Source organism: Pongo abelii, chromosome 8 (assembly GCF_028885655.2).
Source record: "Pongo abelii isolate AG06213 chromosome 8, NHGRI_mPonAbe1-v2.0_pri, whole genome shotgun sequence".
Classification (NCBI taxonomy): Eukaryota; Metazoa; Chordata; class Mammalia; order Primates; family Hominidae; genus Pongo; species Pongo abelii.
In genome coordinates, this window is record NC_071993.2 from 65,773,923 (window position 1) to 65,918,101 (window position 144,179).

General features: G+C 46.8%; 4 long non-coding RNA genes across 6 annotated transcripts; 1 reads left to right on the plus strand and 3 right to left on the minus strand.

Moving 5' to 3' along the window:
• Positions 1 to 8,650: 8,650 nt before the first annotated feature.
• Positions 8,651 to 12,673, minus strand: LOC103891650 (uncharacterized). Its single transcript, XR_655902.4, has 2 exons — positions 12,230 to 12,673; positions 8,651 to 11,023 (listed from the first exon to the last, which is right to left on the minus strand). It is a non-coding gene; the product is annotated as an uncharacterized LOC103891650 (long non-coding RNA).
• Positions 12,674 to 53,499: 40,826 nt separating this feature from the next.
• LOC129048257 (uncharacterized) lies at positions 53,500 to 76,471 on the minus strand. Of its 3 annotated transcripts, none has more exons than XR_008510459.2 (4): positions 75,713 to 76,471; positions 74,545 to 74,776; positions 69,929 to 70,012; positions 53,500 to 53,858 (listed from the first exon to the last, which is right to left on the minus strand). It is a non-coding gene; the product is annotated as an uncharacterized LOC129048257 (long non-coding RNA). The 3 variants fall into 3 exon arrangements; XR_008510458.2 differs by lacking the exon at positions 53,500 to 53,858 and adding an exon at positions 68,048 to 68,436; XR_008510457.2 differs by lacking the exon at positions 74,545 to 74,776.
• A 563-nt stretch (positions 76,472 to 77,034) lies between these two features.
• LOC129048259 (uncharacterized) lies at positions 77,035 to 107,826 on the minus strand. Its single transcript, XR_008510461.1, has 3 exons — positions 107,745 to 107,826; positions 107,012 to 107,106; positions 77,035 to 77,383 (listed from the first exon to the last, which is right to left on the minus strand). It is a non-coding gene; the product is annotated as an uncharacterized LOC129048259 (long non-coding RNA).
• LOC129048258 (uncharacterized) lies at positions 82,939 to 87,974 on the plus strand. Its single transcript, XR_008510460.2, has 3 exons — positions 82,939 to 84,508; positions 86,284 to 86,443; positions 87,828 to 87,974. It is a non-coding gene; the product is annotated as an uncharacterized LOC129048258 (long non-coding RNA).
• Positions 107,827 to 144,179: the final 36,353 nt, after the last annotated feature.

Consider the following 144,179-nt stretch of genomic DNA (forward strand, 5'->3'; position numbering starts at 1 on the left):
AAGAGGAGGCCAGTTCCAAAACTGTTGTCACGGGTGAAGGCAGAGGTGAGGAGAGGGTGGTGAAAATGGAAAGGGGGCCTTAAGAAGAAGCTAGAACTTGTAACATGCGGTAATGAGTAGCCACAGGAATGGGAGTGGAACCAAAGATACTTCCAGTAACTATTGAGCACTTACGGTGTGCCAGCCACTGCCATAAGCTCTTAGTGGCATCATCTCATTTAATCCTACGACAGCTTTGTGAAGCAGATACGGCTATTATGCCCACCTTACATATGTGGAAACTGAGGCTTATAGAGGTTTTCCCCTCTGACTTACTTTAGAACAAAGAGCTAGCAACTGGCAGGACCGAGATGAGTCAAGGTTTCATGAGAACCAGGTGGGCGTGCGTGTCATTGCCCTGAAAGAAAGAAAGGACCCAATGGGCTTGTCTGAGGACTGGAGGACATTAAGGCAGCAATGAGCAGGGGAATATGTGAGTCTGAAGCTGAAGGGTGAAAGTGGTAGCTTTGGGAGACTCTGTGTCTAGAGAAAGGAAGCTGCTGAGGAGGAGGAGGTGCTCCATATTACACATGTAGAGTAAGAAGAGAAGAGACCAGGTCAGAGCTCTGGGAAGCACCAGCATGTTGGAGGTGGGCAGAGCAGGACGGGGAAAGAGAGGGTCAGTTGTATGCCTGCAGTTCATTCTCTACCTGTAGGAGAGACACCCCAGGCAAGACAGAAAGATGACCCCATCAAATCCCCTCATAATCCTTCCAGGGACAGAGCCTCTGGCAAACACTCTAATGATGTTGGCCAGCAGAAGTGCTCTTATCTATGGAATGCTTTTAGCGAGACGTGCCCTATCTGCCTAAAACCACTCGTGGTAAACAAACCTGGAACCTATGGATTTATGTCAGATGGCTCCCCGGAAAATGTTGTGCAAGCTATGAAACTAGCAGAGAAAAAAGTGAAGATGTTTCAGGACCCAAATAGCTCCCCTTTCAAGAAGGATGGCTCGCATGTAGCACGTAGAGACCCCTAGTGATAAATCTGGGCCAGGGCACAGCCTAATGTAGCAAAAAAGTCCTGGGAGCTGTATTGTGGTTCAGACTTCACACTTTACCTGGGCCTCACAATTATTTGTATCCTTGCAGTTATTAGTAAGGCTTAGTACTGGTTGAGATCTCTGATTCTTGTGAATCCAACTGGACAAGATGACCCTTTTTATTTTAGCTCAATAACAGAAACTTGGTAAACTGTGCTACAATCATTTGAATTTTCTGCCTAGCCCTGGTGCTGAGACAGGCTAGTGGAGCAGCTATTTGATTATCCTGGAGGATAAATACCTAGAGACAGAAGAGGAGCCAGGCTAAGATGTGGATTTTGTCCAAACAGAAGCAACAGGACACTACTAAAGGCCTGAATGGAGAAGAGTGACAAGGTCAGGCTGAAACTGTTCCTAAGTCACCATGTGAAAAATAGTGGGAGAAGGCACACTTAGAGGCAGATAACCCAGGGAGAGTCTCATCCAGTAGAAAATCTGGGGGGCCCTGGACAAGGCAGGAACAGTGGAAGTGAAGAGCAACTGGGAACTTAAGACCTACATAGGGGTTAGAATGTACAGGACTTGAAGATTGGTTGGATCTTTGGCGGGGGCAGTGGAAAAGGAGGAGTCGACGTTTCTCCCTTGCATAACTGGTTGGGCAATGGTGCCAGTCACCGGGAAGAGGAACATGGGACGGCAAGCATGGAGATGATGAGAAGTTCTGCTTTGAATGTTTCCACTGCCTGGCACATCCTCATGAAGGTTTCTTGTAGGTAGTTGGATATGTGGTTCTGAAGCTCAGGAGCAATGGCTGGGCTGGATATAGAAAAGGGACTTGTCTTGGTTCATTCATGCTGCAACAATAAAGTACTTGGGACTGGGTAATTTATAAGGACAGAGATGTATTCCTCACATCTCTGGAGGCTGGGAAGTCCAATATCATAGTGTCAGATCTGGTGTCTGGTAAGAGCTGATCAACTCTGCTTCCAAGAGGGTGCCTTGCTGCTGTACCCTCACATAGCGGAAGGACAAAAGGCAAAAGGGGCCCAGATGCTTCCCTCGAGTCCTTTTAAAAGGACACTAATCCCATTCATGAGGGTGGATCCCTCATGACTTACCACCTTCTAAAGGCCCCACCTCTTAACCCTATCAATTGGGTCTTAGGTTTCAACACACAAATTTTAGGGGAACACATACATTCAAACCTTAACATTCTACCCCTGACCCCTCAAAATTCATGTTCTTCTCACATGCAAAATACATCCATTCCATCCCACTAGCCCCAAAATTCTTAACTCATTCCAGCATCAACTCAAAAGTCTAAAGTCCTAAGCCTCATCTAAATATCATCTAAATCAGATATGGGTGAGACTCAAAGGTGTGATTCATCCTGAGGCAAACTGCCCTCTACCTGTGAGCCTGTGAAATTGAACAAGTTATGTACTTCCAAAACACAATGGTGGGACAGGCATAGGATAGATGTTCCCATTCCAAAAGGGAGCAACAGGAAAAAAAAAAAAAAAAAGGAGTAACAGATCCCAAGCAAGTCCAAGACCCAGCAAGGCAAACAGTGTTACATCTTGAAGCTTGAGAAGAATATTTTTTGACTCCATGTCCTGCCTTCTGGACACAATGAGTCAGGGGTTGGGCCTCTGAGGTTTGCCACCAAGGTTGACAGCCTGTGCCCTCTGAAGTGGCAGCCCAAGCTGTACCAGGGCCCTCTTGAGCCACACTTGAACCCCAGCTGGGGTGGCTAAAGAGCACTGCACCAGAAGTATGAAGCAAAAATTGGAGGTGGCTCTGTGCAGCAAGCCCAAGTTCCCACAGGCACACAGCCCCTCCCTTGAAATAGTTCTACCACCCTCAAGGCCCTGGCACTCTGGGCCTGTGATGGATGTGGCAGCCCTGAAGATCTCCAAAATACCTTTAGGGCCATTCTTCCAGTGTCCTGATGGAAAGCATCTGGCTTCTTTCTGTCCCTACTAATCTTGTCAAACAGTCGCTTAGCCACATTGTAGATGTTCTCTCCTGAACACATTTTCTCACGTGTTACATACAGGCTGAGAATTCCCCAACTCTTTGAGTTCTGCTTCCCTTTTGATTATAAATTCTATATTTAATTTGCTTCTCTCTTCCCACATTTTACTCTAAGCAGTCAAGAGAAGTCATGATGCACCGGTATGAGGTGTTGGGCCTGAGATCTGACCTGCATTCTAGCAACCACCCTGGATGATTTTTAGACACCTCAGAAATCACTGAGGTAAGGAACAGGCGGAGGGAGAATATTCCCAGACCAAAAGGGAAGAGGAGAGATAATAAAATCTGAATAATTCAGTGTCATGAAAACCAAGGAAAGATGTTTGCGGGAAGGAACTGTTGAGGGTGTCAAACGTTTCTGCAGGTTTAAGTAAAGTAAGGACCGAAGTATCCCTGGGTGTGGGAACATGGAGGGCAATGGTGACATGGTCAGATCCATTTGGGAGGAGTTTAGGCAGAAACCCTGTTGAAATGGATGTAGGACTGTGTGGGAGGAGTGTAGCTCATTCTCTCAGTAAGTTTGACTATGAGTTGGGAAGAGAGTGATAAGGCAGAAGCTAGTGGGTAAGCTGCAAAGGGAAGGGAAGAAAGAACTCCATTGTAAATGTGGACAAGATGCAGACATATCTAAATCCTGATGGGAATGGCTTTGAAGATAGAGCAATGAATGGGACCCTTGAGCAATGAGTGGGACCCTTTAGACCCTTAAGGAGCATGTGATTCCATTAGCCTTGGTCAGTCAGAAGCCAGTGAAACCAGGACAAGGCGGCAGACAATGTTTTTACATTTAGAGTTTTTGTAGCAAGAGGTTGGTGCCCCATCTAACATTTTCTATTTTCTCTGCAAAGCAGCAAGAGAAGTTAACTGCAAAGAGTCAACGAGGTGAAGGTGATAGCAGAGATTCAGAGGGCAAAACAAGCAACAGAAGTGAGGCCATGCGAATGATGTCCCCAATTCCAACAGTGAGTATAGTTTGGCTCAGGATGTATCATAGATTAGAGATGATTTTGTCCAAGTCAACAGAGCCTAGCCAGAATGATGTTCTGCTTTCTACAAGTACCATACTTGCACCCTTCTAAGTCACATAAAGTCACAGACCCTGTAGTAAATAGAACTTCCTTTCTCCACTTGTCTCCTCAGAGGGGCCAAATGAATGAAACCCACTCTTGATCCAGAAGTCTTGGGAGAAGGATCAGAGGAGGATTCATCCCCAACCTCGGTGCACAGGATTTTGGGGTGCTGCTTCTGTGCTCAGCCTTAGTCATTTAGAAATCCTTAGAGAGCCAACTCACAGCCTTTCCAGTAGCAAAAAGCCAAGTAACTGGAATGGTGGTCATTCTGGCCAAATCCTGGCCCCCAGAAGGTCATGAAAATTACATCCACCCTAAGTCACCCCGTCCTGGAAGCAAAGCCCCAGTGGTACAAGATCCAACTACGGAGCCAGAAGCGGAAGATTCAGAGGAAGAACAACAACCAGCAGTTCTGTTCTCTTTTTGTTCACAACTTCCAAATAAAGAGGCCCTTTTTCCTTCTCTAATGTCGTTGTTGAGGGTTTAATTTCATGAAAGCCTACAGGGGGTCTCAGGAGAATTAAAGCAGGCTCCGTGTAAATTACTCAAGTGAACACGAAAGTCAATCAGCAACACCAAGCGAAAAGGCTCAAAGGAGGCAGACAAGCGGGCCCACAGGCAGCCAGGGCAGGTGCGGTAGCCATGCGCAGGCCCTGAGTCTCAGTCTGGCTGTGCACCAGGCCTCCTTGAGGAGCTGTTCAGTAGAAGGGCCTGGTCCCACTTGACCTCATCAATCAGAATCTCAGGGGGTAGGGCCCTTAGATTATACTGATACACTCCTGACCTTGAGAACCTGGGGTCAGGGCCTGACCAAGCCCTGCAAACCAGAAACGCAGTGTCATTGATGGCCAGACTTGACAGGCTCCAAGATGCTGACTCATAGCTCACAAGGACGATGAACAAAGCCCAAATGCCAGCTTACTCATTGCAAATGGTTGCGCTGCCTGACCAGCACATTCTCTCCCCATTGGCTAGCAAACACAGGAAGTCAACGCTTTCGGACATTGCTGGAGGAGCCAGTGGCATCAGGCTCTAGTGTGTTCTTGTTCACAACTAACAGAAGCCCATAATGCATCCAGATGTTCCACAGGAAAGCGTGCCTCTGGGCTGCCTCATTTTCTGTGCTCCTATTGGCTGCCAAGGCTCCCTTCTGATGGACATGGCCTTCATGTACATTCAGGAGGTGATGTCTAAGCTTTCTGGGCCACTGCCTCTTGCAGGTGACTTTGTGTCTTTCTTCTGCTCCTTTTGAATATAATGGCTCAAAGGGCCATTATATTCCCCCTGACATCCAAATCCTTGGAGACATTTCACATTTCAAGTGTAGTACTCCATCCCCATTTCACAGGTAAGGAACAGAGGCCACCCTGGGTAGGTGTCAGTTCCAGAGCCAAATGGCTTCCTCCTAAGAAAGGCTGAGGTCTGAGCTAAGCAGGTGGTGGTGGAGATGGAAAAGCAGTAAGAGGCTGGATTACATCAAAGAGGTGGAGGACGATGGCTTCTAGCTTGGAAACTGGGTCAGTGGGGTGACACTGACAAGACCAGGATGGCAGGAGAGCGTGCAGGCGGTCGTTGAGTGGTGAGGAAGGCTGTGCTGCCCCTCAATCAGCCAGACAATCAGCACATTCACTGAGGACCATGCTGAGAGCTGCTAGCTGGGTGTGGAAGGGGACAAATAACGTGTGCCTGTACTGACAAAGCTTTCAGAGCACAACGGGCCTATGACTAACCCTGTCAGTTTATGACTGTTGTGTACCTGTTCCTGGTGAGAACTCAACTGGGCTGTGCTGAAAGGACAAGAAAGAGCTCACAGCTGACTATGGCAGTCTCCCTGTGGCTCAGGCATCCCTGTGGAGAGACTCACCTTCCCAGCACCAAGTCAACTATCAATCAAGACTCTGAGTTGTAGCTTAAGCTGGCTTAATCCAGAAAGAGAATGTAAGATTTCATATAGTAGACAAGTCTACATGTAGGTCTTCCGGCTTCAGGTCCGGCTGGATCCAGAGGCTCAAACCCCATCCTCTGGACCTGTTTTCTCTTTCTCACTCTTTGATCCTCTCTCTGGTGCACTTCTTGGCTTTGTTTTCCCCCTGTACTACACTCACTCTCAGCACACTCTCCCCACTTGGACTCCAGAAACTCCAGTTTGACAGCAAGTCCAGAAAGAGAGTTCTTTCCTCTGTACAACCCCATATAAGACCCAGCATGGACTTTGCCCATAGACCCATCCCTGAACCAATTACTGTGGCCAAGGGGAATCCGATGCACTGATTTGCCAGGCCTGGGTCCATGTCCACCCTGGAGTTAATCCACCCAATCCACCTGGACTCAGAGTGGGGATGGAGTAAATTCCTGAGAAAAAAGTGTTCTGCTGCCAGAAAAGGGAGGTGAATGTTGGGCAGGCAATGGATGCCTACTATTGTAACAAGCAAAGAGCCCTGTTTAGGTCCAAGGGGAGAGCGATGATGGTACATTCTGGGCCCAGGACCACCCCCTAGGAACCCACCTCCCTCTTTACAGTGAGGCTGCTCTGCTAGCATCTACAGGCTTCAACCCTCAGTAGAAAAGATCCCAAAAGTTTTATGAGTGGGGTGTTTGTTAAGGAAGAAAACATGGAAAACTGAAAGAGATGGGAGAGGGCTTCTCCCAGCAGTCTTAGTCCCATTAAAAATTACAGCAAGAAAGAGCTGGGTTTGCCAGAATAAAATCAGTATCAGAAAGAGGCACAGGTGGGGGTCATTCAGGGCAAAGGAGAAAGGAAGTTTCTGATAAAGCAGGTCTGTAGGGGAGGAAGAAGAACGATGACAAGGGGAAAGGGATGCCATGGAGGAAAGCCATGAAATGGGGCTGGGTTACGGGTGCAGCCTTTTCAGAATAATGAAAACAGAAAACTTTCTGAGACCTTACTGCCTCACAGCAGGGAACCGCATGGCTCACATTCCATACCCGGACTTTCCATCAATTCCCCTCTGGCTTGTGAATAGCATACCACAGGATAGAGTATGAGATGAGAGCTAGGAAAAGCTAGGTTAGTGCTGGGACAGCTCCATTTCCCATCTAGGGCCAGCATGGGCCGCTCCAGGAAGCCTGCCCTACACACACACTGTTCCCCAACCCTGGAGAGCCTTCCTCTCCTCTCAGTTCCTAAGCCCTCCCCAGTTTCTCTACTACATCCACATTTCACGGAAGATGGTCTTACCTGCTCCATTGGGTCTTAGAAGACCAGTTCACAACACTGTGTAGTTCAGAACTAACTAGGAGTAACTGTTAAAAATACAGATCCTTGGGCCCATCCTTGGAAATTCTGATTTGACAAGGCTGGGGTGGGCCCCAGGCATCTGTATTCTCAACAGGCTCCTTGGCATCTGCTGAAGTAGAGCCACATCGGAGAACCACTGTCTTACCCGGATTGCTGAAGCTGGGAAGGAACTTCTCTAAGAAATGAAAGCTGTCAACTAGAACCTGGGCCAGCACACTGTGTCCTGCAGGCCCAACCCAGCCTGCTACTTGTTTTTTATCAGTAAAGCTTTATTGGAACACAGCCACACCCATTCATTTACATGTCTTCTACCACTACTTCCACGGCATCATGGCAGAAGTCACGTGGGCCAGAAAGACAAAAATATTCACTGTCCGACACTTTCCAGAGAAAGTTTGCCTCCTCCTGAATTAGAAGGTAATCTCTGAGGCCCAGAAATGTATCTCTCTCAGTCAGAGATTTGGATCCCGAAGAACCTGCTTTTTCCTCTTTTTGTCCATGGTCTCACTGCCTCCCCATGGTTTGGGATATGTGGAGGGCATTTGTTGTTTCCTCTACTCAGAATCCGTCGTTCTTCTGAAAACAGCCTCTTAACCTTGGGGGAACTCCTGGCCCTCATTGGATAAGATCTCAATATAACTGTCAATCGAAACACCCCGCCCTCTCCTTGGGCATGGGACCCAAGCTGAGCCAGTTCTATGTTCACTTACTGGAATTTAAATCTTGAGCTGAGAACAGAGCCATTGACAGCCATTAGGTCTCCTTCCTTTCACCATGGAGCCGGAAGGGAGCCCGCTCCCAGGTCCCTGCAGCTGCCCTGGTTGTCTGTCCCTCGGACAGCCAATTTCTCAGCCTTTTCTGTGATTCTATGGGTAGCCCCATTCCTCCTAAAATATTCCTTTTTATAGCAAATTAGACAGAATTTAAACCAGGTGTTTACACCCCAGAAAATCCCAACGGATGCCAAATGCAGGGATTGGATTAGGCCATGAGGCATGCATCTGCCCATTTCACAGATGGACACCTGGCCTCCAGGCAGGAAAAGCAACAGTCGGGACAAGAATCCAGACCTCTGTCCTGTTCCCACAATTCCTCCTATCCCAATGTCACCCTTGATCATTCAAAGTCAATAGCATCAGACAGCATCAATCCCAAAATACAGGCATCATTTTAGAAATTAATAAATACGTAAGGAGGAGCCCTCTTCACACAGAGAGCAGTCATGACAACTCTATAGAAAGAACGATTCCCAACGAGAGCTGTGTGTGTATGTCATGTAATATCAAGAATTAAAAAGCGTCAAAAGATCAAGTGGGAGGAACATTAAATATGAATGGGGATGAAAGACACATTTCTGTGCACGGAATAATGACTTTAATGAGTTTCCTCACCCAAGTCACGGCATCATAAAGTACAAAAGCCGGGAAAGGGATTGAGGAGGGGAGCGGGGAGTGCAGGGGAGGCTTTGTGTGTGAAAGCAAGATGAGCAGGTAGGTAGGGGAGGAAAAGACAAGAGCTGAAAGAACTGTCAGGGTGAGTTCCGGGCCCTGATGCAAGTCGCCGGATTCCCAGGAGGTGCCTATGGGCACAGAGCGGAAGGACCTCCAGCCCCGGGGCAGCTGACAGTCCCCGGAGCCCCACAGAGTCCCACTGTGACCCAACCCTCGCCCCAGCCCACCTGGACAGAGGTAGTGTGTGTGCCAACCAGTTGGCAAGGCACCTCTGCTGACCTTGGCCACCCAGGGTAACCAGATGGGAGCCATGCTTGGAGACAGTGGTTTCCCCAGCGGGCCAGGAGCAACTACACATATGCTATGATCAGAATGCCTGTGTCCCTCCAAAATTCATGTCAGAATCCTAACCCCCAAGGTGATGGTATGGGGAAGTGGGGCCTTTGGGAGGGGATTAGGTCATGGGGGTGCAGCCCTCATTAATGGAATTGGTGACCCTATTTAAAGAGGCCCCAGAGAGAACCCTGACGCCTTGCTGTGAGGCCACAGTGAGAAGGGGACATCTATGAACAAGGAGGTGGGTCCTCACCGAACACTGAACCTGCGAGAGCCTTGATCTTGGACTTCCAGGCTCCAGAACTATGAGAGATAAATTTCTGTTGTTCATAAACTACCCAGGCTATGGTATTTTGCTGTAGCAGCCTGTAAAGACCGAGATAACACAGAAGGACATGACATAAGTTTTAAAGGCAGACAAACCCTGGCCACCAATCCTGGGGCTGTCACCCCCCGGCTGTGAGGCTCAGAGCAGGCAATTTAACATTCCTTCAACTTGAGCTTCCTCGCCTGTGAGGTGGGATGCTGTATTTTCCTCACAGTGCTGTTGGAGGATTAAGTGAGAGGACACACAGAAGCCTGGCCATGAAGAAGATGTCCAGTAACCATCAGTCCTCTTGTCCTCACCCTCCCGCAGGTCTTGCACACAGTGGCCGTCCAGGAAATAGTTGTTTCCAATGTTATTCAGAGTCCACTATCTTGTGCCACGTTCACAGTAGCTCAGGAGACCAGGAAAGCTCGATTGCCTGTTCACACCGGAGACAGAAAGCTGCAATGGCAGGCTGGCGGTGAGGAAAGATGTCTACCTTTGTCCAGCCTCCTACTGACTCAGATGAAGCTGAAGTCAGTGCATGGCAGGCCCATGCAGAGCCAGCCAGAGCCCAGGGTGCAACGACTTGGAACAGGTGCATTTCCATGACAACCTTCTGCTTCCACAATGATTGTCATCTTCCTCCTGCATAAGGAAACCCCCCAAAATGCCCAAGCAAAATCCATTGACTTCTCAGCCTCCAGCACTCTGAAGCGAGGCCTGCAGCACTGCAGGCATGGCTGAGTTCCGTGGAGCTGATCAGGCGGTCCACAAGAGGCAGAGACGAAAGTTCCTGCCTCGTCTGCATCATCAGACTGACATGCCAGGAAAATGGTAACAGTAAGAATGACAGAAAGGCTTAAATGGCACTAACTGTGAAACAAGAACTCTGCATATAATAACTTACTTAATCCTTACAATAACTATGCTAGATAGATTTTATTATGCCCATTTTATAGAAAAAGAAACTGAGACACAGAAAGGTGAAGTAACATATCCAAGGTCATATGGCTAATAAGTGCCAGAAACGGATTCCAACTGGGATCACCTGGTTCTAAAGTTCATGCTTCTAACTCTGAAGAACTTCATGGAAATAAGCCTCTCAGAAGAGGAAGCTGGTCAGAAGAAGGCTGGGATGTAGCGGGTGGTAAGTACCACTTAGAAAGAAAGCAGAGCATGAAGCCTAAGGAGCCTTTGTTTGCCATCACAGATGCCACTCAGGAGATGCAGCACAGGGACTGGAGCTTCAGCAGATGACACAGTCCTAGAGCCTTTGCCACATCTCAGGTTGTTTTTATTGTCCCCTATTTCTCTGCAATGACCAACAGCAAAGCAGTTAACAAGGAAGTCCTGTGGCTTACCAAGGAAGAAAGTCATGGGGCCACCATAACCCGTCTTGCAGCCCAGCTTGGTGGGGTGTTGGGGAGGGATGCCACAGATGTCCATACCCCACCTAGGAGCCAGGGCAGGTTCGGCTGGGGCACCAGGTAGACTTCGGAACTGGGGCAGGAAATCCACGTCAGATCTATATTCAAGCTGTAATAATAATTTATTTGTATCATTGTAATTATTTGTTTAACGTCTCCCAATTGGCTCTATGTGAGAAAGTGAGTGAAACTATGTCTGTCTTGTTCAGTTCACATCCCCAGCTGCTGGCTTAGAGCCTGGTGTATAGTAGGTACTCAATAAATATTTATTACATCAATGAGCAAAGAGAATAAGTATAAGCCAGGGTTTCTCAACCACAGCACTATTGGCATCTGGGGCTGGATAATTCTGTTCTTAGAGGCCTGGACTGTGCACTGTAAGTTGTTTCAACAGAGTCCCTGGCCTCTGTACGTTAGATGCCAGTAGGACTCCCTCCTCGAAATAAGAACCAAAAATGTCCCCTGGGGGGCAAAATTGCCCCCAGCTGGGAATGACTAATATAAACCAATATTCTTGGCTAGTGCCACTAATTGAGAGAGAGAAACCAAATTTAATCTGCATATGCAGTGGGCAAGAGGGAATCTGAGCCCTTAAAGCCAGGAGGGGCTGAGAGGAAGAAGGTGTGAAAGTTGGGGCCGCCCACTGAGCTCTCAGATGACTACCAAGTGCACCCTCCAGTTTGTCTCTTGGGTTGTAAAGCATGAGGGCGATTTGTGCTGACTTTAACATACAGAATAGAGCAGGTGGGAATGAAGGGGGTGATGGCATTGTCCAGGAGAGGGAAGTGGACCCAAGACCAGACATCAAGACAGGACAAAAACAGCCCAGGCGTGGGCCTAAGAACAGATTGGGCAGCAGAAATCCCCACGCAGTTCCCGAACAAGGAATCTTTTGACAGGTGGCCTTGCAACAGCGACCCTCTCTTGTCTCTACTTTGAAGCCTGCCCTGTGCAATGTGGCCTCACACCCAGGAGGCCCTCAGATCAAGGTGGTCTTGGCAGATCCGCTAGGAGGGATTAGACCGTGACATTACAGCTGCATGACAGCCTCAGTCTTATTACACACACACTCGCCCTGTCTAAGCTTGCGAACTCTGATTTGTTTATTTCTGAAAAACTGTCTCCACCAAGACACCAAGCTGGGCTGCGAGAGATAGCACTGACTCAGCCATTTCCCCATCCTCAGCATAAAAGGATCTAAAAAGAATAATTTAAGCTTCTCTGGAGTGAGATCATTTAATGAATCTTCTCGATGCTAAGAGGTTTTATATGCCTTTTTAAAAACCCTTCCCCAAGCACGGAGCTATGATATTACCTTGGAGAGCAGAGAGATGAAGTGATACACGTATGCACAGCACACAGGAGGAAGGAGGTGGTTTCCTTGGCAACAACATCCATGTTCTGGCTTCCCTCAGCTAAATCGGAATATATTGAAATATCTGCTTTGGGCGCCTCTTTTGCGAAGGGAAATGAGTGGTTTTCTATTCAGGCACTCTCAGAACCGCAAGCCAGCAGCTGGGGAGCGATGTTCTGAGTTCGATGCATCTGAATGGGGCAAGACCGTTAGCAAGCTGGCAGAAGTCCCCAGCCTTCCTTTGCAAAACCAAACCATCATTTCCTCAGCCAAGGGAAAATGAAAGCAGCAAACACATGAGGTTCGACTGGCCGGACAGATAGGCTAGGACTCTGTCTCATGCAGTCTTTCTATAGCCACTGCTCTGTAGCTTTCCAAACATACCCAGCTCGATAGATCAGACTCCAAAAGTCTACTCACGATGCACTTAAAATGGAGAGTGGCTGTAAGAAAAATATAGACCTATCGAAAAAAGGTCCTCAAATCTTATCTGCTCAAAATCCTTGACAATAGAGAGGCAGCTATGCCCCTAATGCACAGTGCCTGGCACCCAGGAGTATGTTAACATCATGTTTGTGGAATTGGACTTGGACTCAGGCAGACCTCGGTTTTGGCCCTGGCTTCACTATTAACATTCCACATGACATTGCACATGTTCCATAAACCCTCTGGCCTCAGTTTCCTCCTCTCTAAAGCAGAGACAAGCATCCCTTCCTATAGAATTGTGAAGATTAAATGGGGTGACCTGTAAAATGCCTAGCATGAAGGTGGCATTCCGTTATGGTTACTTTTCCCCACGAAGAAACAAGAAGCATTCTGTTTCTTTCCGATAGGTGAAATTTACAGAAAAGAACAGTGTCTTAGGGAGAGCAGGAACAACCTCACCCAAGGAACCAAACTCCTTTCCATTTTTATTTTCAGGGTGCTCTTGGAGAGCTGAGACAGCCTAGGTTGGGAAGTGTCTGGATCAGGAGGTCAGAAGGGCCAACTCAGTCATAACAACAGAACCAGCCACAAGCTTCAGGGGAAAAGGGACAAGGAGACAGCGAGGGTCTGAGGTCTCGGCAGGCCAGTGGCAGGTAGCACCGCAGAGACCAACGGGAGCATCAGCCATCAGCTGGGGCCAAGGAGGGGTTGCTGAAAGGGCAGGGAGGTGAGGTCTGCTGGGGAGGAGGACCAGCCCCACACATCACGGACACAGTCTTTATAACCAGCTCTCTATTTAAAGACCATCACAGAAGATTCTACACTATGTTTTGTTGCAATAGCTCATATCTGTCACTCCTAAGAAGGTCTTTCATAAGACTCAGTTAAAATAGTTGCTTCAATGTAAACACATCAAGACCAAGGATTTCCCATTAGAAGCACAGACTTTAATTCCTAGACTGTCATTCTTTCTAAAAAGTCTTATGAATACAAAAAGGCATTTCAGTTCTATGTCCAATATTTATTTGTGTGCCTTTGGGGAAAAAAAATATTTTCTAAGCCTTGTACTTGTGGTCTACACAATGACCGCCCTTTCCTAAAGTCACAGGACAGCAGTGAGAGTAAAATTAAAAGGTGGGCAGCATAGTGAGTGGGAACACACCATCTGTGTCTTTATAGCATATGATTTTATGTCTTCTGACCATCTGTGAAAGAGAGGTTTGCTACTTAGCTGAAGAATGTACAAGCTCAGGCCCTTTCCCCCTGGGAAGTTAAAAAAAAAAAAAAAAAAGAATAAAAGTCACAATAATAATTCAAAAGATCCTCTAGAAAAATAAACTTCTACTGCTCACTAATAAATTTCTGAAAAAAGAACATCACTAAAGGGATATTTGTTCTGCAAATTTTAAAATGCATTCTAAATCTACAATAATTAAAACAGTGTGGTACTAGCAAAAAAAAATTAGCAGATGGAACAATGAGGCAGACTCAATACATAATATATTTAAACTTTAATATACTTTTAAGATAGAATTTCATGTCATTATGGGAAAATATGGACTATTAAGTGAATTATGACTTGAGGATAACTGACCAACCTACTAGGGAGCAAATTTAAACTCTATCCCTACCTCACACCACATGATTTTTTTTTTTTTTTTGAGACAGTCTCACTCTGTCGTCCAAGCTGGAGTGCAGTGGCACGATCTTGGCTCACTGCACACTCCAGGTTCACACCATTCTCCTGCCTCAGCCTCTCAAGTAGCTGGGACTACAGGCGCCCACCACCATGCCCAGCTAATTTTTTTTGTATTTTTACATGTTAGCCAGGATGATCTTGATCTTCTGACCTTGTGATCCACCCGCCTTGGCCTCCCAAAGTGCTGGGATTACAGGTGTGAGCCACCGGGCCTGGTCCTTTTGTTTTTTTTTGTTTTGGTTTTTTTTTTTTTTTTTTGAGACAGAGTCTTGCTCTGTCACCGAGGCTGGAGTGCAGTGGTGTGATCTGGGCTCACTGCAAGCTCCACCTCCCAGATTCACACCATTTTCCTGCCTCAGCCTCCCAAGTAGCTAGAACTACAGGCACCTGCCACCATGCCTGGCTAATTTTTTTTGTATTTTTAGTAGAGATGGGGTTTCACTGTGTTAGCCAGAATGGTCTCGATCTCCTGACCTCATGATCCACCCACTCTGGCCTCCCAAAGTGCTGGAATTACAGGCATGAGCCACCACGCCCAGCCCACACCACACTTTAAAATAAATTCCAGGCCAGGCACAGTGGCTCACACCTGTAATTTCAACACTTTGGGAGGCCAAGGCAAGAGGATTACCTGTGGCCAGAAGTTCAAGACCAGCCTGGGCAACAAAGCAAGACCCTGTCTGTACAAAAAATTTAAAATTTACCCAGGCATGGTGGTACAGGACTGTAGTCCCAGTTACTGGGGAGGCTGAAGTGGGAGGATTGCCTGAGTCCAGAAGTTTGAGGCTGCAGTGAGCAGCAATTGTGCCATAGCGCTCCAGCCTGGGCAACAGAGCAAGACCTCATCTCAAAAATATAAAATAAAATAAAATTCCAGATAGGTTAAATATTTAAAAAATAGAGTATTAAAAGGAAATATGAAGTAAGATTCATATTATCTTCAAGTTGCATGCCAGACATCTTTTATGCCGCATGTCACACCCTGTCAGCTCCTCTTTTTGTTTCACCACCCCCGCCATGCCACATCTCACTCTCTCTCTGCTCCCAGCTTCTCTGGCCCAGCTCTTTGGGATACCTGCTGTCAGTGACCAACTCTGCCATTCTGCTGTGTGCACAATACTGGGAGTGCAAGGAGTCCACATCCCCCAGGGAAGGCTTTGATTCTTGTGAAATAAAAACCTTCTTCCCTCTGCCAGGGAGCCAATTCTGAGGCATGTTCTCCAAAGTTCCTGACAGGACCCCAGCAGGACTGAGCCCTATTTCCCCTGGGTTGGCCTCCTCTCCTGTCCTGTCTCCCTCTTTCCAGCCTCCCAATCCTCTTCCCTAGGAGCCAATCACAAAATCAACTCTGCAGATAGGCCTTTGTCACAGGTTCTGCTTTTTGGGGGACCCAAGCTAAGATGGGTAGGAAAGACCTAAGTATAGAGCTAAATTGAGAAAACATAAAGAGAAAGGTCAATAGGTTTATTTTCTTTAAAAAGTAAAACTTCTGTACATCAAAATATTTCACATATACTCTTCCCTTTCCTTCCAAAACAATTTAGGCTAGAAGCCACTACGTGGGATTAAGCAAGGTTGGCATCTATGCAAAATGAGACAGCAGCCATTGGGGCACTGGAGCACATCATGGGATGGAGGTGATCACGGGGTGTCAAAGGCTAAGCAGGTCAAAGGGGCCATACATGAGGGTGAGTGGTGGCCCAGTGTGAGTGGCCGAGCCCAAGTGGTGCAAAGGGGGCATCTGAGGAGTAGGGAACAGCCCAGCTTGGGGTGTCACAGCCTGAGTAGGTTGAAAAGGTATCCATGAAAGGAGGTGTCCCAGCACAGGGTGTTGGAGCCAGAACAGAATAAGAAAGGCTGCTCTAATACACTGGTGGGGAGGGTGTCCCTAGGGCAATGGCAGTGATAAGGGATTGGTTACATACAAGGTATTGATCAAATGACTAAATATATTACAGAAGATGAAATGGGAGCCAGATTTTTCACTGTCACAGAAGACAGTTATAACAATGGCCTGGTGTGGTGGCTCATGCCTGTAATCTCAGCACTTTGGGAGGCCGAGACAGGTGAATCACCTAAGCTCAGGAGTTCGAGACTAGCCTGGCCAACATGGTGAAAACTCATCTCTACTAAAAATACAAAAATTAGCCAGGTGTGGTAGTGGGTGCCTGTAGTCCCAGCTATTTGGGAGGCTGAGACAGGAGAATTTCTTGAACCCGGGAGGCGGATGTTGCAGTAAGCCAAGATTGCACCACTGCACTCCAGCCTGGGCAACACAGCAAGACCCTGTCTCAAAAAAAATTTTTAAAAATTTTTAGAAAGACAGTTACAACAATGGAAAGGGAGAAAGGCAGAATATACCCTATGGCATGTGATCAGAATTGGAGGCATTAACATGAACTTTGACATCTCACAGTGCCTCCTGCCCCCACCCTGGCTCCTGTCCCATCTTACACAGATGCCAACCTTGTGTATATATAGATATATGATAACCACTAACAATTATTTTACAAATTTACTCCATTATGGTAAGAATTTAAAATTAAGCAAACATGATTTAATGTGTATGTATTAGTCTGTTTTTATGCTGCTGATAAAGACATACCTGAGACTGGGAAGAAAAGGAGGTTTAGTTTGACTTACAGTTCTGCATGACTGGGGAGGTCTCATAATCATGGCAGAGGGCAAAAGGCACTTCTTACATGGTGGCAGCAAGAGAGAAATGAGGAAGACACATAAGCAGAAACCCCTGATAAACCCATCAGATCTCATGAGACTTATTTACTGTCATGAGAATAGCATGGGAAAGACTGGCCTCCATGATTCAATTACCTCCCCCTGCGTCCCTCCCAAAACACATGGGAATTCTAGGAGATACAATTCAAATTGAGATTTGAATGGGGACACAGACAAACCATATCATTCCACCCCTGGCCCCTCCAAATCTCATGTCCTCACATTTCAAGACCAATCATGCCTTCCCAATAGTCCCCCAAAGTTTTAACCCATTTCAGCATCAACCCAAAAGTCCACAGTCCAAAGTTTCATCCAAGACAAGGCGAGTCCCTTCCACCTATGAGTCTGTAAAATCAAAAGCAAGCTAGTTACTTCCTAGATACAATGGGGGGTACAGGTGTTAGATAAATACAACAGTTCCAAATGGGAGAAATTGGCCAAAATAAAAGGATTACAGGACCCACGCAAGTCTGAAATCCAGCAGGGCAGTCAAATTTTAAAGCTCCAAAATTATCTCCTTTGACTCCAGGTCTCATATCCATGTCATGCTGATGCAAGAGGTGGGTTCCCATGGTGTTGGGCAGCTCTGCCCCTATGGCTTTGCAGGGTACAGCCTCCCTCGCACTGCTTTCTCAGGCTGGCATTGAGTGTCTGCGGCTTTTCCAGGTGCACGGTGCAAACTGTTTGTGGATCTACCATTCTGGGGTCTGGAGGACAGTGGCCCTCTTCTCACAGCTCCACTAGGCAGTTCCCCAGTAGGGACTCTGCATGGAGGCTCTGACCCCACATTTCCCTTCCTCACTGCCCTAGCAGAGCTTCTCCATGAGGGCCCCACCCCTGCAGCAAACTTCTGCCTGGGCATCCCAGTGTTTCCATACATCTTCTGAAATCTAGGCAGAGGTTCCCAAACCTCAATTTTTGACTTTTGTGCACCCTCAGGCTCAACGCTATGTGGAAGCTGCTAAGGCTTGGGGTTTCCACCCTCTGAAGCCACAGCCCAAGCTGTACATTGGCCCCTTTCAACCATGGCTGGAGCTGCTGGGACACAGAGCACCAAGTCCCTAAGCTCCACACAGCATGGGTACCCAGGGCCAGGTCTATGAAACCAATTTTTCCTCCTGGGCCTCCAGGTCTGTGATGGGAGGGACTGCCGTGAAGGTCTCTGACATGGCCTGGAGACATTTTCCCCATGGTTTTGGGGAGTCACATTAGGCTCCTTGCTACTTATGCAAATTTCTGCAGTCAGCTTGAATTTCTCCTCAAAAAATGGGTTTTTCTTTTCTACTGCATAATCAGGCTGCAAATTTTTTGAACTTTTGTGCTGTTTCCCTTTTAAAATGGAGTGCTTCCAACAGTACCCAAGTCACCTCTTGAATGCTTTTTTGCTTAGAAATTTCTTCTGCCAGATACCCTAAATCATCTCTCTCAAGTTTAAAGTTCCACAGATCTCTAGGGCAGGGGCAAAATGCCACAAGTCTCTTTGCTGAAACATAACAAGAGTCACCTTTGTACCAGTTCCCAACAAGTTGCTCATCTCTATCTGAGACCACCTCAGCCTAGACCTTGTTGCCCATATTGCTATCAGGCTTTTGGTCAAAGCTATTCAACAAGTCTCTAGGAAGTTCCAAACTTTCCCAAATTTTCCTGTCTTCTTCTGAGCCCTCCAAACTGTTCCAACCTCTGCCTGTTACCCAGTTCCAAAGTTGCTTCCACATTTTCAGGTATCTTTTCAGCAACTCCCCACTCTACTGGTACCAATTTACTGTATTAGTCCATTTTTGCACTGCTGATAAAGACATACCCAAGACTGGAAAGAAAAGGAGGTTTAATCTGACTTACAGTTCCACATGGCTGGGGAGGTCTCATAATCATGGCGGAGGATGAAAGACATTTCTTACATGGCAGCAGCAAGAGAGAAATGAGGAAGAAGCAAAAGTGGAATCCCCTGATAAACCCATCAGATCTCATGAGTCTTATTCACTATCATGAGAATAGCCTGGGAAAGACAGGCCCCCATAATTCAATTACCTCCCCCTGGGTCCTTCCCACAACATGTGGGAATTCTGGGAGATATAATTCAAGTTGAGATTTGAAGGGGGACACAGCCATACCATATCAGTACACACACACACACACACATATATATATATAAAATATAGATGTAAATGTGTGAATGTATGCTTATGTGTGTGTCCACTGAGAGAACCTGGGAGCTGGAGCTGTGGCACTCCAATAGTAATGAGCACACCTAGGACCCAGATCTTGTCTTCTAAATACCATTCTCCACTAAAAGGAACAAGGACTCCATGGAGAAACAGCTGATTCCAAAGCTAAGGAGGAGTACCTTGGTTTACCAAAAATTAAAGAATGTTCAAAGAATGATGGGGACAAAATCAAAGAGATACAGAAGCCCACTTGAAGGGGCACCTACTGGTTAAATCCAGGACAGCTTGATCACCAGAATAAATAATGATATTAATGGATTATAACGAATTGCATCAAACAGAAATCCATGAGTTTATATAGACAAAATATACAAATGAATAAATTGAAAGTTTAGGAGGAACAAGATATTTACACAGTCTCAAAGTACCTCTTCATTTAAAAAAATGTATTAATTACAAATGAGAAAAAGTAACTTTACAGTGGAAAAAACTGGCAGAAACCATCTTCAAGTGATCAAAGCTTCACTCTCCAGTAAGGAGAGAAATCAAAATCCCATGTGATATGAAGGGATGCAACAAGGAGAACTCAGCATCACTTCTGATATTCCTGCCAAATATGAATAAGCTGAAGCAAGTCCTGAAAAAACTTCAGAGAAACCCACTGACAGATGTTCAAGAAAATAACTGACCTGTACTCTGCAATAGCGCCAAGGTCATGAAAGTCAAGGAAAGCCTAAGGAACTGTCCCAGATAAAGGAGAATGAAGAGACATGACAACTAAATGCAAATGTGATTCTGAACCGGATCTTTCTGCTGCAAAGGACATTGTTGGGACAATTGGCAAAAGTTGAATGGTGTCTGAGGAATAGTTGGTCCTCATGTACAAGGTCAGCATCCTGATACTGATGGTCATATTAGGTTATGTCAGAAAATGTCCTTGCTTGTAGGAAATGTGCACTAAAGTATCCAGGGATGATGAGGCATTGGGTCAACAACTTACTGTCAAATGGGTTTAGAAAAAAAAAGTTCTTTATACTCTACTTGCAACTTTTCTTGCTTTATTTTTTTATTATTTTTTTTTTTTAGACAGAGTCTCACTCTTTTGCCCAGACTGGAGTGCAATAGTACAATATCAGCTCACTGCAACCTCCACCTCCTGGGTTCAAGTGATTCTCCCCTGAGTAGCTGAGATTAGAGGTGCGTGCCACCATGCCCAGCTAATACTTGCAACTTTTCTATAAGCTTGAGATTATTTCAAAATAAAAGTAAAAGCTGGAAGCAGTGGCTGATGCCTGTAATCCCAGCACTTTGGGAGGCCAAGGCAGGCAGATTGCTTGAGTTCAGGAGTTCGAGACCAGCCTGCCAACATGGCAAAAACCTGTCTCTACTAAAAATACAAAAATTAGCCGGGCATGGTGGTGGGTGCCTATAGTCCCAGCTTCATAGGATGCTGAAGTAGGAGATCACTTGAACCTGGGAGGTGGAAGTTGCAGTGAGCCGAGATCATGCCACTGCACTCCAGTCTGGGAGACAGATCAAAATGCTGTTTCCAAAAAAATAAACAGACAAAATAACAGTTAAAAAAAAACAAACCATAAATATGTAACTGACACACTGGAAAAAAATGCAAAACACAAGATAGAAAAGGGGTCACACATGGTTCCTGAGAGGTAGGCATGGAGGCTTCCCTGCCAGCCTCCTCAAATAGCAGGCCCACTGCCAGGCCAGCCTCCGAGAGGGAGGGAGAGAAAGAGAGGGGGATGGCTGAGCCGGATCCCCGGGCCTGTCCTTCCATGATTCCACTACACCGGGCTAAGGTTCCTCTGCCTGCCTTGCCCCCAGTTCCCACCCCTACCCCCAGCCCTGGGATGAGTCTCCCTGGTACCAGCTGTGCTTCCTTTTCTGTGTTTTATTTAGACAACAGAAGGGAATGAGGTGGGAGGTGGAAGAAGGGGGAAGAAAGGTGAGTTTCAGCTGCCTTCCCCAGCGTTAGACCCCAGGTGGGCTCTGTGCAGTCACTAGAGGTTGAAGCCAAGTGGGGTGCAGAGAGGAGGGAGAGGGAGGTCACTGGAAAGGGGGAGAGCCTGCTGGGGCCCACCATAGAGGAGGAAGGCAAGAGAGGGTAGAGGGGATGTGGCAGTGGTTTTGGGAAACACTAAAGAGCCTTTGCCTCCCCATTTCCCATCTGCACCCCTTCTCTTCTCCCCAAATCAATACACTAGTTGTTTTTATCCCTGAAAAAGAAAAAAGGGAGTCACAATCTCAACATATAAACAATGCTTCAAATTATATTAGAAAAAATAGGAATATCCAGTTAGAAAAACACAGCAAAAGATATGAACAGATAATGCCAAAAAATTAAATGTCCTATAAACACATGAAAAAAGTTTACTTTCTTCTGAAACCAAAGAAATGCAACAACAAAAATGAGACATCATAATTTATGATTCTTCAATATGCAAAATATATTTTAAAATCATATTCCATCTTGGCAAGAGTGTGAGGAAACAGGTATTTTACCTATCGCTGGTAAATACGAATTCACATATTCCTTCTGGATGACATTTTAGCAATTTACATCAAAATCCTTAAAATTTTGCAAACCCTTCAGCAAAAAGGAAAGAAATCTGAAAAAAAAATTGCAAACCCATTACCCTAGCAAGTGTATTTCTAATAATGTTTCTTAGGAAATAGTCATGAATGTTCACAAATATTTATTGCAGAGTTGCTTATAGAGAGAAACCACTTAATAACCCAACAATAAGGGATCAGATAAACTAACCTCAATGCATCCAAACAACAGAATACTATGGCAACCATTTAAAATTATTTAATAAAATATTATTTAGTGACAGCTGTGCATATGAATGTAGTCATACTAGCATTATATTCAAATTCTGGTAGCTCTGGATCCTAACTGCCTAGCTGCAGAGCGTTATCACCTCCTTTGGAAAATCTCCCCGAGTTGTTGTTGAAAGACACCACAGGCACCTCGTGTGCTCAGAACAAGTCTGGCTGGCCCTCCTGTGGGACTGTGAGCTAATCAAGGAGGCACCTGCAGACAGGGCCATCCATCTGGTTTGGCGAGGACTGCACCACTGAGGGACTGCTGCCTGGCCCCCATCCCATATTGACACTCAGTTCTAGCACTGACCTGATGCTGTGTTGGCCCTGGATCCCAACATGGGCCTCCTTGAGCTCAGAGTCTCCCCAGGCATTTTCTTAACTCCATTGAGGCAGTCTCTGCCCCATTTCCTCTTTCATCAGGGCCAAAATCCAATTCTTCAGGCCAGGCAGGGGTTTCCCCTCTTGTCCCACCTATGTGCTCCAGAAAAAAAAAAAAAAATCTCCAAAGCTGTTTCTCTCCATATACAACCACAAAAAAAGAAAGTCCCTCCACTCCTGCAGAGACAACTGCTGGGGATGGGAAAGGAGGAAAACTAGGTCTAGCCCCAGAAGAATCAGCCGGTCCCAGCTCTGTCTCAGCCTGGATATACCCACAGGTAGAGACCGATGCAAATCAGCAAATATTGAATAAATAAAATGAGTCCATAAAAGCCTGGGATGACCCACACCAAAAGATGGCCTGTGTTTGTGTATTAGTCCATTTTCACTGTGTTTGTGTATAAGTCCTTTTTCATGCTGCTGATAAAGACATACCCAAGACTGGCCAATTTACAAAAGGAAGAGGTTTAATGGACTCACAGTTCCACGTGGCTGGGGACGCCTCACAATCATGGCAGAAGGTGAAAGGCACGTCTCACATAGCAGCAGACAAGAGAAAAGTGAGAGCCAAGCGAAAGGGGTTTCCCCTTATAAAACCATCAGATCTTGTGAGACTTACTCACTACCATGAGAACAGTATGCGGGAATACTCCCATACTGGGAGGAACCCAGTATCTCCCACTGGCTCCCTCCCACAACATGAGGGAATTATGGAAGCTGTAATTCGAGATGAGATTTGGGTGGGGACACAGCCAAACCATATCAGTTTGTCTCCTAGAGGAGAGATAATAAGCAACTTATATTTTTTGCTTATTTATCTGTTATTTTATAAAACAACCACACTTAAAATCTGTTACATATTTATTGTAATGCAAAATAACAATTATAAAATATACGTAAGGTTAAAATAAAAAAGCCAGGTGGAACAGCTCACACGTGTAATTTCAACATTTTGTGAGACTTGAAGCCAGGAGTTCGAGACCTGCCTGGCAACATAGCAAGTCCCCATCTCTAAAAAAATAAAAGAAAGTTTAAAAAAGAAAATAAATATATATAAATGAATAAGAATACCCATAACCCACCCATATACCAACCACCCAGCTGAACAAACTGAACTTGATCATTTTGGTCCCTTGTGTGATCCCCCTGATTCTAGTCCCTTCCCTTCCCATAGTGGTAACCACAAGCACCACCATCCTGAACTTTGTTCTTCTCACTCCTTTGCCCTTCTTTGTAATTTTAGTATACATATTTGTATCCCTAAACAGTAGTTTTGCATGTCTTTTTATTTCCCATAAATAAAATCACGCTCTGTATGTTCTTCTGAGACCTGCTCTTTTCACTCAACATTACATTCCTGAGATTTATTCACATGTAGCTGTAGATCGCTCTTTCTCCGTGGGATGAACATACTGAGTTTACTGATCGTTCTACTGCAATGAGCATTTGGGTTGTGTTCAGTAATGCAGCACGAACATTCTTACTTGTGTCTCCTGGAGCACGGGTCCAAGAGATTTTCTGTGTACTACTCCAAAGGCTCTCTGGGTCATAAGGTGTGGGCTTCTCAGACTTTTCTGGATAATGCCTAATTGTTTCTCATAATGGTGTGACAATTGACCCTGCCCCTAGCAGTGTTCAAGCATCAAGGCTGGGATCCTTTTAGAAGTTCAAAATGAGGACTGTCTCCACCATGAAAGGCCTCCTAGTGTACATCTTCTCTGGCTGTTGGAGTTGCTATCAGGCACATAGAGTAATTAAATGGCACTTCTTTCCTAAGAATGCAAATGGCATTTTAGAATAACCTGAATCATATCCTAGTGTCCCATGTCATCTTCTATGGTTCTTGTTATCTTTGGGCTCTCTGAGCTGTGTTCTTGGTAGAGCTCTTTGCTCTCTGGGGCCAGAAAAGCCTCTCTGAAGCACCGTGGGAGGAGTCCTGGGATGGACAACAGGAGATCAGATCCATGGGCCAGTCCCTGCCCCCATGCACCATGTGGGCTTAGAGAGGTCAGCTCCTTTCCTGGGGCCTCTGCCTCCTCTGGGGTGAATGAAGCAAAGAGATCAGCTGGACAGTCTCAGAGGCTCCTTCCTTCAGGCTGCACTGCTAACTAAGTCTTCCCATTCCTCTGCAACTGCCTGATGAAGTCAGCCACAAAGTGAGAACCGCTGCCGGCCACATCCAGTACCTCACCAGTGGCCCCAGCCAACACACCACAAAAGCTGTCATTTCCTAGGGTCACATCTCTATCTGGCCTTGGTCCAGGGACAAAAGCTGCATGGGATCCATGTAGTCCTCCTCCCTGCCCTTGTTCCCCTGAGCTGTCTCTTACCCAGAGCCATTGGATAGGGGCTCCCAATGAGAACTTTTTTTTTTTGGAGACAAAGTCTTGCTCTGTCACCCAGGCCTGTGTGCAATGGCACAATCTCAGGTCAATGGCACAATCTCAGCTCATGCAACCCCTGCCTCCCAGGCTCAAGCAGTTCTCATGTCTCAGCCTCCCAATAGCTGGGATTACAGGTGTTTGCCACCACACCCGCTAATTTTTTCATTTTTAGTAGAGACCAGGTCCTCACCATGTTAGCCAGGCTGATCTCAAACTCTGGCCTCAAGCTGATCTGTCCACCTCGGGCTCCTAAAGTGCTGGGATTACAGACAGGAGCCACTGTGCTTGACCCAAATGAGAACCTTTGTGGCCTCCTTCTCTCTTTTTTCTTTCTTATTGTGTTTAAGGGTGGAATCACCATACCTGGATCTGAATCCTGGCTTATTCTGCCTTTTTGGACTGTGTGATCTTGAATTAGTCATTTAACCTCTCTGAGCTTCAGCTTCCTAGTATATAAAATGATGACAATACCTGCCCGACAGATCTGTTTTGAGGCTTAAATAGATCACATACCTGGAGCACTTCACATGGTGCTTGGCACATAGGACGTGCCCAATGAATGGCAGCTACTAGTAAAACAGGCTCCCTTGGGACAGAGTATGGACCCCATCGGGCACTAAAGTTAGCCAGAGCTAAGAGAATTCAGCTTTTCTTGATTTGCTCTTATTTACGAGAAAGAATTTTTGGAAACGTCAGCCTGCTGTTCAGTATTGAAAAGAATGGAAAATGGTTTTACCCTATTCTTAAGAGAAGGACGGAGCAGCCAGAGACATGGCAGCAAAGACCAAAGGGAGGCCCACCTAGGGAGGCAGAGACACCTGAGGTCCACACACTGGCCCAGAGAGGTAGCACTGCAGCATCCCGTAAGAAAGCTTTCATGGATATGATGGGAGTTTTGTTTCCCAGAAATTCTCCTTGCACGTAGTGTGTCCCTCTCTTAATGCACTAGTGGCAATCAACCACTTATTGACTCAGTCTGTGTGTATATGTGTGTGTGTGTACATGAACCTACTTTGTGTGCCCTCATCCTCATCTTATGTCAATCAGCTGAATGCAGAGATTGTGTTGGATTCATCCCTGGACCTGTTAGGAGACTAGTCCAGGGGTTTACATGAGAGCACTCATAAACTCTCATCAAGTGTGGATGGAAGGCCTATCTTGCCATGGGCCTGGGGCTTGATAGGTGCTCAGAACAGCTCCTGGCCTTGGAAACTTCTCAATCCAGTGGGGAAGGCAGGACCATAGTCAACTCTGAGAGTAGTCAGGGTAAAAGCATTCTAGAAGGAAGCCTCAGTCAGATCAAAATCCTCTATCTCCAAGCAAGCAATTCTTTTTTATGAATGAGAACTGTTGGGCCCCAGTGGGGGAAAAAATAAATTTAAAAAGAGACCAGTAAGACTAAAAGAGGGTCTTTTCATCATGCATCCAGCATGGTGAGTTGGCTGGAGCAGATGCAGCATTGGCTACATGGAGAGGCTTAATGTGATGACTCTGGAGAAATGTGCTGGGATCCACAGATCATACCAAAAACACGGGACTTCTGTAGGCAAAACGGAAAGCCAGTAAGGCTTTAATATGATAAGTCTGTGTTTTAGCACACTCTCTCTGGAGCTGTATGAAGGATAATTTGAAAATCAAATATATAAAAGAATAAAGCAATAAAAATAAAAGGATTGGAAGATGAAGTTGAAGAAAGATTTCAAAAAAGAGTGCAAAAATTCAAAGGGAAAAAAAGATAAAATTAGAAGATCAATCCAGGAATTCTAATATGTAAACTATAGAAGTTCTCAGAGAGATAAAAGCAAAAAAAAAAAAAAAACAGAGGAAAGAAAGTCATCCAAGAAATAATTTAGGAAAATTTCCCAAAACTGAAGAGCATGAGTTTCTAGACTAAAAGTTCCATCAAGTATTCAATACAGTGGATAAATATAAGTTTTCACCACAGCACAGCAAGATTAACTTTCAGATCTCTGGCAACAATGAGAAGAGCTCACAAGCTTCCTAATAAGAAGGGGAAAAAACAGGTAATATATAAGAGACTTAGGAAGCAGAATGGCATTGACTTATTTACATCACTGGAAACAAAACGATAATGGTGAAAAGTTCATTTTCAAAAGAAAAAACTCACTCCTGAATTTTATATCCAACCAAATAATCAAGTATGATTTCCGGAAAGGCAAAATTTTTGTCTCACATGGATCCTTTCTGAGAAGCCATTAGAGGATGTGCTCTAACAAAACAAAGTTGTAAACCAAAATAGATGGAGACTGAACAGGCAGGAAACTCTGACACAGGAGAGGAGGGAAGGGCATCCCTAGGAAGTTGATAAAGGGAGATCCCGGGATGAGACGAGGCCCAGGCACAGAATGCTGCCTGTTCTGAGGGCACCAGGTCAGAAGGCTGTCAGGGAAACTCTTCAGGACAATGAAATTGATAGAGCACCCGATGTGGGTGAAAATATTGGAATAGGCAATCAGTAAAGACTCTGGAGTTGAATTAGTGATAAGTACAGAGAAAGGCAAGCAAACAAAAGAACAAGATAGTTATTAGCTCCTAGGAAAACAAAAGTTATACAGGGAAGGAAAAATACAGTAGGCCACATGGAACTCTTCACCTCTTTAAACTATAAACATGCATACCTTTGACAAAATTTTAAATGAAAACAGTAAGTTTATTAACACATATACATTAGAGTTCTCCTGCCCCAACCCATGCTGCTTCCCCCAAAGTGCCCAGAGGGGATAAGCTGAACCCAAATATCTTCCTCTGTCCATCTCCAAGCAGGCAACTTCCCTTCAGGAATGGAAGCTATTTGTCCCCAGTGGGAGGAAAAAAAGAGAAAAATAAATCTGAGAAGAGACCTGTAAAATTAAAAGAGAGAAACCTGGTAATTAGTGCTTCAGACAGATAATAAATTCTGAATCTCGCAAATAAGGCTTTACGAGTTGAGAGTGTGTAATTGATACCCCAGCCTGGAGAGCCTATCAGATCACCTTAATCCCACTTTTTGTCTTGTGTATTTTAAATTATTCAGTTCCTTTGAAACCTAGAAATACTGCCTTTGTAGAATCAGACAGCTCACTCTATGGGGTGCCAATTTAGGATCTCCACAGTGGGTTCCGCCAGAGATGTTTGCCTTGAAGTCTGGAGATATGTAACCAGTCAAGCCACAGTGATAGGTGCCAGAGCTCAGGGCTGCTCTGTTCTGTTGGCATTCTGAGGACCCCTCCAACCTGGTGACTCCACCAGGAGACAGCCATCTGTAGGGCACCAGGAAGCATGAGACTGGTACAAGGATGCGGCAGCTGAAAGGCCCAGAACGCTGCAGGCTGCTCAGATCACACCCCCAAGGACCATGTCCAGCCCCAGCCACAATGTTCAGCAGGGAGCAGGTTCTAGTCACTGCAGGCTGGGTGCGGGACTTGGTACCCTCCATTCATGATGCCATTTGATCCTCACAACAGCCCTGTGAAGTAAGTGATACTATCAGACCATTTCACAGATGAGGAAACTGAAGCTTAAAGAAGCAAAAACAAAAAAACAAAACAAAACAAAAAAACAGCCCAAGACCCCACAGCTAAGTAGCAGTAAAGCTGGGATTTTAATGCAAGTCTTTCTGACTTCAAAGTCCACTTTACTCTGTTGCATTTGAGGACTTCCACTGAGCCAGATTCAGGGCTGGGCCGTGGAGATTTAAAGACTAAGATGAGATCTCTGTCCTTAAGGAGCACATCTTGTGGGGTAGTCAGGTACATAGACTGTTCCAACACACTGTAGTGAATTTCTTGATGGAAGGTCTGTGAGCAGAGGCCCAGAGGAGAATGATCTGGGGATGAAAGGAATGTGTAAGCAGCTACTTTATGCTCCCTTATTGGGGCTAAGAAAGAACAGACTTCAGGGCACAGGAAACTGTCCTCAAATCCCTGAAAGGCATGGTCATCTGAACAACCTCCAGGAATCCCACCAGACCCAGTGGAAGGCCAGTGGGCTCTGTGGGAAGAATGCTGGTAGCCTGAGCCAGAAAGGGCCTCTTTGCAAAAGGGCAAGGTCGCTGGCATAGCCAGATGTACATTGTCAGAAATGCAGCTCAGGGGATTCTTGCGCTGGGAGAAGAGGACAAGAGCATTTGTTCTCTGTTCTGCTTGAGTCTCCCCTTCCTGGAGCATCTATTACTGCTCTCAGCCAGCTCTAAAATTAGGAGGATAACAGCCCGTGCCCCACCTGGTGGCTGGAAAGACTAAATAAGGAAATCAGGGCTCAGAGAGATTTCACAATTTGCCCAAGGTCACACAGCATGTGAGCAGGGGACAGGGTCTCCTTCACTGCATGGTCTTCCTTTTAAACCAGTCACATCATTGCTTTTTCCAGATGATCCCATTGTGGTATGATTCAGCTGTGCTCTAGGTACAGGGGTGGGAAGGTGGTGCTCAAGGCAAGGGAGAAAGAAGATTGGAGTCTGAGCTCTCTGCCTGGCAACTGACCCAGAATCATATCTCATCTATACATGCCGACCCAGGCTTAAGCCAGCCCTGAGCTCAGAGAATTCTGCAGGCTGGTACTGCAGGAAGAAGGCTGGACTTGAATACAGAAGACATGATTTACACCTCACCTTTTCCACCTACTAACTCCGTGATCTTGCACATGGGTCTCAGTTGTGCACCTGCAGAATGGGCGTAATAATTCCCACTTTAAGAAACTGCCAGGGTTAGCTTATACTTCCAATGAACAATACGTGTGACGGCCCTCTATTAGCTAATGTACTTGATGAACATGAGAAGAGGAGGAGGGAACCATGGTGAATTGAAATCCTGCTATGCATCATGTAACAGGCAGACCTGACATGAAAATTCACATGCAAGCATTATGAAATTGCTCCTGGGAGAACCCAGAAAGGGGGTGGGGAAAACAAGACAGGGAAGGGAAGAAGCCATGCAATGATACAATTACAGGTGAAGTCCCCGCCAAGGCCTGATCCTGCAGGGAGCTCTACAGTGTAAATTCCATCTCTGAGTTTGCCCGCCTTGAAGGAAAAGAGCTGGGCTTTCATATTCCTGCCTCCTGATCATTGTCAGCAGGCCTCTCTGGGACACTTCTGGCTCTCAGTACCTTCTAGCAAAGCAACTGCAATAGCCTGCAGGTGTCTGAAGAAGGTTGCAACTGCAAGCTGTTAGGAGAGAAGCATGCAAGGGCTGGGGCAGGGATGCATGAAACTCATAAAGGACATCCAAGAGGATCTGAGGGCATCAGGGCAGAGAACTGGCAGCTTTCACTCCGCAGATCCTCAGAACACATGTTGTCATTTAATTAATATTCAACTCAATGAAGGGGTATTATTAGTCCCATTTGACTGACAGGAAACTAGGGCTCAGAAAAGTGGCTCATTCAAGTTCCCATGGTGCATCAGAGATCAATTCCATCTGCCTCCAAATTCATGCTCCCACCAGTGATTTTACTATACTGTCCCTCTGCTTCACTCTCCAGATCCCTTGGCACTGGTCATCTGGACCCTGCTCCCTTCAAGGGCTCCAGTCACTCTGCTTATTGCAACACTCTCACATAGGGACCACAGATCCATGGACTCTGACAGCAATGAAAGTTTTCAATGCTGGTGCTTTCAGATTTTTAAAAGTAATGTCAAATACACAGTGTGGATGCTGTGATGGTCAAGGTCCTCATTGACATGGAAGATGTGGAGACAGTGGTGTTGGTGGCAGAGAGGGTGGTGATCATAGTGGTAGTGAGGGTGGCAGTGATAGTTCTGAGGGTGTTGAGAGAGACAGTGACAGTGATTAGATTAGTGTGGAAGTACCAGTGAAAGTAGTGGGATGTGGAGGTAGTGGGAGGAGGGTGATGGTGGTGAAGATGGTGTTAGTTTGGCTGAGTGGAGTTAGTCATAGTAGTGGAGACTGTGGTGGTAGTGGTGGTAGAGGTGATGATGGTGGTGGTGGAAGTAGCAGTGGAAATGATGATGGTGATGGTGATAACAGCTGTGGGCAAGATATTATTAGCACAGTGGAGGTGGTAGAAGTGATCATGGTAATAGATATGATGGCAGTGGGGGTGGAATTGGTGATAGTGATTGTCAGAGTGATGGTGGAGGTGATTAGAGTGGTGATGGTGGAGGTGATTAGAGTGGTGATGGTGGAGGTGATGATGGTGATGTGTCAATATTGGTTGTGGATGTATCAGCATGATACAAGCAGTGGAGGTGATGATGAGGGAGGTGAGAAGGGTGGTGGTAATGGAAATGATAATGATGGTGATGGTGGAGGTGATGACGATGCTGATGTAATAATAATGATAATCATTGCAATGTGAGTATGGTGAAGGTGGTATTATGAGGGTGGAAATACTGTTTTGATAGTGGTAATGTTACTATTGGTGATGACAATGACTGACCAGGAAGATGGCAGCTGTCAATCCTGCCTCCCCAGGTACATGAGAAATACAGAGCCCTCTGCGGGACCAGGGCTGGAATGAGAACACAGCCTGCCATGATAAAGCCAAATCTGCCATGTACCACCTTCACCAGAGCGCCGGAAGTCTGCAGAGGGGGAAGAAGATAGCAGGGTGAGCCAGACAGCAGAGCGAGTCAGTCACACTATATTTCAGGAACAGCGTGTAGCTGCTTGTTAGCAGAGATCTGCTTTCCAATGGCAAATAATAAAATTATGCTTTTTGTGCGGCTAATGAAATGCAAATTGAAGCTGGATGCACATTAATGCAAAGAGTTGAATATCCATTTAATCAGCTCCTCCCTGCAGGGGCCAATGATAAAAATGACAGAGGAATTGCATTGCTAATTCTAGGCCTGTCACATCTTATACGTCCTTACCTTGTAAATCCACTACTCCTGGCTGGCACCTGCCTGAGGGGCCCAGGGTTTATGTTGATCAGGGTTCCGAAATTCTGGGAATCCCTTCAGGGGTGTGGACGAGGATGGGGCTGGGGGTAGCCTGAAGGGAACAGAGTGAAAAGATTGGATCTTTCCTGTAGTCCCAAAATAAACTGTGGATACCCCTTCTGAGTGCCCCCACTAGGCCAGCCTCTGTCCTACAGGGATGAGTGGGGTGAAGGTCAGGCTATTTCTTCCTGTGTTAGAAATCAGAGCCCAGTGGTCTAATACTAACAGCTAACATGTAGCAACTGTTTACGTGATGTCCAGTTCTGTGCTAAGTAATTCACCTGCATCCTTTCATTCAATCAGCACCCATGCGGTAGGAACAATTACTCCTGTTGGCAAGTGAGGAAACTAAGACTCAAAGGTGAAGTGCTTGCCACAGCCAGGAAGAGATCTGAACACAGACAGTGTGAAAATGAAGTCCATATTCTTAACTAGCACATTATACTGTTTCTTCTGAGGAAAGTGGCACCCATGGAAATAATCCACAGCAGACCACCTGGGGCTCAGAGCCCAGTGATGAGGAGGAGCTCAGAGGAGGTAGAGGTGGACAGAAGGCCAGCTGAAAGAGGCGAGACTAGCTCTGGGAGTAAATGATGGCAAGTTCTGCCTAAATAGTAAGAGGCGCTGGATGTTGCATCTGTTTGGTTCCTAGTCCTGCCCAAGCTGGCAATTTGTGGGTAAAGGAAGCAACCCAGCCCATCAGGAGGTGGCAGAGGGGAATCAGGCCAGACACTGAAGCCCACATCACAGGAAGTCTTGAATACAGGCTAAGGTGGGAGAACCTGACTATGCAGATGGGGCCAGCCATGCACTGGGTCATCCCAAGAGAGAGACAATCCATGTTGACCTGCAAGTCAATGATTCCAGGGACAGAGATGAAGACAGATTCAAGGGGACAGGTCTGGGAGCAGAAGGAGCAGGGAGGGCTTGCAGAGGCAGTGGCAAGAGGTGATGGGCTGCAGGAGGGTCTGCCTTGGCACATCTCATCTGGGCCGCCACTCTCTCTTGCCAGAGGCATCCCAGGACAGTGAGAAAGCACTTGGGCCTTGGATCCTCTCCTCCTCCTTCTCCCAGCACAGAAAGCAGTTTTGGTGGGCTCTGAGGGGCTTCAGTGTACTTGTTTAAGTATAGCCAAATGACAGTGGCAAGAGGTTCTTAACCCTCCCTAATGGCTCCTCCGAAATAGGGGCAGGAGCAGGCATGCTGAGGAGTGACCCACTCTGCCTTCACAGAGCCTCAGCCATGACAACCTGTCTCAGGATTCTGATCCAACCCAACAGGTTCCTTCCAGCTATCATGCCGCTGCTTGGGCGGGAATAGTTTCTCTCTGACGGAACATACATGAAGAGATATGAGATCCCAGGTATGCTGTAAACAAGAACCTCATCCTGCCAGCCCCACCAGCTAGAGGGGAGATGTCAGGTCCTCCGAGCCAGCCCCGCAGCCCACCCCTTTACAGACACACTGATGACACTCACCTCAGGGAGTCACCATTTCTACCATTTATTGAGCACCTACTCTGTGCCAGACACTAAGCAGAGGGCTGCGGACTCAGCACTCCCATCAACTCATCTCAACCACAACTCTTTGAGGCAGGGACTATTATTGTCCCCATTTTGCAGCTAAGAAAGCAGAGGTCTCCAAGCTTACCAAGAATGTGACTCTACTAACTCCAGAAGTCTGTGCTCCACCGTGCCATTCCCAGCTATGGGCATGGCCTGAGGTCAGCTAAGAAGAAGGGAGCACAGTCACTGTTCTCAAAGACCTTATGAATTTGGGGTGTATGTCTTTCAAAAAGAGAGACTATCTCACATGTCACACAGGTATCTTGTATCTTATAGTTTAAAACACCACTTAAAAAGCAAAATACAAAGCAGTATGTTCACTATGCTACCACTTGTGCAAAAGGAAGGAAACGAACATATGTGTTTGCTTTAAAGTAAACACATTCAAAAGAAACTCTTCAGGATGTAGGAAATTGATAGCAGTGTGTAGCTAAGAGGGAGGGAATGGACAGATGGGGCAGAAGGAGCATTTCACTCGACAATCCTCTCATTTTATTTTTATTTTCAAATATGTGAATATATCCACTATTCAAAAAAAAATCAGAGTTTTTAATTAAAAAATTAAACGTCCTCTCATGAATTTTACAGAAAAGGAGCCTGAAGCTCAGAAGGAATGGCTTGGGGCTGCGACTCACAGCTGGCCAGCCAGAGACCCAGGACAGGCCCTACCCATCCATCCCCTCATTCCACAAGCATTGGCTTTTCACCCCACTGTCCACTGGGCCTCATGCATAGAAGGTCTCACTTCCATTACCACCACCCTCATCACCTCCATTGTCAACACCTCAGCTACTTCCACAATGTCGATACAATCATGGCCCAATCTTTGTTAACGCCATCACCATCATCACCTCCACCACTACCTCTACCACCACCCTAATCATTTCCAGCACCACCCTGCCCATCATGACCTCCAATTCCACCACTACTGCCATCATAACTGTCACCATCATCACCTGCATCACCTCCAGCATGCCAGTACGACCTTGGCCAAGAGTTTGTCATTGATGTGCCTAAGAGCAATAAGACAGAGGTGGACATTGAGCTGCAAAACAAGATGAGGAATGGAGAAAAATGTTCATAAAAGTTTTGAGCCAGTGCTTCTCTACCAACCTACATATTCTAGATCCTGGCTTGGGATGGAGTATCATGAAGATGAATGAGACAGGCCTCCCCACTCGTCAAGGGAAGTCAATATAAAAACAGTACGTGTAAAAGAAGGGAGAAGTAACGTTGGGTCTCTCCAGTGGGGAAGAAACTTCAGAAAAAAGAGCAAGCTTTCTTTCACTGCATTTGTTCAAGACCAGGTCTACACCACGTAAGCAATGTACTACATATGTGAGCTGTAGATTCTAAAGCAACACCGTCCACTGGAACATTCTGCAGTGATGGAAATATCCCGTGCCTGTACTGTCTGACACATGTGTGGCTACTGAGCACCTGAAATGCATCTAGTGCAACTAAAGAACTGAGTGTTTAAATTTTTTAAGTTTTTATTCATTTAAATTTAAATAGCCACATGTGTCTCGTGGCTAGGACATCAGACAGTGCAGCCTTAAACTTTCTAGAAGAATAAGAGTGAGAAATGCTGCCAACATGCACTAGTCACTTGGCTGTCACAAGAGGAAGAGATTTCTGAGGATTGAGGCTAGTTGAAGAGAGAATGTTAGCTCTGAGGAATTTCTAGACATCAAGCCAAGATTGGGGTCAAGCTGACCTCACCCACCCAGGCCAATCATGGATCATCTGATTTCCCCAGAAGCCCAGGACAGTGGCTACCCCTGAAATCACCACTGAACCAAGTTTGGGGTGGCCTGAATTGTCTTTGTTTGGGGCTGTTTGTTTTGAGTGGTGTCATTATTTTATTTTTAAATTACCTATAATGCGCCCTTTAAAAATTCCCTAATTACAGATAGGATAAATACATAATTGCAGACTTTTAAAAAGCACATATTATTTACTCAATACTCCATAATTACAGTCTTTTCCATGAAATGTATTATTTCCTGGATGGTCCGTAATCGCTCCTTTGCAGCCGGCTGGGGAAGGCCGAATTGTTCCTCAGATTCAGTTCACGGGTCACTGGTCCCATCCCATCAGGCAGTTTATGAGCCACTACCACTGGCTGTCGGAGCCCAGCAGGCCCTCGCCGCAGGAAACACCGGGCTTGGTTACTGTACAGGCAGCTCACTACCACCATGAGCACTGGTCTGGCTGAAGTCGAGTGGGGTTTGGGGTTTGAGGTTGGGGCTCTCCTGTTTCTTTCACAGTTCTTCCAACGACAAGAGGAGTGGCTTGTTGGTCACGAGCTCAGGCTCAAGTTTGGTTGGTCTGGCGTGTATCCCTGGGCCATCTCTTGCTAACCCTGCAATCTTGGACAACGGCCGTAGTTTGGGTTATACCAGAAGCAGCCCCTGAGCCCAGGATTTGGGTGAAGTGATCCCGGGAAGTCCAGATGAAAACGAATGAAAATCAGACAAGGAAGACAGAAAAGCCACACTAATATGCACTTGTGAGCAGGTTACTGCCACGCACACCTCAAGAGACTGCCAAACACACCTAGGAATTGTCTCCTAATGGCGAGGAAGCTGGGGTGTTTATCCATCAACTCCCCTCCCCCACTTCCTGAGGGTTGTCACTCTGGGCATTAACTTCCCGGCACGCCCAGGCCACCCTGCACACAAGCAAGTCGGCCACTGTCCCCCATGGCTACAGGTGACCTCCAAGAAGGACCAAAGGGTTGTGTATGGGGCATCAATAGTATATGCCAAAGCACATCACTTACTCTCCCCCTGCCTCAGCTCTCTCATCTTCAAATGAAGATAACAATAATACCTGCCTTCTAGATCATAGTGGGAGAAAGTCAGTTTGAATAAATAGAAGTTGCTATTTATGTGCACCACCATGGATAAGGACTTAGTTCAGCTCCTGGACGCTCTTACCCAGGCCTCCATCTGAGCCACCTTTCGCAGACTAGATGGCAGCCAGCACCAGTCCAGAGAGGCTTTCAGGACTAGCCAAAAACTTGTATCAGGCCCTGCAGAGCAGAGCCTGGTATAATAGCAGATTCTTTGCTATGTGGCTGTGTCCCCATACCCCGTTACCCTGAGTCAGACATTACTAGATGATTCACCATCCCACCCCCCTTCTTCCTCACTGCGGACCTCCAAGTTAGTCCAAGTATGAGTGGTTTCAGGAGGATGAAGTTCGGCCAGACTCAGGCAATCACAGTAATTCCATTCTCTTCTCCCCCAGGTAGTTAACCCAGGCATTTGACCCCTTTCCAGCCAATGAGATGTCAAGAACACCACTGGAGAAAGTTTTTCTCTCCCCAAAAAGAAGAGATATTCTGTCTTCTGGCTCTGGACAGTGATGCTTGGTTCAGCTGCAATTTTCTTGAATAAGGAAGACATAAAACTGAGGACAAAATCAACACATTGACAGTGGCAAAGTAGACAATGGAAAAAAGCGATACCTTGTTTATATCACTGAACCCCGAAATTGATGAGCCTTGGAACCATCCCAACTCTGGTATAAATAGACAGCCAACACTAACATAGCATTTCCCATGTGCCAGGCACTGTTCTAAGCATTTTGCACTGGGCATTTAATCCTCACCAGAGCCAAGTGAGCAAGGTACTATTGCTAGTCCCATTTACAGATGTGAAAACTGAGGCCCAGAGAAGTTAATTAACTGGCCCAAGGTGATATAGCTAGCAATGATTTCACCTCAGGCAGTCTGGCTTTGGGCTCTGAGCTCTGCCTTAATCACTAAACTTTACTATCACTCTACAATTCTTGTAATGTGCAAAATTAAACCTCCTTTTTATTTAAGTCATTCCAACTAGGTTTTTCCATTACATGCAGCTGGAAGTATCTTAATTGATAAACCTTATTGAGATGAGCCATAAGACAGAATTTAAAATTAAAGGAGCCTGTATAAGTCTCAAGCGTGCACCAGGAAAGTGGCATCCAGGAGCCCAGGTCTCACACACTCCACTGCAGGACCCTCCCCTTGTGATGTTAACATGCGTGACCAGCCAGCTGTACTATGAGCCAAAACCTGTGCTCAGCATTTATGTAGACCATCTCATTTAATCCTCCAGCCAACCCTGCAAGGCAGGCACTGCCTCCCTAGCTTACAAATTAGGAGGTCATAATATTACTATCTAGTGTGTATTTAACTTTACTCTGTGCCAGCCTCCAGGCTAAGCACTTTCACGCCTTTCTCACCTAAACTTCACAACAATCCAATAAGGTCACTATCATCTTACAGATGAAGAAATCAAGACTCAGAGAAGCTAAGTATCATGAGCAAGGTCACAAGATGATAGGGAGGGCAGCTCATTCCATCCCGCACACATGGACGTGTCCACACACAGCATGTGGGCCCAGCCTTGTGCTATGGAGGAAGCAGAGACAGATGAGCCAAGCCCACTCCATCTCCTTGCCCCGGCCATGAAGGGTACCCCTCACTGTGAGCTGAAGCTGGCTGCCTCCTGCCTCAGCACAGGGGTAGATGCCCAGCTACCTGCTCACTCTTCCCCTGCATGCTGGCATTCCTGGAGCCCTGCCCACAAGCCTCCAATGACCAGCCATGGGTTAGGTGACTCCTATGACCAGACGTGCCTATTTCCTTGTGGGGCTGCTGGCGGCCAGGCAGCACTGCTAATGATCTCTCCTCTGCAGGGAAGTGAGCTATGAACACCTCGCCAAATATCTTCCAGAAGTCTCTTGAAGGGTGCTGGGCGAGGAGGTTCTGCCTTCTCTCTGCATAAGTAAGGACAGGGCCAGGGGTCTGTAAGACCCCTCCCAGAGCTAACTGTGGGTGTGTGAACCCTGCACAGGGACGATCCAGCTCCAAGTCCCATTTCTAAATAAGCCCAGCCACTGAAGGCCCTCCCAACAATGAGGGGTGTGGGCTCTGGTGTAAGAGGCCGAGGTGCTGCCGGAGGGGCCAGCCTGAGGCATCAGGGGACCTGGGTTCACGCACCACAGCCACTCGCTCACTCACTATGACCCTGAACCCCTATTAGGGCCTCCAAACACCTCAGTGTTGAACCAAATGGGTGTCGACGTTTAGTAAAATATGAGATCGGTGTCCACAAACCCCCATGTAGAAGTGCAGTGAATACAGCAGAACCCAAGCTGAAGCTGGGGGAGGGGCAGCAGAGCCTCAGGGTCCATCCTCAGTCCCTCCACTCCCCTGAAACCCCTCATGTTCCTGGGGAGACTTTGGAGGAATACATCACCTCTGCCCTGTGTGCACAGCACGGCAGAGCGCCAGGGAGTTGACACACCCCAGGAACAGCCTTTACCAAGCGACAGACAGAAACTGGTAAGTGGGGGGATGGCGAGGTGTGTCCCATGCATCCTCTCAGGGACTCATGGCGGGGCTAAGCCTCAGTTGCCCACTAGCCCCTGGCAGCTATGGTGTGGTGGGTGACCTGGCTCCACAGGTCAGAGGCAGCTGCCTGGCAATTTTGAATCTGAGCTGAGGACACGCAGGTAAAAGAGGTTCCATTCTTGTGACGGCTGCAGCAGCTGCACAAACATCCTGTTTCCAAAGGCCACAGGATGCAAAACTGTCCAGTGCCCTGGCCTGGCGGTGTCCTCCCAGACAGCCTTGTGGCAAAATTGTGGCTGTGATCCTGCCTGCCATCCGGGCCCCCTGCCTCCTGCCTGAACCTGGTTCTTCATGCTCCCGGCAATTCAACGAGTACACACTACCCTTTTCACTAAACCATCTACTTACATCAGCCACACTCCCTTTCTGTGGCTTAGAACTAAAACCCCAGCTGATAGACACACAGGGAACAATGCAAGAATGACCACAATGCAAGAGACCCCAGGTCTCTTTCCGGATCCAAGAATCCTGGATTCAAATCACAGTAAGAAGATAACTCTGGAGAGAGGCAAAGGGAGCTGCTGCTGGGGTAAACTCAACCACGATCACAGGCTGGCTCTGCTAAAAGGAAGCCCAGCCCTGCCTTCAGGGAACCCCCAGTCCAGGAGGCAGACAGGCATGAAGGCCGATCATCCCACAACCTCAGGTGATGGCACAAAGCCAGAGGGAAGCTCGAAGCAGAGGAGAGGGCTGGGGTCAGGGATCAGGGAGGGCTGGCCAGAGAGATGATATCTGAGTGTAGTGAAGTGAAAAAGAAAAGAATAAAGGGGACGGAAACAGAGTGAGCCCAACGCTTCGCAGCCACGAGCAGGCTCACCCAGAGTCCATCGCAGGATAAACCACGAGCCAGTGCCTGCTCTGATGATAAACCCGGCGGACAAACAGGGGGTGCTCAGGAGGGACTATTGCTCTCTGGGAAGGTCCCCAAGTTTGTCTCTAGCTTATGGGAATTAAAAACATGTCCATTCGTGTGGGCAGGGCTGTGTAAATCTGCGCACACACACACACACACACACACACACATGCCTCGAGGAAGGGCACAAAGGGAAAATGGCCATTTGCTGCAGACACGTCTTTGTAATGAGAATTGGTGGTTAGGACAGCGCTCATCCCTGTCTTCAAGGTAGGAATTTCAGGGAAGATAAGATGCTCAGCCCAGGCCCAAGGCCACCTCTCTTAGGAGCAAGGTTCCTTTCCCTTGCTGCTGCTGTCAACAGCAAAGATAGACAGTGTGGGAGGACAGGGGAGTGCCAGCTTGTGAAGTGGGCCACTGGCCTTCCAGCCTCAGCTTTCCCAAACTGTTTGGATGACCTCAAGAGAGTCTCCTTCCCTATCTGGTCCTCAGTTTCCCCCATGTGTACGATGTGGAGGTTAGCCTAGATCTGCAATGGCAAAGAATTGTTATTTTGTATGCCAACTCTAATTAATTGATAGTGACTGCCTGGAGCACTCAGATGAGAAGAATTCTGAGCTTAGCAGAGACACAATTGATTAGTGATGTCTGTCATAGGCACAAGTGGGAATGGAGGTGGCATGTGTGCTACTCCATCCTTTATCTTCTGAGTCTTGACACCATGTGGGTCTCTAACCTGACTCCTTGGGTTTATACTGGACTCCAACCTGCGGTGTGCTGGAGGCAGCTCACACCCACTCCTGAGAGTCAAGTGTGCTCATCTCTTCCCAGCTCTGCATTTGGTGATGTCACATTGGTATTGTGGAGTCAGTCATGATGGGGATGTTTACAGGGAACCGTTAAACATTTTTGAGCACACTAGCTCTATCCCTCCCACAGCAGGCCAGGGCGGGGAGAGAGGGGAATCCAGGCAGCCCCCAACGGTCCTGAGATCTATGGGAATCCATGTCCCCTGGAGAGTGGCCAGTGCCAGCAGATGCTGGAATCCAGACTGTTCTATCAGAGACTCACAACCCCTGCAGCCCACTTTATTCACAATCCTCATCACTGCTCTTGCTGCACACAGCCCCATTCAGGCACTCTACCCCATCTACCTTGGCACCATTCATTCCTTCTTCCTCCAGGAAGCCTTCTGAGACTGCATTCACAATTATTCCTCCCCTACTGAGCTCACATTTCACTCTGTCTTTGTTGGTTCTGGGATGAAAACTGCCTCTTTAGGACAGGTTCTCAGTTGAAGACTTACATCTCCTCCTTCCCCAGCACCCCCAGTCAAGACCCCACATAGGCCTGGCCATGGAATAGACACCCAGGGAGACGCCAGCTGAGTCATCCACCACCTGGGGCACAGTCCTGACATGCCCATGGTAATCATCCCAACCAGCTCCTTATTTCCCAGATGGGGAAACGGAGGCCCACAACAACATACAACTGCCTGAGCAGCTGAGCTGACTCTCGAAGTGAGATCTCCCGACTCCCATTGTGTCCACAGTTGGTTCCTTCCGGTGGGTTCTTGGTCTCGCTGACTTCAAGAATGAAGCCATAGACCTTTGCGATGAGTGTTAAAGCTCTTAAAGGTGGCACAGACCCAAACGGAGAGCAGCAGAAAGATTCATTGTGAAGAGCAAAAGAACAAAGCTTCCACAACATGCAAAGGGACTCTTAGCGGGTTGCCGCTGATGGCTGGGGTGGTCAACTTTTATTCCCTTATTTGTCCCTGCCCACGTCCTGCTGATTGGTCCATTTTACAGAGCGCTGATTGGTCCACCTTACAGAGTGCTGATTGGCCCATTTTACAGAGTGCTGATTGGTGCATTTACAATCCTTTAGCTAGACACAGAGTGCTGATTGGTGCGTTTACAATCCTCCAGCTAGACAGAAAAGTTCTCCAAGTCTCACTCGACCCAGGAAGTCCAGCTGGCTTGACCTCTCACCATCACACTGCCTTGGGCACCCTCCCACCACACTGCCTTGGTGCCCTATCACAGAGGCCAGAGGCTACAGAAACAGAGACTGAAGCCCACAGGGGACAAGGGATCTACCCAAGGTCACAGAGCAGCCTGGGAGCAGAGCCAGGCAGAAACCCAGGCCCCAGCAACCCTCTACGCCAGCATCCCTGCCTTTCCCTTCACACCACCCTGGCCTGCCAAACAAGGCCTTGACACCCCAGGGCAGGGCTCTGGGGCACAGCCTCCACCTTTCTCTCCACCTCCAGGGTTAGATAGCACCAAACTACAGGGTCACCCAGCAACCAGGGGCCACTCTCTCCAGCAGGCTGCAAAGCCCGAGCTGCATTTGGGGCCATCTCCTCCCACCTCTCTCTCCTCCGGCTGCTGCTTAACATGCACACGGGAACCTCTACGCTGAGCGTATAGATTTCTCTTTGTCTTTGGTGGTAATTATTAGCTGTCTCGGCGGGTGAATGCAGGCAGAAACAAAGGCAGCAAGGGTTGTAAAACCTTTTATCTCGATCAGGCCGCATTATTTGATAAGGTGCTAAGCTAATAGCAACGCATGTCAAATTGTGTTTAGACAGATCGAGGGGCTGGGAATGGAGGGTATATTTGTCTCCGGAAACCTGCACCTGGAAGGATAAAAAGAAAGGCGCACTGATATTCGCAGCCCCGGGCTGAATGCAGACAGCCAAGCCTCTGGGACTCCTGACTGAAAGACTCCTGGAAAGGGGGCAAAATGAGAGGCTGAGAAGGGAGAGAGTGGGCCGGTACTGTGCTTACTCCCATTCAATCCCACCTCGGGGCCCTTGCCTGGAGACCCACAGGTCCCCACCAAGGATAGCAGCAAAGGTAGACTCAAATCTGGGTTCCCTGGCTTTCTTACCTCAAGCATTTATTGAACCCCAAACGTTTGAATCTGTCATGTGCGTAACATTGACTGTTACTACCCACAGGATGTGTCATGACCCATATAGAATTAGTACCAAATCACGTGCAGCCGCAAGATGAGGCCCACAAGGCAGGAAAAGTCAAGGGAAGCTTCGTGGAGGAGATGAGATTTCAACTGAGCCTTGTAGAATGGGAAGAGTTTAGAACAGGAACCTGGGAAGAAGGACCCATCAGCACTAAGCTCTAAGAGCCTCCCTATGAACTCCAGGTGGATTACTCGCCTGTCTCCCTGCATCCTACCATGTATTCCCTGCGTTCTGCCTTTCCCAGTCCTTGTGAGAGAGCCTCATTCCAGAGCACATCCAAGGTTGGCCCCTCTGTACCCTCTGTGGAACGCAAGGCAAGGTTAGAACAAGATGAGAAGGGGAGAATGCAGATGCCACAAAATTATCAAAGCCCTACAACGATGCATGTCTTTTGAACCAGTGGCTTTATGTCTAGGAATAGTTTCTAAAGCAATAATTTAAAATGTACACAGCTATTGAGCTAGAAGGATGTCCACCACAAGATTGTTTATAATAGTGAAAATAAAAGGAAACAACTTCAATGTCCAACAATGCAGGATCTGTTGAGAGAAATATTTAGGACATTCACGTGGAGCCATTAAAAAGTAACCACTGATCAGTTTTAGTTGAGCTTCTTTCCGGAGCGAACCCAGGACTCTAATGCAGGAAGATTCAAATTTGGAGAGGTGAGTGGGGAGGAGTGGGGAAGTGAGACAAGGAAGGAGGGCAGCCAATAATGGGCATGTTTTCAAGCCAGCTACCACAGTGGAACTGGAGCCTGATCCCTCTGGGGAAGCACAGGGATCAATGTAAAACACTTGCCTCGAAGTTATCTCACCCGAGAGGTGAGGGAGCTGGGGCTTCTCTACACCAATCCCTTCAATCATTGGTTGAAGGTTCCTGGGGCTGGAACACAGACAACACTGGGTCCCCTGCATGCTCAGCCTGCCACAGGGCAGCCCCACAGGTCCCTGCAGCAAGAGAAACCAGACACAGGCGCAAAGCACAGGTGCCAGGAGGTGGAATTGGGACCAGAAGTGCACTGAGTGGCAGGGCCAAGGGGATGTGGGTCAGGCACTGCCGCTGTCTGCTGCAATCTGTGTTTCCTACACCACAGCCCCCCAAAGCCAGGCTAAATGAAGACAAACTTGTTTCTTTACTTCAGGACACCTCTTGACATACTAATGGGCACTGGTGAATTTCCAAGAGCATTTCGGTGAATCTATTCAACTGTACATTGAATGTATTCAACCGTATACCTGCCCTGATTTTTTATCTCCCTAGGTGGACCTATCAGGGTCTCCCAGCACACAGCGCTGTCCTGAGCACAGTTAGGGAAATGTTGTCAGAGCTGCCTTCATATTAGCACAGAAAAGTGGAGAAGGCAGATTCTTACGGCAGTTGATCCAAGGTGCTCCCATTTTCTTAATGCATGTAAAAAGAGAGTAACTAGCCATTTCTCATCTCGGCTTTGACCCTTGAGAAGCTTTCTCACCCAAGGAGGCACATATGAGAGCACTGAAATGCAGCATTGCAATCACATGCACACACACACATACACACACACACACACACACACACACACACACACACACACACACACACACAGTGGATGCAATCAAAAAGTCTATCACAAGGGGAATGCCTAAATAAACTCTGATGTATGCATGCAAGGGAATTCTACCCAGCCGTTAGAACAAATGAGTTAGAGCTCTAAACACTGACACTGAGAGGACCCCAAGACTAATAATTAGGTGACAAAATCAAAGTGTAGAACAACACATGCAATATGCTAACATTTCTGTTGGGAAAAAAGCCCATCCAAACACACTAAAAATAAAACCACATATCTCTATATGATATGAATGTGTGTGTACCTTAAAAAAAAGATCAGGAACGATATACATCAAAATTAGAAACGTGATTACCTCTGCAGAAAAGGGAAGCCCGGTTGGGGAGGGAGAGAGGTGACTTTAGCTTGATCTGTATTGTTTGAATTTTTCTAACAAAAATGTGTTCCTATATTACATGTGTAATTAAAAATAAATGAAAATGTTTTACAGAAGAAAAAGGAAAAGCCTGGTGGTATATTCACCAACATACCAAAATACTTACAGGGTTTATCTCTGAGTGCTGGGATTATGGGTGTTTTTAATTTTCTTGTTTGCTTATCTGTATTTTTAAATTTTCTACAAAAAGCACGCATTGTTTTTGTAATAAGAAGGGAAAAAACATAAAGTAATTTATAATTAAATATCCACTACACAACCTCCTCGTCTCCTGAGCTGGTTTGGACTTCGACTCTAGGCTTCCTAGACATTGCATTCCCAGTGGGACGCCCCAAGGACAGAGGGGGCTGACCCTCCTGAGGGCCAGCTCTGTTATTCCCTCTCTGTGTGACCTCAGGTCCTTAGATGCCCTGTCTGGGCCTGGGTTTCCTCCCCTACCCAACAACAATCCTAAGACCTGCCCTGTCTTCTCCACATGATGTCTGGGACACCCAGGAGACGACCGCTGGGCTTTTTATGTAGCGCCCCATGCTTGTATGCAGGTCACAATTCTGAAGGCCAGCAGAAGCAAGGGGAGCCTGACCACAGCCATCACCACCTGCCAAGTGCAAGGACCCCAGGCCCTGTCCAGGAGGCTGTGGGTCAGCTCCGGGGAGCCAGCTGGAATTCAAAGTAGTCGGGCTGCTCAGAGAAACGTGCAAGATGCAAATCAGACACGTGAGTGGCGCCCGGCTGGAAGAACTGTGTCTCCCTCCAAGCGGGGCTCTGAGTGTCAGATTTTCCACTCTGTTTCTCTGTAGCATGTTCTGCACATCCCAGTGCTAAAAATAACTGTGGCGCGTGAGTGGGGGAGCAGCCCCAGAGTGGCTCCAAGAGCCGCTGGGGCGGTTTGGCACGCCAACCTCCTTCATCTGGGCAGTACAGGCCCCAGCGGCAGAGGTTGGGGTCTGTTCCCCCAACACAAACCCCTCTCCCTTTTCCTCCCACCTCCTTCCCTGTGTATGGAAATTCTTCCTCCCTTTGTGACCCCAGGGACCCAGAGAGCTGGCAGCTCTGGAAATTACAGGGATAGAAAAGCCCAAAAGAGGTCATCTTATCCACCTCTTGGGAGAACACAGTCACCCCTAAATCCTTAAGACCAACAGAGAAAGTCCTCTTAGTCTAAAACCAATCACTGAAATCCAATCTGGCAAATGATCCACAGTCTCTGCTACCTGGAAAGTTATTCCTTGAGTCTAACTGGGATCTCTGCTGCTACAGCCAAAGCCCAGCTCCTGTTGTTCTCCCACTAGGGAGAGGAGAAAGAGAATTGCTAATCCCAAATTCAAATCAAACTGAACATAGGAGACATGTGTGGACCAGTGGCCTCTACTGTCCTGAGACCCTGAGACTCCCATACCACAGCAAGAAGGAGTTATGTGTTCCTCCCCACTGAGGGTGAAACTCCAGCTGAGCCAGCCTATTGCCACATATCTATTCAACTTTGCTGGGCACCTGCTGCCCAGCATAAGATGCATTGCCAACGCTTCTGCACCAGGCCTGGGGAGGAAGTCAGGAGACGCAGAAACCCAAGATGACACTTGCACCCTTAAAGAGCTTAGGGTTGAGTTTGGGACTCAGGGTTCATGCCTGGAAAGAAAATTTACTTTGCACCCAACCAATGGCTGAGTGAGATGCAGCACTCAGTGCACCGCCAAGGGGTGAGAGGTTGGGGGTGTCCCTGGAAAAACAGAGCTCTGAGATACATGACAGGAGTGGAGAGGTCTGAGAAAAAATAGGGAGGGTGAGATAATGGATTTTGTGGACACCGGGGACTACTGAGGGGAGGGCAAGGGCTCTGGACATCCAAGAGAGGCACAGTGGAAAACAAGGTTGAGATCTGATGGTGAAGCCCTTTGGATGCCAAGAGGAGAGATTTGAACTTCATTCCTCAGGCCACATTTCTTAGATAATATTCCAAAATGGGGTATTAAATAATGATATCATGAAACAAAAGAAGGTGCATGGGGGTGTGGCATAATTAAATTTGGCAAACTGAGAAGGAAGGGACAAAGGAAGCCACATTTCCCAAACTATTTGACCATGAAGCCCTTTCATCGCAGAGATCCTCGTGGGACTGCCATTCTGGTGAACACACTCTAGGAAAAGGGTTTTGAAAAAGCCAGGAACATCATGGCATTATCGCTTTAGGATGTTGGTGTAAAGGGCTGCTGGAGGTGGTGGCAGCTGCAGTGCAGGGCAAGGTGAGAGGGGGAGGAGAGATGTAGGCAGCAGGCAGACCTGGAGGTGGAATGATGGCAGGCCCAGGACAGGCAGAGGGACCAGGAAGAGTCCAAAGAGCCACAGTGAAGCTTCATGGGACCATGTGCCTTCTCCAAGCCTGTTTCCCCTCCTGTGGAATGCGATGGCCTTTTTTCACAGGACAGTTGGGAGGACCCTTGAGTCTGTGTGGGTGGAAAAGTCTGGAAAGCTGGAAAGAGTCCGGAGCTCTTCTATCAACATTCAGAGAAATGGAGGCTGGCAATGGAGTGGTCGGATTAGGACAGAAAGACCAACGACGGATTCAGGAGAGAGCAAGCAGCATGAGGCTGGAAGCCCCCAGAACCTCGATTTCCCTTCTGCTGCCTCATCTTTGCGTTGTTTCTTCCTCTCCAGCCCCTCAGACCCTTCATCCAACAATGCAGAGCCTCAGAGAAAATAGTGTGCAATTGGAGCGAGACTGCTGGTCTTCCAGGCTGGCTCTGGCAATTCCAAGCTGTACATCTCTGAGCCAGTCCCTCAACTTCTCTGAGCCTCAGTTTCCTCATCTGTGAAAGGAAGAGAAGGGCAATGATAGTAACAATGCATTTGAGGTCTCTCCAGGTGCTGGGCTGAGTTCTTGCTTTATGACAACTCAATGAAACAGGAGCTATTACCACTCCTGTTCGACACGTGGAAACTGAGGTGCTGAGAAGTGAAGGGAGTTGCCCAGGGTGACACAGCGGGTGATGAAGCCAGGACAGGCCCACTGCAGGTGGCTGTTGGGAGGACTGGATGAAATGGTGGAGAAGAAACATTCTTAAGACTGGCATTTGCTTGTCATCTTACAATGCCATTAAGATGCTGTGGCAGATTGCATTTTCCAAAGATGCCCACCACACCATCACCCATCCCACAGGCTTTTTGGCAATATGACCTTCCCCTCCTCTATAAAGAAGTGGGTTCTATTTCTCTGCCCTCTTGAATTTGGGTGGGTCATGATGATTTTTTCCAAAAGAATAGGAGGAAGAGACCTTGTGCCAGTCCAAGCCTTAGCCCTTAACTAGCCTGACAGCCTCCACTGGCTGTGTCCTAGGAGCTAGCTGCTGCATAAAAAGCATCACCACCCTGAGCCCACATTGCTGGGAGAGGCCCTGGAGGATGAGATGCTGCAAGGAGAGAGGCAAAGACCCCAAGAAGCCAGCCTCAGCCACCACATGAGAGACCCAGGTGAGTCCCAGACAACCCAGAGAACAGAGCAAAGTAAGAAGAGATTGCTCGAAGCCCCTCTGTTCTGGGGTGGTTGTTACACAGCAGTAGTGAACCAGTCAGATGCGGCCCTCTTTCCGCTTTCAGCTGTAAGGGAGAAGGTCGCCGCAAAAAGATGAGGGAGAGGAAACAAGAGGGGTGGAGGGGTGGAGTCAGGACTGCAAGGAGCTGAGGCAGGGAGCTGTCCTCTGCCTCTGCCTCTGGGCCCCAGCCTCGGAATCAGCCCAGCTTAGAGCCCTCAGACAGTGGCCAGCCCATGACTTACGATGGGGCGCAGGTCAGGCTACCGGCCCCTCTGGGCTGCCGTCTCCTCTCCTGTTATGTGGGGAGCTGTGGGCTTCCCTCCCCTCTCCTGTTATGTGGGGAGCTGTGGCCTGCCCTCCCCTCTCCTGTTATGTTGGGAGCTGGATGGAGTCGATGACCCCTGAGGGCCACTGCAGCTCTTGCATTCTGGATCTCCACCATTGGGGGCCGGGGGCAGAGTGGGGACGGTCATTCTGGCTGTGGTTCTATCCAGCAGAGCCAGGAAACACTAGGCTGGGCAGACCCCAGAGCCCTCAGGACATCCCCACCCCTGGGTCTTCATACCCATAGAGAGGCCAACACCGCAGGCCTGAGGGCCAGCAAGCCCAGCCCAGCCAGACAGTGAAGCTGGAGAGCAGGAGGCCACACCTGCCGACTCTCACCCAGACACACTGTGGCCCTGAGCCTGCTAGACCCATGCCAGGACATGCCCTTTACACAGAAGAGCCTATTTAATCCTCACAGTCATCCGGTGTGCCAGATAATGCTATTATCTCATTTCTCAGATGAAGAGTCAGGCTCAGAGACTTCAGCAAAATCACACCACTGCAGTGTGAAGCCAGAATTTAAACCTGGAGGCCTAATTCCATGACTCTCCCTCCCCTCCACTGTGCTTCCACTGGTGGGCACATCCACAGACACAAACACACCACCCTGCTCCCCACACAGCCCGACCTGCCCTACTCGCTCACACACATACTTTCATGTGTGATGGCACATACGTGTAGACACATCCCATGCTGGTACACACCAGTTCATACTGAAACCCACATTCACACGGGTTGTGTGTGTCGCACACAGACACTCCCATCCCTACACATGTAGACCCAGGCACCCAGGGCCCTGACATTTGCTCACACATACACCCCTACACTCCAGCCCCCCAGGCTCAGGTGCAGACATCTGCGTGCATACATCCTCATCACACACGTATCACACAAACACTGCACCTTGTTTAATGATGCCCAGGAAATGAGAGTCATTATTTTTATTTTTTTTTAAAAAAGAGCCTCTCAAATGCCAATAGATTCCAGCATGTTTTTTCAGTGCTAAAAGGTTTTACAAGCAAAAGTCACCCAACAGTGCCACCTGCTGAAGCCTGGCTATTCTCTCCCGTCCTGCCTGTCCCATCCTTAGCAGGGTGAAACCTGTCCTCAGTTTCCCCCAAAGCGCTCAGGACTTGGGAGCTGGGTGGGGGAAGCTGGGGGAGAAAGTGGGTGCAGGTGGACAGAGGAGAGATTATACTGAGGCAGGGGGACACGTGGAGAAGGACTTCCAGAGCAGGCAAGGAGAGGAAGATGAAAGAGAGAGGCCTGCAGGGAGACAGACAGACCAGGCAGGGAGCGGAGAGAAGACCATGGGACTCAGAGAATAAGAGAGAGAGCACAGATGGAAAAGACTGGGAGGGAAAGTCTGGCATGCAGGAAAGTAGATGGGAGAGATGGGGAGGGAGGATGAAAGAGACCCAAGGAAGGACTAGAGGGGCAGCCAGAAATGGCGGAGAGCCCTTCCCAACGTCGGCCCCCTGGACCCACAAGTGGCGCGAGCCTGGCAGCTGTCCCTCCTTCCCTCCCTCCAGGGGTGCCTCTGCTGCAGGGGCCTGAGGCTGCAGTGTTGTCCTGGAGGTGGGGATGCCCCAATGCCCCCCTCAGCCCTCCAAAATGTTTGTCAAGCAGCCCCTGTCCCTAAGGGGCTCAGCTCCCCACCACACACCCTGCCGGCAAGTCAGGATGAGACAACTGTCAACAGCAAAGGGCTCTTACCTGAAGTATCTGGCTTCTTAGGTGCAGAGTGACATCCAGAGAGAGGATTTGTTCAAGGCCACACAGAAAATTAGGAAGAGTCAGCCCTAGAAGCTTCAGGGGCCCAAGCATGGGCCTCCACCCCTGTGTCAACTGAGATGAGGGTCCTCACCCTCTTCTTTCTTGATAGAATCATGGAGGAAAGAGAGATTTGAATCCCCATTCAGTGGTTCCAGACCACAGGAGAGTAGGGGATTAACCACGAGGCCCCAGGAGGAGACCGAGACCACATTCTTGCATCACCATGTCAGTACCCACCCGTCTGGAGTCAAGTGGATCAGAGCAAGACAATCATCAGTCCAAGAGAAAACCACTGACCTTCAACTCATAAGACATTGGCACTGAAAGCTCCCACTTATCCCTTCCCATGGGGACACTGAGCCTAGGGGAGTGGGGCATGCTGGGGTGAAGCAGAGGGCCTTAGCAGAGGGCATGAGAACCCCCCACCCTCCCAAGCCAGCTGCCCACACAAACCTCTTGACACTGATAGAGCCAACTCCTCAGAATCCTGAGTTCTGGGCTCCCTAGAAGGTGGCAACTTTGGGGGCTTCATCCTTCCCTTCTGAGGCCTAAATTCTGGTCCTTTTCTCTCTCCCAAGGGGTCACTTCCTCCAACAGAAAGGCCCCTGGCAGGGAAAGTCTTGGGGTAATTTTTCTTTTTTATGAAACCCCCTGATATGTCCCATAGCTCAGCTGGAGTCACAAGGAGGCACCTCTCTCACCTTTGTAGAAACACACAGGGCTGCAGAAAGCTGGCTGACTATACAATGCGGAGCAGGTGCCGGCTTACATCTCATTTGCATATGTTTGCATATGCTTTCTTACTTCTCAAAATACTAGGAAACTATTCTCCATTCTCCATCCTATAGCTTCTTGGCATTTACAGTCTCTCTTGACTTACACGGGGCATCTCAATGCTGTGGACTTCCATTTGCTTAGCTAGAGAAGGACTTGGATTATAAATCCAACAGACTCTAAACTCCTTAAAAGCGGCATCCTGGTGCCAACCTGCCCCCTTCCCTCCTGCCAGACCAGACCATTCACTCCCTCGCTAAACATACCCTGTTCTTCTGTGCCAAAAAGAATTGGCTGATGTTGTTCCCCCTGCCTGAAATACCCTTTCCTCTCCTTCTCTACCTGAAAAGCTCATATTCAGACATCAAGACTCAGTTCAAATGGAACTTCTGCAAAACTACGGCATGTGAGTTTCTCTAGTTTCTCCAGCACCTCCATGCAGAACAATCACCTCTCAGTGGGCCCCAGCACTTTGGCTCATTAATAGCCAACAACTAAAGGGAAAATTTATTATACCACTAAATGATATTGAATAATACAGCACATGTCTTTCCTATTAGACTGTGAATTTGTTGAGGGCAGGAACCATGGGAGACGCAGCCATCACTGCATAACCTATAGCTCCTAGCTCTGGGAAAATGACTGCGTAATCATTGTTTGATGAATGGATGAATGAATGATTCTCTCCACGGTCTTTATGCTCACAGATTCTGGGATTCTTCCTCCTTTGTGGCTAGCTCAGACTAGGTTAAAAAGCAGTGATATTCTACTCAATATTTTACAACTTGAAGTAACACAGACAGAGGGTCCATGTGGACCCCGTCTGCTTTTGAGCACTAGTGCTTCACAAACAAAACCCCAATCAGTGTCTGCAACCCCAGGTGGGGCCTTGAGCCCAGAGGTGAGGCAGGCAATGGGGCCAAGGCTGCTGTTTAGGAAACAAATAACCAAGTGGGGAAATTTACAGTCAGATAATTGGCAGCTCTGGTGCACAGTCAAATGCAGTAAATTAAGTGTTTTCTTGTAAATCAAGTTTATGATTTGCACTGGAGATGTAATTGTTAAAACTGTTCATTTTACCCGCAAATAGCAGTTGAAAGAAACCAATTTAGGAGTGACAGATTGGTTTTTGATTCTAACTGTAGTGCTAAAACAGTTAATTTTAATAACATCCTTTGGACAGGAGTCTGCTTGTTACTTAATATCATAGTCAACAATTTGAAAACTGCATGTTCAGCCACTGCTGCTTCCGCTAAAAATTAATCCCATTTTTCCCCCGAATGGAGGTATTTCTCAGCAGGAAGCAGCATGCCCATGCAGAAGGACTTTCCTCATTTGCAGGGTTACAACCCTTCTACTCTGGGGAAGGGAAGCCACAAGAAGGTGAGGTATAGGCTAAAACGAAACAGGTCCTGGAGTGTTGAGGCCAATGGGGACCCTCCCCAGTGTAGGAACCCCTTCAATGGCAAAGGGGATCACAGTCTGAAGCTCCTCCCTGCACACTTCCATTGGCCAGGAGCTCACTCTCGCATGCCTCCTCTCCCCCGGGGTTCTACCCGGCTCTACACCCTGAAACCATGTAGACATCAACTCTGAATAAACAGGACAGATTCTATCTTTCAGACTTGTCACCGTCCTCCTTCCCATCTCAGGACACACACCTGAGTCTGTCAACATTCAAGTCTAGTCTATGGTGTCCAAGACTGGATCCATTACTTTTGTCACTCACCAACTTGGATCCTAAGCACCCAGTGGGCTCACCGCTCCCGGGACCAGGACGCCACTGGATTATAGGAGCTCATAAACAATTTCAGCAGTTCACTCTGACCCCTGACAGGCTTCTAGCTCTGCTTCCAAATAGTCAGAGCTTCCCAAACATTAGCATGTATTAGAATTACCTGGACAACCTTCTCACACAGATTGCTGGGCCCTACCTCCAGAGATTCTGATTTAGCAAGTCTGGGCAGAGCCAGGGAATTGGCATTTCTAGCAAGCTCTTAGGTGATGCTGATGCTGCCAGCCCACAAATCTGGCTTTGAGTAGCACTGATGTCGGAGATCTATGTTATTACCACCATCACCACCTCACCACTACAGAGGAGGAAGCTGGGGCCCAGGGGGGCAGGAAGTAGGACAAACAGCATCAGCAGCACAACCTCCTGGGCCTTCCTCCCATGCCCACTCTGGGAGACCCATCCTTTCCCAAGACATTCCTGGGAGGCTCCAGACTCCCAGCAAGGAAGATGTGTGAATCAGCCCACTTACCCAGTTTTTGTTCAATTGATTTCAAAAGGTATTAAAAAGGGAAACTTTTGTAAAGAAAGGAAAAGCCTGTTCATTTTCATGGCCAGCACTTGGAGGAACAGTTCTTCTGGAGCCTAGGCAATCGTTTGTAGAGTCTATTATAAAGGGAAACCTAAATCACATTTATGGCTCATACTGTAAGGCAAATGTAGGTATTAAAATTGTTCCTTTTAAATGATAAACACCCGCTGAAATGGTGCAATAGAGCTGCATCAGAGACTGTTTTCACCCAAAACAAACTGACTCAGGAAAGGCAGTAAATAGGGAATTTGACTGCAGTCTCCATAACTGCTGTTTACTGTAAGGAGTCGGGAGGAGGGGCCATGGAGAAAAACTAGCACGTGGAGACCATGTTTGCTTTTAGCCACTTTAGCAACTTAACCTTGCATGGCTCTGTCTTCTCCAAGATCTGAGTGCAACAATTTCTCCCCGAAAGGGACATGGCTCCTTGTGGGGTGGGTATTTTTGGTTTCTTCTAGCCCGGTTTCAGATAGCAGGGCTTTCGTTTTACTGTGCATATCACAATCGTTGTGGTTTTGCTTTTGAGAGAGAAGTAATAGAAAAAATAGTTAATCACCCATTCATAATCTCTTAAACATTATTTTTAAGCTGATAGTAGCAAAACAAAATGCAATCTTTCTAACATCTTCAAGCAATTACTTGTCATTTTTCTGGTTTTCATAATAAAAGGAAATTAGTTTGGGGGAGGTGGAGTGGGGGACAAACTCCTGACTTTGAGTTTTGGGAAGATGAAGAACAGACTTAGAGTAAATCCTACCCGTGTTTTCCTGATGAAAATGAAAGCAGGAGCCAAGCAAGGGCAAGGGGTGCAATTGGGGGATGGGGCTTCTCCTGGCCCTACCCCCAACAATATGATACAATTCAGAGCTGCCTCTGCTTGAAGAAATTTGGGGAACATACAGACCTCTCTCATCTACCCCAACAAAGCTCAATAAATGAAGAGTCACAGCCAGAGCCAAATTAAGCTCCTCTGAGCATCCTCCGTGAGGGATGAATTCACCATGAGGGGTGAATCTATGGACGGATGGACGGATGGATGGATGGATGGATGGATGGATGGATTGATGGGTGGGTGGGTGGATGGGTGGGTGGGTGGATGGGTGAATGGATGAGTGGGTGGATGGATGGGTGGGTGGGCGTATGGGTGGATGGGTGGGTGAGTGGGTGGATGAATGGGTGGGTGGGCGTATGGGTGGATGGGTGGGTGAGTGGGTGGATGAAGGGGTGGGTGGGTGTATGGGTGGATGGATGGATGAAAATAACCACTGTTTCTTGAGATTTCTTCCATGCTGAGTAAGACTTCTCAAACTCTAAGTGTGGAAGAACCAGTTTGTTTCATTTCCAATCAGTTTATTTTCCAATTTGTTGGAAATGCTTTCATGAAATAAGCTAAAATGTCACCGGCTTGTCAAGTTGCTGTACAAGTATTCTTACTCTCCATTTCTGTCATGACCAGTCTGCGGATGGCACCAGTCCTGGGCCCCACTTGGAACAGAACTGTTCTCAGGCTGGCTGCTAGGCACATCACACACATTCATTCACTGCCTTGCAGTCACTCTCTGAGATGGGTGCTTTTATACCCACTTTCTGGATGGGAAACCTGAGGCTCAGGGAGAGTTTGCGAGTTGCCCAAATTCCATAGCTGAATTTAAAGTAGAGCTAAACTTTAAATTCAGATCTCTTGGGCTCCAAACCTGTATAGTTTCCTGATGCTGGGCTCTAGAAGCAGTCTCAAAGGACATGGAGTGGAGGGATGCCCTCCCAGTTGGAACCTAGGGAGGGTTCCTCCGAGGCCTCAGGTCAGGAGCTAGGAGGGGAAGGAGATGCTTGGTGGAGGCCAGGCACCCACAAAAACAGAAGCAGGAGTGCAATGGGAGGTTCAGAGAGCCATGGACCAAGCTAGAGCTGGGCAGGGAGAGGGCATGGAGGGAGCCTGGCCCTGTGGCTACTCTCTCGGGAAGCGGGGTGAGAAGCGGCCCTTGGCCCAGAGCAGAATGATGAGAAAAGTCAGCCACCCAGCTCTCTGCACCTTGATCTTCACTCTAGAGCCTGGGCTTCCCATTTTGTAGAGCAGTGACTGGCATTTTTTAAAAAATGTAAATCTGCCAGAAGACACTCCCATCAGGGTATTTCTTCCTTTAAAAGAGTTTAAGGGACTAGAGGGGTCAGAGCACTCTCATTTCCTGCTGAGCTGCTTCTGTGAAGCTTTGAACACCAAGGATGGAGGGCACAGGGCCAGATGTTCAGAGAGGCCCAGAATGAAAGGGAGGATCAGAGAGGGCCGTGCTGGCTGCCCTAGCCGGGCCTAGCCGTGCTCTCTGGGGCACCCAGGGAGGGGGCAAGGCTCACTTGGAGGTACAGAGGCCTCAAACTAGGCCCACATACAAAATCAGGCCTGGGAAATGAGAGTTAACATCTCACTGTGTGTCCTAGGGACCACTTGCCCAGCTCTGTCGTTCAAGATTCTATAGGGAGAGGCTCCACAGATCCTGAGAGCAGGGCCCTCCACTCCCATGCCCACCCGCATCCTGACCCCCAGGAAATTGCCCTGATCTGAAAGTCCAGAAATCCCTCCCGTTGTCTCATCTTAGAGTAGTTCCATAGGCAGTGAGGCTGCTCTGCCAGGCTCTATGCTGTGGTTGGGGTGAGACCCCTCAAACCAGGCCTGCTGCTAGAGTAGGTGAGACATGGGTGCCTTAAGAGAGGAAAGCCAGTGTTACGGGTGCCCAGAGGACTCTAACCCAGCTGGGGAGGGGGGTGGTCAGGGACAGCTTCCTGGAGGAAGGTGGAGTGGGGGAAGCAGGCCTACCTGAAGCGAGCCTTTCCTAGGGGAAGGAGGAAGGGTTGCATTTTAGGTACACACACACACACACACACACACACACACACACACACACTACCACCACCACCACCACAACCACAACCACCACAACTTTGAATGAAAGTCTCTTTTTTTTTCCTGGTGAAGAGAAAAAGAATAATTTTCATAACTTTTTGGAGCTGTAGACTAAGCCCTTTACTTCCCAAGTAGGGAAACTGAGGCTCAGAGAGGTGAGGTGCTGCACCCACGGTCACACAGCAAGCGGGGCGTGGGGCCAGAAGTCTCCCCGCCGCTGTGATTCAAGTTGTGCCTCCCCAGCCAGGCACTACCACGCAGAAGGGAGAGAAAGCCCTCTGGAGGGAGCGGAGGCACGGCTCCCCCTCCCCTGGCTGTTCCCAGGAGAGAAGGAGCTGGGGGAGCAGCCAGTCCTGCGTGGTCCCCAGGGAGCATATTTGCCAAGAGAGACAGCAGGGAGGCAGAGCAGAAGCAGCAGTCACAATATTAAGGTCCCTCACGGTAAACAGGAGCTCTGTTGTTCCAACATCCCCCGCCACTCACCTGCCCCTCCCAGAACCACCCCTGGTGGGGAGAAGGGCACTATCCTTCACCTCCAGAAATCCCAGCACATACATAGCTCCCTCCTCAAAACCTGGCAGCTCTGAGGCCTCAGAGGTGGGAGGGAGATGGGTGGGCAGACTGGCTGGACTCTGGCATTGGGCCCAGCCGCTCTACCCGGGATACCCCACTTCCTTATCTGCTCTGTGGCCTTGGGAGAGTTGGTGACCACAGCAACAATAATAACAATAATGACAGCAAACACTCACACAGGCCTTACGGGAAGCTGGGCACCCATCCTAAGCAAACTGAGATGTGGATTCAGATGATCTCCACTACAACCCGGCCAAGCAAAGGCTGACAACATCCCCACTTCACAGAGGAGGACACTGAGGCTCAGAGACGGGAAGACACTTGCCCCAGGTCACAGAGCTGGGGAGTGGCAGAGCTGGGAATTGAACCCAGGCATTTCTCCTCTCTTAGCCTCGGCTGTGAGTCTGGGGAGGTAAAGGTCCTGATCCAGACACTCTACACCCTCCAGGGAACTGAGGCAGGGAGAGACAGTCACAGCTGTGCCAGGAACAGAGAGAAGTGGAGGGCCCGGATGGTGGAGCAGCCTGCAGATGGGACCCTGCAGAGGAAGGGCCTGGGCTGTAGGGCACCCAGAGGAAAAAGCGTGAATCCAGAGGGATTCTGAGACACAGGCCAGGTCAGGGGGCAAACAGGGGATCTCCAATTCAGAGCGACAGCGAGAGGGCATTTCAGGCACAAGTGACAGCAAAGGCTTGGAGATGGAATGTTCCACCACACAGAATGCTTTATCTTTGGATAAAGCATTATCCAAATGAGGGCCAGGTGCTAGGATGCCAGGATGGGGGCAATGACGCTGAAGAGGTAATGAAAGTACTGGCCATACTTCCAGAACATGCACAGGCCAGGCGCTGGGCAGGTACTGGGTAACTGGTACAGCGTCACCCAGCCCTCACCACAGACTAGGGCGGAGAATGGATTCTCACCCATCCTGCAGGGAGAAGCTCCAAGCTCAGAGAGGTGAGTGCCTCGCCCCAGGCCAGCTGCAGAGCTGGTCAGGGTAGAGCAGGGTTTGGGTCCGGGTTATCGAGCACCTATCCTGCTCTCTCTTCCACCCTATCCCATCCCCACACCAAAGGCAGCACCGAAGAACATAGGTTGGAGAAGCAGAAGCCGAGGCGCAGAGGAAAGGAAGGGGCAAGGACAAGGGCACAGCAACATGAGGCCACACCAGGACTCAGTCCCTGCTCCGGCCTCCCATCTTGGGAAAAGGGGTAGGGCTCCCTAGAGGCCCATTGTGGTCCATGTGCCAGTGTGAGGTGATGGGGAGGGTGTGGGGAGCAGGCCGGTCACAAGCAGCTGGGCCCACTGTTGATGTCATTCCTGGGGTGATGATGAGTGATGCAAAGACCCAGGCAGTGGCTTGAAAAGATGATCCCATTCCTGCAGAACTGCCCCTGTAGGGAGAGAAAGGGTCCCTGCCCCATGTCAAGCAGGGAAGCTGTATCATTCATTCAGCTGACATTGTCTGAGGCCCTGCTCTGAGCTGGCCCTGGGCCCACAAACTATGCAGCCTTGTCCAAGCCCTTACCCTCTCTGGGCTTCATGAAAGGGCTGGACCAGATCCTCTCGTTGATGCATACATATGTGCATTCTCTCCTTTCTTCATTCATTCACCAAGGGCAATATGGACCACAAGACCCAGGCCCTACTCTCAAGATACCCAAGGCTCCCTTTCAGCACCACGAGTTCAGGTTTCGCAGTGCACTGAATAGAGCCCAGTCTGCGGGTCCAGAGACGGAGACCTGGGTTTCTGTTCTGCCTGCCCTTGACTTCCCACATGACCTTGTTTTATTCTTGCATTCCACAGACATTTACTGCACGCCTATTATGTGCCAGTCCTGGGCCCTGGGGCAAGCGTTAGTCCACAGAACAGTCATAGGTCCTGCCTTCCTAGAGCCTTCGCTGACTGGGGAGACAGACTATACAAAAAGAAACAAGTAGCCTCCCCGCTGAACCTCAGTTTCCCCAACCTTACAGTGAGATAATGTCAGGTGGGGCTGATGAAGCATGTACTATGTGGCAGAACAAGATGACACCAGCAGCCAGTGACCCTCTATGCCTGTAACTTGATGTGGAACCTCAGGAAAGACCCTTCGCTCCTCTGGACTGCGGTTTTCTTATCCGGCAAAATGGGCATGTTGCATTTCTGTATCCAGCTAAAAAATATATCGTCTATTCTTCATCACCTAAAAGCAAACATGGATTTGAGTACAGGAGGTCTGAACCCTGCCCACAAGCTCTTTCATTGATCCCTCCAGTCTCATCTCAGCTGCTCATCTGTGATCCCCAAATCTGACCCCTCACTACTCCCTCTGATCACTCCTGCCTCTGGACGTTCATGCATGCTGGTTTTCCCAGCCAGAATGCCCGTCCTTCAGCTCTTTTCTCTGCCTGGGTGATCCTTTAAGGTCCAGCTCTGAGGTAACCTCCTCAGTTAACTTTCCCAGCTCCCACTTTACCCCAGACAGAAAGAGATTCCTCCCTGGTGGTTGGTCAATTTGTTTTCACTTATTTTGAAATAAAAGTTTTAAAAATGCCTACGATAAAAATTTTGAACTGTTCATAAAGATGTAAAATAAAAAGATGTCTCTCCTTCCAAACCTTTCTCAATAACAAAACTAGCTCCTGCTAATATTTTGTGTTCTTCCAGAATATAAAGACATATATATGCATATACAGTAATAATAACAGCCAAAGAGGTCTTATTCTGGCCCCAGCTCTTTTCATGCTCTCTCTATATATTAATGCATGAGACATCACAGCAACTCTATGATGAGACGCTATTATTAGTTCCAGTTTACAGCCTAGGTAATGACTCCCAGAGAGGTTAAGTGACTTGCCCAAGTCACACAGCGGGTAAGTGGCAGAGCCAGGGTTCACATCAACCCATGCTTTCACTTGTCTTTTATACACGAAATGTGTTCATGCCCACTGCTCTGCTCCTTGCTTTATTTTGCTGAAAATGCATTTCTGAATCTCTCCATATCAGCACATATCTCCATATCTGCCCCATTCTCTCCTAGAGCCGTTGGCATGGAAGCACCACGTCTCACATACTTACTCCCTTCTGATGGACATTTTGGGGGTTTCTAGTTGCTGCTGCAAACAATTTTGTAACCCTCTGGCTTGCATCTATATCCTGATGCACTTTTGCAAACTCATCTGTGGAATGTGGCCTGGGAATACCTGGGCCAAAGAGCATGAAATTTTCAAGTTTTGATAGATGTCGGGGGTGGGGGGCAGGTTTGCATTCTCACCAAGGCTGATGTGCCCATGGTGTGCGTACCCACTTCTAGGATGCCCAGGTTGGGTGTTGGCCCATCAGGGTCCCCTCCCCAAGCTGAGCTCACTCATGGAGGGATTAGCACTTGTTCTCCTCCAGAACACATGGATGGAGATGTGAAAGTATTTGAAGGAAGATGAGGACCTTTTAAGGAGAACCATCTTGAGTCAGTTTCATGCAACAAATGGCAAGAATTTTTTTGGCACCTACTATATGCCTAGTTTTGGTATATAGGAGGCAGAGATCAACCAGTGTTCCCAAACTCAAGTACCTGCTGGGGCCAGGCAGGTGGCACAGAGGAGAATAATATGGGCTACGTGAAGGGAGGCTGGGAGGGTGCCACAGCTCAGTGCCAGCCAAGAGCTGCCAGGCAAGAACGCGGGGTTAGGAGCCAAATCTGACCATTTTTCCAGAATGCCAGAAATCTGGATATTTAGGTGAATTTATCCTGACACTCAGCCGAACACCTGGCACTTGAGGACTCCATAGTTATTAAATGAATAAAAGAAAGAATAAATAATTCCAGGCTGGGCAGGGTGGCCCATGCTTGTAACCCCAGTGCTTTGGAGGCTAAGGCAGGAGCATCACTTGAGGCCAGGAGTTCAAGACCAGCATGGGCGACATAGTGAAGTGACCCTGTCCACACAAAAATAAACAAATAAAATTAGCCAGGCATGGTGGTGCGCACCTCTAGCTCCCAGGTACTAGGGAGGCTGAGGCAGGAGGATCACTTGAGCCAAAGAGTTCAAGGCTACAGTGAGCTATGATCAGACCACTGCACTCCAGCCTGGGCAACAGATCAAGACTCTGTCTCTTAAAAAAAAATAAGTGAATTCAAAAAATCAACCTCAAAATATGGAGGAATATTCATCTTGTTTCCCCATCCTACCTTCAGTAACCTTCTAAAAAGCAAGGATCATACCTTACTCCAAATATGTGTCAATTATCCAAAATTACTTAACTATAAGTATGTGTGATTAGTCTCCACGGTTCCATATTGCAGGTGATCAAGACTGATATGCACCACGGTGCCATGCCCAGGTTTGGACAGTGGGTTTGCTGATCCTTCCTCAAGCATCACCACCCCAGGAGACCTGGGGCAGAACAAAGAGTGCCTTCAGGGTTTACCTTCCAAAGGTGCAGCAAGAAGCCCTTGAGGCTGAGAGCCCAAGAGCAGGCAGGAGCTGGACAAGCTGGAGCAGAGAGAGGGCAGTGATAATTTGGACACACTCCAAGAGGAAATCACCTGGGCTGGGAGCAGGAGCACCCAGGGAGCCTGGAGCTCAGCCTCCATGGAGCTCCATGTCCCCAGGCAATGCTCTTTGGCTCTCAGTGCCTCAGTTTCCCCACCTATAAAGGGCATATTTACCATAACCATGTAAGTTATCAAACAAACCAAGAGCTATTTATATATTTAGGTTAAACCATATGAAATTGTTATTTGGTCCATCAAAAACATTTAAATATTGGCAGCAGCACTCAAACCAACCTCAGAATATCTCCAGGACATTAGGCATAAATCAGGACTATCCTGTACAATCCCAGACATGCAGTCACCCCACGGCTCGTGACCATGCCACCTGCTTTTCCCCCACTTACTTGCAATCCAAAGCCCTCCTTCTGCCCCCCACCCCCTCTGTCATTGGGCTGAGGTATAAAGATTAAGTTAATGGCAGGCGGAGAAAATCGGCTTTGTTGGCAAATTGTCTCTGATATTTATTTTGAACATTAAAACGAATCATTCGGACTAAAGAGGGCTCTAGTGCGTGGCCCATTAAAATGCATGCATTATGTATAACTCTCCCAGCTTCACCTCCAAGTATTATCAGCCTAAAAAGCAAACATGGTTTTTAAAGCCCCTTGTTTACGACATCCCATGACAGCTGATTAATGGCCACACTTTCGAGATCTGAAAGCTTAGTAACCCAAGCTAGAAAATTCAATCTTATTCTAATATAGATGGTTGGGGGGCGGTGAGAGGAGGGGGGGAGTGCAGCAAAATAGGAACAGAGCAGAGCTCTTCAAAACAGATCCAAGCAGAGGGTCATAATAATCACAGCAGCAGTACGAGCTGGGGCTTCTCACAGGGCATTGTCTGTGTTTCTTAGGGCTGCCACAGAAAATTACCACAAACTTAGTGGCTTAACACAACAGAAATGCAATCTCTCACAGCTCTGGAGGCCACAAGTCTGAAATCAAAGTGTTGGAGCACCAGCTCCCTCTGAACGCTCCAGGGGAGAACCGTTCTTTCCTCTTCCAGCTTCTGGGGGCTCCTGGAGATCCTTGGCTTGTGGCTACATCACTCCAATCTCTGCCTCTGTCTTCATATCCCTTCCTCCTTGTGTCTCAGCGTCTTTTCTGTTGCTTATGAGGACACTTGTCATTGGATTTAGGGACCAGCCTAATGCAGAATGATCTCACCTTGAGATCCTTACCTTAGTTGCATCTGCAAAAACCTTTATTCCAAATAAGGTCACATTCTGAGGTTCCAGTAGACAGAACTTGTGAAGGGACTCCATTCATCCTCCAACCTGCTGCAGGTTTCTTCCAGCTCCCAGCATGGCCCTCCTTTTCTTAGAATGGTCTTGGGACCAACCAGGCCTGCAGATTCTACCAGATCCAAGGAAACTCAGCCATCTATTCATACTTGCGCATCCTCCCTGCCACCTCCTTAACTCTGGCTTCAGCCAACCTCAGCACTAATGTCTCTGCTGCCTCACTCACCCGCTTCCAGTGTGTCCCTTTTAAGGAGCTCATCTGGTCCTGTTGCTTCTCCTCTTGGCCACACAATTACTACCATGGCATCTTACACTTGGCCTTCATAGCCTCTTGCAGCACTTCATTAGTACAGTTCCTTGTTTTGTCAACAGTTACATGTTGAACTGTTATGACTAGCCTGACCAAATCCCTCCTGCAGCAGTTACAAAAACTCCACCCACCAGGCACAGCCCTGCATGATGGGTCCTGCCTCTCCACCTCAGCCTCCTCTCCTTCCCTCCTCTCCCCTGATCACTCGCTGGGCTCCAGCCACAGCAGCCTCCTTCTATTCCTCCAGAATGCAAGCCCAGACCTACCTCAGGGCCTTTGCACATGCGGTTTGCTCCACCGGAAATGCTCTTTCTCCAAATCTTCCCCATCTGGCTTAGGTGCACCAAGCAGGACTCAGTTCAAATGGCACCTGCTAGGAGAGGCCTTTCCTGACCCTCTTTCCACCAGTCCCCAGACAAATCACTCTTCCCCGCTTTTGTTATCTTCATAGCAATTGTCACTGTCCCAGGTCATCTGGCACCTCTGGTTTCATTTTTATTTTGGTTTTAGTTGCTTTCTGATTTATGCTCTGTCCTCCCCAACTAAAAAAGTAAGCTTGCTGAGGATAGGGACCTTGACTGTCTCATTCTCTACTCTCTCCCCAAGGCCTAGGATGCTGTCCCATCACCTCTGCCATCTGTTGGATGAGCAATGAGTGTTTGTCTTCCACAAATTCTATAAACTCCATGAGAGGATTAGTGTGATTAGTGTGTCTGTGTCCCTGGAACCTTGCTCAGTTTCCAGGACAGAGCAAGCTCTTAATGAATTCACTGCCTGTAGCTCTCTCTGTGTTACAGGTGAGAAAGCACCTTTTGGAAAACTTCTAAGATCATCCAGGTTTTCATCTAAAGGCAGCACTCTCAGCTTATCTCTCTCTCTTTCTCTCTCTCTCTCTCACAAATACACACACACTCTGTCTTTCTCACACACACACAGTCTCTCTGTCTCACACACACACACTCTCTCTCTCACACACACATACACACACTGTCTCTCACACACACACACACAAACACACACACATACTCTCTCACACAAACACACATGTACACACAGTCTCTCACACACACACACACAGTCACTCACACACACACACATACACACATACACACACACACATACTCTGTCTCTCTCTCTCTCCTTGGAAGTCCCCTACATTTATTCACATGTTCATTTTGCAAACATTTACTGTGCGCTTGCTGTGACTCAGGCTCTACTCTGACCCTGGAGGTGCGATGCTGAGCAAGCCAGTGCAGCTCTACCCTTGCAGAGCTGACATCCTGGTGGAGACACCCCTTTTGGTCTGTACCTATCCTAAACCATCTCTGGCAGAGCAGCAAAACACACCCCTTTTCTAAGTCTTAGTTTCCTTACTGTCTGATGGGGGGCAAAATCTAACCTATCAAGCTGGAAGCCCCAGGGCCAAATATGAGATCCGAGAAATTATTTTGGAAAGGAGAGGCCCCATAGTGTCTCTGGCCTGTCCCTTTTCCTAGTCCCCCTCTGCTGTCTGACTAACGCCATCTCCTGTCTCTGCCCATGTCCTAGTGTCCCCATTAGACGAACAGACCTGAACTCAAACCCACCTCTGTGTGTGAACATAAAAAAATCACCTAGCCTTGCAAAGCCTGCACTTCCTCATCTGCAAGATGGAGATAATACTGTCTACACACCGGTGTGGGAAGGATAGAACGGGACATGCTTCATAAAGTTCCTGGCAGTCTCCAGGCACTCAGTCATGTTTCTGCTCCCCTGGAATACCCTCATTCCTCCGCCTGCCCATCCCTCAAAGTCCAAGCCAAGTGCATCTCTTGAGAAGCCCCCCGACCCCCTTCCTGGAGTCCGTCACATGCCCACCTTCTGTCCACACTGCCCAACCCTGTTAGCCACTCTCCGTTTTCCTCCAGGGCACACGTTTGGAGCAATGATCAGACCAGTCCTCAGCATCCCCTGCAGTGCCTGATGCTGCTGGACACCCAGCAGGGGCTCAGACAGAATTTTGATTCACATTTGCTCCCTGACCACCTACTCCCACCAGGCCCTGTGACAGGTTCTGGGGGCACAGCAATGATGTGGTTTCCAAGCCAGAGGCACTCACATCTAGGAAAGACACAGACACACTAGCAAACCCCTCCCGTGCAGTGTTGTACAGGAGAAATTGGGAGGCCTTCCTGGAAGAGCTGAGCTTTCAAGGAGCCCTTCTTGGCTGAGTGAAAACGTTTACTGTATCAATGTGTTCCTGGAAAGGTTCACAGGGATTAGCGTTCCCACTGGCATCTACCGTCAGTCCACGAGTCCTTAATCCTGACTTCTTAATTGGTGACAGCTAGGTTCTGGTTGTCTGGTCCCTGGTTCTTGATCATGTAATTTAAGATTTGTCAACACACAAATGGGATGGAGTCAGAGACTGCTTACTTCTGGGACCCTTCGTGCCAGTAGGAGGGTTGCTGACCTGAGTCACCCCTTCCTTACTAGGTTTGTTTGAAAAACTAGAATTGTATTGCTTATATATTTTCCAAAACACTCAAAAGGCAGAATGTTTGTCTTGAAAGCTCTTTCTTATCCAGTATGAAAATATTTTATCCACACTGTCAATGTCATTTTCCCCATTTGTTGGAGAGGAAACTGAGACAGAGGGAGGAATGACTGGCCCAGGTTTCCCCAGTGGATCAGTGCTGGGCCAGGGCTAGAACCAAGCACCTGTTGCACAGCCCAGGACTCTACCTGCATCCTCTGCCCTCACACCAGGGTCCCTGGGAGAGGAGGCCCTTGCTGTGGGTTTGTCTTAATCAACTCTTTCCTCCCTCCCTGAGAGGAAGGCCTTCTCCCTTCCCAGCCAGTGGGGAAGAGCAGCCCTTCCACCTTCTGAAGGCCAGGGAGGGAGGCGAGGTGGCGCTGAGGGATGAAAGCGGAGCTCCCAGCGAGGTCTGTGAACTGATGGAGGGTTGGTGCCACTGTGCTTGGGAGGCAGTCATTTAGCTTAATAACTGTGAATTGGGAGCTGTAGCCATGACACAGCCATCCCCGGCCCCCCACAGGGAGACTGCTGAGCTGAGCTCTTAGCAGGGCCACCCCTCCCAGGGTGCCCTTTGTGGGAAGAACAGCAATTGCCTGCTTTTGATGTCTGTTCTTATCTAGTCACTGGAGCTGCAGCCCTAACAGTCATCTCCTGGCGCCTGTCTCAAATGCAGGAGCCATTCATACCACCCCTGCTGGTCCTTGCAGGCCCCAGGGTCTGTGTCATCAGGACGTGCCACAGTGCTGGCCAAACTGGGTGCAGCTCCAGTGATGCAGGCTCACATGCAATCTGCTCACCAGCAGAAGAATGACAGCAGCCAGGTGGTGAAACCAGGGCCCTTAGCATAAAACCCAACCTCCTGGGATGGCACTCGAGACTTTGCCATTCTCCAACCCCAGCCTGGCTTCCAGCAGTCCTGGCTATGCTGTTCTCCTTGTTTAGAATGCCGCAGCCCTTACCCACTGCCATATCCAAGACCTCTATCAAATCCCAGCCCTAGAGTCCGCCACCAGGAAGCCTTCCATGATTGCTCCAGGCCACCAAGTTGTCCCTCTCCTGTGAATGGCAATAAAACTTTCTATCTGTCCCACTTACTTCAGACTTATGACATACGTGTCTTATTCTCATTTCATTAGTTATCTTTCATGTAGGCTCACCAAATGCTGACCTGGGCTGTAAGCTCCAGGGCAGCAGGGACTCTGTTTGATTCTCCTCTGAGTCCCCAGGGCATTGCATATGGCTTATCACAAAGTGGTACTCCACATATATTTGCTGTTTGCCTCAATTGGGCAGATAGGCCCTGCCAATTTAAACTCAAAGGAAAAAGATTGTATGAATTCGTTCCACAACTGAATTTAGGATGTCTAAAAAGAAATGCAGGTTATTTCTTTTGTGCACATGAACAGAGACTTACCTCATGCCTCTTTCTAGAATCCACTACCCATTTTTCCACCTGGAGAACTCCTGATCTACCCTCAGTGCCCAGCTTGAACATGAGCCTCTCCGGGAAGCCTTCTTTGAATCCTCCAGGCCGACTCATCACGTCCTTTTTACCATTTACAGAAAACCCTGCATTTGAATTCTGTTATGGGCTGAATTGTGTTCACCCCAAAAGACATGCAAATCCTAGCCCTGGTACTTGTGAATATGACCTTATTTGGAAATAGGGTTCTTGCAGATGATCAAGTTAAGATGAGGCTGTTAGGGTGGCTTTAATCCAGTATGACTGGTGTCCTCGGACACAGAGATTGAAACACATAGAGGGGAGACAAGGTGAAGACAGAGAATGGCATCCACAAGTCAAGGAGTGCCTGAGGCTACCAGAAGCCAGGGGAGAGGCATGGAACAGATTTTCTCTCAACCCTCAGAAGGAACCGAACCTTCTAACACTTTGATTTCTGACTTCTGGTTTTCAGAACCACGACACAATACATTCCTATTGTTTAAGCCTCCTAGTGTGTGGTACTTTTGTTATGGCAGCCTTAGCAAACTCATACAAATTCTGCATTTGCCTCTTACTAGCTGGTTGACCCTTGGCAAGCTGCTTAAATCTCTGAGTCTCAGTCTCCTCTTTAAAATGGGCATGGCAAATCTCCTTCAAGCCCCCTTCTCTTTTCCCATCATCACACAATGAACCTACATTCCCAGCAACCCTTGCAGGTAGGTGTGGCCAGGTGGTTAAGTTCTGGCCCATAGACCACAGGGTGGAAGCCATGCGCCCAGCCCAGCCCAGAAACTGACCACACAGTCCTCCACACTCACTCTCGCTTCTTCATCTGCAGGCAGAGAACCATGTGGCCCTGGGAGGTGGCAGAGCTACAAGATAGAAAGAACGTGGGTCCTTGATTGACTGCAAGGAGGCTCCCCCTGTGGAGTACTATATTGAACAAGTTCATAAAATGCTGAGGTTTATGCAAAAGCTGTTAATATACTCTAATATAAATATTAGTCATGTAATAGTCTCATGAGTATCAGAAATGTTATGGTAGGCAGTTAATACCATGTTTTTAATATTTTTATACTCAAACTGCCCCACCACCTAACACAAACCAGCACAAAATAGGGTATGAAAAATGCTCACTGAATTTTTGTTAGTTAAAGAGCACTGCCGTGGGTGCAACTGGCTGGGGCTGGTGTGGCAGGCGGTAAAGGAATTCACCAAGACAGTCATAGGTAAAGAAAGGCAAATTTATTAGAGAAAGGGTTGCAAGGGTGCAAAGGGCAGCACAGCAGAGAAGGGGCTGTCTGCAAAGGGGCTGGAGGGAAGTTTTATAAGGTCGTGCTGGAAAGGTTACATGCGGAACAGGTTTTTGGGAACAGGATGTTGTGCTAGCAGGTTGTTTTTGATGAGCTGTCTCCCAGATCAATTGTTCTCCCCTACCTAGAATTCCTTCCTCCTTGTTGCTTTCTTATCTTGTCAGGATTCCACAAGCACTAGCATCAGGAGTTCTTGGTTGGTTCCAGCTCTGCCCCAATCTTAGGCCAAAGATTTAACTCTTCCAGCCCTCAATTTCTTTGCTTATAAAATGAAAGGGTTAAATAAGACAAAAATCACATCCATGCTACAGCTCACTAATCAATGAAGGCTTGCTTTCCCCCTACCCAGCCAAGACTGCCTCAGAATCCCTCTTAACACAGAGCCCTAGAGAGCCCCTCTTGGCCTGAGTTGGCCCTCTAGACAATACACATTAGCCATCTCTGAACACCCGTAACCCAATTCTGGAACTAATCTGCCTCAATATCTACTCTGGGAGCAAGAACCTCAGTCTTCAAACTCAAGCTTATAGGAAGAATCCTATTTAGACTTTTGCATAAATCGTTGTAGCTTTGAATTCTGGAGCCCTCCTTTTGCAATGCTCCCTGGAAATGTAACCCTAGTGCATCACAGCCAGGTGCTCTTCCCCGCAGGCAAAAATTATGTGAAGGTCACAGAGTCTTACACAAAATGTAGGCTTTGGGAAGACCTCGGGTCCTCAGACCCCTCTGCTTACTTCAGAAACAATCGCTGTTCCCAGCCTTAGTCTTTTTAGGTGCCCTGCACTCTGCTTTTGTCCCACACTGGGGCTGGAAACCTTCAGGGTTGCTGGAAATCACCCAGCCATTCCTCCTGGGTTGCTGCAGGGAAAGCTGGGGTCCCACTACTTACAAAACCTGCACCCATTGGAGACATCTCCAGGGGCCAGGAAGCACCTTTTCTCCCTATTCCTGTTTCCCTTGGAGCGCTCCCTCTCCCCTTCTTCCTCTTCCCACTTCCAGCATCATCCCTTCAGGGGTGGCTTTAGAAAGGAAAGCCAGGGAAAAAATTGTCTTACAGACAACTCCTCTTTCCTCTTGGCCACAAGCTACCCCTAGGTGAGAAAACTGGGAGCTGCTGCCTGATTTTAAAAATATATATATATATATATATATATACACACACACATATATCTACATATATATATACACACACACATATATATATGTATATGTATATCTGGGATTCAAAAAACATGCAGCCTCAAGCTGAGAAGATTTCTCTTTGGTAAAGGCGTTAAGTATTGTCAGGGCAAATGGGAACAGGCACATAGTTGCCCTTGGAGGTCGTCGCCTTTCTAATCAGTTTTACTTTTTTTCTGTGTTGATTGGGCAGAGTCTGTACTGAGCTTTGATGTCCCCCAAAATGCCAGTGAGAGTTAGAGCCAGGCATAGTTTGCCATGACGCTTTGTGCTAAGAGCCCTGGGGTCATATCACATGCAGGTGACCCAGTCATGTGGGAGATGTGTCACATTCATTTCATATAAATGCTGATTATTATAAATGACTTATTACTTTTACAACTGCCACTCCCATTCTGATATGCCCGCTTTAATGGGAGCAAAAGGAGTAGGGGTATTTCACAGCCATTCCTGGGCAAATTCCACAGGACCCAGTGGGAGACACCCAGAGGTCTTAAAGTCAAGTGTCTCTCCGGCCTAGGTAGACTCCAGATATGTGCAGCAGGCGGGGAGCCCAGGACTGGAGCACACTCACCTGTCTAAAGGGCACAGCCGCCACTCAGCCCCCTCAGCTCCAGGGTGCTGGCCATCATTGGGGCTGGAGAGACTTCTCATTTTTCTAGAGAAAGTGAAAATTCTAAATTATTAGTATGCAATCTCTGGCTCATAAATTGTTGAAGTTTAAAACTTTAAACACTGTGAGATGAAACAAAATTCATTTCAAGGTGGAATTTGACCCATGAGTTACCTGGATGGCCTCCACCAGCACCTAGGAAGCACTTCATGCAGGTGGAACTTCTCTGGTGCTGGTGCAGGGGTTTGGCTAACAGTTGTGGTGCTATGCATATGTGCATGGGTGTGTGAGGGGTAGTGGGAGGCTTGGGTGAGTTCAAATGGCAGAGTAAGAACAGGTGAGAGTGAGGGATAATGTTCTTAAAGATGCTGGGTAAATATCACCTCCTCTTTGAAGCCTCCCTGCAGCCTCCACTCTCCCCTACTCCATCCTCAGGCAGAAGTGGTCCCTGCTCTGCACTGCCCTGCCCCCAGTATTTTGCATTAAAATTAGCCATTGATGTGTCTAAATATTACACGGGATGCTGAGGTTGGTAGATGGCATCATCTCTTACTGTGGGTCAGTGAACATGCTGAGGATGGCAAGAATAAACGAATGCATGAACAACTTCTCAATGGAGCATCTGCTAAAGGCAAGAGCCCTGCTTGCCTCTCTGCACACCTGATTCTGACTCCCACAACACAGCTAGGTGGGCACGACTATGCACAGGTCTGGGGAGCAATGCATTCCCCTTAGCCAGGCAGCCTTGCCCAGCCTTGACATGGTGAGACAGGTGGGACCAGGCCCTGCAGAGGCAGAACCACTTCCGATGCCACAGTGCAGTGGGCCTCCCTGGGGGGCTAGGCTGAGGGCACTCTCTTCTCCCTCAGTTCTATTCCACTTGACAAGCATGCATCAAGCCTGCTTCCTGTATGAGCCCTCAAAGGGACGAGGAGCAGACACACCCAAAGGCCCAGGCAGCAGCACTTCTTGCCTTCCTGACTGGCTGTGCTGGGGAAGCGATGAGGAACAGAACACAGCTCGTTGTCAGGCAGAATAAGAGCACCGATGTCCTCTCACCTCAACCCAGCCCTGCCAGCTACTGCTTTGGTGTTACCCGTAGGCAAGTGACTGAAGAGCTCTAGGCCTCAGCATTCTCATCTGCAAATTGGGAGTGATTTAGAACTTATTTCAAAAGGCTGATGTGAAGATGAAATCATACAGTGCTTGGCCCAGGCCTGGCACATAGTGGGTGCTCAAAAAAAGGCAGTTAGGAGTTTCATTGATCTCACTCTTCACACATTGTTTTGTTTAATCGAGAAATGCTGTGAAGTATCACTATTGCCCCATTTTAGAGTTGTGTTAACTGAGGTCAAGAGAGAGAGCCTGCCCCAGTTGCCCAGCTAGTGGTGGAAGGACTGGCGCTTCACCTCCCTTCTCCTGACCAGGAGTTCCATCCTCTGATGGTTATGGTCCACTCTCTTCCCCTCCTCCTAATGCTCCATGATGCACTGTCTCATGTGGCTGCTGCATGTTCCCTGGGGGTCAGTCTGTCTTGCTTCCACACCAATTCTGCATCTATTCCCATGGTCACACCTCCCCAACTCCCTCTCTCCATGTTGTAGGCCAAGGAGTAGGCTTATGGAGAGGAGAGTGCAGTTGCACTCCACAGAGATTCACCAATGGGCCATGTAGACCTGAAGATGCCCAGATTCCAGCCTCAGAGAACTATTTTTTGATTTTGTTGTGCATGAGAGTCACCTGGAGGGTTTTTAAAAACCCTGATTGGTGGACCCCACCCCCATGTTTTCTGATTCAGTAGATCTGGGGTGCAGCTGGAGAATTTGCACCCCTGGTGATTCTGATGCCACAGGTCTAGGTTAGAGCCAGTGGAAGAAACAGGCCCAAGATCTTTGAGTAATCAGACAAAGATGCAAACTCAAGTCATATCCCAGCAAAGGAAACAAACAGGAGGCTGAGACAGAGAATACCAAGGAGAGCATTCACTGCTCATAGGCTGGTCAGGGAAGGTGACAAGGGTGGGCAAAGCATTTCTGGCAGAGGGAACAGCACCTGCAAAAAGGCCTGAGGTAGGAAGAGTGTGGGCCCTTGGATGGAACAGTGGCCAGAATGTAGTAAGTGAGGAGAAGGGTGGGGAATCTGGGGTCAGAGGTAGTTGGGCCTTGGCTGTCTAGCTGGACAGCATTTCTGGCCTCCTGTGTACATGACTGAGGTCTGGAATGCCAGTGAGAGTGATGTCTGCCGCTTCCAGTCTGGCACATTAAGAACATCCTGGGTCCTTTTTCCCTCCCCACAGTGTGCACGAGAGAGATGAGGACAATGCCCTATGAGAAGATGGGAGAGAAATCAGAAAAAGGGCCCCTGGAAGACTGTGAGGGTCGGATCGGCCTGCAACCTGGACGTTATTCTTCTAGCTACTGATTTGGCTGATTTTTGTCTCAGCAGCTGAGCTTACCATTACTAATAAAGCCTGTTCACCTAGCCCTGGCCTTAAGTCCTATACAGGTCCTAGCTGGGGTCCTGAGATTCCAGCTGTTTCCTGTGTGGGACTGACTGCAGCCTCTGGCAATTCACATGGCTTCTCTAGGACTGGGATTTGCAAAGCTGTCTCCAGGATTGCTTAGAGCAGAGCCTCTCAAACCTTAGAGGGCAGGGCTCAGAACGACACAGAGGTTTGTTCAAACAGATGGCTGCGAGAGTCTGTATTTCTTTTTCTTCCTCTTTTTTTGGAGACAGAGTCTCATTCTGTACCTCAGGCTGGAGTGCAGTGGTGTGATCTTGGCTACCGCAACCTCTGCCTCCCGGGTTCAAGCAATTCTCCTGCCTCAGCCTCCTGAGTAGCTAGGATTACAGATATGCACCTCCACACCTGGCTAATTTTTGTATTTTCAGTAGAGATGGGGTTTCACCATGTTGGCCAGGCTGGTCTTGAACTCCTGACCTCAAGTGATCTGCCTGCCTTGGCCTCCCAAAGTGCTGGGCATAAGCCACCACATCTGGCCCAAGAATCTATATTTCTAACAAGCTCCCAGATGATTCTGATGTTGCTGTTCTAGAATGCCTTAAGAGCCACCATAGGCCAGATATGGTGGTTCATGCCTATAATCCCAATGCTTTGGGAGGCCAAGGCAGGAGGATTGCTTGAGGCCAGGAGTTTGGGACCAGCCTGGGCAGCATAGTGAGTCCTTGCCTCTACAAAAAGTAAAAATAAATAAATAAATTAGCCAGGCATGGTGGCGTGCACTTGTAGTTCTAGCTACTCCAAAGGCTGAGGCAGGGGGATCGCTTGAGAACAGAAGTTCAAGCCTGCGGTGAGTTATAATCATGCCACTGCACTCCAGCCTGGGCAACACAGAAAGACCCTGTCTCAAAAAAGAAAAAGCCACTGTCTTATGTCATCTAGCCATAATGTCACTTAAACTCAGGGGGTAAACACCATATGGGCAGGTATGCCCTGCCTTAAAGGAGTCAGAAAAATTCACCAGATCTGAGATGTAAAAGGCTTAGATGAGGAAGGGGTGTGTCCCCCTCAGTCCCCTGCAGGAGAAAGACCACCATTAGGAAAGTTGGAAGTCCTGAATTCCACTTCTAACTTGACATATACTCAAAGTCCCTGAGCCTCAGTTTCTGCATCTGTAGAATGGACGGATATGACACCTACTCTCTGTTCCTCACAGGAGTATTATACGAGTCATACAGAAGTATCAGGAGGGCTGGGTGCCTCCACCAGTCCTGGAAGGAGAAGAAAAGCATAGTCCTTCTGAAAGCTCCAACATCCCTCTTGGACCTCAGTGGGGGCCTGTGTGCTGAGGATGGGGGAGCAAGAAGCCAGAAGGAGCCTGGGTCCCTGACATATGAACTATCATTCCAGCCCTGGGCTCCACACCAACATACTTCTTTACAGAGGGAAGAAATTAACTTTGATCTGGGGATGTTTGTTTCATGCATCTGAATCATATCCCTCCAGCTCTAGGCACTGCTCCAGGCTTCTGCCCCCTCCATTTCATCTGAGAGCAGTTTGCCTTAGCTTTTCATCTAGTAAAGGTGAAAGATCATTGTGATTTTGATGGTTGTCTCAATGACTGGTATTGGACATGGCAGAAAACCCAGGTAGCTAATACGCTGAGAGCTGCTCACACCCACTGGGAAACTTTTAGTACTCTGGGAGAGGCTCTCTTCAAAGGGGGCTGGGAAGATGCAAGAGGGAGATGGTCAGCCTGCAAGGCTGAACGGTGAGCAAGGTCACCTCCCCCATTTCATCCAAGGCAGGGCTTCTCAACCCTACCACTACTGACATTTGGGGCTGGATGGTTCTCTGTTGTAGGGGCAGTCGTATGTACTTTAGAGTGTTTAGCAGCATCCCAGGCCTCTACCAGCCAGATGCCGGTAGTACTTCCCAAGTTGTAAAAATCAACAATGTCTCCAGACATTGCCACGTGTCCCCTGGGGAGCAAAATCACCCCCTGTAGAGAATCACCACTCTAAAGTAGCAGTTCTCCCCTTAGCTTCACAATGAAATCACTAGGGAGCTTTAAAAATATTTACTGAGACCTGGGTCCCACACTTGAGATACTGACTTGATTGGTCAAGGGTGTGGCTGGGTATCAGGATTTTTTGAAGCACACCAGGAAACTCTAGTGGACAGCCAAGGCAAGAAGCACTGCTCTTATTCTTCCTTGGTAGCTAGTTGTCATGGTAGTGGAGAGAAGGCAGGGACTGGAAGGACTGTGATGTGCTGAGCCTAGAGATTCAATAGGCCCATAACAGCCGGGACAGGGACAGGATATCTTCTATCCCCAGGATGTCAGCCTGCATTAGAACACAAAATAGTCTCTGATTCTGTATGCCTGACCGGGCTCTGCCTTCTTCAAGTTCACCCAGGTCCCAGGGTTAATCCAAAAGGACAAGGGTTCTAGTGAAAGTAACAAACCAACTTGGCCCTTCTTAGCCCATTTCCTCACCTTTGAAACAGGGAGCTGTTTTCAGGTGGTACCTCCAGGCCTTTTTCTGAGGCTCCCTGTCAGCGAAGGCACTTTGACAAGTGATTTTGACAAGTCATTGAAAATGAGTCCAAAGAGGCCCATTCTTCACCTGCCAGAAGCCCTCCCCAGTTGGTCTCTATGAGTCTTGAGCCAGACATGGCAGGCTCCATCTAGGCATGGCAATCTATATAGGGTTGGTATGGAAGACATCATGCCCAGCTGGAGCTGGCCAGGAGCCAGAGTACAACCATCATTTCCCCAGTTCATGGACTAGTGGGTCCAGGACCCACCCACAGGCTCCTGGAGGGCTTAGTGTGGCCTAGAAGTAAACAGGGAAAGGGCTGGACTCACTGGGTCAAGCACTAGGCAGGGTGCCCTGCCCTGTTCCCATGGAATCACGGTGTCCCCAACCCAGACAGTTGACCTGGTCCAAGCCTTTGTAAATGCAGGAGCATGGACCAGTGCTGAGCCACTTGCATCCACACCACTACGGAGCTTGCTGAAGACAGTCCCAGGCCTCACCTCCAGAGATTCTGATTCTAAGCCTGGAGCAGTGCCAGGGAATCTGATTTTTCAAACTCCCCAGGTGGTTCTGACACAAGGTCTAGGAAGAACCAAATCCTAATGCATCCTTCCCAGAAAGGAAATTCCCTGGCTTCATCATACCCAGAATGTCAGCAGCCTGTGCTTGGTCACTTCTTTGGCCTGCCCAGATCTCTGTACCATACAGCATCTTATCTTCCCCGTTCATAAAAGCACTCACCATCAGGAAGCACTATAACATCTTCCTTGGCTCAGAGAGGGTAAGTGACTGGCTCTGGGGTTGCCCAGCAAAGTGGATGCAGAATGGGAACCAGAAGCTGGTCCTCTGCCTGTCTGGGCAGTGCTACTGCAATACAACCAGCACGGTTGGCACCTACTCTGTGCCAAGGCCCGCAGCAGCCTGGGAAGTGCGGGAGGCTGTTTATGCAAACTGACAGCCTCTGATCCACATAGGCGCCTGCCTCCAGCTCAGACTCTAATAATAGCTCTTCCTCGGAATTCCTCCCATCTTGGTGGGAGTGGAATATTTAGACATATCAAAGATTCTCTCCCCTTCTTTCATCGGGCCAACAGTGATATGAAAGGAGTACAATGAAAAGACAGGTCTCTATGACACGCTTCAGAGAGCAGCCAATTCCCTGACATCCCTCAAGACTCCAATTGACTCCACACTCTCTGACGGGAGTCAGCGCGGTTACATAATAATAACACCTTCCATTTCCGTGGCGCTATTATGAGGCTTTCACCAGAGTGCTTTCACACGCGCTTGCTTATTGAGCCCACAAAGCAGCCGGGTGGCAAGCAGGGCAGCCATGCTTTGCCCGGTTTTACAAATGAGAGAATTATGGTGCGCAGAGGTTAAGTGACTTGCCTAAGTTCACACAGCAAGTTAGTCACTGATCGTGGAGTCCTCTGGCAGGTGGGAGTCTGTAAATCATCTTCTCAGAAAGATAAAGAAGGGTCCTCCCTCATCGGTGGGCCCACCTGTGCCCCAGCCTCCTCTCTCCTCTCAAATCCTCTTCTAACCCTGCTCTCCAATCATATAGAATTCTTCTTGGTGTCCCCAAACCTATCCTTTTAACACCTCTGTGTCTTTGCACCTTGTCCCCCCCCCCACCTCTGCTTCCTCTTCTTCCTCTTCCTCTCTTCATGACCAGATTCTCTTTATTCTGTTGCACCACCACCTCCTCCAGGTAGCCTCCCCTGATGCCCACCTGACTGAGCCAGGCACTCCCTTCTCTGTGCACACTTCTGTCCTCTATGGTAGTGTATTAAAGTCAGCAACCTTAGCAAATCCCTCACCTAAGAACCCCCTGTACTAGTGAGCTCAGGCTGCCATAACAAGATGCCACAAACTGGGTGCTATAAACAATAGACATTTCGTTACCCCCCTCTGGAGGCTAGAAGTCCAAGATCAAGGTGCCACTGGGGTTGGTTCTGAAGTGGGCTCTCCGCCTGACTTGCGGACAGCCACCTTCTTGCTGTGTCCTCACATGGCCTTTGCTCTGTGTGCTCACAGAATGAGAGTGAGCTTTCTAGTGTCTCTTCCTGTTCTCATAAGGACACCACCAGTTCTATCGGGTTAGGGCTCCACCCTTACAACCTCATTTACTAATTTTTAAGTAAAGTCACATTAGGGGTTAGGGCTTCAACATACAGATTTGGGGAGTGGATACAATGCAGTCTGTAACACCCCTCAAAGGCAATGACTGGGTCTGGCTCTTTTCCAAGGAGGTGGTGTCTAGTCAAGGCCTGGACCACAATGGGGCTGAATAAAGGTCCGATGCAGAAATCCGTTTTTACCAGTCCTTGATGTCATCCAACATCTCTTTGACACCCCTGACAACGGGGTGAGCTCACCATTTCATTATTGATCAACTGTATCATGACCCTACGGGAAAGCAGAAGGAAGAATAGGTATTAAAAGGAGCAAGATTAAATGAAAAAATAAATAATAATAATAATAATAATAAAAGAAGGAATAGGTAAGAAAATGTAGGGCTGAGCACAGTGGCTCACACCTGTAATTCCATCATTTTCAGAGGCCAAGGTGGGAGGATCACTTGAGCCCAGGAGTTCAAGGCTATAGTGAATTATAATTACGCCACTGCTCTCTAGCATGGACAACAGAGGAAGAACTCAACTCAAAACAGAAAAGAAAATGTAGTAGGAAAGAAATTGTGCTATCACCGTATAACATCTGCCCACAAAGCCTAGTTCGTCCTGCTGAAGCCATTGGAAAAGTCGTCTCTCATTCTTGTTATTTGAAAATAACGTCATTCTTCCCTGAGTCTTGGTTTTTCAAGCTCATCACTCCTGGATCACCCAACGGCCCAGCAAGTGCCCACCCCTTGTCTGCATCCCTGTTCATGTGAACCCATCCCAGTTCTGTGTGTGGAGCTTAACAGAACCACCCACAAGCACCGCCCTGCAGACCCTTCTTCCTCACTGCCTGAGACAAAAGGCAGGCCCTTTTAGGCTCTTGAGGTTTATAGCAAGGCCAGGCCTTGGAGATGATCTATTCCCTCACACAGTGCCTGCCTACCACAAGGAATCATCTCAGACGCAGATTCCTCCAGGAGGTGCTCCTGATTTCCCCTCAGTGCCCCCAACACCCCAGCACTCCCTTCTTGTGCATAGCACAAATCCCACACCAGTGTTCATTTTGCCAGTCACCTCTCCCCACCACCGGGGTCCCTTAAGGACAGAGTCAGTGTCGTGTTTCTCTCTAGGCCCCCAACACCCAGCCCAGTTGGAGGGTCTTCATCTGAGACATGAGGAGCCACAGTCCCTGCCACAGGAGGCTGTCCCCTGAGCAAGGACACAGGCTTGGCAGAATGGCCAGGAGGCCTGGGTGGGACCAACCCCTGGGAGCTCACACGGGTGGCCCCCTGGCCTTTCCTCTCACCCCCAAACACGCTGCCCATGGGTCTCACCACTTACCCGCAGCTGAATTTTAACAAATACTCCAAGAGATAATGGTTAATTTCACAGAGCTGTGAGTGGAGGCTGTTAAAATGTTAATATTATTTAAATTGTTTTACATTTTCGACAGTTTGAGCTGCAAATATAAATGTTTTCTGTGCTTTCCATGGAGCTGAGCTCACAAAAATGATTGATGAGGCACCCAATATGGAATTTCCCACTTTAAATTAAGAAACGCGACGTGAAGGCGATGAGAAAAATACTACCCTGCCATACGTGCTCCCCGTGGCCAAAACCTCAGCACGGAGCCTGGGGCCAGGTCATTTGTCCCTCTGGTCCCTAGTGGCTGCGTGGCCCTGAGTTCCTCAGTTCACCTCCCTGGGCCTCCTGTCTTGTTCTGGAAACGGGGATCATACCTACCAGACCGAGGCACCCCAAAGTTTCCACAGTGGGCTTCAGTTAGCAGGCACTTACCATTGCTGGCACTGGGCACTGGGTGTTTCCTCTGTACCGCGTCCCCTGCCCTCCTGGCAACCACCTAGGTATGTGCTATTTCATACCCATTTTACACAATGTGCCCAGGGCCAGACACCCAGGAATTCGGGGTGCCTGACCGTCTTCCCCCCATCCCACCTCCCTCACCCGCACCCACATCCCAAACCCTCCCTGGGCCTCTGCTTCCCCACGCAGGTAATCTCAGTGTGGCCCAGTTCTAACTTTGGCTCCATTCGAAGGAAGGATGAGCTAGTGGTGAAAGCTCGGCCTCCACATGCTGAGGCCAGCCCAGAGGGGTGTGGGGAATGTCTTGCCTCTGCCCCCACTTGTGTGCCTGGACTATAGCCCAAGGCTCACGGTCCTCCTGATTGCTGTTGGCTCCATTCAAAGGAAGGATGAGCTAATGGTGAGAGCCCAGCCTTGGCATGCTGAGGCAAGCCCAGAGGAGCGTGGGGAGTGTCTTGCCCCTGCCTCCTCTTGTGTGCCTAGACTATAGCCCCAGGACTCACAGTCCTCCTGATTGCAGAGCCAGGTCAGCCCCACATGCTGTCTCAGAGAAGCTTGCAGACTGACCCTGGCCTCAAGCCCCAGAGGGAGCCCCACCTTATCCTCCTCTGTGCCTAGCACAGGGCTGGGCGCTGCCCAGGTATTATCTCCAGGATCTCTCAGGACAAATTCTCAGTAAAGGAGTTGTCATTATACCCATGTTGTTGCATGCAAGCAAACTGAGGCAGGCAGAGGCCACACAGCTTGTAAGCACTGGGGTCAGTTAAACTCCAAACACCACATCACCTCCCCCCTACTAGGTTGCCACCTGCATCTGAGTCCCCGACCCTTGTTGCACCTTGGGGGATTCCTGTCTTAGCCGTATCAGGCATCATTCATTCATTCATCATGCAGCCATCCATTCCTGGAGGGCCTGCTGTGGAGCAGCCCCCATGTTACTCTAGGGGAGCAGTGGGGAAGGGGGCACATTCGCTGCCCTCCTGGAACTGATGATCAATAGAGGGTGACAGACAAGCAGGGAAGCAAATGGAACAGTGCGGTTTGTGCTGGTTGGGATGAAGCACATAAAGGTTATCAGGGAGGACTCCCTGAAGAAAGGTGCTCTGCATTGGAGTTTGAACAATGAGCAGAAATTCACCAGCCAAAGAGCAGCGGACGGCTCTCCTGCAGCGAGCACAGCACAGCTGAGACCCCAGCACAAGCAGGGGGGCAGCCAGCAAGGGGTGGGCAGGAGGGTCCTGGGGAGGTCAGGCTGAGTGCAGAATGTGGGCTCCATCCCATGTGAGGCAGTCAGGTTGAGTTTTAAGTGGAAGAACCAGAGGGCAGAAATGGGCTCTAGAACAATCCATCTGGCTATGGTGGGTAGAAGAAATTGGCAACGTGAGGCCAGAGACCAGCAGGAGGCTGGGGCAGTCCCCCACGAGAGGGGCCATGATGTGGAAGGAAAGGGGTGAGATTGTGGATTCAGGAACATCTAGCTGGGAGAACCAAAGAGACTGGCCCCTGATTGAATGGGGTCCCCAGGGAGAGGGGGGAGCCCAGAGAACTTGGTCGGGCTGTAGTAACCAGGTGGAGGGAAGGACAGAGTGCCTTGGACTACCCATGGACCGCTGTCCTGCAACTCACCCTGCGCTGGGGTCCCCCAACCTGCCCTGGCCGGGGCTGACCTCCACGGGTTACTGACCACTAAATGCACTGTGCTGCTCTGGCTCCATCCCACTGTGGGGTACCTGATCTGCTCCACCCCATCGAGGAATGCAGAAGGGCGGAGGGGGCTCTCAACTCATACCCCTGGGCTCAGTGCAGCCCTAGCTCCTTCAGAGTGACCATGGCCCTCTTTGATGTCAGGTTCCACATCTACTGAACGATAACAACCACACCTATCAGCGATCATGGGGTTCAATGAGATAAAATCTGTAATGTGCTGAGGTCTGCCTGGGCACACTGACATTCAATACATGGTGCTCTTACTAGCATCACAGCCATGGCTGGGTGTTGCCCCTCTCCTCTCTCTTCCCTGGAGCCGGGGAATGCAGGCTGAGGCCGAACCCCCTCTGTGAGCAGGGCAGGGAGGCAGGCAGAGGGGGATGGCCTGATGGATGGTTTTCGGCAGTTCTGTGATGCATCAAATGTTTAATGGAAGTCAGCCGAGTGAGGCAGCCCTTCCCGCACCACGGGGCACGGGTTTGGGGGCATTCGTCTCCCGCCTCACTGATGTTTGCTGATGTTCCCTGACATTCCGGGAGCGCAGAAGGCACTTAGGTGCTTTACTAAGGAGGGAGGGAATACCAAATGAAGCTGAGACCTCCTTTCCTGGTCTCAGTGAGGACACACACGCTCCTTCAGGAAAGGAGAAGGAAACTGGGCCAACCTCCCCCAAAGATAAGAGGTCAGAAAGGAGCTCAATGCTGGTGGCCTGTGGGCTCTACCTCTTCCTGGCAGTGTGACCTCGGGCAAGGTTCAAGACTACTCCAGGCCTCAGCTTCTACATCTCTAAAATGGGGATAGCAATGCTCCCTACTTGATAGGCTTGTCTTAGGACTAACTGTGGAAACCCATACCAAGACTTAGAACAGTGCCTGGCACACAGTAGGTGCTCATCAGAGCTAGCTGTCATAACAGGAGAAAGAGACAGGAGGCACAGGGTGCGGTCCTGCCCTGCTGCTGACCCACGGTGTGGCTGAGTGAGCACCCTGCCCTTGCCCCTGAGGGTCTTGGTCTCTAGGATGCTTCCAGGGCTGCACAGCTCTGCTCTTCAGCTCTGCTCCCCTCTAGCCAGATTCATCCTCTGACCAGCAAGGACATCAGATGGGTGCAAAGCAACCAAGAAAGGAGGGGCAGGGTTCCACCACCTCCCATCCTTCTCCCCTCCTTCTCCTCAGCACAGCACCTCACCTCCCCTCCCCTCCCTGCAGACTGGCTTCTCCAGCCCTCCCTCTCTGTTTGTTCTTACCTCCAAGCCTCTCCTCTCTGCTCTCCATCATTCCTCCGCTCTCCAAATCCTCCCCACTGCTCAAGCCCACTTCAAGCCACACCTCCTCCAGGCAGCCTTCCAGCTCAAACGGACACTCCCCTTCCCGGCCTCTCACAGGATATCACCTCTCACAGGTGGTCATCAGCACCATAGATTTCGAAGGGAGCAAGATAGAGTGGGGCAGAACTGAGCAGAACAGGACAGGGCAAGGAGGGGCGGGGCTGCTGACCAGAAATGACATGCCAGAACCTGAGCAGTGGGCCATGTTCCCTGAGCTGTGAGTGAGATGGAGCGTGCCATCATCACAGTAGGATCGTATCCATCTTGCATGGGGCACAGGTCACCTGTCAGGCACGGTCCACACTCAGCTCACCTGGCCCTTACAACCCGTTTTGCAAGTGATAAACACTGAGGCCTCTGGTGAGTGAGCTGCACATAGATTAAAAGCTAGCACGCAGCAGACGAGCTTTCTCAGGATTCCCACAGTGGTCAGCACAGGCTCTCAAGCTTCCCTCTCCAGAATGCCTAGAAACATGGCTGGTGCCGCAGGCAGACCGTGAGCTCAGGCAGGGGAGGCTCAGTCAAGGCTATCACCCCCACTTCTCCTTGCTGGGCCGGTTTTCGTCAGGGGAATTTCACCCACTGGGTCTTAACAGCCACTTGGCCTCTGACAAAAAAATGCTGTGGCAATGACTTCAGTACTCAAAACGATGTTTCCAAAAGAGAGATAGACAATGCTTTGTGCCCCTTCTTCCCCCTTCACAACCTTACAGGGCATTGCCTGCTATCGGATGGTTTTCTGAAAACCCACAGACCTCTCCCACCTCCTCCACATAGAGCTCCGATAGGTGCGGCATGGGTTCACCCCTCAAGCAGTTGACAGCCTGGATTTCTAACGGCCAACTTCAATTCTCTCCCCTCCCTCTCTAGCACCTCTCTTTCCCCTAGTAAGTCATCCTAAGCTGGCTGTCCTGATAAACCGGGGGATTGGGGACTTTCTTCAAGTGCCTTGTAAATGGAAGCATCTCAGACCAACAGCTCTGGGTGTTCAATGAGATTATATTTCTTATTTAAATAGCTGATTGGAGAATTGGTTTCAAAGTAAGATGCTGTACGCCCATGGCCTCCTCTGGGCTCCTGGGGAGAAGCAATATTGTGTGGCATTGTGCAGCGGCAGGAGCCTCTCCTTCCAAGCTCCCCACTCCCATTCAGATGCCTCCAGGACGGGGGGAGCGGGCCGCGGTGGGGGATGAAAGCTGCCTCCCCTCCTGGTTTGGGGGAGCCGGAGATTATGCCTTTCATTCGAGAGTGCCTTCTCCAGGGCTCCCCACCACGCTCTGTACCAGTTGTCTTCCCCTCTCAAAGCGACGGGGAGATAAAAGGCAATGTGTTCGCTTCATCCCACCTCCGGGGAGAGCTCAAATCAGGCTTTTGTCAGCGGAGGATAAGCGACACCATTTTAGGAAGGGTTGTTGTTCAGGGAGCTCTGTTGGAAGGTTTTGTGCAAGCTTTATCCACCCCCTCCCACGACTCGTGCCACGGTTCCCCTGGCCCCATGCTGGGCTCTGGGCGGGCTGATGCAACCTCTCTGATCGGTGCCCACAGCCGGCCCTGAGAGGGGTGGCATCGCCGTGGGGAGCCGGCAATCCCTAGCCCTTCAGGAAGGATGAGGTTTCACAGAACCAAATCTTGCTTGAATTGTGCTGTACGAATCCTGTGAGGGCCCAAGCTCTTAGCTTAGAGCAAATTTTGCAGTTAATTGTGTGTCAAAATAACGTATTAGAAACAGCAGCGTCTGGACCGTGTGCAATTCCTCTCCTTTCAAGCCTTTGTCTGCCCAGGGCTGGAGGGGCTTGTCAGGGCATCTTTGAGACAGGCTAGTGTCCCCTGTCAAAAGCAGCCCAAGGATTTCGGTGACTATCCCAGAGCCTTGGACAAGATAAAAGGCCAGTGGTGGCCTTGAAGAATGCCCGGCTCTGTCCGCAGTGCTGGGCGGGGCCGGTGATCTTCATTACCAGTAGCTGCGGCACAGAGGCTGGCGGTTTGGTATGCCAGGCACATCCAGCGCCTCGTGCATCCAGGGACCGCAATCAGGTAGCTGATGGGGATGCAAGTCACATCGCCTGGACCATTGCCGCAGTGAACTGATTCATGCTGCTACTTTGAGGCGGGGAGAAGGGACAGCGGGGCCCTGAGACAAACCAGCCCGGCTTTATTACACAGCTGCTGTTTTCAAGCCGGAATATTCCAGCCTCTCCTGCTCCTTCTCTTGCTGCTGGGCCTCCGCTGGCTGCCTACCTGCAAAGAAAGTGCTCGTTCTGGCCTCTGGCTCTGGCTGAACAATGGCATTATGCGATGCATAAAGAGTACCCGGGCAACGGAGACAAGCATGGCTTAATTCGCTCAGTGCCCAGTGGCTTTTGAACGCCCCTGCATTCAGCCTTTATCCTGAGCAGCCTGGGCCTCCCCAGCCTTTATTCCCCAGCCCTCCCTATCACAGTCTTCCTCCAGTTTCCACACAGGTCTGCAATGGAGCTGATGGCCGTGAAATGAGAGGCACAAAGGAAGGGAAGACAGGACGCTCTGTCTCTAACCAGGAAAGACGCCTGCTTGTGGGTAAGGAGACCTAGGTTTTGGTCTCGGTTTTGCCATCAACTCAAGGAGTGGCCTTGTGAAAGTCCCTTTCTGGCTCTTGGCTCCAGGTCTGTGTTTGCAAATAGGAGAGATAGGGACAAAGTTCCAGAAAGGCTTTTCCAACTCTGACATTCTATCATTCAGATACACACAGCTTAGCTCGATGGCATTGTTCTGGCCTCACATATGATGGTAAAGCGTCCTCCACTGTATCAGTGACGTTCTCCTTGACTATGACCTAAGACCAGGCCACGGGTCAGGACGATAAGTGAATGACACAAGCCAAGTGATTTCCGAGGCACGGTGGGATCACCAGCCCTGCCTGGAGCAGCAGCCACTGCCCAGCTCCAGCTTACAGGTGCCTTGTAGGAATAAGAAGCCCAGTCTTGCGAGGTCTTCCCATTTTTTAAAAGAAACCAGAAATGTGAAATGTTATACAAAGTCTCACAATTGTAAAATGTTAGCTCAATTTCTTATCAACACTGGTAGGTCAGACAAAAATGATCAGAGGACCTTATCTGCTCAGCAGGCTACCAGATTGTGAAGTCAGGACCCAACAAGGTGTATCAGTCCGTTCTCACATTGCTATAAGGAACTACCTGAGCCAAGATTATTTATAAAGAAAAGAGGTTTAATGCCTTGTAGCTCCATGGGCTGTATGAGAAGCATGGCTGGGGAGGCCTCAGGAAACGTACAATCACAGTGGAAGGTGAAGAGGAAGCAGGCATGTGCTGCATGGCTGGAGCAGGAGGAAGAGAGAGGAGGGGAAGGTGCCACACGCTTTTAAACAAACGGATCTTGGGAGAACTCTAACACAAGACAGCACTAGGGAGATGGTACTAAACCATTAGAAACCACCCACATGACCTAATCACCTCCCACCAGGCCGCATCTCCAACAATGGGGACTACAATTCAACATGAGATCTGAGCAAGGGCATAGATCCAAATCATATCACAGGGCTACTGTGTAGCTCAAGTCCAGGAGCTCTGCCATAACACCCTAGTATTATGCAATGTGGGGCTCCCAGGACTGCACAAATTAGACTGGGTAAAGATACCCCTATTTGTTTTGTTTTAAGGAAAAAGAAAAGAAACCAAAACTGGACCTAATACCTGTAGATCGCCTGCCATCTAATATCCGGGTTAAACTCCAGACTGGGCCCCTTTCTAGAGGTGATGGAAATGCTCCAGCAGGATCTCACCTCCTCACTGCCCCACCACCCAACCTGGTGGGGCCAGATGATGCCCCAGATTCCCAGCAGCCCCACCCCTGCATGGCTGAGGAAATGCTTCCACCACCTGAGCTTCTACCTGCCCATCCAGACTGGCTCTCTGCCCTTAGGCCCTCAGTCTCCCCATCCTGCCTTCCTGATATGAGCTCTCCCAGTAGGAGGCCTCTGCAGGTACTGTCACCTGGAGAGCCCAGGACCTGGAAGGGACCACAGGGGGATTCCAAGCAGAGCTCTGCCCATGGAGCCCACACTAGCTGTCATGGCCCATCAGCCCAGCTCACAGAAATACATCCTAAGGAAGAGATGCCACATCTACTATACACAGAGGTCTCTGAAGCCCAAGTTCATATTGTTTCAACAAGCATTGAACAACTAATATTTGCTGGCACTGAGGAAAAATATTAGGTACAAGGAGCTCCTTGAAGGCAGGGAGAAAAGACAGACTCTCATACACAAGTTCAGTTAGATAACAAGCAGTGAGCAGGCAACTGGGACTAAATGCAACCATCTTCTCTATTGATAGAGGATCACTGTATTACAGCACCACACTCAGATGTCAGAAACATCTTGGCCAGACACAGCATTAATACAGGAGGCATAAAGCTGACCCTACTCATCACTGCAATACAAAGTCAAAAAGCCTCTATAGCTCTCCCAGGACATGGATCAGATTGTTATGGGAGGTGAGAGAAGAACAAGGTGATATTTAATCTGTTGTCTAAACATACACAAAGAGACAGGAGGTGAAAGGGCTTGGATGGTTCACTGGGGGAGTGGTCCCAAACTCCAGAGTAGTTCAGGCTGGGTGGAGCAGTGGGAACATAGAAGAAGAGAGTTGAAAATAAAGTGAGAAAGTTCGATTAGGACTTTCTCCAAATCACAATGGACTCCCGGGCAGACAGAAAAGTTCAAATTTTACTCTGTAAACCATAGGAAGCCATTGAATGTTCATTAATGGGGGATTCCATCAGAACTGCGATTCAGAAGGAGCCTCTACTGGCTATGTGGAGAGCAGACTAGGAGCTAGGAGAGTGGGCAGGAGATGAAAGCAATGCACCAGGGAAGTGGATGATGGCCTGAATGAGGGCAGTGGTGATGGGATGCACAGGAGGTATATGTCAGAACTCATACAGAGAAAGAATCCAAACAGCTTGGTGGGTGGCTGAACATTCTGGGTAATGATCAAAGATGCCTGAAGTGTTGGGGAGGATGATGACGACACCTTCAGAAGGAGGAAGAACAGGTTTGAAAGGGAAGAAGATTTCAGACTCATGCCCTGAATGGATGATCAAAGACCAAGGAACAACCTCAGGGCTTGTCTTTGTGGGTTGGAGGGCCCTAGAAGTGCTTGTTGCACAGGAGGAGTGGTCTGGGGCCCAGGGATACTGGGCTGCAGAATCTCACATGGGCACCATGGAGGAACCAGCAGCCCAGAAACACTCCCCAAGGCCCTGTCTAGTGGCCCTGGGCCAAGCTGCAAGCTGCAGCCTCTGGGGCCTGTGAAGCCCTGAGTACCTCACGGGAACTGTAAATATTTGTCTGGTTAAGAGCCCCAACCAGAGATTCAGCAACAGCTCCTCCATACGCGGTAATCGACACATCTTCCGTGGAGGGCTTAGAGAGGGGAAGCCATCTCAAGTGATGGCACTTCACATTCAGCACTTGACATTCCCAGGCACTCCACAGGCATTAGCTAATTAGTCCTTGAGTCTGTTTAGCCCCCAAAAGAACTCCCAGAGGCTCCACTCATGCCCCATGTGCAGGGAGTTTCACACCCTTCTGAGTCAGGATCCAGAGCACTGGGGAGACAGCCTTGCAGATAGCCACTCGCCCACTCACTCCCTTGCAGAGAAATCAAGTGTCTGCAAGGGAGCCAGAAAGAAGAAGTTTTCACTGTGTCGTATTCTTCCTGGGAAAGAGATAGGAGACGGAGGAAGGGACAGGAGACCAGTATCTACTCAAATCCCTACTAGTAATGCTCACTGCAGTTTATTTTTCTCTGAGCACTTTAAACGTCTTCCCATTTAACCCTCAAAATTATCCTATGATATACAATGTGTTTTATAGATTGAACTCTCCCAGGAGGAGTCACTGGGGCAAGGATTCAGGTGTAAGCAATTTATCTGAGATTTGACCCCAGGAAACACCAGTCAGGAGAGGGAAGAAAAGAAAAAGAAGGGAAAGAAGCCAATAAAGTGTGTTTTGGAGCACTCCACTACTGCAGTCCTGTGAGGTTCCATCACCCTGGGCCACTCTGGCGATCTGCACAGCACACCTCAGTCACCCACTGAGGGATGAAGGAGCTGGGGGATGTATCCTCCAACTCCTGCCAGTCATGGGTTGAAGGTTGCTCCCAGTTGGGAGAATGGATTAACTCCCCCACAATACCTGGCCTGTGCCACGTACACACATACTCAGAACAACCTGAAAGCCCTTAGACAAATATCCACAGGTGCTTGTGTCAGAAGTCTCCAGGTTGGGTACACAGGAATGGTGATTGCCAAGAGATACGGACAAAGCACCGATAGCATCTTTTACGATACCACTATTCCATTTTAATAGATGAGAAACCTGAGGTTCAGAGATGGGACCGAATTTGGCCAAGATCACACAAGTACAAAGTGATGAAACCTAAATTTAGACCAAGCCAGTTTGCCTCCACATCTTGGTTCATTTCACTATGCACCACTATCTTCCAAGCCTAGCTTCCCTCTTTTCCCTTCTTTTCCCTTCCCTCTTTTCCCTTCTTTCTCCTTATCCCAGACACAAAGGACAGGGCTGTCTGCTAACAGTGTCTCCTCTCCCTGAACATGCCTCTGAAATGCCTGACTCTTTCCATCAAGTGTCCTTGAGATAAGGCTTGATGACAGATCTGTCTATTGGTAAAGTCTGAACCAGGTGGAGCACCCTTTCCTCTGCCATGCTTACTGCTGCTTACCAAATCCCCTTATCTTTTCTTCGGCCCTTTAATTCATTTGATAACTTTTAGATGCACAGACCTGCGGGGCTTCAAAGGACAGTAAATTTCCCATCCCCAACACCACAGCCCTTGCTGCTGGGTTTGCGCTTTGTTTTTGCTCGCACAAGCCAGTGGTGAGCATTTATCGCTGGTTGGAGAATTGAATTTGGCAGGAGAGATTTCTGTGCATTTGGGGGATTAATTTGCCAAGCACCTTCGCCAGCAGAAATGCTAAGAATGGCAGCCAAGAGTAGGGTGGTGCAGGCAGTCTGGCAAACGTAGGCCAAACCCTCTTTTGTAGCTGGTTCTCTCTAGCCCTGAGAAGAAGAAATGCAACATCGCTCAGCTTTCACACCCCGGGAGCACGGCTTTCCCTTAGGCACACTGTCTTCTCCTCCCCAAATTAGCACTGTCTCATCAGGGGCCAACCCAACAGGGAAGCTGGGGTTAAGAAGGTGGTGGGGTGGCCAGACAGAATGAGGGGACCTGGGAACTAGGCATGTTCCCTTGGGTGGAGCACATACTTGGGGCCTGCCTACCAAGAATTGCAAATTCATAGGTGTGACAGGAAGTGAGAGAATGAGCCAGGAATGAGCATCAGGTGGGGTCGGCTACAGGTAAGGAGCAAGAGAGTCCCCAGAGGTCTCAGAAATGCAAATAGGTAGAGATCTGGCAAGCAGACTGGTGGGTATAATAGTCATTGTCATTCAAAGGTGTGCTAGAGACAGCTTATACCACTTCTCTAGAGGCAATTGTTAAATTTTCAAAAAGTTTGCAAGCCAGTTGCTAAACACGGCCATTATTAAAAAGTAAATCCTATAAATTTAGAGTTAAATTATATTAAAATCAAAAGTTAAAGGATACTCAAAATATATCACTATGCTTTACTATGATCTATATTGTTAAGTTTACCTAGGAATCCTGTGTCTGGGTGATGGGAATTCTGCACAATGGCGACTGTCACATATACATCTCTTCCCAACCCCAGGTTCAGCGTTGGCACATTGGTAGCTTGAAATTGACCCTATCGGTAGTATTTACACCAAGGAAATCGGCAAACACTAAAAATTAGGACTTTTTTTGTGAAAGTCAGTGTTCAGTAGAATTTACTGGCACACTACTAGCAATTGCTACCCTGAATCAAGGCACTATCTACCCTGCATCATGCTAAATGTCTCACATTCATTATATTACAGTGTAGGCATCACACACCTGTATGGCACGCCAGTCATTAAAATATTGAATTACTTTCACTTTGGTTGCTAAACAGCTGCTGTCCCAAGCCCCTGAGTGTCCTCCTTCCACCTTAGCCACCCCTGCCCTCCTCTGATACCTCTAAAGGTTTGCGCCTAATCCTGCTCTAGGACTGGAAGACTGGCCAGTGCTCACACAATACAGGCTGTTCATATTTTTACCATAATCTCTACTTACATTTATCCTACAAGGTGGATATTATTATCATCCCCTTTTTACTGATGAGGAAACTGAGGCTCAGAGAGAAACCAACTTGCCTTGAGCCACACAGCTAGCAAAATACAAGAGCTGGGATAAAGCCTATGTTGACCTGAGTCCACCCAGTATTCCTAACCATTGGGACACACCATTTCTCAGCAGCATGGAGGTCTGGGGTCTGATGGCAGGGCCTGGGCCCATGAGGCCAGGGCAGTTCAAGAGGTCTCACAGCTGGGCCACTAGACACTGTAGGAGCTGAAGGGATGGCTAGGGAGGGCCAGGAATTAGATACTCCTCCCCTCACTTCCCCTGTCTTGCCTCTCCCCTCCTCTTCCTTTCATATCATCTCCTCCCCTCCCCTTCTGTGCCCAATCTGAGTCCTTAAACAGCAAAGTGTAAAACACCATATCTGCCCTCAGGAAGCTTACAGTCCGAGCTAAGGAGAAACAGCACATACCTATGAACAATATAAATACTAAACATTTGATTACAACACACAAGCCAAGTCACAAAGCAGGTGTCACGGCTGAGAGACAACAGGGAAGCTCTCAGAAACTGAGGGCCAGACACTCTCATCTATTAGGCAATGCAAAGATTTTCCTGTTACTGCAATTCTTAGATATAATGTGCACCATTGTAAGAGTGAATCACTAAATTAGAAGCTTCCTGGAGGAAAAATACTGCCTCATTAAACATATGCAACAATGATAAGAGACATCCTGATTTCAGAAATGTGCATTGTAAGGCAGAAAAATATATCCTCATGCTCCAAGGTCACTAGGACAATGGATACAGCAGAAAGCCAGTTCCCTCAAATCTCCCCTTGTGATTCATTCATTCACTCATTCAACAAATATTTTTGAGAGCCTCGTGCTGGGGACATGGCAGACAACAGTAAACAGGAGACTGGCTTCCTGCTCTCCCAGAGCTCCCAGCTGAGTGGAGCAGACAGCCTTTATGTTAGTAACACAACATATAAATATGCACTTATAAACAGGAATATGTGCTGAGAAAGAACAGACCTGAATGTTGTGAGACAAAGAACAAAGAGGAAGGAAGAGCTTTGAGCAGGTATCCAGGGAAGCCCTCTCAGGAGAAGCTCCCCTGCAAAGGAGGGTGGGTGAGGAATGAGCTCCAGGAAAGGGAAAGGACGTGCCATGGGGGCAAGGAGTCCAGGATGTGCTCCATACTGAAGAAAGGCCAGTCCAGTGAGTGCACCAGAAGCCACATCAGCTCAGCCGTATGGCCATGGCAAGGGGTTTTGGTTTTAATCTGAGTGCAGTTGGGAGAATTTAGGTAAAAGTGACATGCAGGGAAGTGGCACAGGCTGATGCGACTCTTGGAAGAATCCCTCTGGGTGCTGGGTTAAGAATAGGCCCATCGGGAGTGGTGGGAGCAGTAGAAGTAGAGAAACCAGAGACAAGGCTAGAGCAGTGCTTCCAGCAAATGCAAACAGTGATGGCAGTTGGGACTAGGATCGTGGCCATAGAGAAGAGAGTAGGTTGAGTCAAGCTTTGAAGAGAGCCTGGGGCATGTTGTGATTGACTGCACATGGGAGAGAGAGAGGTGCTTCATGGGCATTGCCCTCCGGCAGGCGGAGTTGCTGCTCACTGAAAAGAAGCTTGTGTGGGCAGACCTCCTTCTCATCCCATCCCAAGGGAGGTGGAAAAACGACCAAGAAGAGAAGACACTTGCAGAAGCCTCAGGAGAGGCTGAGAGAGCAGTTACTGTTGCTAACTGAACCCTTCACTTATTTGTCCTCTATGCGGCAAGACCCACAATGCAGGCTCCAAGGAGTAATATACAAAATTAATGCTGTACAAGCATATAAGATGAAGAAAACACAGCTCTGGTGTGGTCCTGGGAGGCTTCATGGAGGAAGCATTTTCTCTCCTAGATCTAGAAGGACAATAGAATCTAAATAGGTGAGGAGGATGGGAAGGGCATGCCCTGACAGAGGGAACAGTGGGGGAAAAGGTGGGCAGGTACAAAATGAGGGACATTGGCATTGGAGCCAGTAGTCTGTTCCATCTCTCCCTCTTCCCCTGGACAGCCAGCCACTTTCTTGGACTATTTTATCTGATCCAGGTGCTGCGGTTAGAGTCTTATCATCTCTTTCTTTTTTAACAGCATACTTAGGACATATAATTGACATATAATAAATGACACATAATTAAAGCGTACATTTTGGTAAGTTATGACATATATTGAAACCATCACAATTAAGACAATGAACATATCCATCACCTCCAGAAATTTCTTCCCACCACTCACTGCCAGCCCCTTGCCCTCAACCCCGAGGCAAGCACTGATCTGCTCTTTGTCATGATAGACCAGCTTGCATCTTCTAAAATTTATATGAATGAAATACATATCAAACTAAGTATTATTCTTTTTTCTGGCTTCTTTCCTTATGCATAATTATTTTGATATTTGTTTATATTATTGCTTATACCATTAGTTCATTCCTTTTTATTTCTGAGCAGTGTTCCAATATGTGGACACATCACAGTTTGTTTATGTATTCACCTGCTGATGGACTTTCAGGTTGTTTCCAGTTTTTGGCAATTACAGTAAAGCTGCTATGAACATTTGTGTACAAATCTTTGTATGGACACGTGCTTTCTTTTCTCTTCAGTACATAGCTAGCTGTGGACTGGCTGGATCATAACTGTAGGTACACATTAAACTTGATAAGAAACAGTCAAACTGTTTTTCAGTATTTTACTTCCCAGTGGCAGTGTATGAGAGTTTCAGTCCCCATATTCTCACCAACACCTGGCATGGTCAGTCTTTTTCATTTTAACCACTCTCATAGGATGTATAGTGATATCTCATTGTGATTTCAGTTTGCATTTCCCTAATGACTAATGATGTTGAGCATCTTTTCATGTGCTTATTAACCATTTGCATATATTCTGTAGTAAAATGTGCATTACAATCTTCTGTTTGCTTTTAATTAGGTTGTCTTATTTTTATTGTAAGCTGCTTCTATGTTATAGAAGTTCATCAGATACACGATTTTTATGTATTTTCTCCCAGTTTGTGACTTGCCTTTTAATTCCGTTGACAGTATATGTCAAAGAGCAGAAGTTTTTCATTTGGATGAAGTCCAATATATTAATTTTTTCTTTTATGGATTATGCTCTTGGTGTCATATTTTAAAACTCTGCCTAAACCAAGGTCACAAAGATTTCTCCTGTTTTCTTCTGGAAGTGTTATAGTTTTAGGTTTTACATTTAGATTTGTCATCCATTTTGATCTAATTGTTACATATAGTGCAAGTTATGGATCAAAGCTTTTTTTTCCATATGAATATCTAATTTTTTTATCATCATTTGTTTTAAAAAGACTATCCTTTCTCCACTGAATTGTCTTTGCAACTTTGTCAAAAAATCAGTTGTCCGTATATGCATGGGTCTATTTCTGGACTCTCAGTTCCATTTTGTTGATCTATTTGTCTATCTTGATGCCAATACTACACTGTCTTGATTACTGTAGTTTTATAATAAGCTTTAAAATCAGGCAGTGTTAGTCCTCCAACTTTGTTCCTTTTCAAAATTGTTTTGGCTATTCTAGGTCTTTTTCATTTCCATATGAATTATAGAATCAGCTTGCCAATTTCTACAATTTCCATACTGCTGCATACTCCCTCTTTCTACTTGGTTAGGAAAACAAATAAGAGGGAAAATCTGAGCTGGGTTGGATACCATGACTCTAAACAAAGCAGATACTCAGGAAGACTGAATTGAACTGAAGAGGCGATCTCCGCATCTCCAAGGTGGAACAACAGTGGTTTTGTCTTTCAAACAAATATCATGCAGTCAAAGATGTTGGATCCATAAGCCCTCAGCAAGGCTGTCCCCTTCCTGAGAATTGCCCCTTTTTCCTCCATCAGAACACACTTTCTTCTGCTCTAGTCTTTCCTGGCTGTTGGGTATGGCTCCTGCCCCTAGAGAGCTCTCAGAATGTACCTGTTATCTTCTACATCTGGGTAAACACAGACTTCAGAACAGAAAACCCAGTCCTCAGTGGATACTGGGGGGAAAAGATAGAAAGAAAAGGAAGAGTGTGCACTGGGAAATCCAATGGAGTACTAATTGAGGGGCATTGGCTTAGTAGCTTTAAGAGTTTGTTTTTATGGGTTTCTAGAAAAAACAATAGTGGCTCCCACGTAGAACATGCCAGGCTAAGCTATGCTTTGCATGAATTTTCCCATTCAGGCCTCAAAACATCCAGTGGGAGACAAGAATAGTCATGCCCATTTTCCTGATGAGTTGAGGCCTACAGAGATTAAGCAACTTTCCCAAGTCATTGCTAGCAATGGCAGTGCTGGAGCATGAATCCTGGTCTCGTCTGACTCCAAAGTCCACACTCTGGACTAAACCCCAGGGTGATTCTGCCTTCAGGGGTGGGAAATGGAAAATCCCCATAAATGTATGCAGTCGGATTATTAACATGATTTAATGAACCACTACAATGACCCAGGATCATACCCAGGACCATCTGACACCACCATATGTGATTCCACACCCAGGGAAGATGCCTGACTCTCCTCTAGCCAGCCCGAGAAGCTGCCCCCATGAGAAATGGGAGGCCTTAGGTGATGGATTTGAAAACAGGGAGGAAGACCTGGAAGGACCACTTCCTTTGAGAAGAGGGTCATCTAGCAGAATCTTAACCCCTGGAGGCTTCTCTAACTGGCTTAGGCACAGAAGAAGATCCATTGTTTCAGGTACCAAGTGGCCAACATGGTATAGCTTTGGGCACGGTTGGATCAGGATGGGAGTCCTTCTCATCAAGTTCTTTCCAGGTGACAAATACATAGCCACCCACACCTTCAGGCCTACATTTCCCCTGCTTAGAAGCCTCCTTACTTAAAGAGAGTTCCAGCAAAAGCCCCAAGTCACATCCTTTTTGTCCCAAGTAGGCTCATTTCACAACCAATCCATGAGATGCTATTGGGCCGGGCTTGAGTTCTACATCCGCTCCTCAAGGCAGAGGACAGAAGCCAGCCCAGTCTAACCCCACTGCCTGAGAGCAGGCAAGTGATGAATTCCCAAAGGAAAACGGAAACATCATTGCCAGAAGATGGCAGCGCAGCAGGCAGAACATCAGATGTCCCCTCTGACTTCTCTCTGACCTGGATATCCAGGGCAGATCTGCTAGGTTCACAATGCATCAACCACTAAAACTGTGTTTGTTTTGTTGGCCACTCCCAGTATTGATTTTCACCAACTCTGAGACTTGCCATCTTCAAATTGTGTGATGCTCCTTCTCTGTCCTCTTCCAGCCGACGAATTTCAAGTCTGGCACCTGCAACCTGCAGAAGGCAGGGGCTTCTTTCTGATTTAACAGGGATCCTATTTCCGATGTACATATTTCTGTCCTCCATACATAAAAACTGTATTTTCTTTCCTAGAATTGTGGCATATAACTTGATCTGAACTTATAGATACCAGTAGGGATGATGAGACGAGGTATTGGGGATTAGAAATGTATCCAAGCACCTAGGCTGCATGGTCACTATACCCATTGCCCTCTACCTGGGAAGCATTTGGACACGGCCAGGAAACAATGCTTGCATCAGCAAGTTCTTAACCCTCTCACCAAATGTCCTTGCAGAATTGCCCCTTGTTCTAAGCCCTAACAGGGCTGAGGGGTTTCTCCAAAAGCTATCGTTGGCTCCAATTAACCGGCCAATTTAACAGGACAAATGAAACCGAGTTGACCGCCTGGACATCCATGATGAGTGACCAGGCCCAAAACTCCTGAGTCTCCTCGGACCCACCGCTGCCCAGCCTCCAGGGCAAAGAACCCCAAACAGGATGAAGCAGATGCTTCCCTCCTGGAGAGAAACGAGTGTGTAAGATCTTTCACATGCAGCAGCAGTGGCCACTGCAGCAAAAAAGGCAAGTTCAAAGGTAATTGGATGAGGAGTTTTATGCACGGCTGTTCCCGTAGCAAACTGTTTCATGAATACCCATCGGGATCTGTCCATATGGACAGCAGAAGGGTTCCTGCTGTTCTTTTCCTAATAAAAACTGTTGTGATTACATTTCCAGTCCTCTTGGAATGGGGCCTCCATGGGGCCGCAGCGTGACGTGCTGAGAATGTGTCTTCCAGACTGATGGGCACACCGCTCCCTGCCACAGAGGGGTGCAGAGATTCGCGCCCAGTGCGTGCAAAGGGAGGGTCCTTAGGGCAGTGTGGGGCTGAAGAAGTGTGTGAGTGTATCTGTGACTGTGTAGTCTTACACACCATGCACACGCACAGGAAAATCTTAATTAATGGAACAACCTTCTATAAGTGGTTCCAGTTACTGGCATTTTCCGGTTAATTAAAGGTTAACCTGCAATCGCTTTTTTATTTCAACCTCCTTGTTGAAGTGCATTAGTTTAATTTCACCCTTACCTTCATGCCTGAGCTCTGGATGTTGTGTCTGGTAGGAACAGCCTCTCCTGAAGTCTCTATCAAAATCCTACCCCATCCTCCCTGTCCTGAGTCAACTCAAATGCTGTCTTCCCTGTGAGGCTTTTGCTGACTTCTCACCCTAAGTGGGAAAAATTTCCCTTCTGAACTTTCCTAGTCCTCTGGGGGATCCCCATACAGTGTTTACCACTGTCTTACTGGGTCACAGAGTTCTGGGTTCTTGTCTTTTCTCCCTTAGGAAGCTCCTTGGTTCTTTGAGGTCATTATCAGTACTTTGCCCCTGAAGCCCAGGTGCCTGGGACACACTAGGTGCACAATAATTGCTCATTAAATAAATGAATTAATACAACCTAAAGGTTTAGGAGCCTGGGTTTGATAAAAATTCAATACTTTCAAAATACTAAAAATTTTATAGTTTTAAAAAATAGATTCCTACTTTTCCTTATTTTCTTCATTCTCATAAAGGGATTAAACATGATGAAAAAGCTCAATTAATTGGATGTGTGTTGATCAAGAATGCATTGTCTGTAAATCCAGACACTTGGTACACACATACCCACAAGACACACCAAAATATGCATACACACCTAAGCATATATGTACACAAAAATATACATGGCATTACTGTTTTTTAAAATCTTCAATATACAAAAATTCTAGTTTGCAAAAAAGAGACAGCCATTATTCATCTTCTTAAAAAGTTCTTGTTTCACTTAAGGACTCATCCCCATTCCCCTTTCAGAGCTGGCTCTCCTGCTACATTTGAGTGTTTGTTTATTGACATTAATTGCTTGACTACAGGGTGAACTTCACTTAAGGATAATCAAACTGATGATGAAGCACCACTGAGAGAATTGAGCAAAGCCAGTGGGCAAATGAAATTCTCTTTATGAAAAAAACACTTATTTACATACTTGTTAAGACCAAGGTTATAAAGTCTAGCTATGCCATGAAATCAGCCACATGACCTTAAGTTTGTTACTTAACCTCTCTGAGCCTCAGTTTCCCTATGTGTTGAGAGAATCAAGAAGATTGGTAAGGTAACTGATGTTCAGCATAGGAACTGCTGCACCCCAGAACACAATATAAATGGAACTTGAACAAAAATATTTTCCAGCATCTAGGAAACATTAGTATCCTCTCCATGCCATTACCATCAACTTTTGCAGGTATCTAATGTTCACTTTGCAGTGGAAACCACCCCAAAATCTCTGTGGCTAAATGCAACAAAGGTTTGTTTCTTGCTCCCAGAGCCAGCTTGAGGCTGAGGTGGACTCTGCTCCACATAGTCACTCAGGGATCCTGGCTGGCAGAGACTCTTCCACCTAAAACTCTCAGCCTCTTCTATCACTGCAGCAGGGGAAAAGAAGTTGTAGGATGTCACGCCAGCTCTTCCATACTGCATCCCAGAAGTGACTCACCTTGCTTCTACTCACAGAAGCAGAAGCAATCACGTGGTTCTGGGAGACCAGATAGACTCTCAGTGATATGATCACCACTGTCTCTGCCACATTCTAGGCCATTCCTACTCCTCTTCTACAGAGTCAGCTAAGTTACCCCCTCATCTACATAAAGTAAAGCCAGAATAAACTCCATAAGTTTATCTTCCATAAGAAAACCAGCTGGGCTATTCATGCTCCCATTCACCGGGCCAAGGTTGCCAGCCCTTGCCATAAGGCCAGTGAAGCCCTCCCCTATAGGACAAAGAGTCTGGTTCGATGCCAGCTCAGAACTAAACCAACTCAGCCATTCCTGAGCATTCACTACTTCTAGGCCAACCAGGTCACCCTGCTACAAAGGACTACTCCAGTCAGACCCCTGCTTCAGGTACCTGCTATCCTTGCCAGCTTCCTGCTTCTGTCCACTGGGAGGACCTGTGCCTCCCAGCACACACTGGCCATCCCCTGCCATCACAGCCTCCCAAGGCCCCCTCCTCTCTAATCTCCAGGCCTCTGCCTACAGTTCTGATGGCAAAAAGGGAAGGTGACCAACTTCTTTACCAAGAAAGCAGAGAAGTTTTCCCTTCTGCTGGCAAAGAGCGGCTTTAACCATGAGACAGGGAAGATGTGGACTAGTGCTCACCCTTTTCTGTGCTCCCAGGTGAGTCATATCAACTCTGAATGGATAAGGGAATGAGCGAATAAATGCATGTCACAGGACATTCCTAATGAACATCTATTTGTTTATTTTTTGTGTGATGTCATCTGATGTCACACATCAACTGATCTTTGTTCCTGCTAGAGTATCAGTCAAGATTGCTGAATAAAGATTATGAATATGGACCGGGTACAGTGGCTCACGCCTGTAAACCCAGCACTTGGGGAGGCCGAGGCGGGTGGATCATGAGGTCAGGAGATTGAGACCATCCTGGCCAACATGGTGAAACCCCGTCTATACTAAAAATACAAAAATTAGCTGGGCGTGGTGGCGTGTGCCTGTAATCCCAGCTACTCCGGAGGCTGAGGCAGGAGAATCACTTGAACCAGAGAGTGGGAGGTTGCAGTGAGCGAGACCACGCCACTGCACTCTAGCCTGGCGACAGAGCGAGACTCCGTCTCAAAAAAAAAAAAGAATAAGAATATGTGTGGCTAATTTTTTAGCATTCATTATGCACTGGGCATAATATATATGGTCTTCATTTGCATTAGCTCTTCTGATCCTCACACCACAGCCTCATGAAACAGGACTATGATTATTCCCGCATTACAGGTGAGCAAACTGAGGCCTAGAGTTGGTTATGATAATAGCCTAGGTCATCCAGCCAGAAAATGGCAGCACCAGGCTATGAGCTCAAGGATCTGTCCAATCTCAAACCCTATGTGGGATCTGGGAACCATCAAGTTACAGCATTTTGTTGGAATTCAATTCAGTCAGAACTTAAGCACATGCTACATGCTCGTGAGGTCTCGACAAGATGATACAGGGAATATGAAGAAGAGCTTGTGAGCCAGTAGCGGAGGTATGACGTGCACATAGGAGCTGTGCTAAACCACACTCCACCCCCATGGCATTCTGCATTGTATCATGAAATGACCCATGAGTTCACATTCATCTGAAAGAATCAGAAAGGGCTTCCCAGAGAAGGTGGCATTTGAGCCAACTGCAGAGCCTCAAAAGAGAAGGATTTGTGCAGGCAGGTGGTGGGACAGGATAGGCCAGGGACTTAGAGATTGCACAATTACTACAACAATGACAACTTAACTGAAAGAACCCTGACCTTGGAATCCCACAGCCCAAGTTCATGACCTCGGTCACTCAGACAGTGCCTTTAGGCATATCCCTGCAGTTCTTGAAGTCTCAGTTTCCTCATCCAGAACACAGGGATAGTGATCATGATGCCACACTCCAGATCCATCGGGAGGATGCAATAGGAGATGGTTGTAAAAGCACTGGGTAAACAGGAAACGCTGAACAAATGTGGATCATCATGGTTGCTATGGCTACACAGAGGGCACTGAAGGGAGCCACACTCCCAGCCGTGAGCATCACGATGAGGCAGAAACCACTGGTGTTACAAAGGAGGCAGGTCGTACCCTGCCTGCGCCTTCATCACAGAGAGCTTGAGACAGAGACTCCGAGGAAGGGGGCCCCATTGCTCCTGGAGACACCCACAGATACAAAACACAGCTTAGGCAAACCTGAGGTGTTCTTTCCGAACACCAGGACTAAATCCCAGTGACATGTGAGGGATAGTGGGATGCAGCTGTGTCTCCTAAATATAGCCTGACTTCAGCTCCCCATGGAGCCTCAGAGCCTGAGCCATCTTCCAGGGCTGGCTCTAAAAATAAAGCTGCAAACAGCCCTTACACTCTGCTCACCTGTTCAGGGCCCACAGGCTGATAGTCTGCACCTGAGGAGTTAGCAGAAGCGGGTGGAAATAAGTCACTGGACCATGGGCTGACTCTGTGATCCCTGGGACATTTCTGAGGACACAGGACTCTCTGGTCCTCTCTAAAAAGCAAAGTTGGTGAATAAATGTAACGTCACTGACTTCAGTAAGGATATTTTCTAAGGACTGCACTTAGCGTCTAGATCTGGCTAAGTGCCAGTAAGACATCTCAGTTCACCTAAAGTATTCATTATTCCCACTTTACAGATGAAGAAACTGAAGCTGCCCAGTGCAGTCACATGACCCAGCCAGGGTCACACTAATAGGAAACAGGATGTCACTGTATCTTTCTAGACCAGACCCCCTAAATCTTACACCACACAGCCTGCCTTCACCATCTGCTCTCACACCATTCACCACCTCCATCAGTTGAACTTGCCTCCTTCTTTGCCTCCTCATCCCACACCCTAAGCCACCCTAGTCTTCCCCAAACAGGCAAGAAAGTGATGTAGGCTGTAGGTCCATGAGGGAAGGGATTATATGTGTTTTGTTATCTACTGTGCCCCAAACCTCTAGAAAAAATGCCAGGATAGAGACAGCGCTCAATTAATATTTGTTGCATAAATAACCCCTCTCTCAAATCCTAGATCCAATCTATTATGAATCCTGTAGGCTCTACATTCAACACATATCCAGAACACTTACTAAAATGGCTCAAGTTTAAAAGACTAGGCATAGCAAGTGTTGGTGAGGATGTGGGGATTGATACTTTCATATACAGCTTATGGGAATGTAAAATAATACAGTCACTCTGGGAACAGTTTGACAGTTTTCTGTCAAATTAAACACTCACCTACCATGTGATCCTGCCAGTCCACAGCTCACTATTCATTCAGGAGAAAAGAAAGCATATGTCCATACAAAGACTTGTACACAAATGTTCATAACAGTTTTACACATCGTTGCCAAAAACTAGAAACAGCCTGAATGTCCATCCACAGATGAATGTATAAACAAACTGTGGTGCATCCACATATTGGAATTCTACTCAGTACTAAAAAGGAATGAACCATTGATGTATTCAACCACATGAAGGAATCGTGAAATAATTAGACTAAGTGAAAGCAGTGAAAGAAAAAAAAGAGTACCTAGTGTATGATTCCATCAGTGCAAAATTCTTAAAAAAAGGAAATACACCTAATATAAATTACAAGTTAACGGGCGCAGCACACCAACATGGCACATGTATACATATGTAACAAACCTGCACGTTGTGCACATGTACCCTAGAACTTAAAATATAATGGAAAAAAAGGCAAACTCACCTATAGTGATAGAAAGAAGATTAGTGGCTGCTTGGGACTCAGAGGAGGGTGAAAGGGAGGGTGCAAGGTACGATGAGAATGAGCAGGACAGACGGTCACAAAGGGCACAGGAAACTTTTGGGGGTTATGGAAATGTTCATTATCTTCATTATTGTGATGATTACATGGATCTATACATGCACATGTTAAAAGTTATCAAATTGTACACTTTATATGCAGCTTATTTATTATATGTCAATTATACCTCAATAAAGTCGTTTAAAAATATATATTCAGGCTGGGTGTAGTGGCTCGCACCTGTAATCCTAGCACTTTGGGAGGCCTAGGTGGGAAGACCGCTTGAGTTCAGAAGTTCAAGACCAGCCTGGGCAACATAGCAAGACCTTGTCTCTACTAAGAAAAAAAAAAAAATGAGCCGGGCATGGTGGCGCACACCTGTAGTCCCAGCTACTTGGGAGTCTGTGGTGGGATGATCACTGGAGCCTGGGAGAGCAAGGCTGCAGGGACATATGATCACACCACTTCACTCTAGCCTGGGCAACAGAGTGAGACCCCCTCTATGTGTGTGGCTGGGGGAGTGTATATGTGCGTGTGTTGAAAACCAACCATTTCTCACCACCCCCATGGCAAGCTACCCTGGTCCAAGAACTACTGCCTCCTAGATGCCTCACTGTGCAGGCCCCAGCCCTGCTGAAATTGCTGCTGCTAGCAGAACATGCCACTCTCTCTGCAGTGGATGCTTAGCAGGACCACCCACTCCCAGATGATAACAATTCACAGCTGCTCCTTCTCCAGAAAATTACTCTGAGCTGACAGGAGTTACCTTGCCAGGGAGATTATACTTCCACCCTAGGGATGGACACCCACATCCCCTGACTTATAGAGGGGTACAAAAGTCTGGCCCCCTTGCTTCAAGAGCAGATGACGTTGCAGTGTGATTCATGCTCCACAGCCCACCACCATGGATAGGGCCAAGCCTGGACTCTGCCTTGCTCAGCTCCTTCCCCTTCCCCATCCTAATTTACTTCCTCCTCTCCAGGATTTTTTCTGAAGAGCACTCTCTCAATAAATCATGGGAACCTGAACCCCTTCTCAAGCTCAGAGAACCCAACCCAAGGCAGTTGGTGCCAGAAGTGGACCTAAGAAGCAGATCTAAGGATGAGATTCCGGCATGGGCCACTCACAGGCCTGGTGGCAGGTAGAGAACTGGGCATTCAGAGCAGGGGGCAGCTGTGTGGCTGCTGAGACTTTCACCTGTGCTGGCGGGGATGGGGCACAGGTGGGAAGTGCACAGACTCATGTGGTACCTCAGGAGTTTGAGAGACAATGCAGAAAGAGTCAGTAGAAGGACTGTCAACGTGGGTAGTTGTTGCTGAATACAGATGCTTTGAAGAGAGAAAATGACAAGCTCAGGACTATCAGGCATCAGCGTAAAGCAATTGTGAGAGGCAGAGAGCTTCTTCAACAGCATTTAAAGGGACCCTCATCTTTTGCAATTGGACGGCAGACCCAGGTGAGGTCTGGAAACAGGACATAATTGTCAGAGTAGCAGAACTTCAGAGAAAGTTGCCTTCTCCACCTGACAATTATCATACGCCAAGTCAAAGTCCTAATGGGAAGAAGTGAGACCCTGAAATCTGGGAGAAAGATATCTATGTGGGATACACTTGAACTCTTGAATCCCCAATCCTCCTGGACTCCCTGGGCCTGCAAAACATGCTCACCCCTCCTTGTTGGAAGAATCCTCCCCTGCCTCCTGCCTTGATTTAAGTTTGTATAGAAGCCTCAATGAGGCAAGTTCCTTAGAGCACAATGCTAGCCCTCTTCACGAGGTATCCCTGCCTCCCTTCCTGACCACCACAGCCATAACCACGACCAAATCACAGCCTCGTTTCACTGGGCAAGTGCTTGACCTACTAAGGGAAGAGAGGGATTATGCAGCAAAGGAACTATAAGAACTGCCTAATAGGACACAGCAGAAACCAGGAAAGTGTATATGAAAGTAGATGCTGAAGGTGTTGAGTCAAGAGGAGAAACTGAATATAAAGCTGGATAAGAAAAATTTTGTTGATATAGGAGCATACCTCATATCACAGGATTTAACACCCTGGCAATGACTCCAGGAGATGATTCTAATATGTTGCTGGGATGGGTTCCGGAAGCTGCTACACAGACTGTGAGAGGAGTCCAAAGACTCTTATATTATTATATAATGCCATATAGCCCTCAAAATCTCAAATATTTACTTTCTGGCTTTTTACAGAAAAAGTTTGCTGACCCCTGATATATAGTGTTGGTTAATAACAACATGATGTTCCCATGATTCAGCAAGAGTATTGCTTAATCTATAGAATCAAAAGAGATGAAGATTCAATGCAGTCCCTATCATAGTCCCAATGGCCTTTTTTGCAGAAATAGAAAAGCCAATCCTCTAATTCTTGTGGAATTACAAGGAGTTTAAAGTAGTCAAAACAATCTTGAAAAAGAAGAACGTATATTCAAAACATCCTAGTCACATGACTATAAATTCAAAGTGGAATCACCAAGTAGTTTGCACTACATTTCTAATATGAGTGTAGGTGGGTATCAAAACAAGACAAATGCTGTTCAGGGAAAAAAATTGGCAAGCTTAAGGTTAAACAAAAATAAAATTGCTTTACATGTAAAAAAAGAAAAAGAAAAAGAAGAACAAAGTTGGAGGACTCAAACTTCCCAATTTCAAAACTTACTGCAAAGTTACAGTAATAAAAACAATGTGGTACTATCATAAAGACAGACAGATAGACCAATGGAATAGAATTGAGAGTCCAAAAGTAAACCCATACATTCATACCCCATTGATTTTCAAAAAGGGTGCCAAGACCATTCAATAAGGAAAGGATAGTCCCTTCAACAAAGGACACTAGAACAACTAGATATCCACATGCAAAAGAATAAAGTTGGACCCCTACTTCACATGATATATAAAAATTAGCTCAAATGAATTAACAGCTTAAATATAAGGGATAAAATTATAAAATTCTTAAAAGAAGACATAGGGTAAATCTTTATAACCTTGAATCAGTAATAGATTCTTAGATATGACACCAAAGACAAGAGCAACAAAAGCTTTACCAAAGTTAAAATTGTTTTTGCAACCAAGGACATTATCAACAAAGTGAAAAGATGACCCATACAATGGGAAAAATATTTGCATATATCATATATCTGATAAAAGTCCAGTATCCAAAATATACATAAAGAACTCTTAAAAGTTTATAGCAGAAAAGACAACCCAATTAAAAAACGGGCAAAGTGCTTGAATCAACATTTTTCCAAAGAAAAGATACAAATGGCCAACAAACACATGAAAAAGATGCTCAACATCATTAGTCATTTGAGATACGCAAATCAAAACCACAGTGAGGTACCACTTCACATCCACTAGGAAGACTATAACCAAAAAAACAAAAAGCAAGTGTTGGCAAGGATGTGGAGAAGTTGCAACTCTTGTACATTGTTGGTGAGAATGCAAAATGGTTTGACCACTGTAGAAAATAGTTTGGCAATTTCTGAAAAAGTTAAACATAGAATTGCCATATGACCCTACAATTCCACTCCTAGATATATACCAAAAATAATTGAAAACAGGTACCAAACAAGTATAGGTACATGTATGTTCATAATAGTGCTACTCACCTGTAGTACTATACCTGTAGCCAAAGGTGAAAACAGACCAAATGTTTGATATATGATTGAATAGATAAACTGTGATGTATAGATATAGATGTGTAAATATCAAGATATATACACACACAATGAAATATTATTTAGCTATAAAAAGGAATGAAGTACTGATACATGCTACAACATGGATAAAACCTTGAAACATTATGCTAAGTGAAAGAAGCCGGATATAAAAGGTCATACCTTTTATTATTCCATTTATATAAAATATCTACAATAGATAAATCCAGAGAGATAAAATGCAGATTGGCAGTTGCTAGGGACTGAAGTGGGGAGAAAAACTGCTTAATGGTTGAGGGGTTTTACTTTGGAGTGATGGAAGTGTTTTGGAATTAGTGATGATAGGCGTACAACATTGTGAATGCACGAAATGCCACTGAGTTGTTCACGTTAAAATGCTTAATTTCATATTACTTGAATTTTGCCTCAATAAATTATTAAAGGAGAGATGAAGAATGGAAGAGCAAGAGGCTGGGATTAGAACACTAGCCAATTATGGCCCTTGCAGGGCCCAGAGGACACGCCATCTTCCCAGTGGATGAGGAGTGCACTGGTGAGGGGACAGTGGCACTGCAAATACACTCAGTACTGCCTGTCCTCAGTAGGCTTGGACAGAGTTGAAGATGTTGCTACAGAACTGGGATCCCTAGTGGCAATGGGGGTGCTAAACTTATGATGTAGCAGAGACATGGTGGTGGCACTTGACTTTCAAAAGCAAAGTCAGTGGATTTACCATGTGTGCTTCTAAATCAGAATGGCAGCCAAGAAAGTAGGGCCCTGACCTGCAGACATCTATGGCAGGTATCAGCAAACCACAGCCCTGCAGGCCTAATTCTGCTTACAATCTGTTTTTATAAATAAATGTTTATTGAACACAGTCACGCCCATTTGCTGCATATTATCTATGGCCGCTTTTGTGCTACAATGACAGAGTTGAGTAATTGCAAAAGTGATTCTATGTCCTGCAAACCCTAAAATATTTACTACCTGGCCCTTTACAGAAGTTGCTTGCTGACCTCTAATTGATGAAAATGGCTAATAAAACATGACGTTCTCAGGATTCAACCAGGGTATCCTTTAATATATAGAATCAAAAGAGCTCAAGAGTGGATGAGCAGGAGACTGAGATTAGAAACCCCATTGGAAAGTCATGGTCCCATGTCCAGTTTCCAGATCTAAACCACCTCTCACATCCTGAACCCATCAACTGAAAAGGAGGATGGGTCCCCATAAGAAAGACCCCTGAGATGCCACAGTAAATATGTACAGTAGTTATTTCCCAACTGGATTTATGGCCATTAACTGAAGAGAAAGCATAATTACAATGGGGAAATGGAAAATCCAGACCTTCTGAAGGATGTCAGATACAGGATCTAAGCTGGTACTGAGACACTGAGACCCAAAACCCCATCATGGGTCCTCCATGGTAGTAGAAGCATATGGGGTCAGGTAAAAAATGGAGTCCTGGCCCAGGAACTACAAGATCATTTCCAGTTCCAGAATATATGATTGCAACATATATACTTACCATTTGGCAGAACATCACCATCGTTTCTTGGCCAGTAGATTAAGAGCTCCTGTACTACAAAAGGTCAAGTGGAAGCCTCTGAAGCTGCCCCTATCCTGGGCCAAGAGGGCAAACCAAAAACATTATAACTTCCTAGGGGAATGGCAGAGATTAGTGTTACCTCAAAGACAAAAAATGCAGAGGAAGCCGAGCATGGTGGCTCACACCTGTAATCCCAACACTTTGGGAGGCAGAGGCAGGCGGATCACCTGAGGTCAGGAGTTCGAGACCAGTGGGGCCAATATGGTGAAACCCCATCTCTACTAAAAATACAAAAATTAGCCAGGCATAGCGGTGCACACCTGTAATCCCAGCTACTCAGGAGGCTGAGGCAGGAGAATCATTTGAACCCAGGAGGCAGAGGTTGCACTGAGCCCAGATGACACCACCGCACTCCAGCCTGGGCAACAGAGCAAGACCTTGTCTCAAAAACAAAAAAAAAAATGCAGAGGAGATGGTCCGGATCATATGTCCCATTTAATACACTAGCCTGGCCCCTGTCATGGCAGATGACAGTGAACTATGACAAACTTAACCAGTTAGTAACCCATGTGCAGCTTCTGAGCTGGATATGGGAATTACCCAGAGCAACTTAACATAGTTGCAGGTAAGTGGTATGCAGCTATTGATCTGACAAATGCTTTCTTTTCTGTGTCCAGCAGAAAGAAGTATCTAAAACCGTTCACATTCATACCCATGGGATGAACAGCAGTATTCATTCAATACTGCCCTGGGGGTCTGTTAATTCTCCTTGATTCTGTCAGAATATATCCAGAGGGGCTTGGGCCATCTGGGCATTCCACAGAGCATCACAAAGGTCATGCTGATGGCACTCCCGATGACATCACATAAATCAGGCCCTTCTGAGTAAGGAGTAACAAGTGAGATACAAGTATTCACAAAAGCAGGAGGTCAACCCTACAAAGAGCCAGAAACCTGCCAAAGTTATTGTTTTTAGAGGTCTCAAGGTCTTGGGGATGCTGAGGATCCCCCCGCCAAAATAAAAAACAAGTTAGTGTGCTCTGTACCTTCTAACACTAAGAAAGAAGCACAATACATTGAAGGTAGCATATTTCACACTTGGGAATATTGCTCCAACCCATTTGCCCAGTGATTCAAGAGGCTGCTAGTTTTGAGTGAAGCCCAGCGTAAGAAAGTACGAGGCAACAGATTCAGTTGCCTGGTACTGCAACTGCTGTGATACAAGCAGCACTTCTACTTGGGCCATGTATTAGTCCGATCTCACACTGCTCTAAAGAACTGCCTGAGACTGGGTAATTTATAAAGAAAAGATATTTAATTGACTCAGAGTTCTGCATGGCTGGGGAAGCCTCAGGAAACTTACAATCATGGTGGAAAGGGAAGCAGGCACGTCTTACAGGGCAGCAGGTGAGAGAGTGAAGGAGGAACTTCCAAACACTTATAAAACCATCATGTTGTGAGACCTCACCCACTATCATGAGAACAGCATGGGGGAAACTGCCCCCACGATCCAATCACCTCCTTCCGTCGAAGCATGGGGATTACAGGTCTCTCCCTTGACACATGGGGATTACAATTTGAAATGGGATTTGGGTGGGGACACAAAGCCAAATTCTATCAGGCCATATGATCCAGTAGACCCCATAGTATCAGAGGTATTTGTGGTAGAAAAAAAAACATCTTGTAGAATCTCTGCAAGTCCTAACAGCAGAGTCACAGGTGGATCTAAAGGGTTCTAGAATAAAACCATGCCATCTGCAGCAGAGATGTATACACAGTTCCAAAAACAGCTTCTAGCATGCTACTGGAAAAGACTCTGGTAGAGACAAGAGTATTTGATTGTGGAACACCAGGTAAGCATGAGACCAGAACTGCCCCTCATTAGCTGGGTACTGTCAGCTCCACTGCTAAGTCAAAAAGCCAACAACCCATCGAACATGGAAGTGGATGATCCGGGATCAAGTTCAGACAAATGCAGAGGGAAGAAGTAACTGAACAAACAGGTGGCCCATACTCCATGTCACCAAACACATTTGTGTCAATGTCTTCCTCAGCTCACATACGGTATTATGGAGGTTCCCCATGGCCAGCCAACGGAGAAAGGAAAAGTTCAAGTTTTGATCCTAGATGTTGGCACAAGATGAAAATGGACATTGCTGCACTCCAGCCCCACTCGGGGGCTCTGAAAGGCAGACAATGCACCTAGTCACCTGAAAGACAGTAGGGAGGGGAAATTCTTGAAATGGGAAGAGCTTCAGACAATGTACCTGGTCACCAGGTCATCCACTTTGTGCAGAGAGAAAAGTGGCCTGAGGTAGGAATATACATAGACTGGTGGGAAGTGGCAAATGGTATAGCCTATAAGTCAAGAGTCTGAAATGAACAAGTCTGGAGATCAAGAACAAGGAAGTCTTAGGTAGAGGTGTATGAATGGGCTGTGGGAATGGACACATATATCTTTGTATTGTATGTTAACACACACCAGAGAGTATCCACTGTGAAAGACTAGACAAGATGACTTAGCCAAGCAATATTAGGCAGGCTCAGTTCTTGGCCACTGTTGTCTTACACAATAAGCCCATAAACAAAATAATCATGATGACAGAGATTGAGTTTTGCATGAACTCAACAGCATAGACTTCTCAACAAGATTGATCTAGCTACTACCACTGCTCCTTGGGTTAGCAAAACAGTAGGCACAGGAAAGGTTGCCATAGTGTCAGGGGTTGTTGGCCCTGAACACTCATAAGGAAGTGTGGCTTGCTGCCACATGAGACCATGGAGAAATGTGTTTGGAATTCAAGTGATCCACATCCACTGGGTTGTCCCTTGGTACTCCTGTGCCCAGTGTTATCTATACATAACTAACCATGACCTAGTAACCAGGTGCACAGGCCTTTAGAAGTGATTGACTGGGTCACCCCACTAGGCAAGCCACCCAGCCCAGCAGAAGTGCTAGCCAAGTATATGAAAAATCTAAAGCAGGTAGTAGAAGAAGAAGATATTGATGATCAATATTGGCCTTGAGAGCAACTTCAGCAACAGAAAGTATAGTTCACCCCACTAATCCTCCTCTTGTAGGTTTCCTCAGAAATGTAACCACAGAATTCTAGAGAAGCTGAGACCAGGTGGAGTGAACTGAATGTGAGAATCAAAAGAACCTGAGAGGTGCACGTGGCAGATTATGCTATATGTTGTTGGTGCCTTGCAGAGATCCTCTTTACAAGCAGGGCACCCGTCTTCCAACTGCTGTGAGTGTTGGTTACTAATAGCTCACAGCTGCCCCCTTTCTCCAGCAGCTCTTCCATAGTCGATGGGAGTTGTTGCTTTGCTCAGAGGTTATACAACTCTTCTCAGAGAATACAGTGCACAGGCAGTGCCTGATTGACATAGGAGTATAAAATGTCACCCCTTTTCCCAATGGATAAGAGAAGGCTGCAGTCTAAGTTACAATTCAGGGCTCCATTGTCCTCATGGATCAGACCTAGGCAAGACTTCACATTGACTTTTCCTCCTTCACTATCCTGTTTTACTCCTTTCATTAAAGGCTTTTCCTAATAGCACTCCCTCTATGATTCACATGCATCCAAATACCTGCCTCAGGCTCTGCTCTAGGAAGCAGGACCAAGACTTTCTTTTGGCTGTGTCTTATGCATCATTGAAGCCTCACCACCTAGTATCATGATGCCTAGCACAAAATAAATCAATGGATGTCTGCATGCATGAATAAATCAATGAAATAATGAAAGAAACTGGGGAAACTCAGATGTCAAAGATTTGCCCGAAGTCATCCACATCGTAAGTAGCCAAGCCTTAAACTTGCACCTTTTGGGGACAGCCCCTGGTATAGTAATGCCTACATGAATGAATGAATTGCAGAAGAAATTTGTGCTTAAACAAAGGTTGTCCTCTAGAAAGACTCATTCTAGGCCCCCATGATTGACCAACTAATACAAATGACTCAAAGTCTTGAAAGCTTTAAAAGGGGTATGGAAACCAATATTTTTCAACCCCGTCTATGTGCCAGGAAAATAAATTTATTTCAACTTAATAGTAACTATTTTGGGTAGATTTTCCTAACATCCCCATTTTCAGATGTCCAAGGGATGTCCAGTAAAGCAGGGATTTCAAACTCAGATGTCCGTAAGAATCAGACTGGTATGAGGTGAGCAAAGAGGCCCAGTTAGAAGGCATCTGGGAACAGTGGGGACAATGACAAACCTGCATCGAAATGGAGCAGCCTCTGCTCAGCTCTAGATGCATGATGTGCAAATCACTCCTTCTGATTATTCAAAGGAACTGGAAATCATGATTTTTATGTGCAGTCTGCTAATTTATAACTGTTAGTAACTAATTTGAGAAACTACAAAACACTGTGAGAGCCATATCTGACCTGTGGACCACTGGTTTTCAACCTCAGTAGTCAAGGATGTAAGCATTAAGAGACTTTAGAATAAAAGGCCTTAAGGGTTCTTAACATCCAATATTCTGCCCTTCTGTGTCTCCAAAGCACCTTCACTGCTGTGACCCCAGATCTGTACAGAGAGGCTTTCTCCTCTCCTTTCCCAGGTAGGACCCCCCCTTCCCCATAATTTTTGCCCAGAAGCCTAGAGACATCCTAGTGCTTCCAGGATCTAATTCCTCTAGGGGAGGGAGAAGTAAGCATTTCAGGCCAGAGAAAAGAGATGTCTAACCCCTGACATCGTCATCATTCCTCGTGCCTTTTGAGGAATTTCCACATGCCCTGAACTTTTCTGTCCCTCAGCTTGGCCAAGTGGGTGTTACGACCTTCCTGACAGGTGCAGAAGCTGAGGCTCAGGTAAGTTTGATGGCTCATCTAAGGTAACACTACAATGTTGCTGAGACTAGACCTGAGTTTCCTTAAGTTTCATCTAGCACTTTTGTCACAAAGCCACACCATCCGTGACAACAGCTTCCCCAGAACAGAGCTGGAGCAGACACACTCAGCCTTCAGCCCAGGGAAGTCCAGCTGTCATCATACACCACATGCACCCCAGAGCAAAAGATGGCTCTAAGGGCCCTACTGCCCTCATGTTAGGTCCTTTGGGAACACCCCACATGCACACACACACACACACACACACACAAATGGAGCACTAGATTGCTGACTTTTATCGTGGCCCTGCTATCTGTCCCCAGTCTCCAGCTGGTACTGAGAGGTTCATCTGCTTACTGAAACCCTGGGCATTGAAATGGCCAAGGAGGACTTTGTAACCACTGACTGCTGCTGTTGCTAAGAAACAGGTCCTTTAAATTCAATTTACAAAAAAAATAGAGCAAGCAAGCAAGTGAGCGAGAGCAAGGAAGAGATGCTTGAACATCTGGTTATCTTTCCAGCTGTCTCCGGTGACTATGGAAATGAGATAAGGACATTCCAAGATAGATGCTGCCCCTCTTCAAGCCAACTTTCCTCTAGGCTAATATTTTAGATCAACACTGGGTTTGCTGCGGTGGGGGTGTAGGAGTCTCCTTTCAGGAAACTCAGTAGGTTGAACAAATTCCAGTCACGTTACCCCTCCAGGGTGAATGCAGTCTCCCCGCAAAAGTGAGCTCCCTGGTCCTTCTGTTTGGTGCCCCCACCGCTTCCACTGTCAGAATAAATCATTCCGCATATTTATATTTGTATAAACCTCTTCAGCTTACTCAGGATATTCACACTTGTTACATTAGCTCTTATGGAGTCAATATTATTTTCTGCAGATCACAGATGAGAAGGGGGAGGAGTATGGTGGTTGGAAAACACATTTGTCAGGAGTGGATAGGACATGAGTCCTAATTCCTGGTCTGCCAAGGATGGGCTCAGCTACTCCCTTCCCTCTTTGGGCCTCAGATAACTCAGCTATAAACTGCAAGGTAGGGTTAGATCATGATTTCCTACAGTGTGGACCACAGAATAATGCTCCCTGGGAGGTTACAAGGTGCTTGGTGAAAAAAAATTCTCTGGTCATGCAAGTTGGGAAACACTGTGTTAAAGTCAAATAGGTCTTCTCATGTCATGAACTGAATGTTTGTGTCTCCCCCCTAAAATAACACATGTTGAAACTCTGGTCCCTAATGTAATGGTATCTGGAGATGGGGCCTTAGGAAGGTAATAAGGTCACTAATACCTTCATGATGGCATTAGTGCCCTCATAACAAGAGACAGGAGAGACCCTGCTTTTACTCTTTCTCTGCTCTCTGCCATGTGAGGACACAACAAGAAGACAGTTGTCTGCAAACCGGGAAGAGAGCCAGTTACCAGAACCTGCCTGACCACGCTGGCATCCTGATCTCGGACTCCCCAGCCTCCAGAACTGTGAGAAATAAATGTCTGTTGTTTAAGCCACCCAGTCTATGGTATTCTGTCACAGCAGCCTGAACTGATTGAGATACCCTTACTATAAGATTACCCAAAGCTTTTAATGCTTTAATGTGTTGTAGGAATCTCCAAGAGCAATTATCTTGGCTTGGGTTCCCCCCAAAATGGCTATAATGCAAGGAATTGAGTGCAAGCAGTTTGTTTGGAAACTGATCTCAGGAAACTTTAGTAGGAAAATGAAGAAGAGACAGGAAAGAGAAAGCAGCCATAAAGCGTAAATACCAAGCAAGTTATCTCTGTGAACAACTGGAACTTAATCCCACCAGGGATCTCTGGGCAATGGTGGGGAGCGTGTGCCTCAGAGTTAGTCCACCCTAGGAGGGTGGGAGCTGGGGTAGTTATACACAATTGCCGGCCAGTCATTGCTTGAGGGCTATTCTGTCAAGAGTTGAGAGGGGTGTCATTAATCGTCTAGCACCTCCCCTTGTTTCTGAAGCCTAAGCAGAAATCCCTCAGGCAGAGATGCAGATACTGGCAGTTGAAAATCTAGCCCAGTCCACCAGCATGGTAGGGAGGGAGATATAGGCAAGACCCTTCCTATAGCAGCTGCTATAGGAAGATGGAGTTGCAGTTTCCAAGGATTATTTGATCAGAAACACTTTAGGGGGAAAGCTCCCAGAACTCATGTTCCATGGAAGAGTCCATGAAAAGCTCAAGCTAGGAGCTCTCCAAGGGCTAGACAACACTAGAAGTCTGAGGCAATAACCTTATAATGACCAAAGAGTCATTTCTGCTCACCATCTCCTGAAAGCTGGGGAGACGGATCCTGACAGACATAGGACAAGTTTGCCTGTGGCCTGCTCCAGTTCATCCAGAACATTCTACCCCAGTTCTGAGACCCTGGTCCCTGATCCCAGTCTGAATCATTCTAGCCTGACCTCATACCCATATCGTAAATTCCTACTAGGGCAGGCTTATGGTATTCCTGCTCCCAGGGTTCACTATGCCTCCTAGGATTCTTGGGTCGACCTAACACTGGGAAATGATTTTCCACTCACTTCTCTCATTCCAGCAGTCAGTAGGACCTGCAGCCTTATTTTTGAAAACTAACTAATCATACTAATATTAAGAGAAGTGGTAGCAGGGTGGTTAATAGTATAGATGCCTGGGATCAAATCGTACCTCCACCATTCACTACCTGTGTGGCCTTCAGCAAGTTACTTAACCTCTCCGTGCCTCGGGCTTCTATAAAATTAGAGATGAGGATAATACTTTCCTTATAGAGTTATTATTAAAATGCATTACTTATTATTCAAATGTAAAGCACAGTGCTTGGGACAGTAAGTTCTCCATAATGATGTCATAACCCTATGACAGCAGTTAATGTTTAGTGAGGTCTGATCACATTTCAGGCACTGTGCTGGGCATTTATATGCTTAGATCATTTAATCCCAGCTACCTACCTACCTACCTACCTATGCTATTGTTCTAATTTTATTGATGTGAACCTGATATTCAGAGTAGCCTCTTCATGGGCCCAATGTCACTATGTGGGTAAGCAACCTGAAAAAAAATCCTTTAAGTCACCAGAAATGGTTGTCTGATGGTGGAATCTCAGGCATCATGAAATAAGGTTTGGTGTTGCTCAGAGGCTACGTGAGGTTGCCTTCCAGCTGATCTCACCATGGCTGGTCTTTTCTTTTCCCTCATCCCAGAAATCATGGTTATTCATGGGCCCCAAGATAAATACCTGATCCCACTTGGAAGTAGAAGCTTTCCACCTCTATCCTCTCTGCCTTTCAAAGCCTGACCTGTGACATAAGGCCCTCTTCTTCCATGAAGCCATCTATGATTCTTTCCACACCCAACTGCAAAGAAGTCTCCCTTCCCCCGACCCCCCACTAGAGTACTACCCTCATGGGACACTCCTTCAGCATGCTGACCTTCTGACACCTTCATGTGGCTCTCTTCTCACATTTGATCTCATGAGCAGGTAAGTTTGCTGCATAAGGCAGAGGCATTGACTTAAACCCCAGGCTACAGTGCCAAACCCAGCTGCCATCTGTCACCGGTGGTCAATAGAGTCAAGCATCCTAACACTAAGAGGCACCTGAAAACCATCAGGCACCTCCCCACACGCTCTCTCCCTGAATTTTATAGAAATAAAACCCAAGGTCCAGAGAGGCTCCAACCTGCCCAAGTCACCCCAAAGGCAATGAAGGAACCAGAATCAAACCTAGGACTCCTGACTCCCAGGCCAGCGCCCTCACTCTTAGGACCCAGAGGACTGTCTCCAGCATGGTTTATGATATTAAATCAATAGATAATATTTCTAGCTCAAACACACCCCCCTTCCCATCACCACCACCCATCAGGACCCTGAGTCCCCTTGCATCAACCTGGCCCACTTGTTCCTCCTCTCCTTCTTGTGACTTCTCTGTAATTGCAGCTCAGTGTCTGCAGGTTTATGTCCTGAATGTCAGCCATTCGTCTCCATTCTCCACACTTTCAAATGAGAGGGTTAAGATTAATGAAGCATCTTCTCTCAATCAAGAAGTCATTTCAAGCTGTGCTTTTAAGCCCAGTGAGTTGTGCAGATAAATTAATATCATTTGATCTTTTTATTTTCCACTGAAAGATTTGTGGGGCTCCTCCCTACCCCCATTCTCATCTGAGGAGCGAGCTTGCTTCCAGCCACTTCCAGTTCATCAGCCACAGAGGGTGGGACCCAGGGGAAGACATCATTTCTCAGCACTGCAGTCATGCCCTGGGTAGTTACTCATAGGAGCAATTGGGTAAGGGAGAAGTAGGTGATGTAACTTCTGGGGTCTTCCCAAACTCAACACATCCATGCCTAACAGGACACAAGAGACCCTTCTCCCTAAACTAGCAGACAGAGCCTGGGGAGGCAGTGGCAGTATTAATCACGTGGGCCCAAACCAGCAGTAATTGCAGAGTAATAAGCCCTTGGTGTGTGGTGGGAGGCACGGAACTGAGCTTTGAGCTAAGCCAGACCAATATTCAAACTAGCTGATAACAAAGTACAGCATAAGCACCAACCGATCAGGGCAGATGCCCACCCTAAACCACATAAGGCCATAGGGCAAATCCAGGAACTATCAGCTGGAGATGGCATGTGTTCTTCCTAAGAGATGAGGAGGATTGGGGTATTGAGAGAAAGAGAATGAGCAAGGAGAGAAGAGTGGAACATGGTGGAAGTTTAGAACCCAAGTCATAGAAAGAGTTGAGGTACATTTTAAGAAAAGAAAGAAATGTCTAATCTTAAATTCAAGTTGTGTGTGTTTTTGCAATATAAATCACTTCTTCTTCACACCCTTTCAGTAAAGACATCTATGCACACACATGCCTTGATAAAACAGGGTGTGTGTGTGTGTGCGTGTGCGTGTGTGTGTGTGTGTGTGTGAAAGGGAGGAGTAATAAGGGAAAGAGTTAGTCTACATCAGGTTCCCCATATTTATGGACAATATAGTACATGAGGGTACCCTAAGTCATCACTAACCTGAAATAATTCAGCAGAAGCTTAGAGCCAGATAACCATGAGCCCCCCAGGAATTTTTTAAACTCTTGGTGTCGCATTTGCTTTTACAAATCCATTTAAGGTTCAAGGAAGCTTGGGTTCAAGGAAGCTTGGGCTCAAGGAAATCTTCTCCAGATCCTAACAGGTAGAGTGATCCAAGGTGACATGTAGGTTACATATGCAAGACTGAAACCACCCTCTCCACCACCAGCATCCACTCCTTCCCCCAACATGTAGCTGAATGCCATCCCCAGCCAGCAGGGTCAGCATCTGGAATCACCTTTGACCTTGTGTTCTTACTGCTGGTGGCCAACACTGTCAGATGCCCTCCCAGCATCCATTCTCCACTGTTAGATCCATTCCCCAACTCTTCCCAGCTACCACAGGCCTGATTTGCTTTAGGGTGGCACTGTGCCCAGCCCAAGGAAATGGATTGCAACTGGTCTGAACCAATCACAGCAATCCCATTGCTCACATTCCCTGCCTTCCTTGCAGTTAGGAGAGGCCACATGACCCAGGTCTGGCCAAAAAGACCGAAGTAAAAGTCTGCCAAAGATAAGCCTCAGCATTTAGTTGGCTCTTTGATACAAGGAACTGATGGGCTGGCACTCCCTTCCTCTTCTTCCTGCCTGCGATATAAAGGAGATGTTTGGGACCCTAGTAGCTATCTTGTGAAGTCAATGACATGGTTGAAAAATGACATCAGAAACATAGACTCTGACAGTACTCAGCCACTGAACTGCTGCCTACAGCCACCTGTTCTCAGATGCTTGTCACATAAGAAAATGAGCCTTATGTCTGTAAGCCCCCATCAGTCAAGGTTTCTGTGTCTTACACCTGAACACATTCTAAGAGATGCACTCCTCTTTCCACACATCCAAATGCTCACCAAATTCCATCAGCCCAACCTCCCTTTGAGTCCCTGCTCTCCACCTCTGCTCAGTCCAATCCTCCACACTGACTCAGAGAAGACTTTTTAAAATGCAGATATATGTAAAGTGCTGCTGTGGCCCCCAATGTTTTATGAGAGGATTAAATTTAAGCTTCTTAATTTGGCATTCAGGGTTCTTCATGACATTAACCCACCTGTCTGCAAGCCTCATCTCCCATTATGCCCACACACTCACCCACTGTATTAGTCCATCCTCACACTGCTATAAAGAACTGTCCAAGACTGGGTAATTTATAAAGGACTTTAATTGACTCACAGTGACTTTAATTGACTCACAGTTCTGCATGGCTGGGGAAGCCTCAGGAAACTTACAATCATGGCGGAAGGGGAAGCAAACACATCCTTCTTCACATGATGGCAGGAAAGAGAAGTGCTAAGCAAAGAGGGAAAAGCCCCTTAGAAAACCATCAGATCTCATGAGAACTCACTCATTATCACAAGAACAGCAGCATGGTGGTAACTCCCCCATGATTCAATTACCTCCAACTGGGTCCTTCCCATGACACGTGGGGATTATGGGAACTACAATTCAAGATGAGATTTGGGTGGAGACACAGCCAAACCATATCATTCCACCTCTGGCTCCTCCCAAATCTCATGTCCTCAAATTTCAAAACACAATCATGCCTTGCCAACAGTCCCCCAAAGCCTTAACGCATTCCAGCATTAACCCAAAAGTCCAAGAACAAAGTCTCATCTGAGACAAGGCAAGTCCCTTCTGCCTATGAGCCTGTAAAACCAAAAGCAAGTTGGTTACGTCCTAGATACAATGGCAGTACGGGCATTGGGTAAATACACTTGTTCCAAATGGGAGAAATTGGCCAAACAAAGGGGCTTCAGGCCCCATGAAAGTCTGAAATCCAGCAGGGCAGTCAAATCTTAAAGCTCTGAAATCATATCCTTTGATTCTATGTCTCATATCCAGGTCACACCAATGCAAGAGGTGGGCTCCCATGACCTTGGGCAGCTCTGCCCCTGTGGCTTTCCAGGGTATAGCCCCCCCACCAGCTGCCTTCACAAGCTGGCATTGAGTATCTGCAGCTTTTCCAGGTACACGGTGCAAGCTGTCAGTGGATCTGGGGTGTGGAGGATGGTAGCCCTCTTCTCACAGCTCCACTAGGCACTGTCCCAGTGGGGGCTCTGTGTGGGGGCTGTGAGCCCATACTTCATTTCCCACACACTAGCAGAGGTGCTTCATGAGGGCACCACCCCTGCAGAAAACTTCTGCCTGGACTTCCAGGCATTTCCATACATCCTCTGAAATCTAGGCAGAAGTTCCCAAACCTCAATTCTTGATTTCAGTGCACCCGCAGACCCAACACCACGTGTCAGCCACCTCTTGCAGGGCTTGGGGCTTGCACCCACCAAATACACACCAGCCACATCAAACCACTCCCCATAACCCAGATACATGAGGTTCTCTCAGGCCCCATGCCTTTGCACATGCCATTCACTCCATCTAAAGCCCCTCCTGCTCTCTTGCTCTTGGGGGAATCAAAGAAGGCTTTATAGAGTAGGGAACATTTGAGCTGGACCTGAGAGGACGAGTAGTTTTCTGGTGTGGTGGTCTCTCCCTTGTGCTTCAATAGCAAGTCTGTTCCTATTGCTGCCGAAGCACTGGCAGAGCTCTAGAAGCATCTGTTTACACGTCTCTCCTTCTAGAATGTGATTCCTGGCTGGAAGGGTCCCACTCCTTCCTTCTCTCCATCCTCAGAACCCAGCACGTGCTCAGTCCAGAATTGTTGCCCTATCTGTCATTCCCACAGGGATAGAAATGTATTCAACCAGAAAAGCATTAGAAGGCAAAAGCAAAGCTGATAATAAAAAAAAAAAAGGTGGATGAGAGGCCACATGCAAGATGGTGTTGATGAAGGTCATGTTTAACATAGAAAGTGGCAGAAGACAAAAATGTGGGGTGGGATAATGGCTAAAGTCTTCAGGTTCAGTGTCTCTTATTTCCTGAGTGAAGTTTGTCCATGCTCTTTTTACAGGAAGATCCCATGCCTGCTAAATGGGTCAGTGTTATCTCATAGGCAGGTACCCACGCCCACATATGTTCATGCATACCTAATAACAACAATGATCATGATGATTATGACAATAAGGGTATAGGCAGATTAGCATTTGTTTTCAAGCTGAGAAGCATCATATCTATACCTGGTGCTACCAGTTCCCAAAGGAAACTAATACTTGAGTTTTTATTTATTCACTCAGCAAACAGAGCACCTCCCATGCGCCAGGACCTATGCTGGGTGCCAGGGAGACTGAGTGCATTCAATGCAGACCCACTGATCTCAACAAGAGAAAGCAGTTGTTGCGGTCAGGAGTCACAGGAGATCGTTTTCATCCAGAACACGTCAGAGGAGCATAAAGAAGAAAGGAGGAAATGACATTTTAGCTGAGCCCAGGAGAGATGGGATGTGGGTGGGAAGAGGAACAAGAGGGAGACCCTAGACAGAGGACGCAGCATGACTGACAGCCCATCTATTTTCTGCTTTATTTGGCACTGCTTTCATGGCTTGTCAATAAATATTTTCTGTTTAAAAAAAAAGCAAATGGCATTTAGAGCCTGGAGTGAGCTAGAAAGGTTAGAGTGATAGATGGACCACCAAAGGGACAGTGCAGTGGGGACGTGGACAACATTTCCAGCCACAACTGCCTTGTCCCGGGAATTTGGACTTATTCAATGTGAAAGCATGGAGGTTTTCTGAGCCTGGTGAAAACCACACCGTCCTGGACACAGGGGATGAGGCCAGGGGCATGGAGCTAGCAGTTTCTTTGAGGCTGTGAAGACTGCCACCTGTTTCCAACCCGCTTCTTGCTCCCACCCATTGTTCCAAGGCTCCTTCTGAGGCACCCCACCCTCCTGTGCAGACGCTAGCATTTGGGAGGGGAGAAGGGCCAGGAAACACCATGCTCACATAAAATCATCCCTCTCCTCACTGTTTCCCTTTGCCAAAAAAAAAAAAATAATAAAAAGCCTTTGGTTCCTGTCCACAGTTGTGCTGCTCACACATGTTCATCCTGGCAGGGACAAAGACGCTGGGGCTTCTCTATAGAGACCCACGCTGGCTGGGTTGGAGAGGCAGAGATGGCAACATCTGTCCACAGCAGAACATGGCAAAGTGCATCGCTGCAAGTGGATCCACCTGGGAAAACTCCGTACACTGTGACGTGAGGCTGAGGGAGAGCAAAGCTCAGAAAACCAACCAGCAGCAGGTGAAACCCAGTCCTGAAAGAACCAGAACCCGGCCTCTGGCCATGCCCCTAGGTTGACTCGAAATCCAACCGCCCCATCTAAGTGTCTGTTTTATTTGGTGCTGCTTTAATAACTTGTCAATAAATATTTTCTGTTAAAAAAAAATGTTTTGGCTTCCTTACAGGAACATGTACTCTCCTTATACCAAAATAGCTAAATCTTTATGATCCAACTTTTTAACAAGCTGATAGACGTCCAAAGGGGAAATATATCCTGAAATATGCAAAAACATGATGCCCCCCACCACCAAAAAAACCCCACAGCCCACAGCAGTGCACTCCAAACTCCCCAGGCCCCTTCTCCAGAGCCCTGGAAACCTCCTAACCCTTGGCAGCCAGGCCGTGGAGCCCCCCTTCTCCGCCCCAAATTCCCACCATCTGGCATTTTTGTCTGCAAAGCATAGGCCCTTCCACCCTGGGCTGCCTGCCCACCCTGTGGATGGAGCCCAGGCGCTGGTGAGGGCTGCCCGGACTTTGCCTCCCTGCCATGGAAACAAGGCACACACACAGATAACACTCTGAGCCTCCCAGTCCTGCCACAGCCTGCTGAGGCAAGGCTCACCTCCCTGACCAGCTCTTTCCTAATCCCACCTTCCCCACACAGCAGCTAATGGGGACAAATGTTAGGGAGAGAGGGAGGCGGGGAGGAAGCGCCGCAGGGGCTCCAGCAGGACTGACGGGAGGAAGCAGGCCCTAGGGAGGGCGAGCAGGCAGGTGGCAGAGGGGCCTCATTTGCTGGACCATCTGTCAGGAGCAAAGGAAAGGCCCCCCGCTCCATAGCCCAGGCCCTCCGTCTGCACACACACACACACACACACACACACACACACAGACCCATGCACACATACACATGCAGCCACATGCACAAGATGCGCACACATCCACAGAATCACACACACATGAAGTTTCACTCCTACACATGCATTCTCTCTCTCGTGTACACACACAAATGTGCACAGACACATATGCACACATACACAAAACCATGTGCACACATATAAACATGCCTCCCCAGCTATATAGTCAAATGCACACTCACAGCCATCCATACACCTATGCACAGATATACACAATCATACACACTCATACCTACATGTAGTCAAATATGCATGCACATACACGCATAATCACATAGCCCCACACTCTTACATTCTCTCTCACGTGCACACATATACTGCCAAGCACATATACATAAACAAGTGTGCACATACTCATGCTGGAAAAATACACAATACACATGCATGCACACATGAACAAATGCACGTGAGCACTTATGTATCTACTCCTGCCCACACTCATATGCACTCATACAACACACAGATATACCTACACACATAAATAGACACACACACACAATTTATAGACATATACAAGTGCTCACATACATACACAACTGTGTGCACATACACAAACACACACCTATATATGGTCATACACACATGCACATACACACATATTCACACAACCACATCCACACACATGCTTATACTAACACAAGCACTTATGTATATAGTCAAAAACATATGCACATGCATACATACACACCCATAACTATACATACACATACCCATGCACAAATCCATGCACATACATATGTTCACATACATGTGCTCATGCATACACAAACACACACATATACTCATGCACATACTGTCATGCAATCACAGACACACACATACAGACACATTCACACACATTTTTTCACACACATATATACATCCATACACACATTTATACAAGTACATGGGGCACACATATGAGCACACAAATAACCACATGTATGTACACACACACATATCTATACCCATTCTGTCTCTCTCTCTTACACACACATACACACACACACAGAGGCTCAGCCTGCTAGCCATCTTTATTTTCCCTTAAAGAAAAATCAGGCTGGGTGCGGTGGCTCACGTCTGTAATCCTAGCACTTTGGGAAGCCAAAGTGGGCAGATCACTTGAGCCTGGGAGTTCGAACATGGCGAAACCCCATTTCTACACAAAATACAAAAATTAGTTAGGAATGATGGCACATGCCTGTAGTCTCAGCTACTTGGGTGGCTGAGGTGGGGGGTTCTCAGGGAGAACCAGAGCCCAGGGAGGTCAAGGCTGCAATGAGCCCTAACCGCACAACTGCACTCCAGCCTGGGCGACAGAGTGAGACACTGCCTCAAAAACAAAAAAGAAAAAGGAAGAAAGGAAGCAGAGGGAGACAGGGAGGGAGGGAGGGAGGGAAAGAAAGAAAAGAAAGAAAGAAAGAAAGAAAGAAAGAAAGAAAGAAAGAAAGAAAGAAAGAAAGAAAGAAAGAGAGAGAGAGAGAGAGAGAGAGAGAAAGAAAGAAAGAAAGAAAGAAAGAAAGAAAGAAAGAAAGAAAGAAAGAAAGAAAGAGAAAGGAAGGAAGGAAAGAAGGAAGGAAGGAAGGAAGGAAGGATCACATTATTAGCCACCTGTAAGCCAAGAAGAAAGAGAGAAAGAAAGAGAAAGAGAAGGAGAAAGAGGAAGGAAGGAAGGAAGGAAGGAAGGTAGGTTTCATGGTCTAGAGTAAACTACCAGCATCACTCCAGCCCATCAGGGGTATCCAGCCGCCATCTTTGGGATGAGGAGGCAGAGGCAGAGATTGCTAAGAGAATTGCACCAAGTCACATAGCTATCAAGTAGTGGATACCTCTGGCTCCATAGCCAGAGCTCTCTCCCCATTGTCATCCTGCCAAGTTCCAAGTACTTCCTCTATTCTCTGGGCTCCCTTCATACTCTGTACCCCTTCTTGCCACCCAGCAGTCCTCCACAGCCATGCCAGGCTGTCGCTCTTGTAAGGAGAGCACAGGGTGGCAGAGACTGGGTAAGAGTTTAACACCAGAGTGAGAAGTGCTGACAGCAGCCCTTCTTCTGGGGATGCTAAAAATGGAGGGAGGGGAGGAAGGCAACTAATACATATCGATGGCTTTCTTACTTGACTTCTGTGCTAAAAACAGCACAAGAGGGAAAGCAGGTACAGACCTGCATTTCTGGCTACTTCCTTTGCCTGAGGCACTGTTAGGACACTCTACTTGATTGCTATAGGGGAAATAGTAGGATGCTCCAGTACAGAGCACTGAGCTGATTCAAATCCCAGCCATACCACATCTTGCTGTGTGATCTTAGTTTCTTATCATCTTTGAGCTAAAATGGGATCTTACCTTCCTTGCCAGGGAATTGTGGAGTCTGGTGAAATAATGTCTGAAATGTGGTTCCCTGGTGCCTGGCACATGCTGAGAACACAATAAGCCTTAACTATTTTAATCTTATTAACTATTATCTGTATTTCAAAGTTTTCTTTAAAAAACATAATCCTGGCAAGAACTCTAGATTATCTCAAGATAGATTCTATTCTGAATGAACTAAAATGGTGTCCACTGGCTGGACTCTGCTGTCAGTACTTCCTGGAGGTGCCGAACTTCCAGAGTTATGTGATTATCTTCCCCCAGGTGTAACCATGGAGGAGGCATAGCCCCTGCTCCCAAGGAGTTTAGATTCTCCTAGAGAAGAAAGACACATTTAGAAATAAACACAATATAAGAAAGAAGATGAAAAATGAAGAAAACAACCCATGCCCATTTGCAGGTAAGGAAAATGGAACTCTGAGAAGCAAACTGACTTGCCCAAGGACACACAGCTAGTAAAGGGCAGAGCAGGGACTGGAGCTCAGGTCTGTCTTGATGTCAAATCTCATGCTTTTTCCACTGTGCATAAGAGCTCAGAGGACTCCCATTTTAGAGGAAATATAAACTCTAGTAGGTTGGGGTGCTGGGCTCCTCATGGCATGATCTAAACCACTCACAACAACCCAGACTTAATGAAAATAAAAAGGCTTAGAGAACGAACAAAGAAGATAAAATGGGAGGTCTTAAATCTCTCCTCCATAAACACAGCAAAATATATAAACAACCCAGGGATGACCCCCTTAGGAGATAACAACACCATTCATTTTTACAGAGGGACTTACAAGACCCGAATAAATGGGGAGGCATACCATATTTCTAGATTTGAAGAGTGACTATGGAGAAAATGTTCATTTTTCCAACTTAGCACATGACTTGAACCAATTCTAATCAAAATCCTGAGGGAATTTTCTTTAGAACTTGGAAAGATGATTCTAAGTTTCATCTGGAAGAACAAATAGATAAAATTGGACAGAAAAATATTGAAGAAAGGAATATCGTGGTAAAGAACTATGCATATTGGCTATGAAACTTATTTACACATCTACAACATTTTTAAAAGTAGTGTTAGTGCAAGAACACACAGGTCAATAAAGCAGAATGTGTAGCCAGAAACAGGTGCTAGTGTATGCGAGAACTTAATATCAAATCAAGGCTGCATCACAAACCAGTGAGCACACGATGGATGATTCAATACACAGAGATGGGGAAATTGGATACCTGAGAAAAAAATCCTTTCAGAGCTTCACCTTGTAACATTGTATCAAAACAAAACAAAAAAAACAAAAACAAAACTCAGAGAAAATGAAGCTGAATACTTAGGTTCTTTCTAAACACAAACAGTGGGAGGAACCACGATGGAAAAGCTCAAGATTGAACTATGTACAAATTTGAAACTTCTGAAAGTCAAAAGTCAACATATGATGATGGTTGAAACTAGATGATGGATAAGGCAGGGAGGGTGTCATTATACTACTCTCTGCTTTTGTGTATGTTCAAAACTGTCCATGGTTAAAAGCAAACATTTTTTAAAGTTTTAGAAATCAACATAGATCTACAAGGCAAACAACCAAAGCAAAAAATGCCTTTACCACCAACAGAGTACAGGAACCATTATCTTTCAGATGCAAAGGACTTCTGCAAATGACTCACATTCACTAAAGCAACAGCATATAAGAATGACCATTTGTTGATTATCCTCTCAGCCTCCAGTCCCCCTTCCTATTCCTCTTAGCCCTTGATTTTCACTGTAGTACCCATGAGGTTCTAGGGAGGCTGACTCCATCCCTTATACCTGCTCTGGAGGAGACCATGTGACCTGGCTCTGCCAATCAGTGCATCAAATTCTCTGGCCACTGTGATCGGCTTAGGAAGAGGCACATGACCAAGTGAATCCAAACAATGAATTTCAGGGCTTCTGGCCGGGATTCAGTGACAAAGAAGCTCTTTCTTTCCTGTTGGACTTTAATGTAGTCCCAGGAGATTCTGGGAGAACCTTGGCACATGGGAGTGGGAAGAAGCCCACTGAGAATGACGCCAACACCAGGAAGCAGAGCCAAAGAGTCAAGAGCGAAAGAAGGCTCTGTGACATTTTTTGAATCCTGGATCAAATTCCACTTAAAGCTTCCACTTCGGTATAAATACATTCGACTAAAAAAAAAAATCCCTTTTTTGAGGGGTTTCTGTGACTTGCAACCAAAAGCAACCAAACTAAAATAAGCTAAATGAGCCTAAATGTGTACAGATCCACAAGCATGCCTGCCCAGCAAGGAGCAGAGGACAGATTTTGCACGATCCCCACAGGTGGGCAAGGAAGCTCCCCTCTCTCAGAGGGAAGTCTCTCCTGCTCTCTGGTTTCTGCTGTGACTCGTCTCCAGGCCCCTCTCAGCCCCCTTCTCTCTCCCTCCGTCCAAGGGAATAGACTCAGACAACAATTGGGCTGGAATTACCTGGAATTACCACAGAAAGACAGGTTTCCCTCGGTAACATGCCTCGCTCAGCCCAGGAAAGCAGGGAGACACCTGGGGGCAGGTGCTTGTGGGTTATTCAAGTAAAGACCCAGAATCTCCCACTTGAAACTTCCTCCTCCTGTCCTGAGATTGGAAAGCCGATGAGGAAGCCTTCCAGCAGAATGCAGCTTCTGTAGGGGTAGTCAGCACTGAATGGGGGTGGTCGGGAGAGGAGGCGGATGTAACCTGCCATCCAACTGTGGCCTCTTCAATTTTACAAGGCCAAATTGAACCCTTCTTCAGACACCCAGAGAGGACCAAACTCTTGGTGACAGTTAAATCAGAACACTTTTGAACAAACTTGATGACCAATATATCCATCCACAGCAGTGGCCCTCTCTTTGTAGACCTGGAGTGCTCATCCCTACAGGCAGGGCCCCTCCGGCTATCTCAGCCCCTGAAGTGGCTTAATAGTGTGATATTGGGGCCAGTGGGGCTGTAGATCCTCTCCATAGTGTGGGGAGGCCCAGCGATCTGAGCTGCCCACTGCACGTGGCCTATCTAGAGGACCTAGAATGCTCAATGCCCCCAGCTGAAATTCCAGATCTTTGGACTCTGCATAAAAATGAATTTTGCTAAGTTTGCTTCCAGGAATCCTGCTTTTATAAGCTAGCTTGTTTCCATAATCACTTTTGTCTGTTTTTAAATTATTTCCTTTCCTAGTTTTTATTATTTGCATTCTTTCTAATTACATTTTAAGAATATTTGGTAAAGAATGAATGTAACACATATAAGTTAAAATAAATAATATTAAAATGACTGCCCCTCAACTCTGCAGCCAACTTAAAAGCTAGAACATCACCAGTAACTTGCATCTACCTACCCCATCCCCAGACTTTCCCCCACCCAAAGTAGCCAAATCTTGAATTTTATGCACATCATTTCTTTATGTTTTGTACATAATGTTTTCTCATATAAATGAATTATAAAATCGGACTCATACTACATGTAGCCTTCTGTAGGCATACTTATTTTACTCAATATTATGTTTCTAAGATGCAGCCATATTGTTCTGGATAGCTGAGATTCATTCATTTTATTTGCTGTATAATATTCCTTGGTGTAAATGTATCCTAATTTTACATATCCATTGGCCTGCCTACAGACATTGGAGTTGTTTGCATTGTTGAGGTTTCTGTGCTGTACTCACATGCTACTATAAACATTTTTGTACACATCTCATGGTTTCCATATGCAAGAGGCTCTCTGGGCTGTACACCTACAAGTAACATGGCTGGGTCAATGGATGTTCAAATGTTGAATTTCACAAGGTAGTATCCAAAGCATTCTCACATTCTCTCTTTATCTGCCTGCAATATTGTTTCCCATTATTACTCCCCAGCCTATGAAAGCATTGATTATAAATCCCTGCCCATACCTATGGCTTGCAGTGCATCACTGTGTAGAGTATACCTCCCTGCCACGTGACTTGTGTTAGTTGGTGGAACATGAGCAGATGTGACAAGTACTTTATCTAAGCCAAAACTTTAGGAGCTGCCACGAAGTTCTGCCTCTGTTCTTTTTTCCTCTGCTATGAGAACATCATGTCCTCGAGAGCCATTCTACCAGGCTGGATCCTAGGATGAACATACCTGGAACACTGTTGCAGCCAACATAAATGACAAAAGAGAGGAGTGAGAAATAAATTTTTATTGTCATAAGCCATTTAATTGTTTGTTACTGCATCATAATATAGCAAAAGCTGCCAGATACAAGACAATCAACAAATATTTACTGAGCATCTCCTACACATCAGATATTGTGCTAGGTTCTGTAAAAGCATGAATTCTTTGAGAAAGACAAGACCCATGACCCTACAAAGTTCACACTCTAAATAAACAGCAGATCCCAAAGGCCCTAGAGACTTTCTAGGATAACTCCTAGAGACAAATTCATCAGTTAGGAGCCTTTCTGTTAAAAATGACATACTTGATAAAGAAACATGAGAATTGATTGATTCTCATAAGCAGCGATAGATCCTAGAGCAAACAATATTATCAGGGCCCATTCTCTCCATCTCCCAGTTCTGTTTCCTCTGTGTTTGTCTCCATTCTCAGACAACCATTCCTTTTATGGTAGCAAACTGGCTACTCCTTTGTAATTCAAAATCGTGGGCCTGACTCCGAGAGCCAAACTGAGTCACAAGCCCATCCCTGAACCAATCAATGTCCAGGGAGATGGGATATACTGATGGTTCAGTCCTGGGTCATGTGTCATCCCCAGAGCTGATGATAGTGTCATCCTACCCAAAACTCATGGGCCAAGAATAGGGTAGGGGTAGATGCCCTGTGGAAAAGTCGGGGCACTCTTGCCAGAAGGGAAAATGGATGCTGGACAAGTGAACCACATATTTCCATGCAGCAAGCTCATTCCCCCTTTCCAGTGGTATAGTGGAACTGGCTTATATTGTCGTGTGAAAGACACACTTCTTCCAAATTCCACATTCAGTGACATCACACTGATAGCATGAAACCAGCCACTGTGGAATGTTTACACCATGGAAATACGGAAGCACTACAAATCAGGACTTGAATTTTCCCAGAGAACTGGTTGTTACACACTTACCAGCATACCACAGCCCCCAACACCAAGTGTCCTGTTGGTTATATTTCCAGCTCTGCCCCATGATGCAGTGTCACTTGGACCAGTCCTTTGCTCTCTCTGGGCTTGATCTTTTTCAACTGCAAAGTGGGAAAGTTGGGCTCACTTCTTCTGAAGTTGTATTCAGCCTCTGACAGTTTGTGAGTCTATGAGGCCCTGGAAGGGATGTGTGTGTGTGCATGCATGCTTGTGTGTATATGCCCATGCACGGATGTGGTTTAAATTTGCTTTTCCTGCATCAGAAATCATAAATGCAGGCATTGGCTATAAACTCCAATACAATTTGGTGAGCTATACCTCTTCACTTGGGCTATTAAATCATTTTCCCTCCAAAGGTACACATGTTGTGGCATAAGGAGCAAACTGTTGACAGATGGTGGAGAAACTTCACAGGCCCATAACTGAGACTTATTTTCATACATTCGTGCCAGTTTGAAATCTAATTGCCAATAAAACAATACTGTGATACTGCCACATCTAATACCTCCACCACTCTCCAAAGTTACACTTGAATCCACTAGTAAATTCTAATCTCCCAGAGAAAAATATTTCCCCCTCTCCGTCGGAAAAGCAGCGCTATAAATCCACGTACAGTGGTTCATTTTCAAATGCAAACCTCCCTTCCCTGGTCCCCAAAGAGCCCTTACTCGGCTAATGTTAGTGCCTGCCAGAGAGCAGTAGATATTCTTTGTTTACTTGACAGAAGCACAGATGTGGCTTGGCAAGCCTGTGGTGGGGTCTTTTGCAGAGAAACACTTTGATAGGCCAGAGTAGCCACCCACTTTCAAGTGACTCAGTACTCCGCTTTGATGCTATTTGTTTCAATAGTGGGGAAATGGCCCGAGATCCACCGCTACTTGATGAGCAAGGGAAGGTGGAGGCGCCCAACCTCCCCTCCCTGCTCTTCTATTCTCACTCGCCTGATGAAAAGGTTCGAGGATAGATTGATTCAGATCAATTTGAAGCTGTAAATTTTAAAAATAGGCTTTCAGTGGGAAAAAGGAGCATGTGGGCTGGGTTGGTTTGTGTGCCCTGAAAAACACAACCTGTCACCTCAAATCACGAGCCTGCTAGAACCAGTAACAGCCACCCTTCTCAAATTAGAGCTGTGCCAGTTTACAAAGAAATAGTTTTTTGTGTTTTGGATTTTTTCTCTTTTTTTTTTTTTTTTGTTTTTTCAGACAGGGTCTCCCACTATCACCCAGGCTAAAGTGCAGTGGTACAATCATGCCTCACCGCAGGCTTGAACTCCTAGGCTCAAGCAATCCTCTCACCTCAGCCTTTTGAGTAGCTGGGAGCACAGGTTCACATTGCTATGCAAAATAATTTTTTTTTTTGTAAAGCTAGGGTCTCCTCATGTTGCCCAGGCTGGTCTCAAACTCCCGGTGTGTCCGGAATTCGTGGGTTCTTGGTCTCACTGACTTCAAGAATGAAGCCGCGGACCCTCACCGTGGGTGTTACAGCTCTTAAGGTGGCGCATCTGCAGTTTGTTCCTTCCGACGTTCGGATGTGTTCGGAGTTTCTTCCTTGTGGCGGGTTCGTAGTCTCGCTGGCTCAGGAGTGAAGCGGCAGACCTTTGCGGTGAGTGTTACAGCTCTTAAGGCAGCGTGTCTGGAGTTTTTCGTTCCTCCTGGTGGGCTCGTGGTCTCGCTGGGTTCAGGAATGAAGCTGCAGATCTTCGCAGTGAGTGTTACAGCTCATAAAAGCAGCGTGGACCCAAAGAGTGACCAGTAGCAAGATTTATTGCAAAGACTAAAAGAACAAAGCTTCCACGCTGTGGAAGGGGACCTCAGAGGGTTGCCAATGCTGGCTCGCAGCCTGCTTTTATTCTCTTATCTGGCCCCACTCACATCCTGCTGATTGGTAGAGCCAAGTGGCCTGTTTTGACAGGGCGCTGATTGGTGCGTTTACAATCCCTGAGCTAGATACAAAGGTTCTCCATGTCCCCATCAGATTAGTTAGATACAGAGTTTCGACACACAGGTTCTCTAAGGCCCCACCAGAGCAGCTAGATACAGACTATGGATTGGTGCACTCACAAACCTTGAGCTAAACACAGGGTGCTGATTGGTGTGTTTAAAAACCTTGAGCTAAACACAGGGTGCTGATTGGTGTGTTTACAAACCTTGAGCTAGATACAGAGTGCCGATTGGTGTGTTTACAATCCCTGAGCTAGACATAAAGGTTCTCCAAGGCCCCACCAGAGCAGCTAGATACAGAGTGTCTATTGGTGCACTCACAAACCTTGAGCTAAACACAGGGTGCTGATAGGTGTGTTTACAATCCTTGAGCTAGATACAGAGTGCCGATTGGTGTGTTTACAATCCCTGAGCTAGACATAAAGGTTCTCCAAGGCCCCACCAGAGCAGCTAGCTACAGAGTGTCGATTGGTGCACTCACAGACCTTGAGCTAAATACAGAGTGCCGATTGGTGTGTTTACAATCCCTGAGCTAGATATAAAAACTCTCCATGTCCTCACCAGACTCAGGAGCCCAGCTGGCTTCGCCTAGTGGATCCCGCACCGGGGCTGCAGGTGGAGCTGCCTGCCAGTCCCGCGCCGCAGTGCGCCCGCACTCCTCAGCCCTTGGGTGGTCGATGGGACTGGGCACCTTGGAGCAGGGGGTGGCACTCATCGGGGAGGCTCGGGCTGCACAGGAGCCCACGGAGGCGGGGGAAGGCTCAGGCATGGCAGGCTGCAGTCCCGAGGCCTGCCCCGCGGGAAAGCAGCTAAGGCCCGGCGAGAAATAGAGTGCGGCTCCAGTGGGCTGGCACTGCTGGGGGACCCAGTACACCCTCCACAGCCGCTGGCCCGGGTGCTAAGTCCCTCATTGCCTGGGGCCGGCAGGGCCGGCCAGCTGCTCCGAGTGCGGGGCCCGCCAAGCCCACACCCACCTGGAACTCCAGCTGGCCCGCGAGCACCGCACGCAGCCCTGGTTCCCGCTGGCGCCTCTCCCTCCACACCTCCCCGCAAGCTGAGGGAGTGGGCTCCGGCCTTTGCCAGCCCAGAAAGGGGCTCCCACAGTGCAGCGGTGGGCTGAAGGGCCCCTCAAGTGCCGCCAAAGTGGTAGCCCAGACAGAGGAGGCGCAGAGAGCGAGCGAGGGCTATGAGGACTGCCTGCACGCTGTCACCTCTCACTGGGTTCAAGCAATCCTCCCCTCAGCCTCCTAAAGTGCTGGGATTACAAGCATGAGCCACTGTGCCTGGCCTTAACGAAGAAATAGTTCTTGAGGGTTGCCTCTGCAGCGGGTCTGTGCCAAGCCCAGAGATGCTGCAGTAAATGTAGCAAATATGGTCCTTGCCCACATAGTCTGTACATTACCCCTGGGAGGAGGATTACTATTTTTCCTGTTTTACAGATAGTAAACTAAGGTTCAGAGAGGTTAATTCTTCCTTCAGGATGCACAGTGATTGGCAGAAGTGAAATGTGAACTCGGATCCAAGTTCAGTTCTTTTGTTTCAAGGATTAAGTGAGATAATTAACTAAAGAAGCTTCCTAAAGTCCAGTTCCCTTCCTCCTACCCCCACCCCACCTCTGCCTGTGGTCCTGGCTCTTCCACTTCGGGACATCTTCCTCACCTTGCACACAACAGACCTTTAACTATCTGAAGATTGTTATCATAGCTTCCTGGAGCTTTTTCCCTTTTGCTTGCAAAGTATACTTTGTTTCTTCAGACATTCCCCCAAATCATGGCCTGAACTCTCGACAGGGCTTCTCAACCTTTCATTGGCACAGGAACTATATGGAGAATTTGCTGAAATACAAATTGCAATTCAAAGTTTGCAGTATCCAATATTGGTAGCCACTGGCTACATGTGAATACTGAGCACTGGAAATGTTGCTAGTGCAACAGAGAAACAAAACTTTTATTGTATTTAATTTTAATTATTTAACTTTTAAATTAGGCTGGGAGTGGTGGCTCACCCCTGTAATTCCAGCACTTTGGGAGACCAAGGAGGGTGGATCACTTGAGGCCAGGAGTTTGAAACCAGCCTGGCCAACATGGTGAAACCTCATCTCTACTAAAAAATACAAAAATTAGCCGGGTGTGGTGACACGCATCTGTAATCCTAGCTACCTGGGAGGCTGAGGCACAAGAATTGCTTGAACCCGGAAGGCGGAGGTTGCAGTGAACCCAGATCGAACCACTGCACACCACCTGTGTGGCAGAGCAAGAGTCTGTCTCAAAAATATAAATAAACAAATAAATAAATAAATAAAACTTAAATTTAAAAAATAAGGCAATATAAAATATTTTTCACTAAACACAACTTATTATTTTGGTAGGAATCTATTTCATTTTAATCATTTAAAAATGAGCATCTGAATTGAGATGCACTGGAAGTGTAAAATACATTCTAAATTTCAAAGACTTAGTACTTAGGGGGAAAAAAGAATGCAATATCTCATTAATAATGTGGTTATATGGATTACATGCTGAAATGATAATGTTTTCGATATCTTGAGTTACCTAAAATATATTATCATCTGGGCATGGTGGTTTGTGCCTGTAATCCCAGCTACTCAGAAGCCTGGGCAGGCAGATTACTTGAGCCCTGGAGTTCGAGACTAGACTGGGTAACATAGCAAGACTCCATCTCTAAAATCAAAACAAAATAAAATAAAATGTATTATTGGCTACTAGAAATTATATATATTTATATATATATACATATATACACACATATATACACATATATATACACACACATATATAATACACTTATATATACACACACATATATAATACACATATATATATACACACATATATATATACACACACACACACTCATATATATATATATATATATATACAGATGCTCCTTGGCTTACAATGTGGTTATATTCTGATAAATCCAACATAAGTTGAAAATACTGTAAATCAAAAATGCATTTCATATACCTAACCTAACAAGCTAACATCATAGCTTAGCCTAGCCAACCACAGATGTGGCCAGAACACTTACCTTAGCCTACACTGGGCAAAACCATCTAATATAATGCCTATTTCATAATAAAGTTTTGACCACTTCATGTAATTTATTAAATACTGTAGTGAAAGTAAAAAACAGAATGGTTGTATGGACTCTCTAAGCATGGTTTCTACTAAAAATGTATTACGGCCCACCACGGTGACTCACGCTTGTGATCCCAGCACTTTGGGAGGCAGAGGCGGGTGGATCACTTGAGGCCAGGAGGTCGAGACCAGCCTTGCCAACATGGCGAACGCTTGTCTCTACCAAAAATACAAAAATTAGCCAGTAGTGGTGGCACATGCCTGTAATCCCAGCTACTCGGGGGGCTGAGGCAGGAGAATTGCTTGAACCCAGGAGGCTGAGGTTGCAGTAAGCTGAGATCACGCCATTGCACTCCAGCCTGGGCGACAGAGTGAGACCCTGTCTCGAAAAAATAAAAGTGTATTGCTTTCGCACCATTGCCAGGTCAAAAAGTCCTGAGGCAAACCATTTTAAGTCAGGGACCATCTGTATATCAGTTGTCCCTCAGTATCTGTGGGGGATTGGGTCCAGGACCCTAAACACACATGGATACCAAAATCCATGGATGCTTAAATCCCTTATATAAAATAGTGTAGTGTTTGTATATAACATACATACATTCTCCCATATACTTTGAATCATCTTTAGATTACATATGATACCTAATACAAAGCAAATGCTATGTAAATAGTTGTTATGCTGTATTTTTTAGGGAATAATGATGAGAAAAAGTCTGCACATGTTCAGTAAAAATGCAACCACCCAATTTTCCTTTTGTGGACATTTTTTAATATGTTGGTTGAGTCCATAGATATGGAACCCATGGATAGAGAGGGCCAGCTGTATACACACATACACACACAAAAGATTTACATCACATTTCTACTGAACAGCCATGGTCTACATCATACAATAGCCTGATCACCTTTTCTTGGGTCGAGCTCTAGCTTGTCAACATCCACTGACAACATGTGGTCAGGACACTACACACAAACTGATACGGCCCGAGTCTATTGGGTATTTTGCATGAGTTTTGGGGGTAACCACTTCACATCCACACCTCTGTTTTTTTGAATGACCTAATGTCCTGCCAGGTCTCCCCTAGCCTTCACATGTATTCTCTAGATTTTTGAAATGTTACCATTTTCAAGACATTACAATTTTCCCCTTCAATTTCTCCTGTTTGTTTCAGCCCATTCTCCCTGCCAGTCAGGGTCTCCTTGGATCTTGATTCTGTCACTCAGCATATCCTTCTCAACCTCACAGCTTCCTCATATTTGATAAGCTTGGCTTAATATCTTCAACCAGGGCAGCAATTAACTTGTTGAAGGGGATAGGCCACATCTAAAAACTTATCTCTGGCCTCCAGAGTCCTGCTTCCAGGTTGACAGCAGCCCGTTTATCAGCACCCTTTGGGTACCATTGTTCATGCTGGCTGGCTGTGCCATCACCCAAAATCTGCTCCTTCCTCTATCTGCAGGAAGGAAAAATAACTTGTCTGCAACTCAGCTGAAATTCCATTGCCAGGAAATTGCCCTAAGGAAATAACCATGGATATATGCAAAAGTAAAGCCATAAGGAAGATCATAACAGTGCTGTTTATAAGAGAAAATAGTAAGGAATAACTTGCATGATGTCTGCACTAGGAATTGGTTAAAACAGAATATAAGTCCACTTACTAGAATGATCTGCATATTTTTAAATGATGTTGTAGAAAAATATTTAATGACATGGAAAATTGTCCTTAATATATTTAAGTGCTAAAAGCATATTATAGAATGATACTATTTTAGGTATGTATTTATATATTTGGAAAAATGACTGTTACAAAAAAATACACTGAAATGGTAAACATAGTTATCTCTCAGTGATGAAATCAATTTTATTTTCCATGCTGCGAGATCTGTTTGCATTGCCTTGTTTATTACTTACGATTCTGTGGAGTGGGTGGGATCATCTGCCTTTTACAACAGAGCCCAAAACTGAGATTCAGAGAGATTACCCAGCCTGTCCTAGGCCCTTCAGTGTAAGCACAGGGCCACTAGAGACCCAGTCTTTCCATAGGCAAAACCAGAGGGCTCTTCCCCAAGATTTACCACCACCCTCCTAGAGAGTGGGACTTGAAGGGTATGGGATATCTGGATTTCTACAAAATGTCTATTACAGCCAATCTTCTGTAGTTAGATCCTCCCTTACGTACTCAAGAATGTGGCTTCAGCAACCCATCCTCCCTCTCCTATATCACGTTTCCCTCTCTACAGAATCATCTCTTTCAGCATATAAACACGCTATTGGGCCAGGCACGGTGCCTCACACCTGTAATCCCAGCATTTAGGGAGGCCATGGCAGGCAGATCACCTGAGTTCAGGAGTTCGAGACCAGCTTGGGAAACATGGCAAAACCCTGTCTCCACAAAAAATACAAAAATTAGCCGGGTGTGGTGGTATGCGCCTGTAGTCCCAGCTACTTGGGAGGCTGAGGCAGGAGAATTGCTTGAGCTCAGAAGGCAGAGGTTGCAGTGAGCAGAGTTCACCACATTGTACTCCAACCTGGATGATGGAGGGAGACCCTGTCTAAAAAAAAAAAAAAAAACTATCATAGTATCAGCCAAGTGTGGTGGCTCACACCTGTAATCCTAGCACTTTGGAAGGCCAAGGCAGGAGGATCGCTTGAGCCCAGGAGTTTGAGACCAACCCTGGCAACATAGTGAGATTCCATCTCTAGAAAAAAAAAAAATTAGCCAGGTGTGGTGGTACACACCTGTAGTCTTAGCTATCTGGGAGGCTGAGGTGGGTGGATCACTTGAGCCCAGGAGTTCAAGTCTGCAGTAAGTTATGATTACACCACTCTACTCTAGCCAGGACAACAGAGCAAGACCTTGTCTCTAAAGTAAAAAAAAAAAAAAAAAAAAAAAAAAAAAGTTTATTTAAATGCTATTTTCTTTTAATTAAAGAAAAAAAAACAGCCTCTCCTAAACCCACTTTTCCCCCCAATTACCACTCCATGTCTCTCCTTCCTTTTTCAACAAAACTTCTTGAAAATGGAGCACAAAGAAGTTCAACAAATGGTGCCTGATATGGTTTGGATCTGTGTTCCCAACAAATCTCACGTCAAATTGTAATCCCCAAAGTTGGAGGTGGGGCCTGCTGGGAGGTGGCTGGATCATGGGGGTGAATTTCTCATGAATGGTTTGGCACCATCCCCTTTGATATTGTCCTCACGATAGTGAATGAGGTTTCTCCTTAGATCTGGTTGTTTTAAAATGTGTAACACCTCCTTCCTCACTCTCTTTCTACTGCTCCTACCATTGTAAGCTACCTGAGGCCTCCCCAGAAGCTGAGCAGATGCCAGCATTATGCTTCCTATATAGTCTGATGACTGGCCACAGGTACCCACCATCAGTGTGTGGCACAACCTGCCTAGACAGATGGGCCTTGTACTCCTTCACTGTCTCCAAGGATGGGGCTCTTTCCCTTGGCTGCATCTGAGTGGGCAGGAGACAGAATTATTCCTTGCATTTGCTTTACTGACACCTGGAGAGGGTATGTTCTCTGGGTGAGGGCCAACATGGTTGGAGGGTAAAGAATCTGATCTTAGTCTCTTGGAACACAGGAGAAATTCTCTAATTCAGCTTTGACAGTGAGTAAGGCAGATGTCTGTAATTTTACATTTGCTATACAATTTACATATTGTCACCTGGTAAAATTAATGGTACCTCAGTGCTACGGACTGAATTGTGTCCCCAAAAATTCATATGTTGAAGCCGTAATCCTCAATGTGATGGTAGTTGGAGATGGGTCTTTTAGGGAGTAATTGGGGTTAGATGAGGTCATGAGGGTGGGACCTTCATGATGGGATTAGTGCTCCCTATAAGAAGAGACTGTAGAGAGTCTCTCTCTCTATCTTTCTCTCTCTCACTCTCCATCGTTCTTACTCTCACTCTTCCTCTCTTTCTTTCCAACCATATGCACTGCGAAAAGGCCATGTGAAGACACAAGAAGAAGACAGCTATCTGTAACTCAAGGAGAGAGCTTCACCAGACACCAGTCCTGCTGGTACCTTGGTTTTGGACTTGCAGTTGCCAGAACTATAAGAAATAAATTTCTGTTGTTTAAGCCACTCAGTCTATGGTATTTTGTTATGGCAGCCCAAGCTAAAACACTCATTTAATCTGATGTACAAAAAAAACTGATGTGTATAATCATAATATTTTGGAGATACTTATCAAAAATATAATATTTATTAAGACAGTTTATCTTTTCCATCAGTCAAACTTTAGGTGCAAAAATGATGACTCAACAATTTCTGAAGAAATAAATGCTTATGAGATAGTTCAGTGCTGTTCTCATGCATCCTGGATCTTTATACAATCCCCCTCCCACCTTGATCTTGGGTGTGAGGCAAGAGCCTTCTTTTAAATTTCCAGGGAAATTAAAAAGAACATAGGTTCTTTGAAAAAGACCAAAACAGACCTGAAGTGGACAAGAAATTAGACTTCAGGAAAGAAATGAAAGAAAACAATAAAATTAATTATAGAAATGAAAACTGTGTTATTATAGAAACAGTTATAATAGAAACAGTAAGAAGTAGATACAGGATCAAGACGTGAAGACAACTTTAGAGAAATATGCAAAATAAAAAAATCAAAGAGATAATCTCTATTGGTAAAATGAGAGATATTCAGGACACATAAATTATATACAGCAAGCACTTTCTTGATGTTCCTGAATTTAAAAAAAATTCATAAAGCAGAAAAATAGCCAAAGATATGATAGAAAACGCTATGCTTTGAATGTGTCTCCCAAAAGTTTATGTGTTGGAACTTAATCCACAAACAGTGTTGAAAGGTGAGACCTTTAAAAGATGATTAGGCCATGGAAGCACCACCCTCATGAAGGGACTAAGGCTGTTATTTGAGGAGTGGGTTAATTATCTCAGGAGTGGGTTCTTGATAAAAATGATGAGTTCAGCCTGATTTCCTCTCTCTGTCTCACACACTCTCACCCTCTCTTGCTCTTCCTTGTGATGGGATGACCCTCACTAGACACTGGCACCATTCTCTTGGACTTCCCAGCCTTCAGAACCATGAGCCAAATAAACTTTTTGCCTTATAAACTACCCGGTCTGTGGTACTCTGTTATAGCAGCAGAAAATGGACAGAGACAGAAGACAACATACTAAAAGAAAGAAAGATCTGAAACTGCAGATAAGATTTGCAAAGCTACAATTTGTGCTCTCAGACTAATTTACTCAAGAAATAAAAACTCCAATGGGCAACCCAGCAAAGAAATCAAGTCAGATATGAGGGGACACAGTGAGTTTGCCTCAGTGTTCCTCTCTGCAATAGTCGATGTCAAAAGATGAAAGGAAAACTCACAGAATTCAGGGGTTGGAAGTGGGCAGGATATGATCCATGATTTTTATAAACCCTGTCAAAGTGTCACCATGTATAAAAACAAATGGGAATTTCTCAGGAAATATAGCACCAATCAAACCCTTCCTAGTGATAAGATCTAGCCAACCAATAAAGGAACCCAAAAGAGGCCTGGCCTTACTAATTTGATCACTGATGGGCTGGGAATACCAGCTGGGCAGTAAGAACCAGCTCCAGGGCCTCTGCTGGGGACTTCAGGAAAAGGGTACTCTGTCTTCTGCTGGCATTGTTTAGCTGGTAGGATGTACACCTGAAGCAACTGGTGGCAATTTTTGGAGACCCTGCCTCAGAAGTAACCCAACACAGAAGAAGCAAAGCCTCAAGATATTTCTGATAATAAAATAGGTCCAGCAATGCCTGGATTCTCATATTTTCAATTACTAGTGTCAATAAATTTCTCATTTTTCTTAATCTAGCTTGTTGAGTTCCTATTATGAGTTTGTTTTCTGTTCTGGCTAGGACCTACAGGACAAGGCTGAATACAAGTAGGAGGGCAGACATCCTTGCTTTGTACATGATCTTAGAGGGGAAGCATTCAGGCTTTCACCATTAAGTATGATGTTAGCTGTGGGTTTTTCATGGATTTCCTTTATTAGGTTGAGGAAATTTCCCCTCTGTATTAGTTTCTTAAGGCTGCCATAACAAATTGCCAGAAGATTCATGACTTAAAATAACAGAAATGTATTATCTTACAATTCTGAAAGCCAAGGTCTAAAAATCAAGGTGTTGTAGGGTGATGCTCCTTCCAAAGGCACTGGAGGAGAATCCTTTTTTGCCTCTCCTGGCCCCCGGTGACTCTATGTATTCCTTGGCTTGTGGCTGCATCATTCAATTTCTGCCTCCATCTTCTCATGAACTTCTTCCCTGTGTCTCTATGTCTTTTCTCTCTTGTAAAGACTCATGTCATTAGATTTAAGGCCCACTAGAATAATCTCATCTCTAGATCCTTAACGGCATCTGCAAAGACCTGTTTTCCAAATAAGGTCACATTCACAGGTTCTGGAATGTGGACATATTGAGGAGGAGGGCACCATTCAACTCACTACATCTTCTATTCCTAGTTTGTTGTGTGATTTTACTATAAAAGCATGTTGCATTTTAAGTGCTTTTTCTGTACCTACTGACATGATCATGTGGGTTTTGTTATTCATAATATTGATATGATGTATTGCCTTGATTGATCATTAGGTGTTAAACCAACCTTGCCTTCCTGGGATAAATGCTACTTGATCATGGCATATAATCCTCTGTATATGTTGCTGGACTTGATTTACTAGTATTTTGCTGAGGATTTCTACATCTATATTCATAAAGGATATAGTCTTTAATTTTAGTTCTTGTGATGTCTTTGGTTTTGATATCTGGGTAAAATGGTATCTGACTTCACAGAATGTGTTGGGAAGTGTTTCTTCTGCTGCTGCTATTTTTAAGAGTTTGTGATTGTTACTAATTTTTCTTTAAATATTTGGTAGAATTCACTAGTGATGCCATCTGGCCCTGGTATTTTTTTGTGGAAAGTTTAATTACTAATTCAATCTCTTTACTCATTATAAGTCTGTTCAAATTTTCTATTTCTCTTGAGCCAGTTTTTGTAGTTGGTGTCTTTCTAGGAATTTGTTCATTTTACCGAGGTTATCTAGTTTGTTGGCATACAGTTGTTCATAGTATTCCCTTATAATCCATTTATTTATGTAAGACCAATAGTTACATAATCTTCTTACTCCTGATTTTAGTCACTTGATACTTCTCTTTTCTTCTTAGTCAGTCTAGCTAAAGACTTAACAATTTTGTTAATCTTTTTAAAGAAACAACTTTTAGTTTCCTTGACTTTCTCTATTGTTTTTCCATTTTCTATTTTAAGTTTATTGAAACTTGGTTTATGGCATAGCATGGTCTAAACTGGAAAATGTTCCATGAGTACTTAAGAAGAATGTATATTTTGCTTTTGTTGGGTATTCTATACGTATCTGTTAGGTCTAGTTGGTATAGAGCATTGCTCAAATCTTCTATTTCCCTGTTGATCTTCTGCCTTGTTGTTCTATCCATTATTAAAAGTGGGGTATTGAAGTCTTCAACTATTATTGTTGAATTGTCTATTTCTCCCTTCAATTCTGTCAGCTTTTTGCTTCATGTATTTGAGGCTCTGTTGTTAGATGCACATATTTTTATAATTGTTATGTCTTCATAATGGCCTGACCCTTTCATCATTATGCAGGTCCTTCTTTGCCTCTGGAAGTAAGTCCCATTGTAAAGTCTATTTTATCTGCTAATAGTATAGACGCTCCAGCTCTCTTCTGGTTATTATTTCCATGGCATATTTTTCCATCCTTTTACTTTAACCCTATTTGTATTTTTTAACCTAAAGTGTGTCTTTTATAGATAGCTCAGCAGTTTATTTTAAAACAAATGCCAAACATCACATCATTTCCTCTGTAAATCCTTCTGTAGATATTTCTAAAGGATTGGGACTTTTTACAAAATGTAAACACAATACCATTATCATAACCAAAAAAATTTCACAATAATTTTCTAATATCAAGAAATACCCGGTCAGCAATTAACATTCATTCTTGAAATTCCCCACTCACAGGCTCCTAGGCATAGTCCTCTCCTGGTCTCTGCTATATCTTGAAGCGATCTCCTCTTTCCATGGGCTACAATTCTTGTCTAAATCTTCAAAAGATATCTCTTTTCCCTGAAACTCTGTCTTCAGCTCTCTGATCTTCCATCTCCACATCCTTTCAGGCAACACATCTTTTTCTTGGGGACCAACAATCAACTCAATACGAGAGATATCCAAGATTTGTTTGCATGCACAAGTTTCACGCTTTCATCTGTCTGATGGAGCATCTGCATGGGAGCCCCACTTCAAACTTCACATTTCTCAAACTTAACACCTGATCTGGCACCCAGACTTGCTCTCCTCCCATCTTCTTCATCTTGGTCACTCACCAGCATCCTTCTAATCAGCTACACTAAAGATTCCTGTCGTCTCAGCCACCTGCTTACCACATCCCACACAAGCCCACAGGCACACAATCCTGCCAGGACTGCCTGCTGGTGCCCACCACTACCTGTCTCTGCCCATTTCCCTCTGGTACATCCTTGGAGTTTCCACTAATAGGTTGGAGTTGTCCAACCTAATAGAGGGGACAGAGATGACTAAGCCACAGTCCTTGCCTTCCAGGAGTTCACCATTTTGATGGGAGCCAGAACATAAATAAGAAAAAAGTCTATTTTTCAAAACAGATTTAAAGCTCAGCAAAGCAGCAACAAAAGAGACAAGAGAAGGATTCTCCGGATGCTTGAGGGATAGGTCTATATTTTTATTCCCATTTTATAGGTGAGAAAAAGAGGCTCAGACATGCTAATTATTCTCTCAAGTTCTCAAGGGTAGTAAGTGACGGAGCCAGGACTTCAAGCCCAGCCCATCTGGCCTCCAAATAATATACTCTACCATTGTCCCTGCTTGGACATTCCTCTTTGGCTAGTTGCTAGACCCACTCTAACTTTGTTTTCCCTATTTCAAATGGACTCAGTGGCCTCTAAGGTCCTTTTCAGGCCAAGGAGGCAGAGAGCATAGTTTGAGTTTGCAGTTCTTATAGTAAAGCAGGCATCTCTCTCCTCTGCCTGTAAAGTGACACCCCTGTAAAGTGACAGCAAGGGAATTTAAAAGTCATAAACACAAGACAGCAAAGAGAACAGGGATAGAACATCAATGGAGAGAAGATTTCACATATGTCTTGAATACAGAAACTGATTAGAAATTGGTGACGTAGGATGGAAGAAAAGGCAGCCTAGAACACATGGGAATGGGGTTACAGCCAGTGCAGAAGCCATCCTGCCATGTCCCATCACAGAGATGTTTGAGACTCAAAGTTGCCAGGTAAGAAGGAGGGTGGGAGGGCAGAATGGGGGTGAAAAGGGAGGGGGTTAAATTGAAGATTTTATGAGAAGTGCCTCCCTTTCCCTCCATATCCAGTTAGGGAAGGATGTGAGAAGGAAGTGTGTGCTCTTGGGAACTGGAATAAACTACCTGGGAAGGCGAAAGACAGCTTGTGTGAGCATTGTGGCCTCCACCTTCTGGTACTGAAACTCTCCCATGGTATTAGTAATTTCCTGCTCACCCTCCATGGGGGAACCCTGCAAGCCCTATGTCCTCAGAGCTTCCAAGAACCTCTTTCTTATACACAAAATGGACAACTAAGGATCCTCAGCCATTTGAGGCAAGCCTCCAACAGAAAAAGCAAGAGACCAAGAGACAGAAAAACAGATCTTTGAGGAAGGATCAATAAAAAGCAGAGCCAGACAGAAGTTACAGTGGTAAAGTCAAATTTT